The sequence below is a fragment of the Nesoenas mayeri genome (genome assembly GCF_963082525.1).
Source record: "Nesoenas mayeri genome assembly, chromosome: 2".
Taxonomy (NCBI): Eukaryota; Metazoa; Chordata; class Aves; order Columbiformes; family Columbidae; genus Nesoenas; species Nesoenas mayeri.
The window spans coordinates 2377773-2499668 of NC_137543.1; the positions used below are offsets into that span (position 1 = coordinate 2377773).

At 52.9% G+C, this 121896-nt stretch overlaps 7 protein-coding genes across 9 annotated transcripts; 4 read left to right on the plus strand and 3 right to left on the minus strand.

Moving 5' to 3' along the window:
* The first annotated feature begins 15755 nt into the window (after positions 1-15755).
* GFUS (GDP-L-fucose synthase) lies at positions 15756-20351 on the plus strand. Its single transcript, XM_080339142.1, has 11 exons — positions 15756-15791; positions 17635-17796; positions 17884-17998; positions 18182-18310; positions 18380-18453; positions 18664-18797; positions 18944-19008; positions 19151-19217; positions 19307-19386; positions 19731-19830; positions 20254-20351. Exons 2-11 carry the CDS (start codon positions 17648-17650, stop codon positions 20307-20309), a joined length of 969 nt encoding a protein of 322 aa, XP_080195268.1. The 5' UTR covers positions 15756-15791; positions 17635-17647; the 3' UTR covers positions 20310-20351.
* A 4638-nt stretch (positions 20352-24989) lies between these two features.
* PYCR3 (pyrroline-5-carboxylate reductase 3) lies at positions 24990-27523 on the plus strand (the record flags this gene model as incomplete). Its single annotated transcript, XM_080339400.1, has 6 exons — positions 24990-25071; positions 25934-25998; positions 26242-26421; positions 26620-26832; positions 26936-27028; positions 27341-27523. 6 exons carry the CDS (start codon positions 24990-24992, stop codon positions 27521-27523), a joined length of 816 nt encoding a protein of 271 aa, XP_080195526.1.
* Positions 27524-34080: 6557 nt separating this feature from the next.
* Positions 34081-35763, minus strand: TIGD5 (tigger transposable element derived 5; the record flags this gene model as incomplete). The annotated part of the gene is made up of 1 exon (XM_080339497.1): positions 34081-35763. The coding sequence occupies one exon, from the start codon at positions 35761-35763 to the stop codon at positions 34081-34083; it is 1683 nt and encodes a 560-aa protein (XP_080195623.1).
* Positions 35764-45043: 9280 nt separating this feature from the next.
* On the plus strand, positions 45044-64715 carry EEF1D (eukaryotic translation elongation factor 1 delta). 3 transcript variants are annotated; one of them, XM_080339728.1, is made up of 9 exons: positions 45044-46278; positions 48643-48766; positions 50421-50492; positions 57005-57073; positions 58205-58301; positions 58510-58613; positions 60020-60268; positions 63987-64181; positions 64616-64715. In XM_080339728.1, the coding sequence occupies exons 1-9, from the start codon at positions 45059-45061 to the stop codon at positions 64652-64654; spliced, it is 2169 nt and encodes a 722-aa protein (XP_080195854.1). In that variant the 5' UTR covers positions 45044-45058; the 3' UTR covers positions 64655-64715. The 3 variants fall into 3 exon arrangements, with proteins under 3 accessions (XP_080195854.1, XP_080195855.1, XP_080195856.1); XM_080339729.1 differs by lacking the exon at positions 57005-57073; XM_080339730.1 differs by lacking the exons at positions 50421-50492; positions 57005-57073.
* Positions 64716-67273: 2558 nt separating this feature from the next.
* NAPRT (nicotinate phosphoribosyltransferase) lies at positions 67274-74856 on the plus strand (the record flags this gene model as incomplete). Its single annotated transcript, XM_080339498.1, has 13 exons — positions 67274-67460; positions 70172-70299; positions 70370-70452; positions 70583-70713; positions 70784-70899; positions 70980-71173; positions 71928-72068; positions 72194-72278; positions 72672-72752; positions 73985-74087; positions 74178-74335; positions 74561-74668; positions 74797-74856. 13 exons carry the CDS (start codon positions 67274-67276, stop codon positions 74854-74856), a joined length of 1575 nt encoding a protein of 524 aa, XP_080195624.1.
* A 2928-nt stretch (positions 74857-77784) lies between these two features.
* Positions 77785-94216, minus strand: LOC308038055 (ubiquitin carboxyl-terminal hydrolase CYLD-like). The gene is made up of 15 exons (XM_080340278.1): positions 94128-94216; positions 91351-91816; positions 90986-91267; positions 90694-90763; positions 89735-89955; positions 89150-89303; positions 86668-86806; positions 85955-86065; positions 84607-84698; positions 83547-83613; positions 82104-82236; positions 81722-81830; positions 81432-81550; positions 78644-78863; positions 77785-78015 (listed from the first exon to the last, which is right to left on the minus strand). Exons 2-15 carry the CDS (start codon positions 91804-91806, stop codon positions 77831-77833), a joined length of 2358 nt encoding a protein of 785 aa, XP_080196404.1. The 5' UTR covers positions 91807-91816; positions 94128-94216; the 3' UTR covers positions 77785-77830.
* A 4774-nt stretch (positions 94217-98990) lies between these two features.
* On the minus strand, positions 98991-119838 carry LOC308037510 (1-phosphatidylinositol 4,5-bisphosphate phosphodiesterase gamma-1-like; the record flags this gene model as incomplete). Its single annotated transcript, XM_080339334.1, has 32 exons — positions 98991-99042; positions 99119-99303; positions 99396-99484; positions 99878-100039; positions 100274-100388; positions 101172-101320; positions 101635-101859; positions 101987-102083; positions 102201-102364; positions 102659-102725; positions 103870-103966; positions 104187-104290; positions 105282-105359; positions 105677-105860; positions 106694-106813; positions 106927-107127; positions 107333-107520; positions 107605-107712; positions 107911-108030; positions 108319-108487; positions 108587-108707; positions 108902-108987; positions 109150-109268; positions 109348-109449; positions 109560-109632; positions 111982-112016; positions 112103-112183; positions 112316-112400; positions 112989-113036; positions 113149-113242; positions 113344-113493; positions 119619-119838. The coding sequence occupies 32 exons, from the start codon at positions 119836-119838 to the stop codon at positions 98991-98993; spliced, it is 3888 nt and encodes a 1295-aa protein (XP_080195460.1).
* Between the last annotated feature and the right edge of the window lie 2058 nt (positions 119839-121896).

The window sequence follows — 121896 nt, forward strand, 5'->3', positions numbered from 1 at the left end:
GAACCTTCTGGAACCTCATCACAGCTTCCAACTGTGTAGCTCCTTCACTGCTAAAACCTTGACACATGAACCCTGCACACCCAGCTCATGAGGAAAACACACACCAAAACACACACCTGGAGATCTTTCTTTTTTGTCAAGGTCCCAAAACTGCACCCACGATTCAAGGTGTGGCCTCACCAGTGCCAAGGACAGGGGATGGTCACTGTCCTGCTCCTGCTGGACACACTAGAGCTGACACAAGCTAGGATGCTGGTGGCCGTCTTGGCTACACACACTGGTTCATATTCAGCCACTTTTTGGCCGACACCCCCAGGTCGTTGACCACCGGGCAGCTTTCCAGCTACTTTTACACCAGCTTGGAGCCTTCATGGGGTTGTGGTGAATGGAGTGCAGGACCCGACACTTAGCCTTGTTGAACCTCATGCAACTGGTCTCAGCCCATTGATCCAGGCTGTCCAGGGCCATCTGTAGAGCCTTCATAGTCCCAAGTGGGTCAACGCTCCTGCCTAACTTGATGTCATCTGCACATGTACTGAGGGTGCACTCAATTCCCTCAACCAGATCAAGAAGAAAGATATTAAACACAACTGTCCATGGACTGAGCCCTGGGGAACACCCCTTCTGAGTCCCCACCAACTGGATTTTACTCCAGTCCCCATAAACCTTTGGGTCCAGCCATCCAGCTAATTTTTCAGCCGTCAAAGACTAAGGCTGTCCAAGCCAGAAGCATCCACTTTCTCTGGGAGAAACAGTGTCAAAGGCGTTACTAAAGTCTTGGTAGAAAAAACTCACAGCAACTCCCTCACCCACCAAGCGGGTCTTCTTGTCATAGAAGAGATCGGGTTAGTCAGGCAGGATCTGCCTTTCATAACCATACGCACACTGGGCCTGATCACCTCCTGGGTTATCCTGTATGTGCGGCATGATGACACTCAGCATGATCTGCTCCATGACCTTCCCTGGCAGCAAGCTCAGACTGAAAGGGCTCTAGTTTCTCACATACTTCTTCCAGCCCTTCTTGCAGAAGAGCCTCACATTTGCCAGCCTCCAATCAAGTGAGACTTCCCTGGGGAGCCAGGACTGCTGAGAAATGGTGCCAAGTGGCTTGGTGAGCACGTCCACCAGGTCCCTCAAAACTCTTGGCTGGATACCATCTGCTCCCATGTCCAACTGGTGTAGCAGGTTACCAACCATTTCCCCTTGGATTCTGGTGCTTCATTCTGCTCCTCATTCCTGTCTTCCATCCCAGGGGGCGGAGCAGCCAGAGAACTGTGGAAGGTCTTCCAGACACTCACCTTGAGTTACTGGAATGACCCAGACCAAAGTGGAATGAGGAACCAGAACGTTTTTGTACAAGAAAAAACATTTACAACGTGTTAGCCAAATTGCCAGAGTGCCTGCAAGATGAAGTAAACCAATCACATGATAATTTTAAGCGTGTGAACATCTAGCGTAAGCCAATCAACACAGAAAGTTAAACGTGTGTACAGCAGCAACTAGTTGTATGTGTAAGCCCCTTGCCTAAATAGTCTTTTGGCTCACCTGCATCACAAGTCTTTGTCATCAAGCCCTTCAGAGAACAACAGGTTTTGCAATTAAAGACTGAGGCAATGAGGACACTAAGCATTTTCCTCATCTTTTGTCTCTGTGTTTTCTTCCTGTGGCAAATAAATAGGGAAATTCTCCTTAGCTCTCTGTTGCTGATCATGTATGTACAGAAACAATTTTAATGTGTTTTACAAAAGTGGCAGATCAACACCTAGATGGGCTTTGGGAATTCCAATGTGCTGCCTGCATAACCTCTCAACATCCTTGCAAAGCTCCTGAGTACCCTGCACCTTCTTCCAGAATTCCTACCTTTCTCTTGTTTGTATCCTGAGTTCCAACCAAACCTCTCCCTTCAGCCAGGCTGGTCTTCTTCCCTGCCAGCTCGTCTGCTACACACAGACACTGTCTATCAAACATAGGAACCTTCTGGAACCCCATCACAGCTTCCAACTGTGTTGCTCCTTCACTGCTAAAACCTTTACACATGAACCCTGCACACTCAGCTCATGAGGAAAACACACACCAAGACACCTAAGGAGCTCAACAGGCGTGGAAGGAAAGGCTTAGTGAGATGGAAGCAAAGAAGGCTGGGATGAAACACCATCCAGAGGCAATTTTTCAAGCCTGGATCAGCTCCAAAGCCCAGACCGGCCTGCAAGGTCTATGAGGAAAGGGGTCCCTCTTCACAAAGCAGCTGTAAACCACATGGGTGCCATGGGATGACCTCACTGACGACACCCCACCTCTCCTAGGCTGTGGTCGCGTTCTCTGTCCACCCTGACATGCGCAATCAACGTCAAGTTTATGGCCTCTAAATCACGGACTTCAAAGCTGCTGCCAAGGGCAAGTGGACACGTCCTCAAAACAAGAACAAGAAATTGGAGCATTGCGGGAAGGAAAACACACCCTCCTCATTCCTGGCCAGGCTGTGGCATCAGACAGCTGCTGGCTGCAAAATGCCGCCATGCGCAAAGCCTGTCCCGCCCCTCGGGGACCGGCATAAAAGCCAGCCCAGCGCCTCTCTCCCTCACACACTCTCCTGACGCCTTCTCCTCCCTCCGCGCTCAACAAGGTGAGCCTCAACCCCCTTGCCCTCCTTCTCCTGCCCCGCCTGGCCCCTCTCTTCCAGCACGCTCTGCCCCCAGCCTCAGCAGCCCTCACGCCTCCCCACCGCCACGCTCCCCACAGCCCCACACCAGCCTCCCCACTCCCTCGCCCTCCTGCACCACCGCTCCTCGCACCCCCACACTCTTGCGCTTGCTCAACAGCCTCTCGTCCCTTCCAGGGCCCCTCCACACCACACACATGGCCTGCTACGACGCCTGCGGATCCTGGGGACCCACCCCGCTGGCCAACAGCTGCAACGAGCCCTGTTCCCTGCAGTGCCAGGACTCCCGCATCGTCATCCAGCCTCCCGCCGTGCTGGTCACCCTGCCAGGACCCATCCTCACCTCCCATCCCCAGAGCACCGCCGTCGGATCCTCCTCATCGGCTGCCGTGGGCAATGAACTCGGTGCCCAGGGAGTTGCCATCAACTCCGGTGCCTTCGGCTACGGCAACGGCTATGGCTTTGGAGGCCTGGGTGGGTTCGGAGGCCTGGGCTGCTTCGGGGGCAGAAGGGGCCGCTACATCTGCTAAGGGCCCTCGCCACCACCCCTGATGCCAACCACACACACCCTGGAAGCCACAGCACGGATTGAGGATACACAACTCTAGGACCTTCCTGGCCTATGGACCTGCTGTCCATGGCTCCTCCTCTCCCAGCATCAGGCATGGAAGCAGGGAAGGGGCCAGCCTGAGCTGCCTTGAGACATGGCCAAAGGACCTTCTCCTTTTCTCACACATCTGTCTTTGCACCTCAGACTTGCTCTCTTCCACTTGATACTCCTACTTTTGCACTCTTTTTGCTCCTCAATAAAGTTCTCTTGCATGCCACCCAGAGACGCCTCTTCTTGCTTTCTTCTGCCATGGTTTGTCTAATCTGACTGAGCAACAAAACAGGGCCTAAGGGCGGTGAGTGAAAAACGGCCACAGTATCACGGTATCACGGTATCACAGTATGTTTGGGATTGGAAGGGACCTCAAAAGATCATCTAGTCCAATCCCCCTGCTGGAGCAGGAACGCCTAGATGAGGTCACACAGAACATGTCCAGGCGGGCTGGAATGTCTCTAGAGAAGGAGACTCCACAACCCCCCTGGGCAGCCGGTTCCAGTCTCTGTCACCCTTACCGAGAAGAAGTTTTTTCTCAAATTTAAGTGGAACCTCTTGTGTTCCAGCTTGATCCCATTACCCCTTGTCCTATCATTGTTTGCCACTGAGAAGAGCCTGGCTTCATCCTCATGGCACTCACCCTTTATATATTTATAAACATTAATAAGGTCACCCCTCAGTCTTCTCTTCTCCAAACTAAAGAGACCCAGCTCCCTCAGCCTTTCCTCATAAGGGAGGTGCTCCACTCCCTTCATCATCTTTGTTGCCCTACGCTGGACTCTCTCCAGCAGTTCCCTGTCCTTCTGGAACTGAGGGGCCCAGAACTGGACACAATATTCCAGATGGGGTCTCACCAGGGCAGAGTAGAGGGGAAGTAGAACCTCTCTCGATCTACTAACCACCCCCCTTTTAATACACCCCAGGATGCCATTGGCCTTCCTGGCCACAAGGGCACAGTGCTGGCTCATGGTCATCCTGTTGTCCACCAGGACCCCCAGGTCCCTTTCCCCTACACTGCTCTCTAATATGTAATTTCCCAACCTAAACAAGAACCTGGGGTTGTTCCTGCCCAGATGCAGGACTCTACACTTTTCCTTGTTAAATTTCATTAGGTTATTCCCCGCCCAACTCTCCAGCCTGTCCAGGTCTCTGATGGCAGCACAGTCTCTGGCGTGTCAGCCACCCCTCCCAGCTTGGTATCATCAGCAAACTTGCCGATAGTGCACTCTATTCCCTCGTGCAAATCGTTAATGAATATATTGAATAATACTGGCCCCAGTACTGACCCCTGAGGCACTCAACTAGATACTGGCCTCCAACTAGACTCCGCACCATTGACTACCACTCTCTGGCTTCTCTCCTTAAGCCAGTTTGTAACCCACCTCACTACTCTATTCTCTAGACCACACCTCCGCAACTTAGCTGTGAGGATGCTGTGGGAGACTGTGTCAAAGGCTTTACTGAAGTCAAGGTAGACCACATCCACGGCTCTGCCATCATCCATCCACCTTGTAACATTCTCATAAAAGGCTATGAGGTTGGTCAAGCATGACCTACCCTTGGTAAAGCCATGCTGACTGCCCCTGATAACCCTCTTATCCTTGATATGCCTTGAGATGGCACCGAGGATAAGCTGTTCCATTACTTTCCCAGGGACAGAGGTGAGGCTGACCGATCTATAATTACCCGGGTCCTCCTTCTTGCCCTTTTTGATGACTGGAGTGACATTTGCTTTCCTCCAATCCTCGGGCACCTCTCCCGTTTCCCAAGACTTGGCTAAGATGATGGAGAGCAGTCCAGCAATGACCTCTGCCAGCTCCCTCAGCACCCGCGGATGCATCCCATCCGGACCCATGGATTTATGGATGTCCAGACTATTTAATTGCTCCCTAACCCAGTCCTCATCGACTAAAGCAAACTCCTCCACTGACCTGGCTTCATCCGGGGTCTCAGGGGTACATGGCTCCCCAGGACAGCCTCCGGCAGAGTAGATAGAGACAAAGAAGGCATTCAGTAATTCTGCCTTCTCTGTATCTTCTGCCACCAGGGCACCCACCCCATTCCTCAGTGGGCCTACATTGCCTCTGGTATTAGTTTTATCTGCCATGTATTTGAAAAGGTTCTTTTTGCTGTCCTTGACCCCTCTCGCCAGCTGTAATTCTAAGGAGGCCTTGGCTATCCTAGTTGCCTTTCTACATCCTCTAACAGCAGCCTTATATTCTTCCCAAGTGGCCAGCCCCTGCTTCCATGATCTGTAAACTCTCCTCTTCTGCTTGAGCATACCCAACAGATCCCTATTCAACCACACAGGCCTCCTGGCTCCCTTCCTTGACTTCCTACGTGTGAGGATGCTCTGATCCTGAGCGTGGAAGAAGCAATCTCTGAATGCAATCCAGCTCTCTTGGCCCACCAGGGCTGTGAGGAAATGAGGCGCCATCCACACAATGCAACCGCAAACCACACGAGTGCCATGGGACGACCTCACTGACAACATCCCACCTCTTCTGCGCTTTGGCTGCATGCTCTGCCTGCCCTGACACACTCCATCAATGTCAAGTTGTTCGCCTCTAATGCCAGCACTTCAAAGCTGCTGCCAGGGCCAAGTGGACACGTCCTCAAGACAAGCACAAGAAATTGGAGCATTGCGGGAAGGAAAACACACCCTCCTCATTCCTGGCCAGGCTGTGGCACCAGACAGCTGCTGGCTGCAAAATGTCGCCATGCGCAAAGCCTGTCCCGCCCCTCGGGGACCGGCATAAAAGCCGGCCCAGCGCCTCTCTCCCTCACACACTCTCCTGACGCCTTCTCCTCCCTCCGTGCTCAACAAGGTGAGCCTCAACCCCCTTCCCCTCCTTCTCCTGCCCCGCCTGGCCCCTCTCTTCCAGCACGCTCTGCCCCCAGCCTCAGCAGCCCTCACGCCTCCCCACCGCCACGCTCCCCACAGCCCCACACCAGCCTCCCCACTCCCTCGCCCTCCTGCAGGACCGCTCCTCGCACCCCCAGCCCCCTGCACTTGCTCAACAGCCTCTCGTCCCTTCCAGGGCCCCTCCAAACAACACACATGGCCTGCTACAACACCTGCGGATCCTGGGGACCCACCTCGCTGGCCAACAGCTGCAACGAGCCCTGTTCCCTGCAGTGCCAGGACTCCCGCGTCGTCATCCAGCCTCCCGCCGTGCTGGTCACCCTGCCAGGACCCATCCTCACCTCCCACCCCCAGAGCACCGCCGTCGGATCCTCCGCATCGGCTGCCGTGGGCAACGAACTCGGTGCCCAGGGAGTCGCCGTCAACTTCGGTGCCTTCTGCTACGGCAACGACTATGGCTTTGGAGGCCTGGGCTGCTTTGGCGGCAGAAGGGCTGGATACATCTGCTAAGGGCCCTCGCCACCACCCCTGATGGACACCACCTACCGCGTTGAAGCTACGGCATGGATTGTGGACTCACCTCTGGATCCTTCTTGGCACGTGGACCTGCTGTCCATGGCTCTTCCTCTAAAGGAGCCAGGAAGATCTTGGTGCTCTGGCAAGATCTATGTCACAGAAGCAACCTCAGCTGACGCTCACTCTACCTGCAGCTTTTACTTGCCACCGCCTACTTGGTGCTCCTGCCTTTTCACTCTTGTCTTTCCTCAATAAAGGTCTCTTCCATCCCAGCCTGAGATATCTCGCTTTACTTTCTTCTCTCAAGGCTCTTCCAACCTCACCCAGCACAAAGACAGGGCTCAGGAAGCAAACTGGATAGGGGGGAAAAGGACCACAAGACTTCTCCCAGGAAATATGTCACCACCTATACCACCAAGAACACAGACCAGAATCTGGGGGTCTTCCACAACATCATACAAGCCCATCACTGCACCAAAGAAAGATTTTGACACGAGAACACTCTCCTCAACATGCCTCTGGTGAGACCTCCCTAGGACAACACACACTTGACCATCTTCCTTCCCCAGCATCACTCTCCGGCTCCACCAGGAGCACAATCACATAATCATTTGGGATTTAGACTTTCCTCACGAGTTCACGGGTCCCACCAATTCTGTGGTCCAACACAGGCTTCCTACAGGGTCACACCTCCTGTGCGTGCACCCACCTGCTCCAGCGTCAGCTCCTCTACGGGCTCCAGGTGGTCATCTCCTCCACTGTAGACAACCCTTGTCTGGGAAGAAAATTTCCTAATATCCAATCTATACATTCCCTGGCACAACTTAAGGCCATTTCCTCTTGCCCTGTCACTTGGTTCTTGGGAAAAGAGACTGAATCCCTTCCTCACTACAACCTCCTTTCAGGCAGTTGCAGACACACAGGAGCTCTCCCCTCACTTTTCTTTTCTCCAGGCTATACAGCCCAAAACCCAAAGTGGGTCCTCCATCACAGCTGTGCTCCAACTTTTCACAAGTTTCCTTCTCCTTCTTTGAAATGGCTTAGGCACTTGAAGGTCTTTCTTTCCCTCAGGGGCCCAAAACTGAACACACTATTCAAGGTGTGGCCTCACCAGTGCCAAGAATAGGGCATGGTCACCGTCCTGCTCCTGCTGGCCACATCAGCGCTGACACAAGCCAAGACGCCGGTGGCCGTCACCGCCACACACGCTGGCTCATATGTAGCCGCTGTCGACCCACACCCCCAGGTCCTTGACCACTGGGCAGCTTTCCAGCCACTCTTCCACAGCTCTTGACAGTTACTGGAGTCTTCATGGCGTTGTGGTGCACCGAGTGCACGACCCGACACTTGGCTTTGTTGAACCTCATGCAATTGGTCTCAGGCTATTGATCCAGCCTTTCCAGGGCCATCTGTAGAGCCTTCATAGCTCCAAGTGGCTCAACGCTCCTGCCTGTACTTGGTATCATCTGCAGATGTACTGAGGGTGCACTCGATTTCCTCGTCCAGATCAAGAAGAAAGATTATTAAACAGAACTGGCCCCAGTATTGAGCCAGGGGGAAAAGCACTTGTGAGTGGCCACCAAATGGATTTCACTCCAGTACCACAACTCTTTGGTCTCTGCCATCCAGCCAGTTTTTCAGCCATCAATGACTACGGTAGCCCAAGACATCAACACCCACTTTCTCTGGGAGAAAAAGGGTCAGCTTGTTGTCCACACACGAACACTGTCTATGTACCATGAGTAAACTTCCAGAACCTCTGCTCAGCTTCCAACTGTGTAGCTCCTCCTGACTAAAACCTTAAAAAATAAACCCTGAATACTCAGCTCATATGCAAGACACACACCAAGACCCCCAGAGATCGTAAGGAGCGTGGAAGGAAAGGATTAGTCAGATGCAAGCAAGCCACGCTGGGATCCTATTCCATGGAAGAGACAATTCCTCAAGGTCAGCACAGCTCCAAAGCCCAGAGCAGACTGCCAGCACAGCAAGGAAAGGAGGCCCCCTCCACACAATGCAACCGCAAACCACACGAGTGCCATGGCATGACCTCAATGATGACACTCCACCTCTCCTGCGCTTTGGCTGCATCCTCTGCCCGCCCTGACACGCACCATCAATGCCATGTCATGGTCATGTTTTAAAGCAGTAGGCAGATGAAGTTCTCATTGAGCTTTGGCCCTTCTAGTGTTTTCCCTGCAGAAACTCACAACACCCATGTAGTCCTTCTAAGTTGCCTGCCCTGTCTTACAGAGGTCATAAACTCTCTTCTCCTGAGTTCCAGCCACTCTTCTACCCCACTAGGTCATCTTTCTGCAGCTCAGGACTCTGTTTCACGCATAGGGAAACTTCTGCAAGCTTCTGACAGAGAACAACCAAGCAGCTCCCTTGCAACCCAAACCGTGCCACGTAAGCCCAGTACACCCAGCTACAAGCTTGCAGCAAGAGGTGCAACAAGACACCCAGAAAGGAAACCCAGTGGGATAGGCCAGGCCTGAAGAAAGGCTTAGCGAGATGCTAGCAAGAAAGGGAGTGAAAGGACAATGGAAGTGGTAGCCCTCATGACTACAAAAGCTCAAAAGTCAGGATCAGCCTGTCAGGGCTGTGAGGAACTGGGGCCCCCTCTTCACAAGGCAACCGCAAACCACACGAGTGCCATGGGATGATCTCACTGACAACACCCCACCTCTGCTATGCCCTGGCCGCGTTCTCTGCCCGCACTGACACGCGCCATCAACGCCAAGTCTTTGGCCTCTAATGCCAGCACTTCAAAGCTGCTGCCAGGGCCAAGTGGACACGTCCTCAAGACAAGCACAAGAAATTGGAGCATTGCGGGAAGGAAAACACACCCTCCTCATTCCTGGCCAGGCTGTGGCATCAGACAGCTGCTGGCCGCAAAATGCTGCCATGCGCAAAGCCTGTCCCGCCCCTCGGGGACCGGCATAAAAGCCGGCCCAGCGCCTCTCTCCCTCACACACTCTCCTGACGCCTTCTCCTCCCTCCGCGCTCAACAAGGTGAGCCTCAACCCCCTTCCCCTCCTTCTCCTGCCCCACCTGGCCCCTCTCTTCCAGCACGCTCTGCCCCCAGCCTCAGCAGCCCTCACGCCTCCCCACCGCCACGCTCCCCACAGCCCCACACCAGCCTCCCCACTCCCTCGCCCTCCTGCACCACCGCTCCTCGCACCCCCACACTCTTGCGCTTGCTCAACAGCCTCTCGTCCCTTCCAGGGCCCCTCCACACCACACACATGGCCTGCTACAACGCCTGCGGATCCTGGGGACCCACCCCGCTGGCCAACAGCTGCAACGAGCCCTGTTCCCTGCAGTGCCAGGACTCCCGCGTCGTCATCCAGCCTCCCGCCGTGCTGGTCACCCTGCCAGGACCCATCCTCACCTCCCACCCCCAGAGCACCGCCGTCGGATCCTCCGCATCGGCTGCCGTGGGCAACGAACTCGGTGCCCAGGGAGTCGCCGTCAACTCCGGCGCCTTCGGCTACGGCTACGGCTATGGCTTTGGAGGCCTGGGCTGCTTTGGCGGCAGAAGGGCTGGATACATCTGCTAAGGGCCCTCGCCACCACCCCTGACGGACCCCACCTACCGCATTGAAGCTACGGCACGGATTGTGGACTCACCTCTGGACCCTTCTTGGCACGTGGACCTGCTGTCCATGGCTCCTCCTCTAAAGGAGCCAGGAAGATCTTGGTGCTCTGGCAAATCAATGTGACAAAAGCCACCTCAGCTGGTGGTCGCCCTACATGCAGCTTATACCTGTCACCTTCTTCTTGGCACTCCCGCCTTTTCACTCTTGTCTTTCCTCAATAAATTCTTTGGCATCCAAGCCTGAGATGCCTCCTCTTCCTTTTTTTTCCTAAGATTATTCAAAGCTCACTAAAAACAAAGGTAGGGCTCAATAGGCCTTCATGTGGGTGCATATGCACCACAATACCTCTCCTTTGATACAGGTAATCAGCATGACAGCCCCCAAAACAGACCGCTCTTTTGGCAGTTACAGCTGCTACAGAAGCACCTGGAAGGTTCCAGAATGCACCTTTCAGGACCCCAAAATCAACACCTCTGGTACAATAAATAAGATAATCCTCCCCAAAAGGCCCCAAAACAGCTGCTGGAGGGTTAAAGTGGGAATGAATGAGTAGAAATGCTGCCAAAAACCAAACCAAAGGCCTTGGACAACAGGAGTCGGGGGGGATTTGGAAAAGTAAGATGGAGGAAAAATGTGCTGATTAAATAACATCCCCAAAGAGCTGTAATCACTAACTGTGTCAAGAGATCGTGCACTTCTTGCCTGTGCTGCAGGTGTCAGGGCAGCCATATGGAGTCCCTGTCATGGCCCCCCTTGCTGTGGTCCCCAGCCCAACCACCTGGCAGTGCCCATGACACCATCTTCACTCATGGTCAGGTTCCAGGGACAAAAACACAGAGTCCTGTATCCTGTGTCCCCTTGCTGCCAGGACCCTGGGCAACACATGCTGGGTGCCCAGGTCACCACCCCCTTGCTGTGGGGTCCTCAGCAGATCCAAGTGTGGGTCCTTGTTGCACTGTCCCCCTGCACACATGGTCCCCATTCCACCTACGCAGGAGTCCCCAGACTACGGTCTCACCTTGCTGTGGGGTCCACAAATGATCACTTGGGGGGGATCTCCAGGCCAGCATCCCCTCTTCTCTGCAGGGACCCACAGTGACCTATGCCGAGGGTCTATGGACCACCAGGCTCCGTGCTGCAGGGTCCATGGAGCACCAGTGCAGGGGACACCAAGCAACCGTCCCTGTGCTCTGAGGTCACACAGAAAGCCCCTTTGTGAGGTCACCGTCCTCCTCAGTGTGAGGTCCATGAGGCACAGCCTGGGGCACTGAGGACCAGGAGCAGGAACAAGCCTGTGACCCTGCTCTGCTGGCAAGATGGGGCTCTGTGGGACTGCATGTCAAAGGATCTGGTGGGTTGTGCTTTCTTTCCTTGTGCCACACTCCTACCTCTCTGCCTCCAAACTCAGACACTCAAACCCAGATCTTTGGGTAACCAAGGGCTTTGGTCCTCCAAATTGCTTATCACCAGTGCTGCTCTTTCTTCTCCTTTGTTTTTTTTTCCAATTTTTCACTCTTCATAAAAAGGCTCCTGCAAAGCAGCTGAGCTCTGGGCTGAGATAGGAGCTCACAGTCTCCAGGGCTATTGGCAGCACTGAAATATTCATCAAAAGCAAATTAAGAGAACATCTGCAGAGCAGCTGGAGTTCAGAGCGTCGGGGAGTTCTGCGCACAGCTGGAGTCGACCTAGCTTCAAAGGCAAAGCTTTTGCTGAGGAACAAAGCCCTTCCCTAATTCCAACCCAAACATCACCTGCCTCGGAGGCAGGCAAGGAAAATGGGGAATGGGTTTGGATCTGTTCGGCTGTTTTATCTTATGATTTAGTGAAAATAGCACATCTCCCCTGCAAGACATGCTTTGTCAGCCTTGAGGGGCTTATTTTAGCTCATATTAATGTCTAATCAATAGAGGGCAAACTCAAGTAATACCTGCTCTTAGGAGGAGAGGTGTTCAGCTTGGAGTCCAGCCAGCTTGACATCAAGCCTTGGACTGACATGAGTGCAGGATCTCACCTCCCCGCAGCCCTGCGACGTGCCTGAGCAGCCAGGCCCGGAGGGGTGTCTGCCTCATGCTTCAGAGCACGTCTCAGCCCAAACTTGCTCCAGAACCGCTCATTTTGGGCACAGTCAGCTCAGACAGGAAGAGGCTCGCAGCCACGTTGTCCTCTGTCCAGAGGATGGATAGAATCATAGAACCGTGAAATAACAGAATCTTCTTGGGTGGAAAAGACCCTCAAGATCATCTAGTCCAACCGTTAACCTAACACGGTCAAGTGCACTTCTAAGCCAATGTCCCTAAGAACCTCGTCTACACGTCTTTTAAACATGTCCAGGGATGGTGACTCAACCGCTTCCCTGGGCAGCCTGTTCCAATGCCCAACAACCTTTTCTGGGAAGAAATTTTCCTTAATATCCAATCTAAACCTTGCTGGTGCAACTTGAGGTCGTTTTCTCTCATCCTATCACGAGTTACTTGGGAAAAGAAACCAGCCAGCACCTCATTACACTCTCCTTTAGGCAGTTCAGAGACCAGAAGGTCCTCCCACAACTCCTGTTCTCCAGCTGAACCCCCCAGGTCCCTCAGCCGCTCCCATCACAATTGTGCTCCAGCCCCTCACCAGCTCCGTTCCCTTCTCTGAACTCGCTCCAGCACCTCAAGGTCTTTCTTGTAGTGATGGACCAGCACATGCCACTCTCCCGAGGAAGACATGTCCCTTTGGGTGCCCCCCGCCCCGTTCTGTGCACCTCATCCTTAGGAGACCCCAAGCCTGGCCTTGAATGTCTCCAGGGATGGCGCATCCACCACCTCTCTGGGGAAGTTGTTCTAGTGTTTTACCACCCTTATCATAAAAAATGTGTCCCTTACATCTTGTCTGAATCTCCTTTTAGTTTCAAGCCATCACCCCTTGTCCTATTGCTACAGGCCCTGCTAAAAAGTCTGTCCCGATCAGATGAGAAACTACCTGTTAGCAAGAGGGTCCAGGAAAAGCCATGGCCGTCGCTTCTGTTCCCATCCCAGCCTCCCAGTTCTGCAAGACCGTCCTGTGCTTTTGGACGACTCTCCCATTACCGAGGGGCTTCAGGTTGGCTGGAGCAACCACCAACCCCTATGGAAGCTGGTGGCTCTTCAGTACAAAACGCCTAAATCACACGTGGAGGGAGGCACAGGTTGTGTGCAACCCATGGAAACGGGCTCATTGCTGGTGTGTCGTCTACCCCAAAGGGCAAAAAAGAGGCAGAAAACTGAAATCCAAGTAGGAGAGTGACGGTTAGAGCTGGTGTGACTCACCTGGGCTCCTGGAGCTGGGCTGTAGCCATGCAGCATCAGCACAAGCTGGCTTCTATGCTGGGACGCGCCGTGTCCAGGCAGCTCGTGTCCATTTGCCGTAGTTTCCTGGGAAAAATGGGGAGGACAGAGCAGGCAGTGGGGCTGAAACTGGGCCAGTTTGAGTGAAAGAGGTGACCCACGAGAAAGCTTCGTTATGGAAATCACACGTCGGATGAGGCAGCAGATCCCTGACAGTGATGGGATCTGACCAAAGCCACTCAAGATTTATCCTGTCTGCTGTCTTCTGGTTCGTGTCACGCCAGAGACCTGCCCAGTTGAGCTCATGGTTCTTCTCCGGGCTTTCATCCTTAATTCATGAGATTTTGCAAGATAATACCGAAAGTCCTGCTCCATCCCGTGCGGTCACTGCAAGTTTACACCTCTCCCCTGTGATCTTCCTTCATGCCCTAATGTTGCTTTAGTAATTAGCTCCAGAATTACCATATTTAGAGCCAGCACTGTGGTTATTCCGCTGCTGCCGCAGCAGCTCTGGCTGTACCACCTCATGGCAATTCCTCGGCCAAAACAGGGGTTACTCCTAATTAGTCTTAGAAGCTCACGGGATGCAGGAGGAAGATCTTATCCTCCCACAGGCACCTGGAATATCTTCCTCAGCCCTTTTGCCTTTCCCTGGCTCATCTAATGGATGCTCCACCATTGGAAGTCTTCAAGGCCAAGCTGGACGGGGCTCTGAGCAACCTGATCTAGTTGAAGATGTCCCTGCTCATGGCAGGAGGGTTGGACTGGATGAGTTTTGAAGGTCCTTTCCGATGCAAACTCTTCCATAATTTTATGAGGTGCTGAGCTAGAAGTGTGGATACAGCTGGATATGGGTGGCTGTGAGTCATCCCCCTGCCTGGAGGCAGCGCAGGTGGAACGGGACACGCAGGGAACATCAACGTGTGGTTTCTTTGCCAAGCCTCGGTGTCTCGTGCAGAATCAAAGAGCTGATGCCGTTTGCTGATGCATGGAGAAGAAGCTTCAGTGCTTCATCGCCGGCTCCACATGGGAGAGCAAGCGGAGCATCCTGTATCGTGGAGCAGTGAAGTCGCTCCAGGACTGAAGTCACTCGTGGGAATGGGATTTCGGAGCTGGGAGAACTGGGGACGCGCTGGGCTCACCCAGCTGGCAGAGGGGTCAGATGCTTCCATGGTACACGGCTGATCACACGAGGACAAGGTGACATGTTTCGATGTGCAGGGGGAAAATATGACACCACCACCCCCACAGGAAGAGGATCCCCAAGGATTCAGCTTTTCTTGAGATTTTCCCAAAGGAAAAGGGCATTTTCCTCTTCCTGGTCCTACCCAGGAGAAAGGAGGAGGGGGAAAGCGAGTGAAAAACTGTGTTATCTTACACCTGAGTGTTTGCTCTTTTGGGGGAAACTGTGAATTCCTGGCTGGGTATCCCTTAATCCAGTTCTTCACCATTTTAATTTAGAGCGCCAGCAAGTGCCTTTGCCTTGCAGGAACCCCAATGGAAAAGCCAGCTGGAGCGGGGACTGCCTTGGAAACCATCCCTCACCCACCGAAAAGCTCCTCTTATTTTTAATCTCAGCTTAAGTGTATTAAAGACAATTAAGCTTTTTTCATTGAAATCGCTTTTGATGACCTCTGTGTGTTGGGGTGGAGCGGGGGGGGAGATGTGCCGGTGTCACTCCAGGCGCGGACTCAATTTCCCGAGGAGCCGAGCGGCGGCGCCCGGTGACGGCGGGGAGGTGGCAGGAAGCGGGGCCGAGCCCCGCCGAGAGGAGCCGAGGGCCGGGCAGCACCGAGCCGAACCCAGCCGAGCACTTCCGAGCCCAGCCGAGGGCTGGGCAGCACCGAGCCGAACACAGCCGAGCCCAGCCGAGGGCTGGGCAGCACCGAGCCGAACCCAGCCGAGCACTTCCGAGCCCAGCCGAGGGCCGGGCAGCACCGAGCCGAACACAGCCGAGCCCTTCCGAGCCCAGCCGAGGGCCGGGCAGCACCGAGCCGAACACAGCCGAGCCCTTCCGAGCCCAGCCGAGGGCCGGGCAGCACCGAGCCGAACCCAGCCGAGCACTTCCGAGCCCAGCCGAGGGCTGGGCAGCACCGAGCCGAACACAGCCGAGAGGAGCCGAGGGCGGGGCAGCACCGAGCCGAACCCTTCCGAGAGGAGCCGAACGCAGCCGAGAGCCAGGCGTCGCCGAGCCGAACGCAGCCGAGACCTGCCGAGCTCAGCCGAGCCCCGTGCCGGGGTGAGACGGGACCCCCCGCCCCATCAGAGAGCGTTTCCGGGGGCAGCACCCCCACAAAACGAGGGTGCTCGGGGGGTGTAGAAGTTGGGGGGTCCCCAAAGGGAGGGGATAGTATGGAGGGAAGAGCACCAGGGGGTATGAAGGGGCCCCCGCGGTGGGAGGCTGTGGTTTGGGATAGGGGTGGCGCTGCGGGAGGGGAGCTGGGGTGCGGGAAGGAGGGGGATGCAGACCTGGGGTTTGGGGTGCAGGAGGAGGTGTGGAGTGCAGACTTGGGATTTGGGTGAAAGGGGTGTCCAGAGTGCAGACCTGGGAGGTTTAGGGTACACTAGAGTCGTGGGGTGCAGAGCAGTTATAGGGTGCAGAGTGAGATTTGGGGTGCAGCAGGGGTCCAGGGTGCAGACATTGGATTTGGGGTGCAGGGGGTGTGAAGTGTGCAGACCTGGGGTTTGGGGTGCAGACCTGGGGTTTGGGGTGCAGGGGCATGTCAATTGTGCAGACCTGGGATTTGGGGTGCAGGGGAGGTGTGGGGTGCAGACCTGGGGTTTGGGGTGCAAGGGTTGTCCAGAGCGCAGACCTGGGATTTGGGTGCAGGGGGTGTCAAGTGTGCAGACCTGGAGTTTGGGGTGCAGGGGTGGTGTGTGGGGGGTCTAGAGTGCAGACCTGGGATTTGGGTGCAGGGGGTGTCAAGTGTGCAGACCTGCAGTTTGGGGTGCAGAGGTGGGGGGGGGGGGTCTAGAGTGCAGACGTGGGTTTTGGGGTGCAGACCTGGGATTTGGATGCAGGGGGTGTCAAGTGTGCAGACCTGGAGTTTGGGGTGCAGAGGTGGTGCAGGGGGGAGTCTAGAGTGCAGATGTGGGTTTTGGGGTGCAGACCTGGGATTTGGGTGCAGGGGTGTCAAGTGTGCAGACCTGCAGTTTGGGGTGCAGGGATGGTGGGGGGGGGTCTAGAGTGCAGATGTGGGTTTTGGGGTGCAGACCTGGGATTTGGGTGCAGGGGGTGTCAAGTGTGCAGACCTGGAGTTTGGGGTGCAGGGGTGGTGTGTGGGGGGTCTAGAGTGCAGACATGGGTTTTGGGGAGCAGACCTGGGATTTGGGTGCAGGGGGTGTCAAGTGTGCAGACCTGGAGTTTGGGGTGCAGGGGTGGTGGGGGGGGGTCTAGAGCGCAGACATGGGTTTTGGGGTGCAGACCTGGGATTTGGGTGCAGGGGTGTCAAGTGTGCAGACCTGCAGTTTGGGGTGCAGGGATGGTGGGGGGGGGTCTAGAGTGCAGATGTGGGTTTTGGGGTGCAGGACTGGGATTTAAGGTGCAGGGGGAGGTATAGGGTGCAGACCTGGGATTTGGGGTGCAGGAGGAGATCTAGGGTGCAGACCTGGGTTTTGGGGTACAGACCAGGAACTCGGGGTGCAGGAGAAGATCTGGGGTGCAGACGTGGGGTTTGGGTACAGACCAGGAACTCGGGGTGCAGGAGGAGATCTGGGGTGCAGACGTGGGGCTCCAGGGAGGTGTGGGGGTGGAGGATGAACCTCTGTTTCCGGAGTCTGTGTGGCGCCACGTGGCAGGATCTGGCCCCTGCCCAGGTGCTTCAGGAGCCCACAGGCCACCTGCCGGTTTCCTTAATTAGCAACTACAGCTGACGAGTTTCTGCTGCCCCGGCCTGGCCACATCACCATTAAACACACACCTTCCGCTTTCCTTTTCCCCTTTGCTGGTAAACCTCCACCCCAAAAAATAATCCCACCAACCTGGTGCGTGGTGATGCTCCTGCGTGCCCACGCCAGGGTGGGGGTGAGCTCGGTGGTCCATAGCGAGGTGCACCTCGAGGTGACCCCAGGTGACCTCGCAGGGTTTTGGCCACGATGGAGGCAGCGGGACCGGTGACCAAGCGCATCCTGGTGACAGGTGGCACCGGTTTGGTGGGAAGAGCCATCGAGAAGGTGGTGGCTGATGGAGAGGGGCGGCCGGACGAGGAGTGGATCTTTGTGTCCTCCAGAGACGCCGACTTGACGTGAGTTTCCCACGTGGGTTTGCGCTTGGGAAGCCCCCCCAGTCTGCTCTGTTTGACCCCACTGAACCCCGAAATTTGTCATCCCAGGAGTGCCGCGGAGACCAAAGCCCTGTTTGAACGGCACAAGCCCACCCATGTCATCCACCTGGCTGCCATGGTCGGGGGCCTCTTCAAAAACATCCGTTACAACCTGGATTTTTGGGTGAGCACCCAGCAAACAGGTAATATTAGGGTCCCTTAGGATGCTGCCCCCCACCAAGGTGGGACATGTGGGGCCAAACCAAAGCTCCTCTGGGTTTTGGGGTTTTTAATGAGTTGTTACCCAGAGGGTGCAGCATTTTGTATGCCCCCACCCCACAACTCTGACTAATCTCTCCTTCTCTAGAGGAGAAACATCCATATCAACGACAATGTCCTGCACTCGGCGTACGAGAATGGGGTGCAGAAGGTCGTCTCCTGCCTTTCCACCTGCATCTTCCCAGACAAGACAACATACCCCATCGATGAGACCATGGTGAGCATCTCTGCCCCACCCCAGGCGGGGGTCCTTGTCCTGCTTAACTCTCTGCTCTCTTGTCCCCAGATACACAATGGGCCACCTCACAGCTCCAACTTCGGCTACTCCTACGCCAAGAGAATGATCGATGTCCAGAATAGGTGCGGGGGGAGGACATGGGAGACCGTCCATGGGCTGCGAGCACCCTCTGGTTTTTGGGGCGAGGGGAGTCCCCTGGGGCTCCCAAAAATTCAATGGAGCTGGGGAGACACCTGGGCTCAGCAGATGGAGATGGTGGTGGCTGGGGTCAGCTCTTTGTTGGAGAGGGGGGTGATAGAAGCTTCCTTCAGCATCCCCCCACTCTCACCCAGGGGCTACTTTGAGCAGCACGGCTGCCGCTTCACCGCCGTCATCCCCACCAACGTCTTCGGGCCTCATGACAACTTCAACATCGAGGACGGCCACGTCTTGCCGGGGCTCATCCATAAGGTCTACCTGGCCAAACGTGAGCGCAGTGGGACTTACGGGGTTTTCTGAGGGGAGGGTTGGGGGGTTTTCTCCCCCACGTGCTCTGTGAGCTGCTTGGCAGGGTAGCTGGGGGTGGTGGAGGTGGCTCTGATGTTCATGGCCATGTTCTTCTTCCTCCTGCAGAGACTGGCTCTGCGTTGACCATCTGGGGGACAGGCAAGCCCAGGAGACAGTTCATCTACTCCATGGTATGTGTGGCCATGGGGAGGGCAGGTTATGGGGTTGGGGGCGCCGATGTCTGAAGCTCAGCAGGGTCTGAGCCCACCTGGGTTGACCTGGGCAGCATTGACCATCCTCAGAGTTGGATCCCCTTGTGATGTCTCTCCACAGGACCTGGCTCGGCTCTTCCTTTGGGTCCTGCGGGAATACGATGAGGTGGAACCCATCATTTTGTCAGGTAAGTCCCAGTTTAGACCCCCTTAACCTCTCCTCCAACCCCTTTCCAAGAAGATGGAGGAATGGCCACCATCACGGCCTTCTCCACAGTGGGAGAAGAAGATGAAGTCTCCATCAGGGAGGCAGCAGAGGCGATCACGGAGGCCATGGACTTCAGGGGAGAGGTGGTTGTATCCTTCACCGTAGGCTGGTCCCCACTTTCCACCAACAGCCATAGGGCTCCAGAGGAGATTCTGCAGGCCAGAGCATCAACAGGTTGTCAGGCATTGGAACAAGCTGCCCAGGGCAGTGGTGGAGTCACCATCCCTGGAGGGGTTGAACAGACACAGCCATGAGGTTCTCAGGGACATGCGTTAGTGCCGGTGTTGGGTTAATGGTTGGACTCCATGATCTTGAGGGTCTTTTCCAGCACAAATGGTTCTTTGATCCCTCCCACCATACCAGCCAGGACACAGTGAGACAGAGCAAGACACGGTTTTCCCCCTTTGGTTTCCCTTAATCCTTCTCATCCCAGTTTGACACCAGTAAGGCGGATGGGCAGTTCAAGAAGACGGCCAGCAACGCCAAGCTACGGCGCTACCTGCCCGGCTTCGAATTCACCCCCTTCAGGCAAGGTGAGATGGGGACTCCATGAAACATGGAGGTTCTAGCGCTGCAATGAGCCGCGGTGGCTTCATGATGGACCGTCCTTTCAGTACCTCAAAGGGCTGATAAGAAAGATGGGGATGGACATTTTGTTGTGATAGATAGGACAAGGGGTGATGGTTTTAAACTGAGAGAAGATTCAGACTAGATATAAGGAACAAATCTGTTATCATGAGGGTGGTTGAACACTGGAAGGCGTTGCCCAGAGCGCTGGCGGATGCCCCGTCACTGGAGACATCCCAGGCCAGGCTGGATGGGGCAACCTGATCAGGGTGAAGATGCTCATGGAAGGGGGGTTGGACCAAATGACCTTCAAAAATGTCCCTCTCAACCCAAACTATTCCATGAACAAACTCCATTGCTCAAATCCATCCCATCTTCTCCCTCCCCAGCTATGAAAGAGACCTGTGCCTGGTTCAGTGCCAACTATGCCAACGTCAGGAAGTGACGGACCAACGCGGCACCGGCATCATCCTCTTCAACTCAGGGTTGTCCTTTGCTGGGACAGAGGACGGGGCTTGGGGGTGACAGTGACATTTCCAAAGTAAAAGGGGGCCAGAACCCAGGGAACAGCCCCCACATTTCTGCCCAGGGCAGGGGGGAAGAAGGTTGGGGCACCCCAAAGATGCTGGGACCTCAGACGAGGTGGTGGCCACCCAATAGGAGCCACTACTGCCTCCTTGGCCACACCGAAGCAGCTGGTGGCTCCTGCTGAGCTGTAATGATCTACACTGCTAATTACCTGTAATTAGACTGTAATAAAGGGAAGGTGATCAGGGTTATTCCTCTGCTGCAGGAATGGGTGGTTGCTGCTGCATTTGGGCATGTGGGGATGGTCCCAAAACCCTCAGCAAAGCCACCCCATTGAGATGGGGGCAGCAAGGAGGGAAAGCTCCAGCTGTAAATACAGCATTTATTAAAATATATGCAAATAGTATAAAATTGTGGGGATGAGGAACATCTGCCCCACAGCATGGTCCTGGTCCTGTACCAGATGGCACCCATAGGGTCCCAAGCACCACCATGGATGTTCTCCACCAAAAAAACGTGGTTTAAAACCCCTCTGGGAGGAGGTAGAGGGTCAGATATGGGGGGATGAGTCCATGGCCAAGCTGCTGCATGAGGTTCTACCGGTGGTGTGGACATGGCAGAAGTCCTGCCCAGGGATGGCTTTTTTCCGACATCGCTGCCCAACCCTGGTGAGCCCCTGGCATGGGCACCGTGGGGACAGCAAGGACCTATGGAAGAGAGAGACCCATCAGCAGCCCAAAAAGCTCCCGAAGGGGTTGTCCCCCCACTGGCAGGTCACTGGCTGTACCCTGAGGTGACACTAGCCCCAATGTGTCCCTGGAGAAGGAATGTCCCCTATGGTTGGCACTCACCTATTGGTGGCCGGACACTGGATTGGGCTGTAGGATTTGACACCTGAGGCCAGCTCTGGCATCACCTAGTTGAGGAAGAAGAGGTTTGGTGGGACACCTAGTGACCCTCCTGTCCTGCAAGAGATGTCCCTTGTCCATCCTTCCTTGGTGGACACCTCCTTCCACCCAAAAGTTCTCCTTGGGTGTCACGTCCCCACAAGTGCTGTGACATCAGCCCAATCCCTCTCCCAACAGGGTGTCCAGCACCCAGAGGTACTGTCACCATGAGGACACCCCAATCCTAGAGGGCCTAACCCTAAGGAGGACCCAGGAGCAGAGTCTGGCCCAAGCTGGGGACATCCCACCCAGCACCCATCCCCAAGGTCAGGCTTACCCCATATGAGCTCAGCTTAGACCTCCAGCCACCAGGGACAGGTGACACTCGTCCTAAGCTGTGGACATCCTGCCCCATCGTTGGGGACTGCTCCAGGACTGAGGGCTCTGCAAGAACATGGCGTGGGTGGTGACACACTCCCAGCTCTGCTGTCCTCAAGTGCTGGATGGGGACAACCTGGGGTGGTGGACATGTCCTAACATAGCTTGAGGACACTCTGGGGTAACAAGAATACCCCAGCACAGCATGGGGACATGCTGGAGCTTCAGATCTCCCACCCCATGGATCCCCTACCCAGCCAGCTCTCACCCTGCAGGCAGCTCATCTCCATCCTGTCCAGCTCCTCCTGCAAGAGCTTCAATTCACGCTCCCTACATGAGAAGAAGGAAACCCAGAGCTCCAACACCTTGGTGGCTCCTTCCTCATCCTCATCACATTGGCAGCCCCTTCTCCAGCTTTCCCACACCCTCCTCTAGGTAGAAACAGGGCAGGGAGGTGGGATGAGGTGCCCAAAAGCTGCAGACAAGCCACCAAGATGTGTCTTGCTGCCTCTTGAGGACCAGCAACCCCTTCTGGGGACCTCTGCCAGATGGCAGCAGGATGGGACATCCATCCAGGATAAGTCCTAGAAGCTCCTAAGGGTGCCATGTCCATGTCCCCCCAACCATCTCATACCTGTCCGGGGTGGAGGTGAGTTGGTGGCAAGGAAACGCTGGCCAAGCTTTCTCAGCATCACGGTGCGTGGCTGCCACCAGCCACTGCCCTGCGGGGAAGCGAGAGGGTGGGAGAGGGCAGAGCACCCCCAGGGCACCCCTGGAGCACCCCCAGGGTGGCATGTCTCCAACCAGGTCCCCCCACATCATCCCCACCTGCCACCGCAAGGACCAGGAGAGCAGAGAGCGCTGGGATGCTGAGGAGCTCGCTGAGGACGCTGGAGGTGAGGAAGAGGAGGAGGAGGGTGACACGGGGTGACGTGGGGACCACGAGTGTGACCAGCAGCATAAAGCAGGAGCCGTGGAGGATGCAGGAGGTGAAACTTGGGCTCCGACCTGCGGGATGAGGAGCAAGAGCATGAGGTTGATGCTCACCAGCACCCATCCCCAACTCACCTGCACCCATCCCCAACTCACCTGCACCAAGAGCATGGTGTTGATGCTCACCAGCACCCGTCCACCCACCAGCACCCATCCCCAACTCACCTGCACCCATCCCCAACTCACCTGCACCAAGAGCATGGTGTTGATGCTCACCAGCACCCGTCCACCCACCTGCACCCATCCTCAACTCACCTGCACCCATCCCCAACTCACCTGCACCCATCCCCAACTCACCTGCACCCATCCCCAACTCACCTGCACCAAGAGCATGGTGTTGATGCTCACCAGCACCCGTCCCCAAACTCACCAGCACCCGTCCCCAAACTCACCAGCACCCGTCCCCAAACTCACCAGCTGGGTCAAGGTTGGCGTGGAGATGTTGCAGGTGGTTCTCCAGCCGGTTCCGTGCGCCCTCCATGGCCACCAGCATCAGTCCCAGGCTCTGGTTGACCCGTTGCAGCTTCTCCATCACCTCTTCCACCTGGTGCTGCTGGGCCAGCAGAAGGTCCAGGTCACTCTCTGTGCACGGAGACGGATACGATGTTGGGATGAGGTGGTGAAGCTGAACCCAGGGGTGACCCTGGGCAAAAAGAGCTGGGAATGGGGTTTGCTGTGTTCCCACCTAGTTGGGAATGGACATCACGAGCTCTTTCCTGCACACGGTGGAGGTCGGACAGGACAACGCGGTGCCGTTCCCAGAGGCCCGTGGCCCCATGGGTGCTCGCGTTCCCTGCAGGGAGGCACGAGAGGGTGTGTTGGTCCCCGAGATGGGACACAGGGACGTAGCAGCACCCCAGCTGGTGGCTCTTACCCATCTCCTGGATTATGTCCTCCATGAGCTGGGCCACCCGGAGCCGCTCGCTGGTGACATGGGTCTCCTCCAGCCACTGCAGGCTGCGGTGGATGGGGGTCTCCAGTTTCGGCCACTCCTGGGGTGAATATTGGGGTGGCAGTGACAGGGGGGACCCCACAGCCCCCCAAAAACATCACCACACAGTGATACTCACCACCATGTACCAGAGAGATGCTTATTTCCCCTCCTCTGCACCCCAAAATGAGCCCCCAGTGATTCATCTCCATCCCACGGCGCTACAGAAATGCGAGGCCAGGGGTGTGAAGGGGATCAGGAGCAAAAACCCCAATCACCATGTGGGAAATGAGCTAAATAGGGCTGGTTTTACCCCAAAATGAAGATGAGAGGCTGAGCAGAGGTGGGCGGCTGCAGCTCAAAGTTTGGGATTTTTTAAGGGGGAATTGCATAGGGTTACTATAGGATTTGGGGTGCCCTGTCCCAGCATCTTACCGCATCTGGAGTGCAGGGGGATGTCTGGTGACCCTCGGTGGCCCGGTCGACCCTCAGTTTGGCCAACTCCTCCTCCTCCTCTTCCTCAATCAGGTGGGTGCAGGACGAGCGGAGTTGCACCACAACCTGGTGGCAGCACCATTGCCAGCACCCATGGGTGCGGGTACAAAGGGGTGGGTTTTGGGTGTGGAAAATAAGGAGTAAGGTGCGAGCCCAACCCAGCACTTGGCCCTTACCCCCCCAAAACCATCTGACATAGGATATAGGGCACCCCACATCTCACAAAAAGGCTGCCCAGGGTGGGGGGTCCCAGTGAACCCCATTTGCCAGTTGGGGTGGGGGAAGCCCCACTACCACATCTGATGGTGGCAGAGGTGACAGCGCCCAGCACGTGGCTTCAGCCTGGAACCGCTCGTCACCCGTGGTCATGTTGAAGGACACATGTTGCAAGGGGGGGTCCCCACCTCTGGGGGAACCCCCAGTTCCAGGGGGGTCCCCAGGTTCTTCAGGGGGGTGCTGAGTCCCAGCCACCCAAAAAACCTGGCAGCAGCACAGAAGAGCAGCAGAACCCAGCAGCTCCGGGGCAGCATGTTGGGTGGGTCCTGTGGGGAGATAGAGGGTGGGGAGCAGCCCCCCAAAAACCCACGGACTGGTTTGGGGGACTCCCCGCCTTCATGGGATCCACCCCATTGGGGGAACCCCCCAGCACGCTCAGGGGTACAAAGGGTTTTGGCCACATCCCCAGGGCAGGACTGGGGACCGCGTCCCCACCCTGTTTTCCCGCGGGTTCCCCCCACGCGTGGAGCTGAACGACCCCGCACCGGCGCAGGCGCCCGCCCTTGGCGCAGGCCCCGCCCCTTATAGAGACGCACCGCCAATGAGCGGGCGGGGAGGGCAGAACGTGGCCAATTAATGATCGGGGGCGTGGTCTGGGAGGGGGCGTGGTCTGGAAATGGGGCGTGTCTGTGCAGCGATGGAGGCGGCGGAGCTGCGAGTCGGGTTCGTGGGCGCCGGGCGGATGTCGGGAGGTCTGGCCCGGGGGCTGCTGAGGGCAGGTACGGCCCGGGGAGGGCGGTCCGGGGGTCCCTGCCCCACAGACGGGTGTGGGGATATGGGGACAGCCCGGGCTTGTCCCCTTCTTGGGCTTCGTCCCCTATAGGTCAGCGTGGGGACATGGGGACAGTCCTGGCTTGGCCTGTCCTTGGAGTCCCTGCAGCATAGATCAGCGTGGGGACATGGGGACAGTCCTGTCCTGTCCCCTCCGTGTGATCCCCGCCCCATAGAGTGACATGGGGACAGCCCTGTCCTGTCCCACTCCCCAGGGTCTCTGCTCTTCCTGGAGTCCCTGCCCCATAGATCAGTGTGGGGACATGGGGACAGCCCTGTCCTGTCCCCTCCTTGTGATCCCTGCCCCACAGAGTGACATGGGGACAGCCCCATCCTGTCCCCCTCCCAAGGGTCTCTGTCCCGGAGATCAGTGTGGGGACATAGGGACACTCTGGCTTGTCCCCTCCCTGGAGTCCCTGCCCTGTAGTTCAGTCTGGGGACACAGGACAGCCCCGTCCTGTCACCTCTTTGCGATCCCTGCCCCACAGGGCCAGCCCTGTCTGTCCCACCCAGGTGTCACTGTCCCATATCACTGTGTGGGGACAGCCCTGTTCATACTCCAAAGTTAGGAGGTGGCCTCTGCTTTTGGGGTCACCTCCCTTGTCATCACACTGTGACACAACAGGGTGCCCATAGCTGTCCCCATGGGGTGCCCGTGCCAGCTGTCCCTGGTCCCCTTTGCTCCGTGTCCCCCAGGCTGGAGAAGACGAGCCCGTCCCATCTGAAATCGGGGTCTCCAGGTTGCACTGGGGTGTCCCCACCACCCTGGGGCCACCCCAGCCACTCACCCCGGTCCCTGTGTTCCCCAAGGGAAGGTGCCAGCCAGCAGCATCATGGCCAGCGCCCCCTCGGACAGAAACCTGGGCGCTTGGCGGGTGAGTGGTGACACAAGGTGACAAACCACCCCGTTTGGGGTGGGAGGGATGTTGGGGTGATTTGGGGCACCCTTTTCCCCAGCCACGTGGGGAGATTTGGCTCATCAGGTCTGGGTGAAAACCGGGCAGAGCTTTGGTGGCTTTGCTTTGGTCCCCAAGCTGTGTCCTCGCATGTGACTTGCCCATGGGGATTTTGGGGGTGGTGGGTGCTAAAAGGTGACACCTCTCCCTGTTTGGGGACAGGAGTCGGGGTGCAGGACCACCCACTGCAACCTGGAGGTGCTGCAGGAGAGCACCCTGGTCTTCCTGGCCACCAAACCCCACGTCCTGCCGGGGGTCTTGCAGGAGATCCGTCCTGCCGTGGGACCCCACCACGTTGTTGTCTCGCTGGCGGCCGGTGTCACCCTCCAGACACTGCAGCGGGTGAGCTGCTTCTTCCTTCTCCTCCTCCTCCTCTTTCTCATCCCATTTGCACCCAAGCCCGTGGAAAAGGACCATGTCCCCATCTGGGTTGCATCCTCATGGACCGCGCTTCTCCGGTGATACCCACCAGTGTCTCAGGGCACTCGTGGGTGTTGCCCGGAGCTGTCACCCCCTTCTCCCATCTCCATCTCTCCACAGCTTCTCCCCGCCGGGACCAAGGTGCTGCGGCTCATGCCCAACCTGCCGTGCATGGTGCAGGCAGGGGCGATGGTCTTCGCCCGGGGCAGTGGTGCCGGTGACGGAGAAGCCGCCCTGCTGAAGAGCCTCCTGTCCTCCTGCGGGCTCTGTGAGGAGGTCCCCGAATCCTACATCAACATCCACACCGGCCTCAGCGGCAGCGGGGTGGCCTACGTAAGCACCTACACTGTGGGACGCTGACAGAAATCCCACCCACACGGGGTTGGGGTTTGGGGTCTCCACTTTTGTCACACTCACCCCCGATGCTCTTCTCCAGGTCTACTTGTTCGCTGAAGCTATGGCTGAGGGAGCGGTGAAGATGGGGATGCCGGGCGGTTTGGCCAGCAGGATCGCGGCTCAGACGCTGCTGGTGAGTCGGTGCCATTGCTCGGGGGACACGTGGCATCACTCCTCTCCCTCCTGCCCTGCAGCTCCTACCCGGGCTTGGGGACCCTGTCACCATCAGTGCTCTGGGCTTTGTGGCACCTGGCAGTGTGGCAGAGTGATGGAGGAGGTGTTGGATGGTGTCGTGCCTCAGTTTCCCTTCTTGAAGCCAAATATGAGGTCACCAGGAGATAGCGAAGGGCATGATGGTGGGACAAATGCTTCTATCTAATCCCTGGACAAGGAGAGGGGGGTTTGAGATGTCCAATTCTCTCTGACCCGCCCTGGTCTCCCATAGGGTGCAGCGAAGATGATGCTGGAGACAGGGGAGCACCCGGCGAAGCTACGAGGAGACGTCTGCATGCCTGGGGGCACCACCATCCACGGGCTGCACCAGCTGGAGAAGGGCGCACTGCGGGCCACCGTCATGAACGCCGTGGAGGCGGCCACCGAGCGGGCACTTGACATGGCCAAGGACTAGTGGGGTGGCTGCGGATGAGCCCCTCTGTCCCACCCCTCGTGGGGCAGGAGAGGTGATGGGGACCAGACCGAACACCTTCAGGGAGCAGGAGGACCTTGACACCCCAAGGAGACCCAGGCTGGGGGTGGGAGGTGGTGTGGACATGGATCCACATCATGTGGTACCTCTGCAGGGCTGGGACAGAATAAATGTGGGTAGCAGGATGGTAAGTGTGGTGCTTTCTGGTTCCTTCAGTCCTGGGGGGGCTAATGCACCCAGCATGCGGTCACCATCATGGAGAGGTGACAGCCATGGGCTCCTGGGCCAGCACGGATGGAGCTGATGCCACATAGGGTTGGTGCTCACCAAGGATGGAGCTGAAGCCATGTTGGGTTTGTGCTCCCTGGGGATTAAGCTGATGCCACGTTGGGTTTGTGCTCACTGGGGATGGAGCTGATGCCACGTTGGGTTTGTGCTCCCTGGGGAAGGAGCTGATGCCACGTTGGGTTTGTGCTCATCAGGGATGGAGCTGATGCCACGTTGGGTTTGTGCTCCCTGGGGATTAAGCTGATGCCACGTTGGGTTTGTGCTCACTGGGGATGGAGCTGAAGCCATGTTGGGTTTGTGCTCCCTGGGGATGGAGCTGATGCCACGTTGGGTTTGTGCTCCCTGGGGATGGAGCTGATGCCACGTTGGGTTTGTGCTCATTGGGGATTAAGCTGATGCCACGTTGGGTTTGTGCTCATCAGGGATAGAGCTGATGCCACGCTGGGTTTGTGCTCATTGGGGATTAAGCTGATGCCACGTCGGGTTTGTGCTCATCAGGGATAGAGCTGATGCCACGTTGGGTTTGTGCTCATCAGGGATGGAGCTGATGCCATGTTGGGTTTGTGCTCCCTGGGGATGGAGCTGATGCCACGTTGGGTTTGTGCTCACTGGGGATGGAGCTGATGCCACGTTGGGTTGTGCTCATTGGGGATTAAGCTGATGCCACGTTGGGTTTGTGCTCCCTGGGGATGGAGCTGATGCCATGTTGGGTTTGTACTCACTGGGGATGGAGCTGATGCCACATTGGGTTTGCGCTCATCGGGCATGGAGCTGATGCCACGTTGGGTTTGTGCTCCCTGAGGATGGAGCTGATGCCACGTTGGGTTTGTGCTCATCAGGGATAGAGCTGATGCCACGTTGGGTTTGTGCTCACCAAGGATGGAGCTGATGCCACATTGGGTTTGTGCTCCCTGGGGATTAAGCTGATGCCACGTTGGGTTTGTGCTCACTGGGGATGGAGCTGATGCCACGTTGAGTTTGTGCTCCCTGGGGATGGAGCTGATGCCACGTTGGGTTTGTGCTCACCAAGGATGGAGCTGATGCCACGTTGGGTTGTGCTCCCTGGGGATTAAGCTGATGCCACGTTGGGTTTGTGCTCATCAGGGATGGAGTTGATGCCATGTTGGGTTTGTGCTCCCTGGGGATGGAGCTGATGCCACGTTGGGTTTGTGCTCACTGGGGATGGAGCTGATGCCACGTTGGGTTGTGCTCATTGGGGATTAAGCTGATGCCACGTTGGGTTTGTGCTCATCAGAGATGGAGCTGATGCCATGTTGGGTTTGTGCTCCCTGGGGATGGAGCTGATGCCATGTTGGGTTTGTGCTCATCAGGGATAGAGCTGATGCCATGTTGGGTTTGTGCTCCCTGGGGATGGAGCTGATGCCACGTTGGGTTTGTGCTCACCAAGGATGGAGCTGATGCCATGTTGGGTTTGTGCTCCCTGGGGATTAAGCTGATGCCACGTTGGGTTTGTGCTCACTGGGGATGGAGCTGATGCCACCTTGGGTTTGTGCTCCTTGGGGATGGAGCTGCTGGTGGCTCTATGCTCACCAGTGCTATGTTTGGATGTATGGCACTGGGGACAGGAATGGGCTTTTGGGGACAGGGTTACCCCAAGTCAAGCCTGTTGGGGCTGGGCAGAGCGGCCCCATCCCTGCAGTGTGAGGGAAGGACCATCGCAGGAGCCATGAGGATGCCAAGGGACCTTGAGAAGTGGGGAACTGGCAGGATGATGTTCTGGGGATGAACACAAAGAAAGGCTTTGATTTCCCAACTCAACACCCAGCAGGGGCGGCAGGTGCTTGGGTGACGTGCGGACACCGATGCCCACTCCTCTGCTCGGCTTTGGAAACATGTCCATGAACATGGAGCTGCTATCCACATCCCAGAACGGTGTCTGAGAAGTCAACCAGCCAAAAAAACACCTCTCATCGCATCCAGACACCAGCATCACCCCATGGTCCTGCAGACGGGTCGTGCTCCAGCAGTGAGGTGGTGGGATGGAAGCACAGACCCACTCTCGGCCCTGGGGTGCTGTAAGTCAAGGAAGGAGAAACTCAAAGCTTGGCCATCTGAGCATTTTGCATGTCCTAATTAAGCTTTGTTTGCCTCCCAGCACCTGCACGGATGCAATTAGTGAGGATTTGTGAAGCAATTTTGAAGATGAAAGGCTTTTTCCAGGCAAAACATCACTGGTGAAACAGCTGGGTGCTGAGCCTGCGGCTCCTACGGCTCTGACCCCATGGTCCCATATGCTGGTGATGCCAACAGACAGAACCACAGAGTTATTTTGGTTGGAAAAGACCCTTCAAGATCATCGAGTCGAACCATTAACCAAACTCTGGCACTAACCTATGTTACTAAGAACGTCATTATGTGTCTGTTCAACCCTCCAGGGACGATGACTCCACCACTGCCCTGGGCAGCCTGTTCCAATGCCCCACAGCCCTTTCCATGAAGAAATTTTTCCTAATATCCAATCTAAACCTCGCCAGACGCAACTTGAGGCCATTTCCTCTCATCCTAATGATCTTCATCTTTTTTTGCTCAGTGCTAGTTTTAATAAAAACAGTTTAAGTTCAATTAATTTTATTAAAAATGCCAGCAGGTAAATTATTGCTACCACCTTCCTGCTGGTGCTCCTGCCTTCAAGAGAGGTGTCTCATCCTGCCCGGTGAGATCATGGAGCAGATCCTTCTGGAAAACAAAGCAAAAGATATGGAAGGAAGAGGTGATTGGTGTCTTCATTGAGGGCAAACTGTGCTTGACAAAGGTTGTGGTCTTCTACAATGGAGTGACAGCGTTGGTGGACAAGGGAAGAGCTGTGGATGTCATCCACCAAGGCTTCTGTAAAGCCTTTGGTATGGTCCCACACAACATTCCTGAAGTTAAATTGGAGACAATACGGGTTTGGTGGGTGGACTGTGAGGTGGATCAGGAATTGGCTGGATGGTCATGTCCAAAGAGTTATGGTCAATAGCTCAACATCCAAGTAAAGAATGGTGTCCCTCAAGGGTCTGCATTGCGACCAATATTGTAATATCTTCATCAATAACATCAAGGGTGGGGTGGAGTGTCCCCTCAGTGAGTTTGCAGGTGACACCAAGCTGAGCGGTGCTGTTGATTCCCCTGAGGGACAGGACCCACCCAGAGGGACCTGGACAGGCTGGAGGTTTGGGCCCAGGTGAACCTCATGAGGGTCAACAAGGCCAAGTGCAAGGTCCTGTGCCTGGGTCTGGGCAACTCCCAGTATAAATCCAGGTGGGGGATGGATGGGTGGATGGATGGATGGAGAGCAGCCCTGTGGAGGAGGACTTGGGACACTTGTGGGTGACAAATGGGACATGACCCAGCAACGTGCACTCACAGCCAAGAACCCACCCATGTCCTGGGCTGCACCCAGAGCAGCGTGAGCAGCAGGTGGAGGGGGTGATCCTCCCCTGTGCCCCCATGTCCTGAGCCCCCTGAGCTCTGCGTCCAGCTCTGGGGTCCCAGCACCAGCCAGCTCTGGGGAGAAAGGCTGAGACAGTTGGGGGTTCAGCCTGGGGAGGAGAAGCTCCAGGGAGACCTTATTGCAGCATTTAAAGGGGGTTTTTATAAGATGGGGACAGACTTTTCAATAGGGCCTGTTTGGATAGGACAAGGGGGATGGTTTTAAACTGAAGGAGGGAGATTCAGGCTGGACCTGAGGAGGAAATTTTTCCCCTGAGGGTGGTGAGACCCCAACCCAGGTTGGCCAGAGAGGTGGTGGATGCCCCATCCCTGGAGACATCCCAGGCCAGGCTGGATGGGGCTCTGAGCAACCTGAGCTGGTGAAGATGTCCCTGCTCGTGGCAGGGGTGGCACTGGATGACCTTCAAATGTCCCTTCCAACCCAAACCATTCAATGATCGGATCTCACCTTCCAAACCAGTTTGGTTGACTGTCCAAGAGGTGAAGACCTCCAGCCTGGTACCTTCTGCTGAGCTTCACAACGTCTTTGTCAAATTGAAGACTCCTTTAAATCACAAATGACCACTTCAAGTGAGCCACATTCCAAGCTCTAGAAATGTTTTTGTAGGGTTTTTTTGAATACAAAAATTATAAAAATAAGTAGAAACGTTGTTTTACATGATTACATCCCATTGGTGGATGGACGTCTGCAGTCAAGCGTGGCAGCGTCAGTCTCCGAACACAAATCATGAGGAAACCAAAGCGGTGGGAGAAGTGGGAAATGGGTGAGACACCACTTAGCATTCTGACTGTGAATGTGGCAGCAGCCCAGCAGCAGAAATTGGGGTTGATTGGGGTTTTTTTGGGGGAAAAAATGAGCATTTCTTCCCTAATCAAAAGCTTTTCTTGACATGGGAGTTTCATGAGCTGAAAGGATGAACCTCAGCTCCAAACTTGACTTTTTGTGTGTTTCTTTTTTCTTGCTGCTCCCGAAATCCCCTGGAATTACACCTGGAATATTGTGTCCAGTTGTGGCCCCTCAGTTCCAGCAGGACAGGGAACTGCTGGAGAGAGTCCAGCGCAGCCACCAAGATGCTGAAGGGAGTGGAGCATCTCCCATGTGAGGAAAGGCTGAGGGAGCTGGGGCTCTGGAGCTGGACAAGAGGACACTGAGGGGGGAACTCATTCGTGGGGATCAATATGGAAAGGAGCAGTGTCAGGAGGATGGAGCCAGGCTCTTCTGGTGACAACCAGGGACAGGACAAGGGGCAATGGGTGCAAACTGGAACACAGGAGGTTCCACTGGAAGAGGAGAAGCAACTTGTTGGGGGTGAGGGTGTCAGAGCCTGGCCCAGGCTGCCCAGGGGGGTTGTGGAGTCTCCTTCTGTGCAGACATTCCAACTCGCCTGGACACCTTCCTGTGTAACCTCATCTGGGTGTTCCTGCTCCATGGGGGGATTGCACTGGATGAGCTTTCCAGGTCCCTTCCAACCCCTGACATCCTGGGATTCTGTGATTCTGTGGAAGCCTTGTTTACCAGCAAGTTAACCCTACTAATAAAGGTAAAAAGTTAATTTGGGGAGCAGTCACGGCGACTCGGGCATCTGCCCGGCCCTGCCGTGTCAAACAGGCATGGAACGCGATGGAGAAGACACCACCGAGAGGACACAATCGCACAGGGGTCCGTTATACCCGCTGGGATGGCTCCGTGTGACCATTTACAGACAACAACCCCGAAGTGGGAATAAAAACCCATTTAATTTTCATAAACTCTGCAGTTATGAGACAAAGACCCCACAAAGTAAAAACACCCACCCTGCCCGCTGACACGGGGCACGGCAGCACTGATGAGTTGTTGTTGTGTTTTCTTCTTTCCTCCTTTCAATAATCGGCTCAACAGGTTAAACTGAATCCAAATCAGGTCAAGAGCTGCTAAATTCACATCTGATGCCCCCAGTATTTCAAGGGGGTGCCGGTGCGTCCGTCTCAACTCGCGATGGACATCACGGCAACAGCTGCGTCCTCTGCACCATCAGATGTGTCCTCCAGCCCCAGCCACCCCCAAACCTGCTTAGGGTCACCTCAACCCTCATCCTCAGAGCCTTTGGCTTTGTGAGGATGCTCAGACGATGGAACCTGTGGTCTCTGAGTGTTCATGGTTGTGTGGCTGGGAATGATAGAGCTGCAGCTTCAAGTGTCCCTGTCCCTATCCAGTGCATGAAGAAAGTTGCCTTAAAGCAGCCCCCAAACCTCCCTGGTTTAACAGAACTCAGTTTTAGCAGTGGGAAGGGTGTCACCAGCAGAACATTCACCTTACAGCACGCTGGGGTGGTTCCTGTCCAGGCACAGCTGTGCCCACCTCAAAATGTGGGGAATTGCTTAATTTAACTTCCCCCATCGTCCCGACTCCTCGTGGTGATGCCAAGCAGGTCCCTCCTTCACCCCTTCTCCCCACAGGATTTGGGGGGACCGGGCAGCATGGGGGGCACCCACCCAATTCTAGTGGTACCAGTGATCAAGGCCGGGGGGGCACCCCAGCTCAGTCTCATGGGTTTTAAAAAATAGCACCTCCTAAATACACTGAGAGTGAGGAAAAACTCTCAAATACGCAACGAACGGGGTGGTCATTGCCCAAAAAATCCCGTTAGCCCTAAATTGTAACCCTCAATAGTAACACAGGGGGGTTCGGGCCTACTGAGCCCCGACAATGAGAGGAGCTGGCACCTCCCTGGGACAACTGGGGTGTCCCCAGCCCCGTATCGTGCACCCCAAGCGGGGTGGTTGGTTGCAGAGATGTCGCCGGATGAGGATGTAACTCCTTAGGAGCGGGGGCTGCCGGCGCGGTGCAGCCGCTGGGCCATGCTGATGAGGGAGCGGAGCTGCACCAGCTTCAGCGGCCCCACTTGCCGGGGGTCCTGACCCTCCAGCCAGCGCAGCGCCGTCTCCAGCCCTTTGATGGCTTCCCGGGCCGTCGGCAGCAAACCGTTCCCTCCTTCCCCACCCCTCCTGCTGCCCCCATCTCCACCGGCGGCCTCCTCCTCATCCTCCTCCTCCTCAGCATCCTCGTCCCCATCGTCATCCTCCGTACCCGGGGCGACATCGTCCAAGTGCAACCACTTGGCCACCTCCTCGGGAGCCAAGCGCTTGTAGGCCAAGGCGGCCAAGTGGGTCAAGTCGCTAAAGATTTTGCCATCGCCGCCGCCGCCTTCCTCCCCACGTGGGGGGTCTCCGTGCTCTTCCTCGCCGGGCTGGGGCTCGAAGGCTGCGCGGAGCCCCAGCAGCCAGCACTTCTCAATGGAGCCGGCGGGGATGAGGTCCCAGGAGAAGCCGGCCAGGTACAACATGTCCTTGAGGAGGAAGGAGCGCACAAAGTCCACGGGGCCGCCGGAGCTGCCCGCCACGCACGACACGGCCAAGCGCAGCAATTCCCGCTTGTAGAGCTGCTTGAAGGCCGACACCACCCCCTGCTCCAGCGGTGCCGGGATTCGGCCTCCACCTCCCGCTGAGCCGCTCCCAGTAGGGCCCTTGGAGAGGAAAAGGGCGCGGATGGAGCCGTCGGGTGTTTGTAACTGGGGGGATTCCTCGGGGTTTGTCCCGGACGGGGGTGGCGGGGAGCTGAGCAACAACACAGCCTTTTGCTGCAAGCAGCTCCGGCGCAGGTAACGTTTGACACCCGGCACGAAATCCTCGAAGAACCAAGCCCGGAGAAGCGCCGGTCCCAACCTGGCTTCGGGGCTGTACCGGTAGCAAGCGGGGAATTTGTCCTGGTTGTGATGGCGGAGGCTGGGGGGATCGCGAAAGCCACCGACCACCAGCGGCTTGAGCTTGTGGGAACCCGTCAGGTTGGCGGCCAGCAGCACGGTGACGCGGTGGCGGGGCGCCGGCCGCCGCCGCGCCGCCGTACCGGGCAGCAGCTTCCAGTAGAGCCCGGTGACGTTGGCGTTGTAGATCTGCTCGTCGCCGTAGCCGCCGGCGTCGGCGGCCGGCGCGGGCTCGGGAGCCCGCTCGGGCTCGGCGGGGAGGCCGCCCTCGCCGTAGATGCGTTGGCTGGAGATGCCGTGGCGCTTCTGCCAGCGCCAAAACCAACCGTGACTGGCCTTGAAGGTACATTCGGGACCGTAGATCTGCCGGGCGAAGGCTTCGGCTTGCGCCTGGATGAGGGGCCCGGAGAGGGGGACGCCGTGCTGGCGGAGGGCGAGGAACCAGTCGTAGACGGCGCGGTCGATCTCCTCCTCGTTGGCCAAGCGCATCTTCTTGCGTTGGGTCCCCACCTCCCCCCCGAGCTGCTCCAGGAACCACCGCAGCTTCGCCTCGTCCTTCAGCCAGCCCCGCAGCGTCCCCCCCGGCACCCCGAAAGCCCGGCACACCGACGCCTGCCGCTCGCCCTTCTTCACCCTCTCGATGGCCTGGAGCTTGTCCTTGATGGAGTAGGCGCGGCGAAGCGCCATCTTCACCGACACCCCCCCGGCTGCTGCGCCGCTGCCCCGCCGCCCTCCCGCCATACCGGCCGGCCCCCCACCCGCCTCCGCTTGCCCCCCGGGCATGGAGCTGCCCCCACAGCCATGGGCCGGCGCGGTACCGGGAGGGGGGCGCGTTATAACCGGGGGGGGGGCGGGGATGAGGGGGGGGGGCGCGGCGGCGCCTTTGTCTCCGCTCCGGCTCCGAGCCGGCCGGTAAGGGCGGGGCGGCGCGCAGCGCGCATGCGCACCCCCATAGTGTTTAAAGAGAGCCGCTCCTCTCCCCCCGTTTTTTCCCGTGGATTCTTCCCCACGGCTCTGCCAGCGCTGTTGGGTTGTACCACTTTGAGAGAAATAGGGGGGGAAGCGCGCCCCTTGGCTTCCCACCTCCCTGCTTCCCCCCGCCCTTCAGGGCTGATCCACCGTGGGGAAGTGGGGGGGAACGAGGCCCGCGCTCTGAGCGCGCCGCGTTGTCCCTACGAGCCGCTGTTCTCTCCCCCCCCCTCCGCCCGCAGCGCGTGTGGTCCACGCCGCTCCCACAAGCCCCCGCGCTCGGTGGGTCGCCTCCTTTTGCCTGGTGGAGGCCGAGCGGAGCGGAGCCGCCTGCGGCCGGGCCGGGCCCAGCGCTGCCGGTGAGTCCCACTCCCCTCACCGCCCCCTGGGGCTCTTCATCCCGTCCGTGTCCCCCTTCATCCCATCCCCGGACCTCGGTGATGGGAGTTTTGAGGGTCCCTTGCTTCTTCTTCGAGAGAGTCCTTCACCCCGTACCTGGGCCTGGGAGCCTCTCATGATCTGTGGGTTCTTTCCCTCTCAGGAGCCAGGAGGGGGGTTGTGGGGGCTCATCACGTCCCTTTCTCCCCTCACAGTCCCCAGGAAGGAGGAGTGATCACCCCACTGTTACCTTTAAGGTCTATTTGGGGGATATTTATGGGGCTCCTTCCCTCGCAGTGGCGGGAAGTTTTGGGGGGACCCTCATTTCTATGCGTGTCTCTTCTTACCGTCTTAGGGAAGGAAAATCGTGGGATTCCCTCATTGCCTGTGTCATCCTTTCCTCTTCACATCCTTGGATGTGGGGGTGGTTCTCCCCTACACCCCAATTATTTATGAGGTCCCTAATGATCTCCTGTCTGAGAAACCTTAGGGTGCCATTGCTCTTTGGGGTTACTTTCCCCCCTCAGATTCCTAGAGGATAATGGGGTGATGCCCCCCACAATCTCTAAAGTTGTTTTGATGTTATTAAGTCTGGGAAGGGAGTTGTGGGGGTTCCACAACTATGTGAGGTCTCTTTTCTCCTCATTCCTCATTAAATAAAGATGTGGGGGGGGGTCCCTTTTCCCCTCACAGACCTAAAGAAAGGGAGATTTTGGGGTTCCCTCTCTCTGTGGTTCCTTCCCTTAGGTAGGTGGGCACAAATCACCTATTTACAGTGTGTGTCAGTGCCCTAAACTTGTCCTCTCTTTTGGGACATGGGGGAAGAATTTGGGGTGCTGGTTTTGGGGATGTCCCTGCTACTTAGAGCTTCATCCATTTGGGGATCAGGCCATTCCTGCCCTGGGAGGGGAGTTTTAGGGAGCCCCTGGTGTTTCAAACCCCTCCATAACCTTGACAAAGCTGCTGGCACCCCCGTCCTTTTTGGTTTTCTTTTTGGTTCCAACAGCTCACACAGGAGGTATCAGCTTCATAACTATATTTGGGGAGGAACGGTTGTGCCGAGGCCACTAACGTGCTCTTGGGGGGGTTTATAAAGAATTACAGCGAGAGCTAAAGTTGCTGGGGCTGCTCCTCTCTCATTCCTCCCCTCCTGGTGTTCACCGGGATCAATATGGGTTTTGTTCTTTCACGTCTAGATCGTTGCTTTGGAATTGATTGTAATCTGATGTCCACAGTCCTGTCGCGCCCAGTATGGAGGAGAAAATGCTTTTCCTTGGCTATAAAGCTGTAATTCTTTCCTCTCCTTTTCTAGGTGTGTCCTCTTTCTCCCTGACCTTGCAGGTATGCCTTTTTTGCTTCCTTTTCATCCAAGCTGTTTTATTTTCGACTACTTTTTCTTGTGAAGGTGGCTTCTGTTTCTCCCTACTGCTCATTTCCCACGTCCTTGATTATTTCTTCGTTAGCAATCAGCGGCTTGAAGCAAAGACTCTTGTGTTTTTAGGGCTTGGAGGTTGGGAGTTGTTGTCATTTCCCTGGCTAAAGGTTCGCGCGGAGCTTCGTGTTACAGCAAAACTGATCCCTCTCTGCGTCCTGCTGCTTATGAGTTGGGGGAGAGCCAGTTTAGGGAGCTAAACCAGCAAAATAGCAACATGACACACGCATTAATATTTTATTTGGCTTTATCTACTTGTGTTAAGTTGGTGCCAGCGCCGAGGAGGGGCTGGATTTGCTCCTTTTGGCTCTCGGTGTGCAACCAACCTCCATTCTTTTAACTCCGAATCACCAAAAGAGAAAAAAGCAGGAGGTGGTAAAGGTTTGGTGCCTTTTCTTTGCTGTAGAACAGGTAGGTCTGAGGCTGCTGTGTCCAGCTGGCTGAAAAGCAGCTCTGGATTTGTGCAGGACTGCGGCAATTTTGGGGAGGAAAAGACGCGTTTTGCTCGAAAGGCATTTGCAGTGCAGATGATTTGAGTGTGGCACAGCTCAAATGGCTGTAAAGGTGCCTGTGGGCCTTCTTGCTCTTCTTTTTGCTCAGTCTCTGACATCAATGAGCCCTTTTCTTGGCTTCGTGGTGGTTATTTTTCTGGCTGCTGCTGGGGTGAGTGTTCAGGAGCTTCTGGTGTGATACGTAATGGGACAGGAGCACTGAAAATAAATATGACAACATTGGCCTGGTCAAAATCAGCCAAGGCGTGTAAGCAAATAGGGGATTTGGGATAAATCTGTCCCATCGGTGCTGGCGGAAGAGCGACCGGTGAGGATTTAATCACTGCTTGGCCCTGTGGAAATCAGGGTTTTCCTGCCTAACTTTTGGAGCTGTGTCTATGGACTGTTTTCTGGGGGCAAAGTGCCCTGTGTCTTTATCATCTTTTGTCCCCTGATGCCCATTTTGGACTTTTTCCCTTAAAAACGGAGTTGAACCTTGCTTGTAACCTTCCCTTGCAGCCGTCATGTCCCTCCAGAAATCAGTGACAACCGAGATTTGCTGCTCTCACACGTCTCAAGACGCTTATTTATAACCTGAATAACCCCCCCCAAAACCCTACATTTATTTTATAGGCCACTCAATTGAGGAGAAACGCGACTTTTTTGTGGCCGCGAGACAAAGAGAGGCTTTCATTAAACCGATAAATGGAGTCAATTTTTTGGCTACACCCTTAGGGGAATGTGTTGTACGCTTTTGTTTTACTGACTTACAAAAAAAATAGGGATAATGCAGCCGAATAGCTGGAGTCCGAAGCTTATTTTGGATTTACGGAACGACAATAGAGACCTTTATTTTTAACTTGATGCGTTTCCCTGCAGCGCAGATATTTTTCTGGCTCGAAATACCCGGGACGTGGTGACAAGACCAAACGCAAAGCTCTGATTAAAAAACATTTAAGTTTATTATAAGGCCTCTTTAACAGTCCATGGGAGGCCTAAGCGTTCACCTGTGATTTTTTTTGGTTAATTATAATAAATAATGAAGATTAATAAGATAATAATAGCATTTGTCTTTCCAGTGGCTTCATGCTCTACAGAATCACAGAATGGACTGGGTTGGAAAAGACCTCAGAGCTCATCAAGCCCAACCCTTGGTCCAACTCCAGTCCATTGACTAGATCATGGCACTAAGTGCCATGTCCAATCTCAGTTGAAAAACCTCCAGGGCTGGTGAGTCCAGCACCTCCCTGGGCAGCCATTCCAATGCCTGACCACTCTCTCTGCACAGAATTGCTTTCTAATCTCCAGCCTAAATTTCCCCTGGCAGAGTTGAAGCCCATGGCCCCTTGTCCTATTGCTGACTGCCTGGGAGAAGAGCCCAATCCCCACCTGGCTAGAACTGCCCTTCAGGTAGTTCTAGAGAGTGCTGAGCTCACCTCTAAGCCTCTTCTCCAGACTAACCAAGCCCAGCTCCCTCAGCCTCTCCCCATAGGGCTTGTGTTCAAGTCCCTATCTGATAGATTCTTCTTCACTCAGAGATTAGTGTTTCTTAAACACTTGTTATAATTTGCTGCCTCTGTCTCAGGTTATTAATTTAGCTTTGTGCTAAAAAAATGCTCTTTAAATGGAGAAACTGCTTCACTTCCGAGAAGTGTTACTTGGCAGCTTTGTGATGGTTTGTGTCATTAAAATCCTTATATTTGCCTTTTGCCACGTTCCTCTGGGAAATCTTATGAACACAGAGTAGAAATGACTTTTGCTTTCAATTTTTACTTGTGTTTGTAAATGTATTTTGTTGGTAATCTGGTCTTTATCATAACAGAACCAAAGGTTTGGCCCCTCATGGCGACTTGTTTTCAGATAATTATATTGGGGGTAAATTCTCTTTGTGAAGATTTTTCCTTGGTAATAATCTTTGTGAAAACACTTGAAACTCCTGTGAGCCCCAGGGAGCATTTGTGGTCTCTTCATTTTGGGGGTTTGTGTTATTTCCTTGCAGAAATACCCTTCTTTTTATATGTAGTTTGGTGACATGAGATGTCTTGTCAGGTTATGTAGTTGAAGTTCTGCGTAAATCTGAAATTCCACCGTAAATTTTCACGTGTCGTATCGATCCTTTTCCTGCAAGATAAGTAGGCTGAGTTTTGGATATTTGTATTTATACTGCTTCTTATTTAAAATGGAAAGGACCTGGTTGCCTGTGGTGTTGGTCACGTCGTTGTGGAGTTAACCAGCTGTAAGTTGAATTCAATATATTACAGATGGGGGAAATTAACTGTATGTTAATACATTGGACTGTTGTCATTCTGTGCCCTTCCTGACCAGCTACTGTATCTGTAACACTTGAAATATTCTCTAACATGATACTTTTTTTCTTAACGCTCTCGTAGGAGCTAAAAAAAGTAAGTATTCTAGTTAAGTGCTTTTAGTACTAAATTTGAAATATAGGGACTGATTGAAGGTGTCTTGCTAGGCAGATTAGTGCACATTTTGTTGTGATTTCTGATGGAAACAAGTGTATTTTTATGGGTTTATTTGTTAAATTTGGCTTTGTCTTGCTTTGATTTGAGACGGTTCTTTGGTTTGAGGGAACCTCATGATCATTAGAGTCCTTGATAATGTTCCTTGGTCTCAAGAGCAATGTGGAGGTTGAAATTCGGGTGCTTGAAGCTGTTTGAGGGTTTGAGGAGAATCACCTACAATTAGAAACAAAACCCAACAGCCTAACAAAAAAACCCCCAACGACACGAAAAACAACACCCAAAAAACACCTCAAAACAACAAACAAAAACTAAACAACCAAAAAAACCCACAAAGAAACAGAAACAAAACCCCAACCAACCAAACCTACAAAAAGCAGAAAGAAAAAGAAAGGAGCAAACCAAAAAAATCCACAGAAAATCAGAAACCAACCAAACATCAAACCGACCAAACATAAAAATCCACAAAAACCAGAAAGCAAAACTCAACCAAACAAAAAAAATAGGGAAAAATCCCAGAAACAGGCAAACAAACCCCAGAAACAAAACAAAAAACTCGACAAAAACCCCACGAAAAAACTAGAAAGAAAATCCCTAACACGTAACAAACTCCAGCAACACAATAAAATGAAAACTGAACCAAACCCACAAAAAAACAAGTAAAACAAAATACAAACCATGAAAAAACAGAAACAAAACAAAACACAGAATGTCAGGGATTGGAAGGGACCTGGAAAGCTCATCCAGTGCAATCCCCCCATGGAGCAGGAACACCCAGATGAGGTGACACAGGAAGTTGTCCAGGCGGGTTGGAATGTCTGCACAGAAGGAGACTCCACAACCTCCCTGGGCAGCCTGGGCCAGGCTCTGACACCCTCACCATGAAGAAGTTTCTTCTCACATTTAAGTGGAACCTTTTGTGTTCCAGTTTGCACCCATTACCCCTTGTCTTGTCCCTGGTTGTCACCAGAAGAGCCTGGCTCCATCCTCCTGACACTGCCCCTTTCCATATTGATCCCTATGAATGAGTCCCCCCTCAGTGTCCTCTTGTCCAGCTCCAGAGCCCCAGCTCCCTCAGCCTTTCCTCACACGGGAGATGCTCCACTCCCTTCAGCATCTTGGTGGCTGCACTGGACTCTCTCCAGCAGTTCCCTGTCCTGCTGGAACTGAGGGGCCACAGCTGGACACAAGATTCCAGGTGTGGTCTCCCCAGGGCAGAGCAGAGGGGCAGGAGAACCTCTCTGACCTACTGACCACCCCCTTCTAACCCACCCCAGGTCCCATTGGCTTCCTGGCCACAAGGGCCCAGTGCTGGCTCATAGTCACCCTGCTGTCCCCAGGACCCCCAGGTCCCTTTCCCCTACGCTGCTCTCTAATAGATCATTCCCCAACTTATACTGGAACCTGGGGTTGTTCCTGCCCAGATTCAAGACTCTACACTTGCCCTTGTTATATTTCATTACATTTTTCCCCGCCCAACTCTCCAGCCTGTCCAGGTCTCTGATGGCAGCACAGCTTCCAGTGTCACCCACTGCTCCCGGCTTGGTGTCACCAGCAAACTTGCTGACAGTCACTCTATTCCTTCGTCCAAATCATTGATGAATATATTGAATAACACCGGCCTGAGGCACTGCACTAGATATGGGCCCCAACTGGACTCTGCCGCATTGACCACGACTCTCTGGCTTCTTCCCTTCAGCCAGTTCACAGTCACCTCACTCCCCGCTCATCCAGACCGCACTCCCTCAGCTCAGCTGTGAGGATGCTGTGGGAGACTGTGTCAAATGCCTCGCTCAAGTCAAGGTAGACCACGTCCACCGCTCTGCCATCATCCATCCATCTTGTTATGTCCTCATAAAAGTCAATGAGGTTGGTCAAGCATGACTTCCCCTTGGTGAAGTCATGTTGACCGCCCCTAATGACCCTCTTATCCCTGAGATGGCACCAAGGAGAAGTCGTTCCATCATTCCCATGGATGGAGGTGAGGCTGATGGGTCTACAGGTACCCGGGTCCTCCTTCTTGCCCGTTTTGAAGACTGGAGTGACATTTGCTTTCCTCCGGTCCTCAGGTACCCCTCATGTTCCCCAAGACTTGGCAAAGATGATGGAGAGTGGTCCAGCAATGACCTCAGCCAGCTCCCTATTCTCTTGCTTATGCAGTTTTAATTGTGCATTTTGCGTCATTTATGATAATTACCCTCCAAAAATTCAATTTAAATTGATGCTTCCTATGTATTTTTTAAGGGGGATGCTGCTTAATATAAAAATATCTAAAATTATTTATCCGCCACCTGAGCTTGTTCGTGTTTCTAATCCTGTATCTCTCCTTGTCTGTAGTAAGAATTACTTTGTTGCTTCGTAACTGGTGTAAAATACAAGAAAAAAGGGTGAAGTGAAAGAAGAAGCTTCAAAATAAGTTGCAATGTTGATATTTTTATAATTAAAATATAGTATTTAAAATGAATTATGGAATGTCCTGAGTTGGGAGGGACCCACAAGGACTGAGTCCAACTCCTGTCCCTTATTATGACAATTCCACAGTGCATTATTACATAATAATTAATGAATATAAGTGAACATATAAGGTAACTAAAGCTTTATATTGTCTGTGGGTAGAGCTGCCTCACAGGTAGTTAATGTCATATTTGAAACATTTTAAATTTCAAATTGAAATTTACATTAAAAGTTTTAAAATCTAAATTTTAAAAATTAAAACTAAAATTTAAATTATAAAATTGAAATTAAAATTTAAAAATGAAAAGTAATTTTAAAATTGAAAAGATTTTAAAACTTAAAAAGAAATGTTAACGTTTAAATTTTAAAAAAATAAAACAAAATTCAAAATTTACATTTAAATTTTAAAACAAATGTAAGTTTTAAAACTGAAAAAGAAAATTTAACCTTGAAATTAAAATTTAAACTTTAAAGACATTTTAAAATTTAAACTTTAAATTTTAAAGGGAAATATTTTAAAATTGAAGTTTTAAAATTAAAAAGAGAAATTTAAAAATTGAAATTAAAATTTTAAAAATTCAAAAGAATTTAAAAACTGAAATTAAAATTTTAAAAATTCAAAAGAATTTAAAAACTGAAATTAAAATTTTAAAAATTCAAAAGAATTTAAAAACTGAAATTAAAATTTAAAAAATAAAAAGATTTTAAAATTGAAATTAAAATTCTAAAAATTACGAATTTAAAATTGAAATTAAAATTCTAAATATGAAAAAGAAATTTAAAAGCAAATTAAAATTTTTAAAGAGGAAAAAATTAAAATTGAAATTAAAATTTTAAAAAGAAAAGGTAAAATTGAAATAAAAATTTTAACACTTAAAAAGAAATTTTGAAAATTAAATTTCAAAAGAAAATACATTCCAACATTTCAATTTTAAACTTAGAAATTAACATGTAAATTGAAAATTTTAAAATTAAATTAAAATTTTAAAATTAAAATGTATTCTTTAAAAAAAGACCACAAAGTGTTTTGCAGCCGGTTCATTCCCTACTCATTCAATACTCGAACAGTACGTTAAATTCCATATTTCTAAAGGCATTTTCTACACCATTTCCAATAACATCATCCCCTAAGAGCTGCTTTATTTCTTGCTCTCTGTTGTAAAACCCAAAGCACGAAGCAGATGTGATGCTTTTCATTTCTATAGAGGATTTTTTAAAGAAATTATTTATTTATAATTTTATTTTATTTATAATTATATTCTATAATATTTTCCACCTCTTGGTCAATTATAAATTGTCACTTATTGGGGTTTTAAACTAAAATAGACGTGTAATTTTTCAGCTCCCCCTGCTGGCCATTTAGTAGCAAAACACAAAGCGATGACCTCTAAAACTACTCAAAAATTGGGGCATCTGTAGCCCGTCTTCCCAAAACAAGTAATTAACGACTAATCAGACTAATTTAAAATAAGAAGAATATTTTATACATTACCAGGTAATTGAGCAAAACCTCGTTGGGTTTTTTCTCCCTACCGGTTGTCTTAAAGCACATTTTAAAGTGTTTATGTTTAAATAGCAACGCACAGAATTCTTGTGAGATGTATTTGAGGAGGGAGCTTATTTTGGACTTATTTAGGCAGTTTAATTCCTTTAAATCCAAATTTCTACCCACGCCAAAACGGAACTGAGCGCAAATAATAGCGATGCGGCGGCTTTTGATGCTCTGGCGTTAAGAAACCGCTCAAACCTGCTGCATGCCCTTGTTTTGTTGAGTTTTGCCACCACTACATTGTTGTGCTTATCTTTTAATTAATGCTGCCGCTTTTTGGAGGATGAGGACGAGGAAACCTCCCTGCCCGGTAGAAAAGGTTTGGTTAGACCAGGATAAATACGACGAAGCGGAGCGACCGCGGCACGAAAAGGAAGCGACGGCGGCCGCCGAGGAGCCCCAGGAGGTCGACGCCGTCAACGGCGTCTCCAATGACGACTCTGTCGAAAGCGAATTCAAGGGGGACTCGAAGAAAGCCAAGAACGGCAAGAAGCAAAGGAAACGGAAACGTTCCCCAAAACCCAAAAGCGCCGCCAAGTTGGACTTAATTCTGGCCGGTTTATCCGCCGACAACGTGTGGTTTGAAAAACCGCTTTACGATCGCGCCGAGAGCGTCTACAGGCAGAAATTAGTGGATTTGCAGCACCAGGAGGTGCCCAAGGATGCGCTGATGGCTCAGGAGTTGCCATTAGCGGACGGGTTGAAAGCTCTTCAAGACGTTCCTCAGCTGAGGATCTTTCCAGCGGTGCCGTCCTGCTCCCATGGGAGCCTGTCCGCCTGTCACCACGTCATTCAGGACGTCTGGGTCAACAAGTTGGACTTTGATAAAGCTGAGGAGATGTTCCTTGAAAAAACACACTTCTTCGTTCCCCCGAATGCCCTCAGCATCCCGTCCATGTGGCCGAACGCCGGCGGTGTCGCGCTGAGGACGCCGGATGAGGGCTACGTGACGGCCCTTCCCACTCCTGCTACGCCGAGAGACATCGGCGACGATTCTTCTTCCTCCGTTCCTGGTTTGCCCGGCTCTGTACACCCTACGGTAAACGGTAAGCCGCAGGTTTCCACCTTTCAGGCTCTCGTGTCAGAGGTTTGGTTGGAGAAACCTCTTTATGACGATGCTGAGAAGAGTTTCTATGAGAACATGTTTGACGGTCACCCCTCGGGTACAACCACCCAGCAGCAACGCGCCGGCCCTGAAGCATCAAAGAACGAAGACAAGGAGAACCTCAGTGTTGGAAAAGAAACGGCCGACGAACACGTGGATGCGGCCGCCACCTCTTTATTTCCTAACGACGCTGAGCAACCTCCGCCTACCACCTTTTTTCTGCATGAGGGCAGCGAAACCGTGTGGCTTAATAAACTGATGTACGACAGGGCCGAGTCGCGATACTACGCAGCTGAGGCTCTGAAGACGGCGAGAGCGGGAGAGAGTATGGAGGTGGAGGAATCCACAGTAATAAAACCCTCCCGACCAGCTGCTGATTCTTCTGCACCAGAAACGAAGTAGGAGGAGTTTATTTTTTGGGGTAACGCGTGTGCGACGCGGCCGGGTCGGGATTGAGCTGGAAGAATTTGCATGTGCGGAAGACGAGCGTCCTTTGGAGAGAGCATAGGGAGATGCTGAGCCTGTTTGTGGGCAGGATAATGGGGGGGAAACACCTTTAGGAACCCCCCTTTCTCCTGATAAATGCTAGTGGTGAAAAATAGTTAAGCATTTAAAGTTAGGACTGGTAAGTGAGCTGAGGTTTGGCCCTGTCTTTATGTGGTTGGGAGCCTGGGGCTGTGCAAAGCAAAACAAAAGCGAGACGTTGAAAGTTGAAAGAGGCAGAGGGTGCTGTGTTGGATTTTAAGAGGTTTTTAAATGGTGATTTTGCTGTGTATTTCTGTTAAAATGCCGCAGGGTCCTTCAGAGAAGCGTCATCCCCAGTTCTGCAGAGCGGGTGGGTTGGTCATCGAGTTCCGACGTGACCACATCTGAGCATCCAGCTCGAAGAAAACTTGGGGATGATGGTGAAATACAATTTTAGGCTCAGGACTTGCTGGATTACAGCTCGTTCGATGTGGGTGTGTGTAGCTGGGCGGGGAAAGTTCATTCTCAAATCATACGTGACCTTTGTCGTTATAAATCAGTTCACAGACAAACATTTAGAGGCTTCTTTTGAAGTCCTGTGTGATTCTGTGCTTTTTATATTTAAAAATGTGCTTTTATATATGACCGGCTCAACACTAAAGTCTGGGAGCCTGTCCCAAGGCTGGTGTTTAAATGTTATTTTGCAGTGACCGATGTTGAGGACAAAAAATTACAAAGGCTCTTGTAGCATCGGTCCCTATTTCTGACACTTTTGATCTTAGAGTTTCTTAGGATTTGTTGGAGAGTTTTAAGATCTTTATGTCTAATGATAACAGGGAGTTACGGAGAAGGTTTAGAGCACACAGTGTCTGATTTGGGCTGATTATCTTTAGTTGGAAAGAATTTGGTGGTGCCTTTTACCTTTCCCCAAGAAAGTTCATGTGTCTTTGTCAAATACGCGGTGGAAATTTGGCTGGAATTGGGATTCTCCGTTGATAATCCTGGTTGGCAGCTCTTGGAGGGTTGAGCGGTGGGATGGGCTTCGTTGTTGAGAACCTGCACGTTGTGGTGGCCTCTGGTTTCTTTTGGTTTTATAAAAGACTCATCTCTTGGCATCTGTGGAAATGTTTTACTGCGTTATTTTTAGAAAACGCTTTGGGGGTTTCTATTAACTGTTGTGTGGTAGAACCTGGTAGCGTTGTGGTTTCATTGTGATATTTCGTCCCCATTATCACCGCCTCAAATCAATGTCACCATCCCTTGGCTTGAAATAAGGGAACATCTTCATAGCGTTGCAAGAGCTCCATCGTTTGCCTTGAAATTAAGAAATTAAACAACCTTTGGAAGCTGCTGCATGAAGAAAAACAATTTAACACCATTTGACACCGGTGTGAGGATATTTTACGCTGTTTCTCCTGCAGTGACGGTGTTGCGTTGTGGATGGTTTTAATTTCTAAACAGATGCAGCAGCTTCCAAAAGGCCAGTTGTAAATTGAATATATGGATTCATGGAGGCTGGTTGGTGTTGGGTGGTCTATTGTTTCGGGTTTTTCCTTTGCAGGAGGATTCGATGACCAGGTTGAGACGTAAAGCCTAAGATACCCAACAGTTAGTGTCAATTTGGCCAAATGGCGTTCAAGAAAGACTGAAACGCGTTTAAATTCATGAGCTGTAGTGTCAAGAGGTGACGGTCACGTTGCCATGTGGAGCTGCATATCCTTCGGTTTTTCGTTTCACCGTGACCAGGAGCCTTAAAAATTAGAAGGATGGTTCCCTTTTTGATTTGTATAGACAAGGAATCTTTCTTAGCAGCGGATTTTAGACGTGAGGAGGAAATTTGTGATGCTGAGGGTGGTGAAACACTGGCCCAGGTTGCCCAGAGAGGTGGTGGATGCCCCATCCTTGGAGATATTCAGGGTTGGGTTGGACGAGGCTCCGAGCAACCTGAGCTGGGTTAAGATGTCCCTGCTCATTGGATTCATTCAGTGATTCCCATGATCTACAAAATCCTGCTCTGAAAGCTCGTGGAAAAAGGTACAAATGAGCTGATTTATTCCGTCCCCACTTGCTTTGTCACTAAATACTGGTCAGGCCACACAGTCAGGCGGGTGATTATAGACTGTCCTGCTTTCTTAATACGATCCTGTTTACTTAAACCTTTCCACCGGAGGGAAAACCGCCAAGCGGAGACCTACGAGCACAGCAAAACCCACTTTTCTGACAAGCCAGTTCCCAGCTACCAGCCTTAAGTGCTTCTAGAAACTCATTTGGCTTTATCTTTTTTCCCTTTTCTGCAGAAAAATGGCAGTCGACCACTTTTTGTCCGAAAAGATCTGGTTTGACAAATACAAGTATGACGATGCCGAGCGAAGATACTACGAGCAGATGAACGGGCCCGTCGGGGGCTCCTCGCAGCAGCAGGTAACACTGGTTCTCAAGGGTTTAGCAGAGGGCTGGAGCTTTAAAAACTAGTACAGAGCAGGTGAAAGGACACGATGCGCGTTCACTTTTGGGTTATTCGCGCTCTGGTTGCTGCCGTTTCCATGTGTGAGTCTTGTCTGCAGCTCCACCCCCAGTTATGAGCCATCGTGCCTTTAGAAAAGACGTTTTTTGTAGACTACGAGGGATTTTTTTCCATACGACCAATGTACTGGGAGTTCACACACCCTTGTAACAAGAGGACCGGTTATATGCTATATATACATATATATATATAGTTATTTTTTTGAGGCTGCTGCACAAATATTTCCTGTGATTTAGAGGCACAATTTGAGCCCTGAAGCCCCAAGAGCTGCTTGAAGAATTGACCTTTTCCCAATTCAACCAGGGAAGAAGCTGTTTGGGAACAGTTACCCAGGGTTTGATTTGATATAAACGAGCTGTTTGGTGTTTAAAGAGCAGCCCTACGGCTCCAAAGAGCCCAGGAATTATGTTCCTCTCTTTGCGCGCAAACCTGAGCTGAAGTAGCTCAAGCTTAAATATCACCCCAAAATTACGATTGTTTAAAAGTACAGAGCTATCGTAACCTCTTCCTGCTACGTAAAGAGCTGTTAACTGCTTATGCACTTAGTTGGGTGTGTAGAAAGCAGCTTAGAGTTTTATATGCCTGTCTTGCAAGGGTTTAAGGGGAAGCTTTTTGCTTAAGTATTAATTTCTGGGCACGTTTTCTCTCTCTTCCTCCTGCAAATCTTGACTAGAGGTGGCAAAGCACCCGGGCTACGGGCATAAATAAATATCCAAAGCTTTAGATAAGCGCTTGAAGTCGGTTTTAAAGCGCCGATCTCTGCAGTGCTCTTAGAAAAACAAAGTATTTCATGCCACGAAAGGAGCTTTCAGTGAATTTCTGCCTTTGAGAGGTGGTGTGAGGGCTCCGGGTGAGCTTATCAGCTGCTTTTCGGCTAAGAAAAATAGATCCGTGCTCCTTAAAACCTTCCTGCAACCTGGTAGTGATATCCACACATACCTGGGCACGTGGAGACTCATGTGTCCAAGCTGTTGCTCATCTCTGGTCTATTTGACGCAGGATTTTTGGGCTTAGGGGCAGTTTTGTGGCTCAGATCTTGCTCGTGGGGTTGCAGCCTGGGAGAGACAAGGAGTCAATGGATCATGGAAGCTTGAATTTGTGCCCTGGGAAGGGAATCTTTAAATCCAGACTAAGACATGAGGGGGGGCAAAAAACGCTTGTGCTGCTGCACTCCATGTTGTACCTCTCCGAATAAAAGACTTGAGTTAGGGCTCAGTTCTTGCCTGAAAATGGTGACGCTTAATACGACAAAGAGCTGCCTAACGATAGATCTCAAAGCCACTCCAACCCTCTGCTTTACTGGCAGCTGTTGAGGGTAATAATAGAGAGTTTAAAAGCTCTTGACTGGATGATCTTCTGGACACGTGGCCCGATGTGACCAGGGATTGCGGTCGCTGCTGCTTGATTTAAATCCAATCCTCCTGGCAGCTAATTTTGCTGAATCATTAGAAGGAACCCTCCCCATTCTTACCCTCTTTTGAACTTCCCAGTTTTCCCGTGTTAACTATTTCAAAAACAAACAAAACTTGGTTCTTTCTGCGCTGTTTGCAGGAGAACGGAGCCAGCACCATCCTCCGCGACATTGCCAGAGCCAGGGAGAATATCCAGAAATCGCTGGCCGGAGTGAGTACCTGAGCTCTCTCACCAGCTGGTTACCCGCAACCATTTTTAGCTGTGGCGCATCTCACACAATTCCACCCCAACCACCCATAGATTCTGTGCCTTCTGATTTTTTATTAAGCCAGAGGAGAAAACGAAGGCGCGCGGCGCCGTGTACAACCAGCGTAGCTCCATCCCATCACTACCAGAGAGTTGCATGCCGCTTACCCGCTTGCTAAACTTCTTAAAACTAACTGGATTTGGGTTAAAAATCCTTCGACTGTGCGTTTCTTTGATTTGTTTTTATCCTGCTGGAACGTTCCCCCGCGTCTTATCTAACAAGTTATTGTTAAAATAACCTCGCTGGGTAGCAAAGCACTGAGTGTGTGCATCTCATGGGATACATTGAGCTGCTTCTCGTTTCAATTTCAGGCAGGGTATGTGCAAAAAAATGGTGGTTTGCATCTGCTGCATGTAGGAAATTCAGCTTGGCTACTACCTGTAAGTCTGGACCATCTTTAAAAGCTCAGGAACATCATTTCTGGAGATGTTTTTGTGCTGATATGCACAGCCAGCACTCTAAAAACTCTTATGATTTTTAAAGAGGAAGCTGAGATCTTAAATTAATAAGTGGATTTGGTTTATAGGTCAAGAAAATTCCCAGAATACAGCCCTTGTGTCTTAATTTCGTACCTTGGCGGTGGGACTATTATATACCTGCAATATCTTCCATCCTTTATATAGATTTGGCCTCATAACTCCCTCTCTGGGGTATTTAACACCCTCATTTTCCCTCTAGATCAGTTGAATAACAGCAAATTGAGCCTTTCATATTCCTCCTTAACACAGAAAGGAGCCGAGTGTTTAATTAAAGGATTCGTTTTGCTTTGGTTGGATTTGCTGGTCCCAAATACAGCATGGAAGTCAATGGAAAGTTGAGATATCTTAGTAATATTAAAACGAAACCAAAAATAGGAAAAAGCATTGTGTACCCAAAACTGTCAGGGGTATATTTAATGTATAGCTGCTGTTCTGCTCTCCAAGAGTGTAGTTGCTTGATTAAGCAGAGCGACAGTGACTTTCTTATTGTTTTAAAATCCCATTTTACTGGTGGTGCTTCACATGATACCCCGGAGAGTTGATCTTTTCAGCTTTTCCACACGTTGTCACGTTTCTGCCCCGGAACCTGAAGCCGTAAACAACGCTCTGTGTTAAAAAAGGCTGAGCGGTGGAGAAACGAGTCTGAAAAGTCAGATTTTGTAGCTTGTGTTTCTGAAGGATCGTCGTTGACCTCAGGCAGTCGTGGCGTGAAGCAGGTTTGACTTCAGAACATGCTTGAAATTCCATTTTTATGTTCCAGTATAAGTTGGGGAATGATCTATTAGAGAGCAGTGTAGGGGAAAGGGACCTGGGGGTCCTGGGGACAGCAGGGTGACCATGAGCCAGCACTGAGCTCTTGTGGCCAGGAAGCCAATGGGACCTGGGGTGGGTTAGAAGGGGGTGGTCAGTAGGTCAGAGAGGTTCTCCTGCCCCTCTGCTCTGCCCTGGGGAGACCACACCTGGAATCTTGTGTGCAGTTGTGGCCCCTCAGTTCCAGCAGAACAGGGAACTGCTGGAGAGAGTCCAGCGCAGGGCAACAAAGATGCTGGAGGGAGTGGAGCATCTCCTGTGTGAGGAAAGGCTGAGGGAGCTGGGGCTCTGGAGTTGGACAAGAGGACACTGAGGGGGGACTCATTCCTGGGGATCAATATGGAAAGGGGCAGTGTCAGGAGGATGGAGCCAGGCTCTTCTTGGTGACAACCAGGGACAGGACAAGGGGCAATGGGTGCAAACTGGAACACAGGAGGTTCCACTGGAAGAGGAGAAGCAACTTGTTGGGGTGAGGGTGGCAGAGCCTGGCCCAGGCTGCCCAGGGGGGTTGTGGAGTCTCCTTCTGTGCAGACATTCCAACCCGCCTGGACACCTTCCTGTGTCACCTCATCTGGGTGTTCCTGCTCCATGGGGGGATTTCACTGGATGAGCTTTCCAGGGCCCTTCCAACCCCTGACATTCTGGGATTCATTCTGTGATTCTGTGTTTCAGAAAGCTGAATTGATGCTCTGTGATGTGCAGAATAATAGCGAAGTGTGTTTTTTATAGTCAGGATTTAGTCTTCCCTTCCACCTGAACATTATTGTCAGGAGTCTAAAGATGTCGCGAGTGAAAAATTGGCTCTTGGAAGATGCTGGGAAATTCAGTCAAGGCTGATTTTCAGCTGGATAATGTTCTCAAATATATGAATGAGCGTTTAGAAGAGTTTGAGGCAATGGTTTGTACCTCCTGAAGGAGGATACTGAGCTCTGATGCTGGAAACATTTGTTTGCACATACCTTTCATCCCGCTTTGCATGGTCATCTCTGCTTTGAAGCATTTTTCCAGTCCACACCAGCTCAATCGCTAACGCTTCCCTGGGTATAAAGGTGTTAACATGTGCGATACCGCAGACAGAAGGGTGTTGTATCTTTGCATATTGAAAATAGATTTAATTTTGGTTGAAGCTGAGTGATTTATGAGCTCGAGACTGGAAAAACCTGCACGTCACACCTGTAGCTGTCCCATCCCAACAGATGGGATGAGGGATGAGTTAACTCTGGATGCAACATGCGCCCTGACTCAACAGATGAGACCAGGCGTGAGTTAAGTCTGGGTTAATTCTGCGTGGTTATATGAAGTGAATGACAGAAATCACCTCCGGGGTCCAATTCAATTGTGAGTTGTACTGAAAGTGTTTGTTGGTATATTGGTTACAGCGAATGGTGACTTGGCAAAAGTATAACAGAACTTATCAACACATTAACAGCAAAAATCCTACTACGAGTGATATATTGGCAACCATCAGTAGCTATAATATGAAATTGAACCAGAAATCGGCAGCGCTTAAAGATGGTGGTATCCTTATATGTTCAAAAGGGAAAGGGAGAGAGTGGTAGAGAGGGAAGGAAAACTAAGGTATAAGGGAGAAAGAGAGTGGTAGAGAGGGAAGGAAAACTAAGGTATAAGGGAGAAAGAGAGTGGTAGAGAGGGAAGGAAAACTAAGGTATAAGGGAGAAAGAGGGTGGTAGAGAGGGAAGGAAAACTAAGGTATAAGGGAGAAAGAGGGTGGTAGAGAGGGAAGGAAAACTAAGGTATAAGGGAGAGAGAAAGAGAGTGATATATACACGGAAGAAGAGACAAAGAAATGTGGGTATAGAATAAAGGAGAGAAAGGAAGAAAGGAGTGAGGGATCCAGTCTATTACGGCCCCACAGTGTGGATGACAGGACTTGTACAATGATGTGTGGCCTCAGTGTTCCACGGTGAGGATGCTGAGGTCAGGAGCGCAGCGTCCTCTGATGGCTGGTTCAGAGTGAGCGTCCTCAGGGTGCTGGTGTTCCCTTGGGAAGGCCGAGCTGATATTCCCTTCGGTAAGACTGATAGGAACCCCTAAATGAGACTGGTAGGACCCCTTAAATGAGACTGGAATACCGAGCTGGTATTCCCTACCTGTGCTGTTTTAGTTGAGCTTTTTATAGCTCCCAGAATAGAGGAAAGTCTGGGGGGGAAAGTGATTGCAAAAGAGGGACAAGTCCTGGACCACATTGAGGGGTCTCTGCCTTGCCGCTTTGTGTCATGCAGAAATCAATGGGGAACCTCTAGTTGTCCAGACACATTTATTTGTAGAAATCTGGACAAATAGAGATCAAAATCTCTTCCCTTGGTGTATCAGGGAGCTCACAGAGCACTCGTAGCTTTATCCAAAAAGAACTTGTGCTAAGTTTTTCTTCCTCAGTCAGAATCACAGAATGGTTGGGGTTGGAAGGGACCTCTGGAGATCATCTAGTCCAACCTACCTGCTAAACCATGTACACCTAGAGCAGATCGCACAGGAAGGTATTACCTCTGGTTTTTAAAGTATGTTTTAGAGGCTCAAACTATAGCAATGGTCAGACATTGAAACTGAGGCTAAACTCTGTTTTCTACCCTTCATAAGCAAGAAAGTCCCAGAGTTTTAATTAGTTTGGATAATTAGATGTATATGCGGTCCTTGGTGCAGTTCCAGGCTTGCTGAGTGTTTCTATTTTGAAGTAGGTTGCGCTCAGCGTATTCAGCACAAAAACTATAGCTTAGACCAGGTTTTACACAGTTTCCAGGATCCCAAAGGGGGCGGCTGGTCCGGTTTGTGATGACCCTTAATCTCGTATTTCACTTGAGCCTCTTCTTGCTCAGGCTCATTCTACCCTGGGGTTGTTGATTTAAATGCTTTGCTGCGCCCTTCATGCTTTAAACCTCCCTTTTTAAACAGGAAAATACAGCACGGAGGAGCACGCGAATGCTGGTTTAGGATTAGTTTAGCGTATGTAATACGCTGAATCTCTTCATCCACGTGCACGATACTGAATTTGGTGGCTTTTTAAGCTCTCAGTGCACCCAGGTTGTTAATGAAATTTGCCATTTTGGCAGAGACAGGTGAGAAATCCCGGAGGTCGCTGCAATATCTGTGCTGCCCGTATCCCCACACACCAATGCACAGACATGTATTTAAATACCCCACTGAGAATTCCGGCTCTTTGGGCTTCATTATTGGAATTTACAACCTTAACATCGTCTCATCCGCAGTATTGATGTAAAACCAGCAAAGAGTGAACATAAAAGGATTTGGTGCTCGAAATTTACATTTCATTTACATTCTTCCTGTTGAGAACAGCTTGGAGCAGAGCAGAAGGTTTAAAAATCCTCTCATCTCACTCTTGCAAGCTGTCGCTACAGCCTTTTTTTTGAGGAAAATGACCATGATTTTCTCCTCAAACTTCCCAAATGCCACAACCACACAAGGCTGGCAGGTTGTTCTTAAACTGGAGGCATCATGCCAAGCTGTAGATGACTTTTTGGGGGGGAACCTATTCTGTGCTGACAAGCATAAAGGTGCTGCTTCAATTTAAAGTTCTCATCTTTGGGGGGCTGTTACAAACAGGGCAGAGAAATGTGGAGGCACAGCTGGTTTCTGTGGCAAATCCACTAAACCTGGGAGCCGGGGTTTAAAACCAGGCTGATCTGCAGCATCAAATATTCTTATACTGTCTTAAACATCCACGGTTGTGCCCAGGAGAGCTGATTGGTTGGGGAAAACCAGCAGAAATGCTTCAGTGTTTGGCTTGGAAACAGGACTAAGGGCTTCAGACTGAGTCTCATTGGGTCTCTTTGCAGGTGACACAGCTCCTGAGTTTGATCACGACTCAGAACCGAAAGTGTTGTTTCAATTGGTGGGGATGGATGTGGCCACTGCCAGAATTCACTTTTCGCTGAGCTAACTTAGACTTTGGCCCTGGTGGTGTAACTGGAGCAGGAAGGGGTCAGGCAATAAGTTGATCTGAGGTTTAATTTGGTCCTTGGAGTACAAAGCTAGGCCTAGCCCTCTGGGATGAGCCCACCGTGGCTTGCAGTGTGTGTGTGAGCATGGAAACCCATGGGAGTCTCATCATGTTGTCAGTGCAGACCGGTATGTGTTGCTTTATTATAGAATCATGGAATAGTTTAGGTTGGAAGGGACATTTGAAGGTCATCCAGTGCCACCCCTGCCATGAGCAGGGACATCTTCACCAGCTCAGGTTGCTCAGAGCCCCGTCCAGCCTGGCCTGGGATGTCTCCAGGGATGGTTCATCCACCACCTCTCTGGCCAACCTGGGCCAGCATTGTAACACATTTGCTCCTTATATCTGGCCTGAATCTTCCCTCTTTTAGTTTAAAATCATCACTCCTTGTTCTATCACACCAGGTCCTGCTCAAATGTCTGTCCCCATCTTTCTTGTCAGCCCCTTTTAATTATTGAAAGGCCGCACTAAGGTCTCCCCAGGCTGAACCCCGAACTGTCTCAGCCTTTCTCCCCAGAGCTGTTCAGCCCTCGGCCCATTCCTGTGTCCCTCCTCTGTCCCACTCCAACAGCTCCATGTCTGGCTGGTGCTGGGACCAGACGCAGAGCTCAGGGGGCTCAGGACATGGGGGCACAGGGGCAGGATCCCCTCTCCACCTGCTGCTCACGCTGCTCTGGGTGCAGCCCAGGACACGATTGATTTTCTGGGCTGTGAGCGCATGTTGCTGGGTCATGTCCAATCTTTCATCCACCAGAACCCTCAGGTCCTTCTCCACAGGGCTGCTCTCCATCCATCCATCCATCCCCAGCCTGGATTGATACCAGGGGTTGCCCCAACCCATGCGCTTGGCCTTGTTGAACCTCAATGAGATTCGCGTTGTCCCACTTCTCTGTAGGTGTTGTGTCTTTACTCTTGGATTAAGAGTCTTGGTAACAAGATGTTTAACAGGAAGGTGGCAGAGCTCACAGATAAATGTTTCTGTGCTGGCTTCATTTGGTGTATAGTTGCTGTGAGGCTGGTTTTTGTCGCACAGTGATTTCTCCTGCATGTGGATTTGGCTTCCTGCACTTGATCTGCGCCTTCCAGCATGAGTGAAATCCTCTCTGTCTTCTGAACCAAATGTCCTCCAAACCTTTTTGCCCCTTTGCAGCAGAAGACAGGTCCTCGTAGTAAAGAAGCTTCTGCTGCCCGTCACAAGAAGCAGTCGGGCCGCTCAACTGTAAGTCAATCTGCACACACACGGAGCTGGTTGTGTGATTTGAGAGGATGTTGTAGGGCAAGGACATCCCTGCCTTGGAGAGATGCACCACGTTCTCCTTCCTCACCACGAGAAGCGTTTGGCCTTTGGCCCGCAGTCGTAGCTCATCCAGATAATTTAATTTCGCTCGTAGAATCATAGAATGTCCTGAGTTAAAAGGGGGACCACATGGATCATCAAGGTCTCCCAGCTTGATGTGTGTTTGGAGACTATAAATCTACACTCACGTTCCTGAGCCTGCACCCACAGGCTGTGTCAGATAAATTTTTGAGGTGCTTTTGACCCCTTTTTTTGGGTGGGGTGAAGAATGTCTTTGACCTTCCTCCCAGGAGCAGCTTGTGCTCCTCCATGTGTCCCATGTCTGGGTATCTCCCAGGCTTTGTGTGCCAAATATTTCCCATCTTAACCCCCGTATTTCTCTCTTTCCACCTGAAAAGATCTCAGAAGTGTGTCAACAACTGAGAACCACATTCTAATTACATATAGGGTGCACTTCAAAATACTATAAATTATTTCCTCTGTTGTATTCAGTTCTAAATGACACTTAAAGCGTGAAGGCTCATTATTTTCTTTCTCATTTGATTTTATAGATAAGGGCCTCCTTCAAAACAAAACAAAAGCCCTTTTTTGCTGTTAAAACAAATACTTTTGCAGCTCGATGGCTACAATTGCTCCTTCAGAATGTCTTAAAGTGGATTTAAGGTGTTTTGAGAGAAATTAAAGGCTGGGGAAGGTGGGAGTACCGCAATGCCAGGTTCTCCGTCCAGCTTTGGGACTCGCTGTGGGATTTTGGGTCACTTCTGTGCCTCGGTTTGGCTGTAAGAGGGGACCGGCCACCCCTTTTTGATGTGTTTAGCAGCATTTTGATCTGAGACTCTAATGACTTGATCATTGGTGCCAGCTGAAATTTCTCGAGATACGTTTCATCCTTCATTCTATAGAGCTAATACCTTATTTTTATAAAACCTTTAGAGAGAATGTCTTTGTTCTTAGATTAGTTTTCATATTTTTTCTTCCCCTAAGGCTTTACTGAAGCACTGAGCTTGGCGGCTGGCGAACAGATTGATTTCACCTCCGTTTTCCTTGTTGCAGAGCGCGAATACGACCTCTCCTGGGCCTCCCGGCGACCAAAACGATCTCCTGTCCCGAATTTCTCACCTGGAGGTAGAAAATCAAAACCTTCGCAGTGGTAAGTAGGAGGATCTTGTGGCGTGAAAGCAAAACTTGGACAGATTTGGTGCCAGGTGAGCACATGCCAGGGTCTCGATCAGATCTTTGCAGGGACAACTGGTGGTTTTTAAAGCCCACATTGAGCAGAAGCAAATTGGTCCTGATTTGAATGGATGCAGAGCCTGCAAGATAAGGTTCTTTTTATTCATTTATTTCCTCCCTTATAGTTGTTGCAGACCTTCAGATGGCCATCTTCAAGTTGGAAAGCCGCCTGAATGCTCTGGAAAAGTCATCTACCTCCCACCAACCCGCAGCGGTTCCTCCCACCCAGGTGAGCCTTGACAAAGTGCTGTTGTTGTTTTGTCTGCCGTCACAAAGCGCCACATTGTTTCCAGGACCTCCTGGCTAGCTGAAGATGGAGAGATGCTCGTAGTCAGGATGAGTTTGTGGAAGGTTTTCCAGCAGTTGTGGCAACTGCCGCATCATCATTGTATCAGCACCAGTGTGGCCAGCAGGCCCAGGGCAGTGACCGTCCCCTGGACTGGGCACTGATGAGGCCAAACCTCAAATTCTGGGGTCAAGTTTGGGCCTCTCACACCAAGAAAGCCCTTGAGGTGCTGGAGCAAGTTCAGAGAAGGGAATGGAGCTGGAGAAGAGTCTGGAGCACAAGTGTGATGGGAGCGGCTGAGGGACCTGGGGGGTTCAGCTGGAGAACAGGAGCTGAGGGGAGACCTTCTGATCTCTGAACTGCCTGAAAGGAGCTTGGAGCCAGGGGGGTCGGGCTCTGCTCCCCAGAACAAGCACCGGGAGCAGAGGAAACGGCCTCAAGTTGCACCAGGGGAGGTTGAGGTTGGATCTTGGGAACAATTTCTTCCCCAAAGGGCTGTTGGGCATTGGAACAGGCTGCCCAGGGCAGTGCTGGAGTCACCATCCCCGGATGGGCTGAAAAGACATGGATATGAGGTTCTCAGGGACACGGGGTGGTGCCAGGGGTGGGTTATGGTTGAACTCAATGATCATAAAGGTCTTTTCCAACCAAAATGGTTCTATGATTTTCCCAAAAAGTGTGTGTAGAGAGGAATGTCTTACCAAGACCAGCAAAGCAGCTCCATTAGCAATTTCAGCCAGCGAGAGTTCGTGCAAATGTGCAGAAATTTAGAGTTACACACTTGAGTAGCATTTAGTGCTGTTTCTTAGCACACACCAGGTAAATTACCACTTTGTTACAACAGATAGGCAGGATTGATCACACTTTTTTTAGCCAATATCCTTGCTAGGAATGTATTTTGTTTAATTTAAGAGGAAACTGAGGGAACTGGACGTGTGGCGCCAATTTGATCAGTCTTTGTAGGTTGGAAGATGTTCTACCAGTGGTGCTGGTGGTCTCTGCAGTGAAACCCATAGAATGTGTAGGCTCCTCCTTGTGGTGGGGAAAGATTCCCAACTTCTGTCCTACTCAGACTCTTATGGTCCAGATATCCTGAGCCTTTAGAACGGTCAACTCTTGGCTATGTGGTGGTTTTTGCTCTGCTGGGCCAGTTCAAAGGTCCGTTGGGTCGAACGTCCTATTTTGATGGCCAATAGTTGATTTTTCGTGCAAATCACGCGGCATGGGCCACGTTCACTGTCTTGAGCAACACAGATTTCCGTTCCTGAGCTTCTCTTGAGTTCTGATGCAACTTCAGGTTAATCTTCTCTCCTTTTTCCTTAACACACATGCACGTCACCCCAATGAAGAAAGTGGAACCGTTCAGCGTTCCCTCCAAGAAAGTGGAGCTTCCGTCGGCTTCACCGGCAAAAAAAGTTGAGCCTCCTGCCGCAGAGGAAGATGATGATGATGACATCGACCTTTTTGGGAGTGACGATGAAGAGGAAGACCAAGAGGCTGCCAAAGTCCGAGAGGAGAGACTGCGGCAGTACGCGGAGAAAAAGGCCAAGAAACCGGGTCTTATTGCCAAATCTTCCATCCTTCTGGACGTGAAACCGGTGAGTAACGGAGGTGGGGGAGCTCCTGTGCGTCTGTAAATCGTCTCACTTGCACGTCCCGCTGAAGATATTAGGTTGGTGCAAAAGGAATTGGAGTTTCGGAATGTGACTTTTGAATCGTTATAACTAGGCTCAAACCTGTCTTTATTAATCAAAATAGGAACCGTTACAATCAACGTGGTTTTGCTGATGAGAAATAAGTTTGTTTGTTCCTGTAGCATGAAAATCTTCGGGATTCGATGAACTCTTATGTGGCAGAATGCAACCCCACTTCTCTCCCCCTCTGTCCTTCGATGTCGAAGGAATAGACACATCTCCCTCTCTCTCTGCTGTTTGAGGCCAACAGCTTCTTTTGTTTGGCCCCATGGCACCCTGGCCAGGGCCGTTAGGAGAAGGGGGTGCTGAGGCGCCACTGAGCCAGTGTGGGGGATGTTTGGAGGCTTCAGGGGCACCCACAGCCAGAGTGGGGGTGCAGAGAAGCTTCTGGAATGCCTACAGTCAGATCCGATCAGCCTATAAAATGGGATTCTTGTCGAGACTATGCCCTTTGTTGCGGATCTCTCGGAGCACGAGCAAGATGCTGCCGCTGAGAGCGCCCCCCATGGAATGGGTGCTCCGCTTGCCTTGCCGCCACATATGTGAGTACAATTTCTCCTCTCAGGATTGTGAGTATATCTACTTTCCATGCACATTTGCACACATACTTTCCATGCTCAATACAAGCACGTGTATAAATTATTTCCTTGCACAATCACGAATGTTTTTTCCTCCCGTGCTTCCATATAAGCACATGTATTATTCCATGCATATTTGCACGTGTATTTCCCCTCACAGGATTGCGAGTGTATTATAAATTTACCCTCGCAGAATCGCGAGTGTACACTTTCCATACTCAATACGAGTACGTTTATCCCTTTAAAAATAATCCCACACCGTGTTCAGGCAAGTGTGGACTCTTCCCAGATTCAGGCACGACTCCGGCATTGTTTTGGTGAAGCCACGTGCATGCCCACTGTGGACCTCCTGTTGTATTAGTTGCTGCCCCTTAATAATTTTCCTCAACTGATATCTGAACCTATATTCAGGTCACCTTTGGAGTGCTAAAACCCTCACCAGTTTAATAAAAGTTGTTCTGGGCCCTGTTGTCCCTTAAACTAACCTCAGGGTGCCTTTGTGACATCTTGGAAAGCGCTTTCTGCATCCTGCTGCTTGCGGAAACATTTTCCCCGCCAAAAGTTGTCGAGATGCTCGAAGAAGTCGGTTGACTCAGACAAGGCAAAACTTTGTAGCCCAATTCGTTCAGCTTTTGAAGCGCTGGTTGTGCGACGTGCGGTCGGGTGCTGTCGTGGAGAAGAATTGGGCCCTTTCTGTTGATCAGTGGCTGCGGGCGTTGCAGTTTTTGGTGCATGTCATCGATTTGCTGAGCTTCTTTAGATGGAATGATTTCTCTAGGATTCAGAAAGTGGATCAGAGCAGCACCAGAGCCCCAAACAGTGACCGCGACCTTTTTTTTAGTGCAAGTTTGGCTTTGGAAAGCGCTTTGGAGGTTCTTCTCAGTCCAACCGCTGAACTGGTCTCGCTGATTGTTGTATAACATCCACTTTTTGTCGCACATCACAATCTGTTCAAGAAATGGTGTGGTGTTGCATAGAATAGAAGACAAGGGCACTTCAAAGTGATGGTTGATTTTTCAGCTCATGAGGCCCCTGCTTCTCAAGCTTTTTCACCTTTCCAATTTGCTTCAAATGCTGAACGACCATAGAACAGTTGGTGTTGAGCTCTGGTCAACGTTGAGCTCTCGACAACACTGAGCTCTGGTCAACGTTGAGCTCTCGACAACACTGAGCTCTGGTCAACGTTGAGCTCTGGTCAACGTTGAGCTCTGGACAACGTTGAGCTCTGGACAACGTTGAGCTCTGGACAACGTTGACCTCTCCGGCAACTCCTCATGTAGTTTTAAGAATATCAGCTTTGATGATTGGTCTCAATTGGTTGTTGTCAACTTCTAACCACGTTTATTTCAGAATGTGCTCCAGTACCAAGCGGCAAATTTCAACCGTGTGAAAACCACAATTCCTTTTGCACCAACCTAATAAAACCTCCAGATTTCCAAACAAGGGGTGATATTGCAACTGAGATCTGTAGCGTTCGTACTGCTGTTTTCTGAGGTTCCCCTGGCCAGAATTAGCTCTTTTTGAAGAAGAAACAGATAATAAATGCCCTAAAGACAGGAATAAACCCGTCATTATCAAATTGTCGTGGGAGATCAAAAACTCTGGCCCTGTTTCAAGAGACATCCTTGATAAAAGCTGCTTTAAAGCGAGTTTTCCAAGCAGTGCAGAGAGGTAGAATCGAAACGATCACCTGAGAGATTTACTGTTGAATGTTAAGTTGCCGGACACCTCTCGGGGCTAACGGTGATCTCTAGAAGGCATATCAGGGATAAGAGGGTCATTAGGGGCGGTCAACATGGCTTCACCAAAGGGAAGTCATGCTTGACCAACCTCATCGACTTTTATGAGGACATAACAAGATGGATGGATGATGGCAGAGGGGTGGACGTGATCTCCCTTGACTTGAGTGAGGCATTTGACAAAGTGTCCCACAGCATCCTCACAGCTGAACTGAGGGAGTGCGGTCTGGATGAGCGGGGAGTGAGGTGACTGTGAACTGGCTGAAGGGAAGAAGCCAGAGAGTCGTGGTCAATGCGGCAGAGTCCAGTTGAGGCCTGGATCTAGTGCAGTGCCTCAGGGGCAGTGCTGGGGCCGGTATTATTCAATATATTCATCAGTTATTTGGACGAGGGAATAGAGTGACTGTCAGCAAGTTTGCTGGTGACACCAAGCTGGGAGGAGTGGTGACACTGGAAGCTGTGCTGCCATCAGAGACCTGGACAGGCTGGAGAGCTGGGCGGGGAGAAATTTAATGAAATATAACAATGGAAAGTGTAGAGTCTTGAATCTGGGCAGGAACAACCCCAGGTTCCAGTGTAAGTTGGGGAATGACCTATTAGAGAGCAGCGTAGGGGAAAGGGAGCTGGGGGTCCTGGGGACAGCAGGGTGACCATGAGCCAGCACTGGGCCCTTGTGGCCAGGAAGCCAATGGGACCTGGGGTGGGTTAGAAGGGGGTGGTCAGTAGGTCAGAGAGGTTCTCCTGCCCCTCTGCTCTGCCCTGGGGAGACCACACCTGGAATCTTGTGTCCAGTTGTGGCCCCTCAGTTCCAGCAGGACAGGGAACTGCTGCAGAGAGTCCAGTGCAGCCACCAAGATGCTGCAGGGAGTGGAGCATCTCCCGTGTGAGGAAAGGCTGAGGGAGCTGGGGCTCTTTAGCTTGGAGGAGACTGAGGGGTGACCTTATTAATGTTTCCAAATATATAAAGGGGCAGTGTCAGGAGGATGGAGCCAGGCTCTTCTCAGTGACAACCAATGACAGGACAAGGGGTAATGGGTACAAACTGAAACACAAGAGGTTCCACTTAAATGTGAGAAGCAACTTGTTGGGGATGAGGGTGCCAGAGCCTGGCCCAGGCTGCCCAGGGGGGTTGTGGAGTCTCCTTCTGTGCAGACATTCCAACCCGCCTGGACACCTTCCTGTGTCACCTCATCTGGGTGTTCCTGCTCCGGGGGGGATTTCACTGGATGAGCTTTCCAGGTCCCTTCCAATCCCTGACATTCTGGGAGTCTGTGAAAATCCATATTTTGTGGGGTTTTTTTGCAGTGGGACGATGAGACTGACATGACGAAGATGGAGGAGTGCGTGCGGTCCATCCACATGGACGGGCTGGTGTGGGGAGCCTCCAAACTGGTCCCGGTAGGTTACGGCATCAAGAAGCTCCAAATCCAGTGCGTGGTTGAGGACGACAAGGTCGGGACGGACATCCTGGAGGAGGAGATCACCAAATTTGAAGATTATGTGAGTTTTAGAGCAAACTGGGTGATTCCTGCCTGACCCACGGGGTCATTTTTAACTCGCTATCTCATTGGGTCTTCTTTGCCTAATTTTTTGGCTTATATTTAGACTAAATCGTGAAATATCATCTTGACGTTGCTAGAAACTCTTAAAACGATGTTCCTCATAGGCTGGACTGTCCAAAGATTTGTGCACTAATTCTCACAGTGCAGCATCCCGTTGTGATTGATGTTGCAAAAAATACTAAATAACGATGCTTAAAGGTTCTCTTAGCGCAGGTCTAAAGCCAAGGAGCCAGCCTAAGAGCCCTGGGCCAAGCTTAAACTGTTTAAGCATCACTGGTGCATGTTGTAAAGAAACGCTTGATGTGTTTTCTTTGCCATGAATGTCTGAGAACACCCCGGTGACCTCCAGCTGTTGCTTTTGTTCCATTCCAGGTGCAAAGCGTCGACATCGCCGCTTTCAACAAGATCTAGAAGTGAATCCCGTCCTCCCCTCGGAAACTGTAACTAATAAAAATCAAGATTGAGAGTGCAACTCGGATGATGTTTTTCTCTGGAAAGTGCGTTTTCTCCGGAGCGACGTGTTGTGAGACTCGGGGATATTTCCCTTCCCTGGGCGACCTATTTCTGGGTTGGAATTTTAGTCTCAATTAAAAAAAGATAGGATGAATCGGCAGGAAACATTCAGGACGCGCTAGTTTGGGGCTGAATTTCCTCCCTCTTTTCAGTTTGCTGCTCTCGTTATCCACTTTGACGATGATTTGCCTCATTAGCAGCCAGGGTCAGGGAAAGAGGAGGCGGCGTTTGGAACCGGCGGCGTGTGCCAGAGTCCAAGGTCCCGGCACAAGCGACACGGTGACAACGCTGAGCGAATGCCAAGTGTTGTGCTGGGAGCACCGGACAAAGGGCAGGAGTGACAGTGACACCAGCGCCTGCCCGATGTCACCTGCGTGCAGGAGCCTGGTGGCAAGTGGTGCCCAGTGTGGGTCTGACTGGGGTCTGTGCCCCATGTGTCTCTTGGGGCTGGTGGTGACACGCACAGGGTCGATGTACATGGTGCTTCCTGTGTGCGGTGTCCCCTGTGTCCCTTGTCCCACCCTTCCCCACACCTGGTGTCCTGTGTCCCCCTCTCCCTGCTGTGTCCCATGTCCCACAGTGTGCTGCCCTCTCCCCTGTGCCATGTGTGCCTTGAGTCACCAGTGTCTCATGTGTTTGCTGCCCTATGTGTCCTGTGTCCCCATGTGCTGCTGTCCATGGTGTCCCTAGTGTCCCTGGTGCTGGCACAGCTGGGGCCACATGTGCCCGGTGTTGGGGGTGCAGTGGCCCATGTGTCTGGTCCCAGGTGCTGCCACCTGTGTGCCCTGTTGTCCCCTGTGTGCTGCCACCTCTGTGTGTCCCGTATCCCCTGTGTGCTGCCATCCCTGGTGCCATCTGTGTCCCATGTCCCCTGTGTGCTGCCGTACCTCTGTGTCCCTATCTCCTGTGTGCCTCCATCCCTTGTGCCATGTGTCCCCTGTGTGCTGCCATCCCTGGTGTCCTCTGTCCCTTGTGTGCTGCCATCCTTTTGTGTCCCTGTCCCTTGTGTGCCTCCTTCCCTTGTGCCACGTGTCCCTTGTGTGCTGCCATCTATGTGTGTCCCATGTCCCCTGTGTTGTGCCATCCCTGTGTGCTGCCATTCCTGTCTGTCCCATGTCCTCTGCGTGCTGTCACCCCAATGTCCTGTGCCCTGTGTGCTGCCATCCTTGGTGCCATGTGTGCCCTATGTCCCTTATGTGCTGCCATCCCTGTGTGCCCTGTGTCCCCTCTATGCAGCCGCCCCCATGTGTTCCATGTCCCCTGTATGCTGTCACCCCGATGTCCTGTTCCCTGTGTGCTGCCATCCCTGGTGTCTCATGTCTCTGGTGTCCTATGTGCTGCAACCTCCGGTGCTGTGTGTCCCTTGTGCGCTGCCATCCATGGTGTCCCTGTCCCCTCCATGCTGCCATTTCTCGTGTCTCCCCAGCCTCTTTTGTTTGGAAAAGCCCCTCAGGATCACTGAGTTCAACCATAACCTGACTCCAGCACTAACCCATGTCTGAGAACCTCGTCTAAATGCCTTTTAAACCCTTCCCAGGATAGTGACTGCACCACTGCCCTGGGCAGCCGGTTCCAGTGCCCCACAGCGCTTTCTGGGAAGAATTCTTTCCTAATATCCAACCTAAACCTCCCCTGGTGCAACTTGAGGTGATTTCCTCTGGTCCTATCACTTGCTGCTTGTGTAGAGTCTTGAATCTGGGCAGGAACAACCCCAGGTTCCAGTGTAAGTTGGGGAATGACCTATTAGAGAGCAGCATAGGGGAAAGGGAGCTGGGGGTCCTGGGGACAGCAGGGTGACCATGAGCCAGCACTGGGCCCTTGTGGCCAGGAAGCCAATGGGACCTGGGGTGGGTTAGAAGGGGGTGGTCAGTAGGTCAGAGAGGTTCTCCTGCCCCTCTGCTCTGCCCTGGGGAGACCACACCTGGAATCTTGTGTCCAGCTGTGGCCCCTCAGTTCCAGCAGGACAGGGAACTGCTGCAGAGAGTCCAGCGCAGCCACCAAGATGCTGAAGGGAGTGGAGCATCTCCCGTGTGAGGAAAGGCTGAGGGAGCTGGGGCTCTGGAGCTGGACAAGAGGACACTGAGGGGGGACTCATTCATGGTTACAGATATATAAAGGGTGAGTGTCAGGAGGATGGAGCCAGGCTCTGCTCGGTGACAACCAGTGACAGGACAAGGGGCAATGGGTGCAAACTGGAACACAAGAGGTTCCACTTAAATTTGAGAAGCAACTTGTTGGGGGTGAGGGTGTCAGAGCCTGGCCCAGGCTGCCCAGGCGGGTTGTGGAGTCTCCTTCTGTGCAGACATTCCAACCCGCCTGGACACCTTCCTGTGTCACCTCATCTGGGTGTTCCTGCTCCGTGGGGGGATTGCACTGGATGAGCTTTCCAGGGCCCTTCAACCCGACATTCTGTGATTCTGTGAGGAGACCAACCCCCTCCCCGCTCCCTCCTCCGTTCAGGTGGCAGCGATAAGAGTACCCCCGTGTCCCCGCCCGCTCCCAGGCTGCCCCGCGGCCATGGCGCCGCTGGCCGATCTGTACCAGCTGACCATGGCGTACGGGCACTGGCGGGCCGGGCGGCACCGCGCTCCCGCCGCCGCCGAGCTGTTCTTCCGCCGCGGGCCCTTCCGCGGCGCCTTCGCGCTGGGCGCCGGCCTGGCCGAGGGGCTGCGCTGCCTCCGCGCCTTCCGCTTCTCCGCCGCTGGTGAGGGGGGACAGAGGGGACACCCCCCGGAGAGCTGCGGGGGGCAGGGGGGCTGCGGTGGGGGCGACAGGGTCTTGAGGGGCTTGGGGACAGGGGTGCCCGCCAGTGGGGGCTCAGGGACAGACCTCAGGGGGACCCCTCAGCGGGACATGCATGGGGCAGGGACAGCCCACAGAGGGACTAGGAGAGCCCCTCAGGGGGACCTGGTGGGGACAGGGACATTTCTGGGGGGTCACTGGGGACAGAAGCACCTGATGGGGACGGGGCATCCCTTAGAAGAACCTGAGGGGTAGAGGGTCCTGGTGGGGACAGAGGGACCTGGGGGACAGAGAGACCTGGTGGGGACAGGGACATCGCTCAGAGGGACCTGGGGGACAGAGAGACCTGGTGGGGACAGGGACATCCTCAGAGGGACCTGGGGGACAGAGAGACCTGGTGGGGACAGGGACATCCTCAGAGGGACCGGGGGGACAGAGAGACCTGGTGGGGACAGGGACGTCCTCAGAGGGACCTGGGGGACAGAGAGACCTGGTGGGGACAGGGACGTCCACAGAGGGACCTGGGGGACAGAGAGACCTGGTGGGGACAGGGACGTCCACAGAGGGACCTGGGGGACAGAGAGGGGGCTACCCTGGGGGTTTGGGGACAGGGGTGCCTGCCAGTGGGAGCTGTGGGGGGTCAGGGACAGCCCTCAGGGCGACACACAGGGGACAGGGACAGCTCACAGGGGGACTTAAAGTGGGCGGGAAGAACCCACAGAAGGACCAGGGGGACGTGGAGGGGACAGAGACATCCCTTGGAGGATCCTGAGAGACCTTGTTGGGACAGGGGCTTCCCTTAGAGTGACAGGGACATCTCTCAGATGGACCTGGCGGACGGGGGGGCTGTGGTGGGGATGAGAGGGACAGTCCTTGGGGGGCTTGGGGACAGGGGTGTCCTCCACTGGGGGCCAGGGACAGCCCTTAGGGTGACGTGCAGGGGACAGGGACAGCTCTCAGGGGAACTTGAAGAGGACAGCAGGACCTCAGGGGGACGTGGTGGGGCCAGAAACATCCCTTGGAGGGTTCTGAGGGACAGAGGGACCTTGTTGGGACAGGGACTTCCCTTAGAGTGACAGGGGCATCTCTCAGACGGTCCTTTGGTGGGGACAGCGACATCCCTTAGAAGAACCTGGGGGATAGAGAGACCTGGTGGGGACAGGAACATCCTCAGAGGGACCTGGGGGATACAGGGATGTGGTTGCGGGGTTTGGGGACAGGGGTGCCCTCCAGTAGGACCTGTGGAGGGTCGGGGACAGCCCTCAGAGGGGCTTAAGGGGGACAGGAACATCTCTCTGAGGGACCTGAGGGACAGGGGGACCTTGTTGGGACAGGGACGTCCCTCAGCATGACAGGGACATCTCTCAGATGGATCTGGGGGCAGGGGGGCTGTGGTGGCGGGGAGAGGGACAGTCCTTGGGGGGCCTGGGGACAGGGGTGCCCGCCATTGGGAGCTGTAGGGGGTCAGGGACAGCCCTCAGGGGGACATGCAGGGGACAGGGACAGCTCACAGGGGGACTTAAGGGGGACTGGGACATCTCTCAGAGTGACATGGGGATCAGGGGAGGGACTTGATGGGGACAGGAACATCACTTAGAAGGACCTGGGTGATAGACTTGGTGGGGACAGGGACATCCCTCAGAGGGACCTGGGGGACCGAGGGACAACCCTCATGGGGACCTGGGGACAGAGGTGCCCTCCAGTGGGAGTTGTAGGGGGTCAGGGACAGCTCAGAGGGGAACTTAAGGGGGGACAGGAACATCTCTTATGGGGACCCAGGAGGGACAAGGACATCCCTCTGAGGGACCTGTGGGACAGAGGGACCTTGTCGGGACAAGGACAGTCCTTGGGGGACTTGGGGATGGGGGTGCCCTCCAGTGGGACCTGTTGGGTAGTCAGGGACCAGCTCACAGCAGGACTTAAGGGGGACAAGGACATCTCTCAGAGTGACATGGGGGTCCAGGGGACCTGGGAGGGACAAGAGCATCCTTCACATGGACCTGGGAGACAGGGGATACCCCTTCGAGTGACAGGGACATCTCTCAGAGGGTCCTGGGAGTGGGGGGCACCTGGTGGGGACAGGGACATCCCTTAGAAGGACATGGGGGATAGAGGGTCCTGGTGGGGACAGGGACATCCCTCAGAGTGACAGGGACATCTCTCAGATGGAGCTGGGGGACAGATAGACCTAAGGGACAGGGAGAGCCTTCAGGGGGAACTGATGGGTGGGTGGGGACAGGGACATCCCTTTGAGGGACCAGGAGACATCTCAGGGGGACGGGACATCCCTTTGAGGGACCAGGAGACATCTCAGGTTGATCTGTGGAGACAGGGACATCTTTCAGGGGGACCAGGAAGGCTGAAGAGGGACAGAGGAACTTGGGGACAAGGACATCCTTCAGAGGGACGTGGGGGACCTGGGAGGGGACAGGGACAGCCTTCAGGGAAACTTGGGGGACAGTGGGACATCCTCTGGGAGGACAGTCCCTCAGAGGTGACTTGGGGGGGCCATGATGCCCTCCCAGGGTTGAGTTACCCTTGACATCACCTTGACAAGGAGGACAACGATTGTGAAGTGTCACCTGTCCCCTGCGTGGGAGGCTTGGTCCCTCCAGCCTGACATGTGTCACAGGACCGGTGTGGGGACCCCCCAGCTGAGCTTTGTCCCCACAGATGTCGCCTACCTGCGCTCCGTCCTGCCCAGCACCACGGAAGACGCCTTCTTTGACTACCTGGCCACCCTGGACACCTCGGAGGTGACAGTGACCGCCGTGCCCGAGGGCTCCGTCGTCTTCGCCAGGGTGGGATGCGCTCAGTACCCTCCCCCGCTGCAGGGAGGACGGGGACGTCACCACCCGGTTGTCCCCGCAGGTCCCATTCCTGCAGGTGAAGGGGCCGCTGTTGGTGGTGCAGCTGCTGGAGACCATGTTGTTGTGTCTGGTCAACTACGCCAGGTGGGGGACACGCTCTGCTCTGGACCCCCAGTTACCGGGGTCCACATCCACTGAGTCCCATGGTGGTCCAAACCGGTAGCTGGCCCTATGCCCAGCTTGCCTTGGTGTCACCTGTCCCTTTGTCCCCCAGCCTGGTGGCCACCAACGCTGCTCGCTTCCGCCTCCTCGCCGGTCCAGACGTGAAGCTGATGGAGATGGGGCTGCGGCGTGCTCAGGGACCGGATGGTGCCCTTTCAGCCTCCAAGTACTCCTACATCGGCGGTGAGTGTTGCCCCACAGTGTCCTGTGTCACCGTGGCCATGATGTCACCTGTGCGTGTCACTTCTTGCAGGCTTCGACTGCACCAGCAACATCCTGGCAGGGAAACTCTATGGCATCCCGGTGCGCGGCACCATCGCCCATTCCTTCATCATGTCCTTCACCTCGCTGGAGGAGGTGCAGCCACGGGTGAGCGTCACCACGGGGAGGGGACAGGGATGGGACGCTGTGCCCGTGGAGGGTGTCACACATCCGTGTCCCCCACACAGGAGCTGTCACCGCTTGCAGGAGGAGACCCGGTGGATCTCCCGGCGCTGGCATCGTCGTGGTTGGGGCGGGTGTGCGAGGTGTTGCAGACTCCCCAAGAGAAGGCGAACCAGGGCGAACTGGCCGCCTTCGTGTCCTACGCTGTCACCTTCCCGCAGGACTTCCAGGGGCTGCTGGACACGTACTGCGTCAGGAGGTGAGGACGCAGGGTCTCCTCAGGGGATGACGTGTCCCTCCTTGCTTGGTGGCCTTGAAGGAGGGGATGTTTTCACCTGGAGGCATCGAGAGGTTGAGAGATGTTCTCCTGCCCCTCTGCTCTGCCCTGGGGAGACCACACCTGGAATCTTGTGTCCAGTTGTGGCCCCTCAGTTCCAGCAGGACAGGGAACTGCTGCAGAGAGTCCAGCGCAGCCACCAAGATGCTGAAGGGAGTGGAGCATCTCCCGTGTGAGGAAAGGCTGAGGGAGCTGGGGCTCTGGAGCTGGACAAGAGGACACTGAGGGGTGACTCATTGCTGGGGATCAAGATGGAAAGGGGCAGTGTCAGGAGGATGGAGCCAGGCTCTTCTGGTGACAACCAGGGACAGGACAAGGGGCAATGGGTGCAAACGGGAACACAGGAGGTTCCACTGGAAGAGGAGAAGCAACTTGTTGGGGGTGAGGGTGTCAGAGCCTGGCCCAGGCTGCCCAGGGAGGGTGTGGAGTCTCCTTCTCTGCAGACATTCCAACCCGCCTGGACACCTTCCTGTGTAACCTCATCTGGGTGTTCCTGCTCCGTGGGGGGATTGCACTGGATGAGCTTTCCAGGGCCCTTCCAACCCCTGACATTCTGGGATTCTGTGATCTCCACGCTTCGCTGTTGTGTGACACGGGGCTTGGACCTGCTGCTGGGCCTGCCCTGGGTCCTTGTCCTCCCAGACAAAGGACACTCACCCTCTCCTCGCCCGTCCAGGAGCGGTTTGCCGAATTTCTGCGCCGTGGCGTTGGCCCTGCACCAGCTGGGGTACCGGGCTATCGGGTTGCGCCTGGACAGCGGCGACCTGGCCCAGCAATCCAAGGAGATCCGGCAGGTCCTGCGAGCCTGCGCCGATCGGTGAGTGCCCACCAGCGTGCCCACCTTGGACACCAAAGTGGGGGCTCTCCTTGCTCAAGTGGGGGTCACGAGCGGAGCCAGGGGTCCCCCCAAAAACCTGCACTCACTCTTCTGTCCCTCACCAGCTTCCAGGTGCCTTGGTTTGGGACCATCCCCATCGCCGTGAGCAACGACATCAGCGAGCAGAGCCTGGAGGAGTTCAGTCGGGAGGTGAGGGACCTGTTTTTGGCTTTTGCTGGTGCCACCAAGATCTGGGGTTCGTGGGGTGGACAAGAGAGTCACTTGGGACTTTGTCCCTGGGTGAGAACAGGGAAGAGGTTCTAGGCTGGAAAAAGGCTTTTCATAGAATTGTAGAATAGTTTGGGTTGGAAGGGACCTTCAAAGCTCATCTGGTCCAGCCCCTGCCATGGGCAGGGACATGTTCACCCAGATCAGATTGCTCAGGTTTTGGGTGGGTCAGATGGACAGACAGACACAGAACATCCTCTGTCCTGCTCCTCAGCTCTGGTTTTTGGCATGGGCTTAAAACAAAACAAAACCAAACCAAACCAAACAGTGGCAGGTCTGTGTTGTTGATGGCCGCTGTCCTCTCTGCTGCACCAGGGGAGCGAGATCGACATCATCGGCGTCGGGACGAACCTGGTGACGTGTCCCCTGCAGCCGTCGCTGGGTTGTGTTTACAAGGTAGGGGTGGCAGCTCTGCCCTGCTGAGTTTGGGGCTCCCCGGCTTCTCCCAAGGGGCTCCAGCCGTGAGGGACACCACAGTGAGGCCAATGTCATCAGGTCACGGATGGGTTTGGGTTAGCAGGGACCTTTGAAGGCCACCAATCCAACCCCTGCCATGAGCAGGGACATCTTCACCAGCTCAGGTTGCTCAGAGCCCCGTCCAGCCTGGCCTGGGATGTCTCAGGGATGGTTCATCCACCACCTCTCTGGCCAACCTGGGCCAGGCTCTCACCACCCTCAGGGGCAACAATTTCTTCCTCATGTCCAACCTGAATCTCCGCTCCTTTAGTTCAAAACCATCACCCCTTGTCCTGTCACAGCAGGCCCTGCTCAAAGGTCTGTCCCCATCTTTCTTAGCTCCTTTAAGTATTGAAAGGCCACAAGAAGGTCTCCTGAGAGATTTATCTTCTCCAGCCTGAACCTCCCAGCTCTCTTAGCCTTTCTCCCCAGAGCTGTTCAGCCCTCGGCCCATTCCCGTGTCCCTCCTCTGTCTCGTTCCAACAGCTCCATGTCTGGCTGGTGCTGGGACCCCAGAGCTGGACGCAGAGCTCAGGGGGGTCAGGACATGGGGGCACAGGGGCAGGATCACCCCTTCACCTGCTGCTCACGCTGCTCTGGGTAAAGCCCAGGACATGGGTGGGTTCTGGGCTGTAAGCGCGCATTGATGGGTCTTGTCCCATTTGTCACCCACTGGTGTCCCCAAGTCCTTCTCCACAGGGCTGCTCTCCATCCATCCATCCATCCATCCATCCCCAGCCTGGATTGATACCAGGGCTTGCCCAGACCCAGGCACAGGACCTTGCACTTGACCTTGTTGACCCTCATGAGGTTCACGTGGGCCCAAACCTCCAGCCTGTCCGGGTCCCTCTGGGTGGGTCCTGTCCCTCAGGGGAACCAACAGCACCGCTCAGCTTGGTGGCACCTGCAACTTCACTGAGGGGACATTCCATCCCACCATTATTTCTTGGAAATAACGGTCATGAGATGGCTGTAACAAGAAGCTTGCAGGCAGGAGGATGCAGAATGTCCAACTTTGGGGTAGTTTGAGGGGTTTTTGATGATTTATTTATTCAGCTGGTTTCCAAGCAGGGACACATGTAGAAGGTGCAGATCTCAACACAGGCCTCAGCACCAACTAGTGCCTGTGACAAAAATAAGGTGTCCACTTCCATAACCTCCTTCTCCTCCAGCTGGTGGAGGTCAATGGCTCTCCGTGCCTGAAGCTCACAGAAGATGAGGAGAAGATGACAATCCCAGGGACCAAGAGGATTTATCGGCTCTATGACGCTGCTGGTGAGTTGCGACACCCTTGGCCTGGTGTCACTCTGTAGCTCCTGCTCCATAACCTTGTCCCTGTTGTCCCCTACTCCACCACCCTGGCAGGTTACCCCTTCATGGACCTCATGGCCCTGGAGAAGGAGCCCTCACCCTGTGCGGGACACGAGCTGGTGGTCCATGTTCTGGGGCAGCTTGACGAGGCCAGAACGGTTGTGCCCACCACCGTGGAGTCCCTCCATCGCACGTATTTCAGAGATGGCCAGGTCAGAGGTGGCTCTGGGGTGTCCTCCACCTCACTGGTTGAAGGACCAAGCTGGGGTGATGGTGTCTTGGCAGAATCAAAGGGTTAAACCTCATCTGAGATGTCCTCTGTCCCTACAACCTTGGAGATGGTGACATCCCAGTCCAGCCTGGAGCTGGCTCGTTGCGGACTGCGGCTGGGTGGGCACCACCCTCCATGGCCACGGTCCCACATCTCCATCCCGCAGGTGTGTGAGCCGCTGCCCAGCCTGCTGGAGGTGAGGAACCACGCGCAGATGTCCCTCAACCTGCTCAGCCCCGCTCACCGCCGGCTCCACGAGCCACAGCCCTACCCGGTACGTCCTCCACGTGTCAGACACCATTGGTTGACCTCTAGGAACCCTGCCCAGCCTTGGTGGCCTGGCCAAAGCCACCATGATTCCACCATGGAGCTTCTCACTGTCCCCTCTTGCTCCCATGCCAGGTGGCCATCACAGAGCAGCTGCACCGTCTCCTCACTGAGCTGCAGCAGGACAGACGGTGAGCGGGGGTCCCGCTTTCCCCAACCCTGCACCAGCTCTACCTCCACACTCATTTGAAGACCAGGTGTCTAATTGGGAATTAAGGCTTCTAACACCGTTGGTGCTGCGTGGTGCTAAGCTGAGAACCCTGCAGGAACTGGGAGCGCTTCCTGAGGTCCCAGTAGCAAAGCTGGGCAAGGAGGGATGGGGCAGGTAGAGCTGGGAGGCAGCTGTCCCCATGTCTTCTGGTACCCACAGTCCTTCTCTGCCCACCTTGGTGGCCCTGCACCTTCTGCCACACCAGTGCTGTCCATGCTGATGGCCCTACCACCCTTGTGCCTTATTCTATGCCAATGCTGCCCACCCTGGTGGCCATGCCCAAAGCTCCTTGGTGGCCCTAGGGACCACACCTTGAGTGCACACAGTGTCCACCACGGTGACTTTTTTACGCCCCACCTATGTCCTACGGGACATCGGTAGCAGATGCACTTTACCTGTCCTCGTCAAGGCTTTTTGGCCACATTTTCTCTCTTTCTACATTGTCTCTGTTCGCTGGGGCGTGGAGGACGACCAGGCTCACACCTGCACTCTCTAACCTCATGTTCATCAAGGCTCCATGGCACTAATCCCCATAATTCATCAAAAGAAACCCCAAATAAAGCTCTTTTCCCACCACAGCGATGGCCGCACTCTCGTCCTTCAAAAACACTTGTTGCCCTCAGCTTGAGCATTTCATTCAACATCCTTCACTTCATGCATTAGAGCTGAATAAAATCTCAAGAATCCTGCTCAAATCTGTACCAGGGAGATAATAAATCCTTTCCCCCGAGCTTCTAGAATGTACAGAGCTGGAATTGAGCCTCCCAGGACCAGCTCTGGTTTAGATGGGGAAAGAGAAAAGAGCTTAAGGAACAAGGCCTGATGGTCATTTTTTGAACAGCAGGCTGGAGCTCCTGGTTGTGATGCTCCAGCTCCAAGTGCTGTATCACACTTGGCGTTTTAAGAGAGGAAAAGAAGCAGTTTGTTAGTTAAAAATATATATATTTTTAGAGCATAAGCACCAGAGATAGACAAGCCCAATCCGCCCAGCGTACCTGAGTAGAGATTGTCCTGAGTTCTGAGAAGGAATGAAGAACTTTTTAAGTAGATGAGGAGCCAGCAGCACCTTCTGCAGCCACAGGGGATTGGGCAGAGCTCACAAAGTCCATTTGCTCGCGGGGTAGATCCATCCTTGGGATGACCCGTCGCTACATCTGCCACCATCTCCCTCTTGCCCAACTTTTCAACCGTTGGTTCTTTGTCCATTTTTGAGGCTCTCCAAGGGTGGAGCCTCCACCACCTCTCTGGGCAGTTTGTGCCAGGGCTTGTCAAGAAGTTCTTGAAGCTTGTCAAGAAGTTTCTTCTTGATGATCAGAAGGAACCTCCTGGGTTTCGGTTTGTGCCCAGGTCTGGGTGTCGTCTTTGCACTTTCCCTTGAGTTATTTCTAGATCCTTCTGAGCCTTCTCTCTAGGCTGGAGACTCCTCGGCTTTTCCTCATACAAGAGATGCTCCAGCTCCTTCATCATCTTCATGGTCCTTTGTTGGACTTTCTTCATCTCTCTTGTACTGAGGAGCTCCAAACTGGATCCAGTTCTTCAGGTGTGACCTTACCAGTGCTGATCCCCTCCTGCCACCACTTTAAATCCAGCCCAGGACATTGTTTGTCTTCTCTACCACCAGGACACGTTGCTGCCTCGTGGTCAACTTGCTGTTGAAACCCAAATTTGGATGTTTTCCTTGAATCCCAACCCTGCTGTCAGCAAAAACAGGATCCTAAACCACGTGTAACACGTGGCCCAAGCCAACAGGAGCGATACAAAGCTATGGGCTGAGTATTAAAATTACCCCACTTTGGATTAAATAGGGGAAAAAAGAGCAGGAGGGAGATTATAGTGGCACATCTGGATATGTCCCTTGAGGTTTTCGGGTCCTGTCAGTGCAATCTGGAATTTGGGCAACCCAATTGATAGCAGTGCCTCTCGTAACAGCATCCCACTGCGATTAACTGCAGAGAACCCCCCCAGTTTGCAAATTTACATTATTTAACTTAATAAGTACCAGTTTCTGCGCAGAGACCCTAAACCTGACTGCAGTCACGGCATAAAATCTAAAAGTGCTCATTTTTTTTCCATTGGAATTCTGTTACCGGTCTTTGGCGCTGATGTCAAAAGGGGATGCAAGATGGGACGCTAAAACCGAGGTTAAAACACACAATTGCGTAGCAATAGTGAAGAATTTGCCAGAAAAAAGAGGAGAGTGTAATGAGCTCATATGCTGTTCCTCTGCTCCATCTTTCTTCCAGTTTGGTTCTTATAAAAATATGTATTTTTAAAGCATATTTGCAGCTTAAAACATCCAATTCGTCGCATGGTTGAAAATGAGGGATGGTGGGTAAAAGTGCCACAGTATTAGAGCTGGGTCAAGGATGGAACCCAGACCGAGACCAAGAAAAAACATGGTCCTAACCCGTCTCTTAACCCCATCGGTGCAGCTCACACCTTTTTTTCCTCACTCCACAAGTCCACGCGATGATGTCTGACGTGGTTTTCTCGTCCTCTTCGCAAACGTGAGTAAAACCGCTCATGTTTTTGATCAGCTGCTGCTCCTCAGCTTTGGAAGGAAGGGTTGGCAGGGAAAAAAGGATGTCGGGGAGGACTCTGAGGTAGAGCAGAGAAGGAAGGTGGAAAGGGAAAGGTCGGAAATGAGAATGAATTTTGAGTGTAAATAATTCAGAGTCCAGGTCTGCGGAAGTACAAACTATCGCTCAATAAGGCCAGGTACAGGATTTAACAAAGCCAGAGAGGCCAATGCGGATAGTTTGATGATAACAAGACACTCAAAGAGGTAAGAAGAGGCAGAAGCACAAGCTCGGTGCACTCAGACTCCGGCTGCTTTTGCCAATGATGCTTGATCCGAGGTGACATTTCTGCCGTCTGGCTGCTCTGTGGGTGTTGGCGTCATTTGTAAAGCGCCATCTTCTTGCTCTGGTACATGTACATGTAGGCGTCGCAGAAGAGGCGCTTGGCCACCCCGTCCATGTCCCGCGGTTGCTCCAGGGCCAGCACAGCCAGCGGCGAGTCCAGATATTTGGCAACTTCGGGGCACAGTGTTACTGTGGGGATGTTGAAACCGTTTTCATCACCTAGACCCAAAAAAGAAGGCGAGAAGTCCAATTAAGGTCCCAACAGATGAGTGCTTAAAGCTGAAGCAGATGCCATCACACTCAAGAGTAACGTAGTGAGTTAAGTGAGAGATCTGGAAGTCAACAAAGGGGGAAAGGATGAGAGAGCGGTCCTCCCTGCATAATAGCTGGCTCAAAAAGTCCCTCGTTTGAACGCAGTGAGAGATGAAAGCACTAGGAGGAACTCACACGTTTGGTCTGGCCGTGCTCTTCTCTGGGGTCGACTTAAGCAGAAGAAAGAGCCTAAATTGTGAAGAAAAGCTGGAGCGAGCAGCACCTAAAAAATGAGCATTGCAGACACACAGCTGCCTACCACACAGCGCCCGGCTGTGATCAGGCTGGACATGAGGAAGGAATTGTTGCCCCTGAGGGTGGTGAGAGCCTGACCCAGGTTGCCCAGAGCGGTGGTGGATGAACCATCCCTGAGACATCCCAGGCCAGGCTGGACGGGGCTCTGAGCAACCTGAGCTGGTGAAGATGTCCCTGCTCATGGCCGGGGGAGCACTGGATGAGCTTTGAAGGTCCTTTCACACCCAAACTATTCTATGATTCCGCAATCAAAGCTCTGAGCCCACCACCACGTCCTCACCGTGCCTGTCAGCCATGCTGTCGAAGAACATCCAGTGTTCATTCTCTGGGCCATATTTCACGAAGGAGACGTAATGACTTGTCTCGATGCAGAGCACTGCGAAGAGCTCCATCTTCTCACGAGGGACCTGCTGGCTGCCCCGGGGGTTCCGGCTGTGAAATTCTTCTGGGACATGCAGCTTAGTTGGCTTGTGCGTTTTACGCCGGTAGTGGGAATGAACCTGAGGAGACATGACGAGGTGACACGGCTGAACTGAACCTGGCCTGCCAGAAAGAGGAGTTTGCAGGGGTCAGACCCCCGGTTTATTCCCCACTGATCTGTCTCCCATGTGGCCGATTCCTCCCTACGTGGCAGGGAATGGTGATCACAGAATCACAGAATCGACTGGGTTGGAAAAGACCTCAGAGATCATCAAGTCCAACCCTTGGTCCAACTCTAGTCTGTTTACTAGATCATGGCACTAAGTGCCATGTCCAACCTCACTTTAAATACCTCCAGGGCCGGTGAGTCCAGCACCTCCCTGGGCAGCCGTTCCAATGCCTGACCACTCTCTCTGTAAAGAATTTCTTCATAATATCCAGCCTAAATTTCCCCTGGCAGAGTTGAAGCCCATGGCCCCTTGTCCTATTGCTGACTGCCTGGGAGAAGAGACCAATCCCCACCTGGCTATAACTTCCCTTCAGATAGTTATAGAGAGTGATGAGGTCACCTCTGAGCGTCCTCTTCTCCAGACTAAACAAGCCCAGCTCCCTCAGCCTCTCCCCATAGGGCTTGTGTTCAAGTCCCTTCCCCAGCCTTGTTGCTCTTCTCTGGACCCGCTCCAGCACTTCAATCTCTTTCCTGAGCTGAGGGGCCCAGAACTGAACACAATACTCCAGGTGTGGCCTCCCCAGTGCAGAGCACAGGGGAAGGATCACTGCCCTTGTCCTGCTAACCACGCTATTTTTGATACAGGACAGGATCCCATTGGCCTTCTTGGCCACCTGGGCACACTGTTGGCTCATGTTGAGCTTCCTGTCAATTAGTACCCCCAGATCCCTTTCAGCCTGACTGCTCTCCAGCCACTCCATGCCCAGCCTGTAGCGCTGCAGGGTGTTGTTGTGACCGAAGTGCAGCACCCGGCACTTGGTCTTGTTGAACTTCATCCCATTGGAATCAGCCCACTTTTCCAGTCTATCCAGATCCCTCTGCAGAGCCCTCCTGCCTTCCAGCAGGTTGACACTCCCTCCCAACTTGGTGTCATCAGCAAATTTGCTGATGATGGTCTCAATCCCCTCATCTAAATCGTCAATAAAGATGTTAAACAGGACTGGACCCAACACTGACCCCTGGGGAACACCACTAGTGACTGGCCGCCAGCTGGATGCAGCCCCATTCACCAGCACTCTCTGGGCCCGGCCCTCCAGCCAGTTCTTGACCCAGCGTAGAGTGCACTTGTCCAAGCCATGAGCTACCAGCTTTTGCAGGAGTATATTATGGGAGACAGTGTCAAAGGCCTTGCTGAAGTCCAGATAGACCACATCCACGGCTTTCCCCTCATCCACCAGCTGAGTCACCTGATCATAAAAGGAGATCAGGTTGGTCAGACAGGACCTGCCCCTCCTAAACCCATGCTGGCTGAGTCTGATCCCTTGTCCATCCTGAAGGTGCTGGGTGATTCCATTCAGGATGATCTGCTCCATAACCCTGCCAGGCACCAAGGTCAGGCTGACAGGCCTGTAGTTACCAGGGTCAGCTTTGCAGCCCTTTTTGTGGACTGGGGTAACAGGCAGGCAGCAAGAAGCTGAGATGGGATTTTGTCACCCTCCAAGACCAGAGAGCTGCAGGAATGCTCCTGGTGGGCCAATGTGGAGGGTCCAGCGCTCAACCCCATGAGTGTTCCAGGCTTGGGGCTGGAAAGCTGCCTGGAGAAAAAGGACCTGGGGGTGTTGGTCAACAGGGGCTGAATATGAGCCAGTGTGTGCCCAGGTGGCCAAAAAGGCCACCAGCATCCTGGCTTGTGTCAGCACTAGTGTGGTCAGCAGGAGCAGGGCAGTGACCGTCACCCTGTGCTGGGCCCTGGTGAGGCCAAACCTCAAATCCTGGGGTCAGTTTTGGGCCCATTATGACAAGAAAGCCCTTGAGGTGCTGGAGCGAGTTCAGAGAAGGGAACGGAGCTGGTGAGGGGCTGGAGCACAAGTGTGATGGGAGCGGCTGAGGGACCTGGGGGGTTCATCTGGAGAACAGGAGCTGAGGGGAGACCTTCTGATCTCTGAACTGCCTGAAAGGAGCTTGGAGCCAGGGGAGGTCGGGCTCTGCTCCCCAGGAACAAGCGCCAGGAGCAGAGGAAACGGCCTCAAGTTGCACCAGGGGAGGTTGAGGTTGGATCTTGGGAACAATTTCTTCCCCAAAGGGCTGTGGGGCATTGGAACAGGCTGCCCAGGGCAGTGCTGGAGTCACCAGCCCTGGAGGGGTTGAACAGACACAGATATGAGGTTCTCAGGGACATGGGGCGGTGCCAGGGTTGGGGTAATGGTTGAACTCGATGATCTTAAAGGTCTTTTCCAACCTAAATGATTCTATGATCAGTCTGGGCAGGATCGGTGCTTATTTAGGCTCTAAGCAGAGTGTTCAGTAACTTGTGGTAATAACACTGCTTGGGTTGGGGTGGTGGGACTGATGCTCAGGAAAATGCCCCCCTGTGCCCAACCTGAGCAGCTGCAAGGGGGAAACGTGGGTATTTGGGGGGCGTTCAACGCACTGTCAGCCACCAAGGCAGATTTCACAAGCACCCAAAGAAACCGAATACCTGTGTGGAGCAGGAGCTGCAGAACTGCTTCAAGCCCTTAGCTGCAAACACTTTGTCTTTGAAACACTCCGAACACTCCAGGGTGGCAACGTTGCCGCACATGCAGCACTCCCTGGGACCTGCAGAGGAAAAAAGGGCGAGAGGATGAGTCTTCTCCAGATCTCGCCTCAAATCCAACTTGTCCTGCCCAACCTGGTGTTCAGAGAAGAATAACGACACCAAGATCCCACCTCACAACCCCAAGAGGTGAGACCTGTCGCTTGGTTGCTCACAGTCAGCCAACAACTCACTGTCAAGCAGCAGATCTGTGATATCCAGCTCCAAGGAAGGAATGATTTTGCTGAACATTTTATATTCCTTCCCAAAACGCGGCATTTGGATGATGAAGCAAGATGGGATCTGGGAAAAGAAAGGCAAACGAGTCACCTTGGTAGAAGAGACAAACCCCAGAGACTTTTCTCTCCAAATTGCTCATGGGAGTAAAGACTTCCTGCTCCACTTATCACAAGACACAGCAACAGGGAAAGCAAAAGTCACACTGAGATTCCCCAAAACCTCTCTTGTGTGGGTATTTCTTTGCTGTGTTGGATATAAGACACACTAGACCCACTGCAGACTCACAGGTGTGTTGGAGGAAGCGAAGAAGAGGCAGCAGAAGGTACCTGGGCTCACCTCCACTAGCTTGAGATCGGAGGAGAGGAAGGAGCGTTCCACCAACTGCTGCACGTCGGGAACCACCAGATCGTCCTGTTTGTCCATAAATATCTGGTAACAGTAACAGTCCTGCTCCTTCTGGCCTCCGGACCTGCAAGGAGTGGGCACGGGGCTGGTTTACGTGGTGTCACAAACATTTGAGCTCCCAGAGGACATAATGGTTTTGTCCTGCAAGAGCTTCTGGGCTGGAGGTGCCAAGGGCTGCTTGGTGTGACGCTGACACGAATCAGCATTTCCAGCCAGAAACACTAAATATGTGCCGTGAGAAGAGGAAACAAGGATTATCAGTGCTTAGAAGGAGTCTATAAGAAAGATGGGGACAGACTTTCTAGAAAGGCGTGTTATGACAGGACAAGGGGGGGTGGTTTTAAACTAAAGGAGGGGAGATTCAGGCTGGACATGAGGAAGAAGGTGATGAGAGCCTGGCCCAGGTTGGCCAGAGAGGTGGTGGATGAACCATCCCTGAGACATCCCAGGCCAGGCTGGACGGGGCTCTGAGCACCCTGAGCTGGTGACGATATCCCTGCTCATGGCACTGGATGTGCTTTAAAATTCCCTTCCAACCCAAACTATTCTATGATTCTATCCTTCAGTCTCATTATCCTTCCACAGCATCACATCCTGCTCCTATAAGCAAGACTCAATTTTAATGTAAATATTAAAAGACACTTCAATATTTTTTTTAATTAACTGCACTGTGGCACAATCAAACTCCTTCTCAGATGAAAAAAATCTATTTATAACTGCACACAGAAAAGCCACAGAGCAAAATTCGGTGCGTTGACGAGGTGAGTTATGTGCAGAACATCTCCCTACATCGCCGAGCCGGGAGAGAAAGGATTTCCTTGAAATGACCCTCTGCAGGGGAGCCGCAGCACAGAGTCATCTTTATGCTCAGCCTTTCCGAGTACTCCATGACCTACAGCTTGACTGACGTCTCCACAAAGGAGCGCAGAAAGCGAACAATCCCCTTTTATGCTCCCAAACAGCATGGTTATTTTTGGCTTCCGTCAGCCTCTCGTTCTCTTTGTAGAGCCCTGAAAAAACTGGGACTGTATCCATGGACTCTGCGGATTGAGAGGCTGCAGGACCTGAGCCAGCTCGACAGGCTGGACACATCCCAAACATACTCACAGGCTGTTAAAGAAGGACACGACGTTTCTCAAACCACTCCTGGCTCTCCCTAAGGTTTTAATCATCATTTTTCTGAAGGTGGCACCTTCAGGGAAAGTTTAGAAGTGTCTTTTCCTGGATGTGTCACCTGGGACAAGCAGACGGGAGCTGCGGACGATTCACCGAGTTGCGCCTCCAAAGCATCGATGAAAAGGTGCAAGTAACACCCGGTGATCGTGAGGTGGGTAAATAACGAGGAAATTGTATTTCTTCGATACAGACACTTACTGCAGTCTCAAGAGCGGCTCTATTCCCAGGATCTGATGCATGATAAGGTTGAGGAACTCCTCAGGATCTGGAAGGTGAGAGAAAAGCATGGATCACACCACAACGGGAACACTGTGTCGCCCCACGGCATCCAGGAGGCAAAAGCCGCTGGATAAACACAAGCCAGAATTGTGTGAAGCTGGAATCTTTTCCTCTGGGTAAGGGGAAAATTGGGGTAAAAGCAGAGAACGCTTGGTTAATGAATAAATCCTAGAGGGAGATATTGCACAAGCTGGGCCATCACAGCAACATTACCTCAGAGACCTTCACGGACAGTAATTACCAACACCAAAACATACAAATCTGGGATAACTACGGAAATTCAAGAAACTGAACAGTTAAACTATCCTCAGCTATATAAATATACGATAGTATAAAACACAAGTGCTGTTCACTGACAAAATACCTGATGGTTCTGGAAGAATCAATGCCATTTGTTTACTATGCAGGCACTCAGAGGTTGTTGCAGTGATATTAAACTGTTTTGGTGTTGTAAACTACTCAAGGTCACGCTGTGCACGGATGGGAACGTGGTCATTGCAACCTTAGAGCTGGGCTTCAGCTCTAAGTGTTTTCTGTCTTATTTAAACCAAGACTAGAGGCTTTGAGGAACCTAAAATAACTTACCGGAGCTTAAGCTGGTCTTGGCAAAATGTAAAATTAAGCAGGATTCTAGCAGGGGCATCAGGAGTGGATTTAGCAGGGTGTAAGTCAAAGTATAAAGGTCAAATTTGCCTTGTTTAAATTCTGTTCACACGGATCTTCCTCTCTCCCCTTAGCAACAGCTGCCACTGGCAATTCCCCCCTTTCCATCAGACTTCACGACAAGTTTCAGTCAAAAAGCTGAAGTTTGAAAAGCTAAAAGTATTTCACACGTGCGCTTTCACATAAAGGAACAACACAGCAGGGATATTAACGCACGTGCCTGGGAAAAGCGTATAATTAAGCTGTCAGCCCGATGCCGGGATGAGGTGGCGCAGAGCAAAGCAGCCGGGAAGGCCCTGGAGAGCGCGTTCGTTACCTTTCTCAGCGTTGGTAAAGCTGGAACACTGGCCCTTGTCTGTTAGCTGCTCCCTAAGGTGCATCACGCTTCTCGCCCTGACGAAGCCAGTCCTAGAAACAAAAAGTGGCTGTGGGTGATTCTATGATCTCTACAGTGTATTTATTAATAAATCAGTGAATGGTTTAGGTTGGGAGGGACCTTTAAAGATCATCTAGTCCCACCCCTGCCGTGAGCAGGGACATCTTTACCAGCTCAGGTTGCTCAGAACCCCGTCCAGCCTGGCCTGGGATGTCTCCAGGGATGGTTCATCCACCACCTCTCTGGCCAACCTGGGCCAGTGTTTTATTACCCTCAACATAAAACATTTTTTCCTTATGCCCAACATAAACCTGCCCTCTTTCAGTTTAAAACCATTACTCTTTCTCCTGTCACTACAGGCCTTGGTAAAATCTCTTTTCATCGTTCTTATCAACCCCTTTTAAATACTGAAAGGCTGAAATAAGGTCTCCCCGGAGATTCTCCAGCCTGAACCCCCAGCTCTCTCAGCCTTTCTCCCCAGAGCTGTTCAGCCCTCGGCCCATTCCCGTGTCCCTCCTCTGTCCCGCTCCAACAGCTCCATGTCTGGCTGGTGCTGGGACCTCAGAGCTGGACGCAGAGCTCAGGGGGCTCAGGACATGGGGGCACAGGGGCAGGATCCCCCCTCCACCTGCTGCTCACGCTGCTCTGAGTGCAGCCCAGGACACGGGTGGGTTCTGGGCTACAAGCGCACATTGCTGGGTCATGTCCAGCTTTTCATCTCCAAGTCTTTCTCTCAATCAAATCTCAGCATCACCGAACGCCCCAGCACTGCATTTCTGCAGCCAGTGCCAGGACAGTGGTCCTCAAGGAAGATGCTAATGTTTTATGTTCAAGCAGCTCTCATTCCTCTCTTCCACACCCCTCTAGGGAGGACGGGGAAAGAACCTGGTGTCTTTGGTGCAAATTCCAGAGAATTTAGCTCTCATGCCATGATCCAGCTTGTAACGCATCCTGCCTTTGGGACTACCTGCTGATAAAAGCGACGCCGTCGCTTCATCAGCTCCAGGATTCCTCCATTGAGTTGGTCTGAGTGTCAGGAATCCCCCTTTTTATCCTTTCACAGCTCACAAGGCTTCCTTGTGAGCAGGAGAGGCTCAGGGACCTGCAGTAGGAATCACAACAGCCTCACAGCTTGGGGATAAAACTGGAAGAAAAACCTGATATGAAGAAGGTTGGGATGTGGCCAAGAAGAGAAACTTTCCGGGTAACCCTTTCCCTCAGCGATAGACAGCAGAGAAGATACGAAGGCAGATGGATGACATCCAGAATTTCCACATATTACACTCACTTTCGGAGGGGATTAACGATCTCATTGCGCAGGATGCTCTGGACGTTCCTGTCGCACAGTGGGAAGGGTTTGAAGAGCATGGAGTCCAGTACGGACGTACAGGAGAAGAGGCTGTGAAAAAGAGAGAGTGTGGTGTAACTCTAAAGGGGTTCGCAGCAGGACTTAGAACCGACCGGTTGTGCCTGGTGAACAGTTGGTGGCTTTCATTTCCAGCAATCCACGCATGCAGTTACAGCGAGGTGAGTGACAGTGCATCTCCACAGTGAGATAAACCACATCTGTGTTAACAAACACGGGTGACACGCAAAGAAACGGCACACAGAGAAGGAAATCTCGTACTTCGCAACCAAAACTGCTCATGGGGGAGAACCACTGAGTCTTTTCCTCTCCGGACAGTGAAGCTGGGAACCTCCTGGGTGGTTTCTTTGAAATGTTTCCAGCCATTACCTCCAGTGACAAGATTCAGCGCGGTCCAAGTCCAGAGAACTATGATCTCTCACCGCCCTGCATGACAGACACATGGGTACCTTAGGTACTCTCGGGGGTCATTTCAGGGCCTGAGAACCTTCCAGATGAGGAAGGAGATCAAAAAAGCATCAACCACCACACAGCCCCTAAATTTTCAGCCAGCTTGGAATTCTAGGGAAGTGCTGCAATTTAGAGCTCTGTCCCAATTAAAAAAGCGCTTGTTTAATGAAACAGCACCTCCTTACCTGAACAGAGTTGCGTCCATATAGCAGGAATTGCAGTGGCCTTGGATCCCCTTCATGCGCCCTTGCAGAACACGCACTGCTGCTTCATTCCTGGGGGGAGGGAAACTGTCTGGAACCTGCGGAAGAACTTCTTGCCCTCCTGCAAGAGAAGCAAAAGAAATAATCTGTAGTTTCCCACCTCGTCTGGGTCAGCTCTGTCTTTCCCCGATGCCGCAGAGGTTCTGCTCTGCTCTGAAGTCGTCACCGCGCTCTTCCTGCGCCGCTCCTGCTGGGACCAAACCACGATGGGATGGAGATTTATCATCTCTTTAGTAAATCATCTACCGGAAACAGAGACAAAACCAAACAGTCTCTTTTTCAGCAGAGCCGTGTCCTAGCAATCCACACCACCTCTGCTGTCATTAGGCCAAGCCTAACTAAGACAAAAAGAGCTACGAACAAGCTGGTGCTGTGTTACAAGCTTAGGATCTCTCCGTTGAAGGACTTGCGACCCCAGTCGCAAGGGGACAAAGAGGCCTTTAACAGCCTCATCCCCTTGGCCTCTTGTCTCCTCAAGCTTCAAAGGTGGCTTTTTCAGCCTGGTCTTCTTTGGTTTCTTCAGCGTTCTCCCCTTGTGAGTCAACCCCCTCTCTTCAGTGTGTCCTTACGACACTTCTCCTTGTCCCTACTTGCAGTTTTTGGGCAGTCTCTATAGAAATCCCATCTTCTCGTTTATAGTTTCTAGTTCGCAGTGTCTTTGCTCCAGAGGAATTTCCTCCTGTTCCAAATCAAACTACCGACCCACACCTTCTTGTGATTGTCTTATCGTCACATCAAATTGATTTAATCATCTCTTCCTGTTCTTCCCCACACCTTCTTGTGAATGTCTTACCAAATTAAAATTGATTTAATTCTCTCTCTCTTTCCAAGCTCTCCCTTATTTCTCAGTCCCCAAGTGCAACACTGAGGCCTTATTTTTAGAGCCACTGCAAAATGTTGCCCTGTATTCTCAGAAGAATTTTGGCTGGGCGAGACCCTCAAGATCACTGAGTCCAATTCAATATTTAGTGCCCTAATCTACCTTATCCCTGTATTTAATTACTGACCATCTCTCACACTTGTGGGGCCATTTCCTATAAATACCATCAGGGCAACCTCAAAACTGTAATTTTTTGGAACACTCGAAGCAACTGAAGAATATTAAACCACTGATTAAGATGCCCCGCACGAGGCTTCTCCTTGTCCCACCGTGGCACCATCTCACCTCTCTGTGACAACCTTGAAGCGCTCCCCTCATCCCAATTAAGACAAAGAATGATGTTATGCCTTAAATGGGTTTTTTTTGATACTTTGGGAGAAAAGATAGGTGGCTGTGGAGGTAAACACCTTGTCTTTCCCAAGGTTTTGTGAAATGAAACATAGATTTTTAAGACAGAGGCAATTAAGTGTTGCTGTGATGGCCTTGTGGCCTAATTGGGATGATAGAAATGAACCACCTGTCAGACAATCACCAGAAGAAATCACAAACCAACAGCCAGCCCTGCCAAGCAAAACAGAATCACAGAATGGACTGGGTTGGAAAAGACCTCAGAGATCATCAAGTCCAACCCTTGGTCCAACTCCAGTCCATTGACTAGATCATGGCACTAAGTGCCATGTCCAATCTCAGTTGAAAAACCTCCAGGGCCAGTGAGTCCAGCACCTCCCTGGGCAGCCATTCCAATGCCTGACCACTCTCTCTGCAAAGAATTGCTTTCTAATCTCCAGCCTCAATTTCCCCTGGCAGAGTTGAAGCCCATGGCCCCTTGTCCTATTCCTGACTGCCTGGGAGAAGAGACCAATCCCCACCTGGCTAGAACTGCCCTTCAGGTAGTTCTAGAGAGTGCTGAGCTCACCTCTAAGCCTCCTCTTCTCCAGACTAAACAAGCCCAGCTTCCTCAGCCTCTCCCCATAGGGCTTGTGTTCAATCCCTTCCCCAGTCTTGTTGCTCTTCTCTGGACCCGCTCCAGCACTTCAATCTCTTTCCTGAGCAGAGGGGCCCAGAACTGAACACAATACTCCAGGTGTGGCCTCCCCAATGCAGAGCACAGGGGAAGGATCACTGCCCTTGTCCTGCCAACTACGCCGTTTTTGATACAGGACAGGATCCCATTGGCCTTCTTGGCCACCTGGGCACACTGTTGGCTCATGTTGAGCTTCCTGTCCATGAGTCCCCCCAGGTCCCTTCCAGCCACTTTGTGCCCAGCCTGGAGCGCTGCAGGGGGTTGTTGTGGCCAAAGCGCAGCACCCGCCACTTGGCCTTGTTGAACTTCACTCACTTCTGCTCAGTACTGTGAACTTCCCCTCATTTGAAGACCCAATTTCCAGAAGACTTTTGCTAATTAACACGAAGAGCGAACAGAAGAAGGAGACGAAGCGCCCGCCCCTATGTAAGTGAACTGGGTTATAAAACTCATCCCTAATCCCCCCTGGTGGGACAGGACGCTCTCCCCGGAGAATTTACCGTAATCCATGAGGCTCGGCGCACTCTGGTGCGAGCACTGGAAGCGAACGTCGGGCTGGCAGGACTGCAGCTTCACAAAGAGGCCGCGCTTCGGAGCGCAGTGGAAATAATACTTGCCCAGCCACTCGCCAGCAGTGACCCCTTTATCTTCATCCTGGGCATAAAAAGCGTTGAGGAATAACGTGAGTGAAGGATTTCCACGAATGAGGCGCAATCCCCCATTTAAGTGCCCGGTACAAGTTTAGTCCCATTTTGCTGGTTGTTTTTTCACTTATTTTGGTTCAATTTTGAACCTGTTGATGCTGCTTGTGGGATTTTGGATTATTCCATCCCATGTTCCAGTAACTTTGCTGGTGAAGAGAGCAAACCCACCGCAGTAATCACACCACAGACTCTCCTCCCCACTCTATGGGAAGGCAAGATTGTGTGTTCGCCCTCAGTGTTCACACTCTGACACATCGGAGGCCCAGGTGAAGCTGTGAGATCCGCAGCCACAAGCTGACGGTGTTCATAGAAAAGAGAAAAACCAAGATTTGCCCGTTCTGATTTACAATCTCACAGCAGGAAATATTTGTTGCTCCTTACCAGTTCGACTCCTGCCATTTTGTGAGGGATTTGGGGCAGGTAGCCCAACCAGCGGATGATTCCCGACACCTGATTTCCCTTGTCCAAGGTGATCTGGACCATGGAGTTCACCTCCAGCGATGAATTTCTACTCTCACACTCCTTGCCGCTCTCACTTATATCTCGTTTCATTTGGTTCGGGTGTCCCAAGCCCATGTCGGACTCGAACGCTGAAAATAAACCTAGTGGGTAAGACAAAATATCAGGTGAGGTAGGAAATCAACGCCTAACAACAGACATTTCTGGATCTCACCTAATACCAGGTTTATTTTGAAATTATAGACCATACAGACAAGCTCAAAGCTGAGCACCATGGACACAAGGTGTAATTTTCAGGATGTATTTCAGTGATATATATGACCAAGCTGGTCTAACAGGCTGAGCCAGGATGATCCTGCTCCTTGTTTCTCTGCTCGAGGCCGCACCTGGAGCTAATCCAGCCCCTCACAGAACCATTTCAACCTCCTAAAAACACAGCAGGGGCTTATTACCAATTTATTTTTGCCTTTAGTGAGATGAATCAACTCAATGAAAAGTCTTGATGGCAACAGAGAGATTCCACTAATTTCTTGTCATGTCCAGTGCCTCAAACCATCATCGCTGCCATCTGTGCCTTTCTGAATTTGTCTGCACCAGGATGAAGCCATTTCTACAGTTAATTAAAGACTTTTTAATTGAGCGGTGCCTTCTCCCCTAGGAAATACTTCTGCTCTGCAATCAGCCTCTCTTTTCATCCCCCTGATAAATGGGGACACTCAGCTTTAGTTGCCTAACGCAAAGAGTTCTGTCCAGAACTTGAGACTTTCCTGCCTCCTGATCAACTAAGTCAGGACTAGTTGAAGCTTCGGTTGGATTTTCAGCTCCTCAGTGCCCTCCAGAGAAGAAATAAATGTGGGTGGACACATCTGGCGATAACTTACTTTGCAAACTTTCCTTCACAACAGAGTCCATCGGGATTTCTCTGAAAATGTCGGTTGTTCCTTCTTCTTCCTGAAAGAAGAGACCAAAAAAATCTATCAGGTTGGAAAACCAAGAGCAGTTGGTTATTAAAATTGACATTTTTAGAGCAGAACCACTACAGTGTACCCCGGCGTACCTGGAATACAAACTAATTTTTCAATTTTGGACATTCCTTCTTATTCCTGTCCCATCTTCATATAGTTTTTAAAAAAGCCTCTAAAAATCAAGAAAAGGCAACAAAATTGCTCTTACCGGACAAACTTTAACGAACCATTGGGTTCCCTCCCTGTAAACGGCCATCGCGATTCCTTTTGTGAGGACGTCGTCCACATAGAAACTAACTGCATCTCCCACTTTCACGGGAACCTCCTCCTCCACATCCGCTTTCAGCTTCTGTTTCATGAAATCATCGTCCGGCACCGGACTAAACTGGACTCTGCTAAACGGCAGGAAGACCCCGCAGTTCCGCTTACACTTGAAATACTCAACGCCGTGATAAGACCCATCGCTGCGCCCTCTGTTTTCACCCTCGCCCTGAAAACACGCAAGAAAGGCATGTTATGCAACAAAATACAAGAGAAAATAAGCAGTCAACTTGGTTTTTTTGCCCGTTTTACCTGTAACTCCACTCCGAAGAAGAACGGAGACAAGCTGGCCGCGGTGTTTTTGTAAACGCTCCCGATGTAGCGGATGACGCCGGGTAAATGCTGCCGGTCAACCTCCACCATCACCTTTTGGCCCGGCGCGGCGCGCAGAGCCGCCTCAAGACTCAGCCTCTCCAAGAAATAATTCAAGCGCTCATCGTGGCTCCCGACGGCCAGGAGGAAAACCACCGCCTCCTCACGCACGGGCTGCAGGATTTCCACGTTGATCGTGACGGTGGAGCCGTCGTCCAGCATGATGACTTTTAAGAAGCAAGCCGGGGGCCCATCGTCGGGGAAGTTGCGCAGGTAACTCCTCTCGCTGCAGAAACACATGTTCCCAGCTTGGAAATACTTGCTGCCGTAAGCGCAATCCTCCGTCAGGATGTAATAGCAGTTGTCGTCCCCCGTCGAGGGCGAGTGGTTGGTCATCGTCGCTTGCCTGAGAAAGGAAAGAGTCACGGCGGTGAAGATCCACGCGTGATAGTGCTGGATCTCCAAAAACAATTCAGGTTGGGTGAGGCCCTGAGCCCGACGCTGCGCTTGTCAAAGCCTCCCCTGGTCCCTTGTTCAGGGTTTGATCAGCCTCGTGGTGGTATTTCCCACCTTCCTGCTTGTTGCCGGTGCCTCCTGCCACCCCACTGCGCGTCTGCGGGATGATTCCAGCTCTGTCTTCTCTCCTAAACCCTCCCAGACGTCACCCAGAGCAGCAGCTCGTCCATCCTGTTCCCTGCGACACCCAACGGCGTCATTAAATTCCGCCTCCGGCTTTGGCTTCGCGCTTACGAGCCAAGCGAAGGTTGAATTCTGCCTTGAAAATATTCCCTAAAAAAGGAATTTCAGGCTGCAACGAGAGCTCCTCGACGTGGAGTTAAAACCCAAAGAACACGCTGAGGCACCAAAGGGCGCCAGCTTTCAAAATATATTAAAATAAATTCAAATATCTGGAATCAGAAGCGCGTTTTTGTGCTTGTTTTCTAGATAAATCCAGTTAACTTCTGGTTAAATTCGATTAGTTAAATTCAACTAAATTCTAGTGAAATTCGGTTCACTTCGAGCTCAATTCTAGTTAAATTCAATTAAATTATAGCTAAGCTCTAATTAAATTCTAGTTGAATTCCAGTTGAACTCCAGTTGAATCCGAGTTAAACTCCAGTTGAATCCGAGTTAAACTCCAGTTGAATCCGAGTTAAACTCCAGTTGAATCCGAGTTAAACTCCAGTTGAATTCCAGCTAAGTTTTAGCTAAACTCAGTTAGTTAAATTCTAGTTAAATTCAGCTAACTTCTAGTTAAGTTCAGGTAAAGTCTAGTTAAATTCTAACTTAATTCAGTTAACTTCTAGTTATCTTCTAGCTAAATTCTAGCTAAATTCAGTTAGCGTCTAGTTAAATTCAGTTAGCGTCTAGTTAAGTCCTCATTAAATTCAGTTAGTTAAATGCTTGTTAACTTCTAGTTAACTGTAGCTAAATTCCATATAAATTCTAGTTAAATTCTAGATAAATTCAGTTAACTTCTGGTTAAATCCAGTTCACTTCTAGATAGATTCAGCTAATTAAATTCTAGTTAAATTCGTCTAAGTTCCAGTCAAATTCAGTAACACCCTAGCTAAACTCACCCCCAGCTAAACTCACCCCCAGCTAAACTCACCCCCAGCTAAACTCACCCCCAGCTAAACTCACCCCCAGCTAAACTCACCCCCAGCTAAACTCACCCCCAGCTAAACTCACCCCCAGCTAAACTCACCCCCAGCTAAAACTCAACCCCAGCTAAAACTCACCCCTAGCTAAACTCAACCCCAGCTAAAACTCAACCCCAGCTAAACTCAACCCCAGCTAAACTCAACCCCAGCTAAACTCAACCCCAGCTAAACTCAACCCCAGCTAAACTCAACCCCAGCTAAACTCAACCCCAGCTAAACTCAACCCCAGCTAAACTCAACCCCAGCTAAACTCAACCCCAGCTAAACTCAACCCCAGCTAAACTCAACCCCAGCTAAACTCAACCCCAGCTAAACTCAACCCCAGCTAAACTCAACCCCAGCTAAACTCAACCCCAGCTAAACTCAACCCCAGCTAAACTCAACCCCAGCTAAACTCAACCCCAGCTAAACTCAACCCCAGCTAAACTCAAGCCCAGCTAAACTCAAGCCCAGCTAAACTCAAGCCCAGCTAAACTCAAGCCCAGCTAAACTCAAGCCCAGCTAAACTCAAGCCCAGCTAAACTCACCCCTAGCTAAAACTCAAGCCCAGCTAAACTCAAGCCCAGCTAAACTCAAGCCCAGCTAAACTCAAGCCCAGCTAAACTCAACCCCAGCTAAACTCAACCCCAGCTAAACTCAACCCCAGCTAAACTCAACCCCAGCTAAACTCAACCCCAGCTAAACTCACCCCTAGCTAAAACTCAAGCCCAGCTAAACTCAAGCCCAGCTAAACTCAAGCCCAGCTAAACTCAACCCCAGCTAAACTCAACCCCAGCTAAACTCAACCCCAGCTAAACTCAACCCCAGCTAAACTCAACCCCAGCTAAACTCCCATTAACTTTTCACACAACTTCCCCCTCCCCATCTCACTTCTGACGCGACTACGACTCAGAATTTTCATCCCACCGTCCCAAAAGGGGCGAACGTAGAAACTTCTCCCTGCAGTTGACCCTAGAGAAAAGTAAGAGCCGTGCCTGTTTCTACACCATGGAGGAAATAAAGAAGTTTAAAATTAAATGTCACTGCCACGGGCTGATGGGTAAAATGTCTTACAAGTTGCGAGCGGGGGGAGGAGGAATCGAGCAGCTCAGTCCTTTTATTTCCCTTATTTTCCATCCAAGGGAACTCGCCGCCGCCGTTTTGTGACTCTGCTGGCTTGAAATTCTGTGATTTGTTAAATAATAGAGTTAAACAATAATATTCTGTGTCCCTCCAACCCCCATTCAATCTAAGACCTCAGTTTTATTTCACTTTTTATTTAAAGTTCTCTCACTAAAAGGAATATAATACCCCCCCCTCCCCGTGCTTTGAATGCTGCCAAAAGAAAACCAGAATAAACCATTTTTGTCATAAAAAGCCAAGAATAAACCACTTGCCTCAACAAAAACAAGAATCCACTGGTTTCCTCGTTAAAAATACCCCAAGAATCAACTGGTTTCCTCACTAAAAATACCCCAAGAATCCACTGGTTTCCTCATTAAAAACACCCCAAGAATCCACTGGTTTCCTCATTAAAAACACCCCAAGAATCCACTGGTTTCCTCATTAAAAACACCCCAAGAATCCACTGGTTTCCTCATTAAAAACACCCCAAGAATCAACTGGTTTCCTCACTAAAAACACCCCAAGAATCAACTGGTTTCCTCACTAAAAACACCCCAAGAATCAACTGGTTTCCTCACTAAAAATACCCCAAGAATCCACTGGTTTCCTCATTAAAAACACGCCAAGAATCAACTGGTTTCCTCATTAAAAACACCCCAAGAATCCACTGGTTTCCACATTAAAAATACCCCAAGAATCAACTGGTTTCCTCATTAAAAACACCCCAAGAATCCACTGGTTTCCTCATTAAAAACACGCCAAGAATCAACTGGTTTTCTCACTAAAAATACCCCAAGAATCAACTGGTTTCCTCACTAAAAATACCCCAAGAATCAACTGGTTTCCTCATTAAAAACACCCCAAGAATCCACTGGTTTCCACATTAAAAATACCCCAAGAATCAACTGGTTTCCTCATTAAAAATACCCCAAGAATCAACTGGTTTCCTCATCAAAACAAAAAATAAAACTATTTTTCTCATCAAAACAAAAAAAAAAAACGTTTTTCTGATCAAAACCAAGAATAAACCATCTCTTTAATACCAAAATATGAACGATTTCCTCTCAGGTTGACAGAAATACAAGCACATCCAGAGCAATGGGCGACAGTTGGGGGTTGTAGTGTTTCAAACGAGGTCGAAACGTGATGGATCAGGGTGAGGGGAACTTGGAAAGCGACAGATAATTAAAAATAAAGGGGAATTAAAGCAGTAAATTGAGGTTCCCTCCCCCGTTCTCACCGTCTCCGGCCGCCCCGGCTCTTCCGCCTCAGGGGCCGCTACCACAGAGCCGCGGGGGGAGCGCGGCGCAGAGCGGCGCCGCCACACGCCGGCGCTTCCGGCACCACCCGCTGCCGCCGGCTGCCAGCCAATGGGGAAAGGCCGGGGTGAGGGAAGGAGCCAATGAAGGGGAGAGGGTGGGACTTGCGGCCGCGCTGCCCCGCCCCCTGCTGGGCCGTAAGGGGGCGCGGGGGTTTCCCTGTGAGCCATGGGGAAGTGTCACCATGGAGCTGCCGCCCGTGTCCCCAGAGTCGTGTGCCCCAGTGTGTCCATAGCCTTGTGTCCCCATGGCCCAAGGTCCGCATAACTCTATGTCACATGTCCCCATGGTGCTGTGTCCCGTGTTCCCAAAGCTCTTTGTCCCCATGTCCCAGTGTCCCCATAACCCTGTGTCCCCGTAGCCATGTGTCCCCATGACCCTGTGTCCTTGTGCCCCTGTGTCCCCATAGTCCTTTGTCCCCATGGCCTAGTGTCCCCATAGCCATGTGTCCCCTGTCCCCATGGTGCTGTGTCCTGTGTCCCCATAACCTTGTGTCCCCATGGCCCAGTGTCCCTGTGCCCTGTGTCCCCTGTCCCCATGGTGCTGTGTCACATGTCCCCATAGTCCTGTGTACCCAGAGAACTTTGTCCTCAGAGCCCTGTGTCCCCATGTCTCCATAGCTCTGTGTCCCTATGGCCTGTGTCCCTGTGTCCTTTCACCCTTTGTCCCATGTCCCCATAGCCCTGTGTCCCCAGAACCCTGTGTTCCTATGACCCCATGTCCCTATAGCCCTGTGTCCCCAGAGCTCTGTGTCCCTGGGCCCTCATGTCCCCAAAGCCCTGCATCACTGTGCCCTTTGTCCCATGTCCCCATAGTCCCGTCCCCCTGTGTCCCCACAGCACTGTGTCCTCATAGTCCTGTGTCCTCATAGCCCTGTGTCCCTGTGTCCCAATAAGTGTCCCCATAGTCCTCTGTCTGACCTCCCCATGGCCCTCTATCCTCGTGGCACCATGGCCCTGTGTCCCATGTCCCCATAGCCCTGTGTCCCCAGAGCTCTGTCCCCCCATATCGCAGTGTCCCCATAGCCCTGTGTCCCATGTCTCCATAGCCCTGTGTCCTCATGGCACAATGTCCCCATGGCCCTGTGTCCCCATAGCCCTGTGTCCTTGTGTCCCCATAGCCATGTGACCCCATGGCCCAGTGACCCTGCATCCCCATAGCTGTGTCCCCCCATGACACTGTGTCCTATGTGCCCACAGCCCTGTGTCCCCAGACCCCCCTGTCCCAATGGGCCTGTGTCCCATGTCCACACAGCCCTGTGTCCCCAGAGCCCTGTGTCCCCATATCGCAGTGTCCCCATAGCCTTGTGTCCCATGGCCCTGTGTCCCATGTCTCCATAGCCCTGTGTCCCCATGGCCCTGTGTCCCATGTCTCCATAGCCCTATGTCCTCATGGCACAATGTCCCCATGGCCCTGTGTCCCATGTTGCTGTGGCCCTATGTCCCCATGGCCCTGTGTCCTTGTGTCCCCATAGCCATGTCCCCCTCGAGCTCTATGTCCCTGTGTCCTATCACCCTTTGTCCCATGTCCACACAGCCCTGTGTCCCCAGAGCCCTGTGTTCCTATGACCCCATGTCCCTATAGCCCTGTGTCCCCAGAGCTCTGTGTCCCTGGGCCCCCATGTCCCCAAAGCCCTGCATCTCTGTGCCCTTTGTCCCATGTCCCCATAGTCCTGTCCCACTGTGTCCCCACAGCACTGTGTCCTCATAATCCTGTGTCCTCATAGCCCTGTGTCCCAATAAGTGTCCCCATAGTCCTCTGACGTCCCCATGGCCCTCTGTTCTTGTGGCACCATGGCCCTGTGTCCCATGTCCCCATAGCCCTGTGTCCCCAGAGCTCTGTCCCCCCATATCGCAGTGTCCCCATAGCCTTGTGTCCCATGGCCCCATGGCCCTGTGTCCCATGTCTCCATAGCCCTGTGTCCCCATGGCCCTGTGTCCCATGTCTCCATAGCCCTGTGTCCTCATGGCACAATGTCCCCATGGCCCTGTGTCCCATGTTGTTGTGTCCTTGTGTCCCCATAGCCCTGTGTCCTTGTGCCCCCATAGCCATGTGTCCCCATGGCCCAATGACCCTGCATCCCCATAGCTGTGTGTCCCCATGACACTGTGCCCCATGTCCCCACAGCCCTGTGTCTCCAGACCCCCCCGTCCCAATGGGCCTGTGTCCCATGTCCCCATAGCCATGCATCCCCACCATGCTGTGTCTTGCATCCTCACAATGCTGTGTCCACTGTCCCTGTGTCCCACTGTCCCTCTGCCTCCTAGCTCGTGTCCCCTAGCCCCTGGTCCTGTGGCCTTGTGCCCTGTCCCATGGCCTATGTCCCTTGTCCCCTCCCTGCCCACCGCAGCACACACATCCCAGCCCAAAACCACACACCGCCTGGGTGTCTCCACCATCACTGGGACACGTCACAGGGACAAGGGTGACACCCTTTGCTCAGGGGTCCTTGACCACCAAGCTGCTGCCCTGGGGACATCACCCACTCCAGGGTCGTCAGTGGTGGGGACAGAGAAGGGTGGGGACCAGATCGCAGCGCCAGGATATAAATATTGGCTAAATAGATTTATTTTCATACAAAGAATACACAGATCCCTCCCCGCCAGGACACCCCGACCCCGGGGGACACCCCGAGATGTCCCCAGCCACCCTCCTGCCAGGCACCACCTCCATTCCCAGGGTTTGGTGCTGATGTTGGTGTCACCTTGGTGGCATCCTTGTCCCCGTCCTGGGGCCACCTTGGTGCCAGCATCTTGGGACACCCCATCACCAGCCATGGGGCACCCCCAGACTTGATCCCCTGCTCCCTTGTGCCCATCCCGGGGACATCTCTGGACATTTTGGGGTGTCCCCACCCTCCGTGCCCTAATACTGTGGCTGGTACAGACCCGTCCCCCCCCCGCTCCCCGCTGTATGTACACGCTGGATAAAATAAGAAAATACAGGTATTTATAGTATGGGGGGGTGCAAAATGCCTCCCTCCCCAAATTGTCCCCTGTGTCCCCATCGTGATGGCTCATTGCCAGCCAGTCCTGTCCCCTGTCCCCAACTGGGAGGTGGCAGGAGGGGGTTGGCTTGTCCTGCCCCATCCTGGGTTGGTTGGATACTGGGAGACTTTTCCTGTGCCTCAGTTTCCCTATCGGTTATGAGGCTCATTGACCCCCCCTGCATGGGGTGGTGGGACACGGAGGACATGGATTGAAGAGGAGCTGTGGTGGCCACCCCACAGGGACAGGGACATGGCCATCAGCCCCAGGGGACATGGGATGAAGCTGGAGGTGCCTGAGGATTTACATCAGAGCATCCCACCTCCTGCTTCACCCCAGTGAAGAAATGTCACAGGCAGAGCTACCTGAGGTCCCCTTTTGTCCCCAAATTTGTCACATCGCTATCGTCCAGCCTTGGGCTAGGGAGAGTGTCCGGATTTGGCCACCCCCTTTCCAGCAGGAGAGGAGGTGGTGAGGGGTCCACAGTGTGCTTGTGTCCATCCAGCTCAGCTGCGTTTGGTGACCATTTGTCGGTCCCTCTTCTTCTTCTCCATCAACCTGGTGGAGAGCAGGGTGGTGGCCTTGGGGACCCTCCTGAGAGGGACCACCCAAAGCACGGGGAAGGGACACTCACTTGCGGTTGCGGACTTCGGTGAGCTCCATGAGCCGCTCCTGGGCTGCCCGTAACTCATCGAGACGCTGCTGGTAACGGGAGTCGCAGCCGTTGGTGCGCTCATAGCTGGAGACCTGGCTGGAGAGCTCGCTGGCGCGGTCCCGTAGCTGCTGGATGGACGAGTAGAGGTTCTCCTCATCTTCCTCCTGTGCCAACACAAGGGTATGAGGTTGGTAGAGTGGACAGGGTGCTGGGGAAACTGAGGCATGGGGTTCAGCGAGCCACCCAGGCCACCTGCCTTGGCGTTGATGATCTCAATGTGGATGAGGAGGGCAGCGAGCTCCAGGTCCTCACTGTAGCTGTTCTTCAGTGGCACTGACCGGTAGCCTGGAGACAACACCACGACACAAGCTCAGCTCCATGGCAGGGTCCAAGCCCCTCACCATGGCCAAATCCCCAAGGAGATGGTGAATATGAACCATGGCCAGATCCCCAAGGAGAAGACGATGACGACAAGCCATGGCCAGATCCCAGATGAGATGATGATGATGAACCATGGCCAGATCCCTGAGAAGATTATAATTTTGGCAAGCCATGGCCAGATCCCAGATGAGATGATGATGATGAACCATGGCCAGATTCCCAAGGAGGTGATGATGATAATTGCAGGGAGGTTGGACTCCACAACCTTTAAAGGTCCCTTCCAACCCAAACCATTCTATGATTCCATGATTCTATGGTCCTACCATGATGATGATGGTGCAGATGGAGGTACCATACCTGTTTTGAGGCCCTTGACGGGGAAGGTGGCTTGTGCTAAGAAGTTGGGGTCGCTGAACATGTCCTCCTCGTACACCACAAAGCGGAGAAAGGCAAACTCGGGGTTGTTGATGTCGAAGACAAACTGCTTGAAGAGCCAGACGGGGTTGAAGCCGTTGTCAGCTGAGGGGATGAGCAGAAAGCAGAGAAGGTCAGAGCAGGGCTGGACACATGGATATCACCAGGAAGGCACCAGCACGTTAGTAGAAGATGTCTGTCCACTTCTCCATGAAGCCCAGCCTCATCACCCACATATCCAAGAGGACCCCAAAGGGAGCAGTTAAGGTTGTCCCAGTGTCCCTACTTCTCCCTGGGGAGCAGGGGCTGGGTGGGAACATCACCCATGTGGACTCTCACCTACGACATCTGTCTTATTCTTGCTGTTGTCATACTCGGAGCCACACACCTCCACCTCTACGAAAGGACACACGATGCTCCTCCCATTCTTGGGCAGGTGCCGGGCACCGAGGATCTGCAGGAGGAAGAGGAGGGTGAGGTCTGGCTACATCAGAAGAGGAAGGACTTTCCAGGGCAACCCCATGGTTTGGCCACTTTAGAATCATAGAATCATTGAATGGCTTGAGTTGGAAGAGACTTTTGAAGATCACCTAGTCCCACCCCTGCCATGAGCAGGGACATCTTCACCCAGATCAGGCTGCTCAGAGCCATATCCAGTCTGGCCTGGGATGTTTCCAGGAATGGGGCATCTACCACCTCTCTGAGCAACCTGGACCAGGCTCTCACCACCCTCATCGTAAAAGATTTGGGGTGTTTTGGGCTTGCCAAGGGTTTCATGGCCATAATTATCCACATCACACCTTATTTATGACCTTGGACTGGTCGTAGCTTGATTGCAGCTGTACCCACCAAATTATTTTGAAAAATGTTTGCTGCATTTGTGTCATGCTCAAGGGACAGGTGCCTACAAACCAACCTATCCCACCTCTTATCATCAAAATTACGCAAGGGTTGGTTAAGGTATTTCTGGGCTTGTTTTATCTATTTTACCCTCCACCTTGCCCTTGCTCAGGTTGGGCTCAGGTCTGTGCAATTCTGGGGTTCTCCCCTGGTAAAAATGATACTTCAAGAAGAGAAAGACCAACAAACCCAAGAGATCACAGGGTAATGATCTCTGTGGAGTGAATATGAGGCTGAAACATATAAAAACCACCCCTGGTTGACACAAAATGGAGGAAGAAGCAAACCCCATCTTGATGGTGACCACGGGGTGGACTTGTTGTCCTCGCCCACTTGCCTGCAGCTGCACCGTGATGGGCTCCACGATCTTCAGGCTATTCTTGTCAAAGGGGTCGAACGTCTCATCCCTCATGATGTCAGGCTGCAGGACGTAGCCACTGCGGCCACCGAGCATGAAGAGCGCCTGGTTCAGCTGCATCGGTTTGTCTGTGGCCATGGGGACAGAGTAGCTCTGAGCTGTGGGGCTCAGAGACCTCCCCAAGGTCATGGGCAACAAGTTCTGCCCTTGCAAAGACCCTACTAAGAGCCCCCAACCCTACTTGGACAAGTGATGCAGCTGGCTTTTGCATGAAGCCCCCAAGAAGTTCATGGAGATGTCCCCAACAGGATGAGGACAGAGGTTGGAGGCATCACCCAAACAACCTCCAGCAACAGAACTCAGGACAAAGCCATCAGAGATAGGGATTTTTGGGGTGACCTGTTGGGATGAGCCCAGCAACAACCCCAGAAGCAGAATTTACCAGGCGTCTGGAAATTGAGGGCCACAAGCTGGCTACCACAGATCCACATGGGCAATGGGTCATAGTTGGAAGAGTCCAGGCGCTGCCCTTTGGGGTAGATGCGGCTGAGCTGGCGCCGGTTGTACTGCAGGAACTTCTTGCCCTTGCTGCGGTTGGCGTACTTCTCCGCCTTGGTCTCCGGGAAGGAGGACATGTCCCTGTAGCACGCTTTGTCTGTGCCGATCTCTGAAAGCACCGAGGTGGCCATCAGCGGAGGACACAGGGCTCTCAGGTGGCCCAGGGGTTGGTCCACCATGACCACTTGGTTTTCCCCACCCATGTTCATCCCATCACCCGTTTCTCCAGCTCTTACTTTCCTCATCGAACGGCACCGGGCGACAATACACAACCAGCTCGGAGAGCTCCAGTGCAATCTTCTTCCTCCGCTCCATGATCTTCCCCTCTTGCATCTGCACAAGAGAAAACAGGAGTTGAAGGTCCCAGCCTCCTCCTTTGGAGATGTTGGGGACCATCCTCTGGGGGATGGGACTGTCCACCCTCATCCTCTGCACCCTGACGCCCCTCACCCTGGCATCGGCGTTCTGTGTGGCCTCTCGGATCTTGGCCACCCACTCGCTGAGTTCCTCCTGCGTGTCCGCGGCAACGTCCAGTGACTGGGCTGCGTGGGACATCTGCTGGGAATGGATGGTGAAGACAAATGGTTTGGAGCTCCTCCCGTCTTTGGAGATAACTATAAGGACATCAGAGGGGGGCTTTACTCGAAGACATTCCCAATGGACGGCTCTGTGGAGCAAACGAAACCTCAGCGGTCCCGCTCCCGGGCCCCACCAGCCCCTCCTGGGACCCCACCAGCCGTTGGGGTCCTCCTCTTGTGAAGGTCCCATTTTTCTAATGATCGGTTTCAGCTCTCCATGCTGAAATGCATTTTCCTTTCAGCCAGGGGTAAATATCCCCTGGATCACCCAGGCCTCCGAATTCCTCTGAATCCCCCCAAAATCAACCCAATCATGGTGGGGACACTCACCAACGTGGCAGGACGGCACGTCAATGAAGCCTTTCAAGAAGTTCCCCAGGGGGCTGTTTTCCGAGGACTGCAAGAGAGGAAGGAAGAGGGGACAGACTTTTTAGATGGGGACAGACTTTTGAGCAGGGCCTGTTGTGACAGGACGGGGGGTGATGGTTTTAAACTGCAGGAGGGGAGATTCAGGCTGGGCATGAGGAAGAAATTTTTGACACTGAGGATGGTGAGAGCCTGGCCCAGGTTGGCCAGAGAGGTGGTGGATGAACCATCCCTGAGACATCCCAGGCCAGGCTGGATGGGGCTCTGAGCAACCTGAGCTGGTGAAGATGTCCCTGCTCATGGCAGGGGTGGCACTGGATGAGCTTTGAAAGTCCCTTCACACCCAAATTATTCTATGATTCTAAGAGGGGGCGGTCGGGGGGGCATGCAAGGGCTGAACCTGGTGCTCGCTCCATTTGGCAGCCTCCCTCCAGCCCTCTAAATCCTCCAAGTTTTGGCAAAAGCAAAGAAAAGACACCATCTTGGCAGGTTTTGCTCCACAGTTGAGGATCCTCCAGCCTCTGGATAAGGATCTGGATCCAGCCTCTGGATAAGCATCTTCCAGCTTCCAGAAAGGGGTCTGGGCTGGTGTGGAGCTGGGAGCATCCTCCAGCCTCTGAATAAAGGTCCAGGCTGGAACCAGGACCATGAGCATCCTCCAGCCTCTGGACAAGAGTCCAGGCTGATATGTGGCCAGGAACATCTTCCAGCTTCCAGATAAAGGTCTGGGATGGAACCAGGACTATGAGCACCCCTCAGCCTCTGGGTAAGGATCTGGGCTGGAGCCAGGACCGTGAGCATCCCTCAGCCTCTGGATAAGGGTCTGGGCTGGTGTGGGGCCAGGAGCATCTTCCAGCTTCCAGAAAAGGGTCTGGGTCAGCACAAGGCTGGGAGCATCCCCCAGCCTCCAGATAAAAGTCCAGGCTGGATCCAGGACCATGAGCATCCCTTAGGCTTTGGATGAGGGTCTGGGCTGGAATCAGGACCATGAGCATCTCTCAGCCTCCAGAGAAGAGTCTGGATTGGCACAAAGCTGGGAGAATCTGCCAACCTCTGGATAAGGATCCAGGATGGATCCAGGACCACGAGCATCCCTCAGCCTCTGGATAAGGATCTAGGTTGACACAGGGCTGGGAGCATCTCGGGTCCCTGGTTCACGGGAACATGGCACTCACAGCTTCATCTTGCTCCTGTGCTTGCGAGTTGACGATCTCCTCCACATAGTTGGCTGGGAACCACAGTTGCTTCTTCCCCCCGTAGTCCCCCCGCCACCTGCAAGGGGTGAGAGGATCAAGGCAAATGGAACAATTTGGGGAGGGACAGGGGTGTTCATGCTGCATGCAGTTTTGGGGAGCAGTTGGAGAAGGGGTGGGGGAACAGAAAAGGAAGCAGTTAAAACCCACCACGGGATGACCCATGGGAAAACCCAGGGTGGCCCTTCCAGCCCCCACCCATGGCGATGGCCACCCAGGGGCCACCCAACCGCCCTCACCAGCCGCCGTCCTGCTTATCGACGTTGTGGATGATGGCCTGCTTGCAGAACGACAGCTCGTCCTCCCGCTGCGCTTTGTAGTCGTAGAGAGCCTTCACCGTGCACTGGGCCACCGGGGAGAGGGACACATGTCACCACCCAGCACCCAAGAACACTGGTGGGCAGTGCGCCCCACTCAGCTCCTCAAGCCCAACCATGGAACACGGGGGCTCCTGAGGGTCCAGCATCCTAAATGTTGCCTCCAAATTGATCATGCCAACAGTGAGACATGTTAGAGGGGACAGGAGAGCTGGTGCCAAGTGGTCCTGTAGGGCCACCACATTCAGCACAAAACAGTTTCTTCTTCTGGGTCTCCCAATGGTTTCTCCTGGTGCACTGAAGGGGTTAATCCCCTGATATGTCCACACTGCTTGGACAAAAACCCCTTTGGGTGAAGCTTTCCCATGTCTGGTCTTAGCATGAGAGCTGCTCTTCTGCAGAGGGACCTTTAAAGCACAGCAGAGCTGGCCCATGGGATTGAAGGATGACAAAGAAGGAACCTTGGGGCTCCACTCCAGCCTCCTCAAGGGTCATCTCTGAGACCAGCCTTGTCCTGAAAACCTCTGAGGATGGAGACTGGGTCAGCTCTGAGACCAATCTGGTCCCACAATCCTCTGAGCATGGAGACTGGGTCAGGTCCAAGTCTCCTCAAGTCCCAAAAACCTATGAGGATGGAGACTCAACCACCTGGGAACTGACCCCAAGTTTTCTCTTTCAGGGTTCCCCAAGACAAAAGGACCCATGGAGGTTTCCTCACTGTTGGGGCAAACTTGTGCCAGGACGTTGCTCCAGGGTGGCCTCTCTCCAGACCTCGCCCACCATGACGTTACGATGCTGTTGGTGGAGCTTGGACTGTCCCCAAGTGATGGGGAGGTGGGAAAGGTCCCAACAGCTCCAAAATCAGAGGGTAAGAAAAATGCAGCAAAACATGACCACTTCTCAGGTCAGTGGTGGGAGATGTGGTGGATCCTGGGAGGACCACTCAGCAGCCCCAGCACTAGGATTATCATGTCCCACCACCCTCCACCTCCTGGGGACACCAGCTTGGCCACTTACCCTGGCCATTGGCATCTTGTTGGCCTCCACGTAGAAGTGGGGGGTCCGCACCTCATACAGGGCTCCGTAGTCCAGCTCCTGCAAGGAAAGACACCTGAGTGGGTCATCTGGATGCAGAGAAGCACTACAGGGGGATGTGGTGGGAGCCAAGTCACCACATGTGATCAAGAAGACATTGAGAGGGACCTAATATTCCTTTGCCACTCACTGGAAGGGAACTATGGTGGAGATATAACCATGGGCAATGTCTGAAGAATGAGCTTGGATGGTTCTGGTTGGGCATTACCCAAGAGGTTGGAGGACCCCTTCCCACCATGGTGGAGCTGAGGATGGTGTTTGGTTGCCTGTGGCACAGAGCCTTCATCCCCACCATCTCCACCGCCAGGAGAACTCACAGTTGTGCCCATCTTCTCCAGGGTCTCCTCGTTGATGGGGTAACGCAACTTCATCTTGCGGTAGAGCGGGTGTTTCTCATAGTAGTTAACGAGGTCCACGAGACTCTCGAACTCGGCTGAGCTGCCCAGCATGAAGAGTCGACCTTCCTGCTGGATGCGGCAGTGCTTGATCTTCCCCTCCGCCCTGGGATCGAGAGAGCCAGGGGGAAATCATTGCATCATGGAATCATTTTGGTTGAAAGAGACCCTCAAGATCATCAAGTCCAAGCATTAACCCAACACTGGCACTAACCCACGTGCCTAAAAATGTAATCTGGGTGTCTTTTAAACACCTCCAGGGATGGTAACTCCACCACTGACCTGGGAGGCCTGTTCCAATGCCCGACAGCCCTTTCCGGGACTAAATTGTTCCTAATATCCAATCTAAACCTCCTCTGGCGCAACATAAGGCTGTTTCTTCTTGTCCTATCACACATTACTTGGGAGAAGAGATCAACCCCTCCTGGCTCCAAGCTCCTTTCAGGCAGTTCAGAGATCAGAAGGTCTCCTCTCAGCTCCTGTTCTCCAGCTGAACCCCCCAGGTCTCTCAGCTGCTCCCATCACACTTGTGCTCCAGCCCCTCACCAGCTCCGTTCCCTTCTCTGACATTGCTCCCACACCTCAAGGGCTTTCTTATCATGAGGGGCCCAAAACTGATCACAGGATTTGAGCTGCACGATGACCACACCCTGGCTCCATGATGGGGACAAGCAGGAGGTGATGCACTGCCCCAGTGCTAAACCAGTGCAAGATGCCACAAGGGTGACCACCCTGAGGACATCGCTTTCTAATCACTGCACCCTCCCCAGGACAACATCTTGTGTCCCACCGAGTCACCCTACTGACCCAGAGTGAACCCCTGCCACCCAGCATGGAGTCATAACCAACATGAGCCAAGCAGTTCTCAGCTTGACCAGCAACACAGGCACTGTGGCTGAGCCCAACCAGCCTTAGAGTTGCCAGATTGGCCACACTTACCGGAAGGAGATGGCGTAGGAGTTGGGTTCACTGCGTTTGCGCACCAGGAAGGCTCCATCTCGCGGGACCCGCATCAGCATGTGCTCGGCCTGCAGGCGCGTCAAGCTGGCGTGGTACCACCTGGCCAGGCAGAGAATGGAGGCGGTGGGTTGGCGTTGACACCCAAGACCTGAAACTGGGGTTGGAGAAGACTGGAAGACCCAGGGGACCAAGGGGATAGGGACCATCCTCACTCTTTGCTCTCATGAGCGTTGGGTTGAGGGACGGGGTCCGTGAGGCGCATCTCAAACTCATTGCAGCGAAGTGGCACCTCACGGTAGTGGCAAATGAGGCTGTAGAGGCTGTCAAAGACCAGGTTGTCCGTCAGGTAGAACTTGGTGGCACCGGCCTCCTGCCGCGAGTGGATCCGGCAGTGCTGCACCCGGCTGGACCTCCTGCCATGGTGGTGGGGAGAAGGAAGGAGTGAATCAATTCAGGTCCATGTCCCCATCATCTCAAGTGTGGGGGTCCAGGTACCACACAAAAAGATGGCATTTCCACCACAAAACACCATTCCAGCCACCATCAGCTGGACCTCTGGTGGGATGCCCAGGCTGGCTTGAGGAGGGTGGGATCCTGCCTTCCCCCCGGGGTTCCTACCAGAACGAGAGGGTGTAGTCACCCACGAAGGTCTCACTCTCGCGCACCAGGAAGGTGCCGTCCTTGCCACCTGTCTCGGTGCAGTACTCGTGCAGCAGCTTCTCGGCAATCTGCCGCCCATCGCGGCCACCTCCCAGCTTCCCGTGGAACCACTTCTCCGTGAAGTGCAGCTCGTTGTTGTTGAACTCCTGCAAGTTCACCCCAAAATGGGAGAGATGCCATGAGTTAGTGTCCCCACCCCACCCCATGGGCACATCGTGCTTCACATGTACCTCTTTCTGCTCCACCTCCTCCTCATCTTCATTGAACTTGTAGCGGGATGTCTCCTCTGAGTAGTAGATCTTGTTGCTTGTCAGGACGAAATAATGGGGGCTCCAGGTCTGGGAGGGAGGAGCATCACCAAGGTTGGCAGGATGGTGGCATGAAGGGATAGGGCTTTGAGACCTCTGTTTCTGCCCCTGCCCCATCCCAATGGTCTAGGAGAGCCCATGCCCCATGCCCAACTCAAACCCTGATGCTCATCCCCATACAACAGACCCTGCTCAGCCTCCAGCCATGAGTGGCAGGGAGACCCTTACGTGGTCGATGGGGTCTTCGAGGTAGAGGATGCCATTCTTGATGGAGTTGCTGATGTCATTCTCCGAGTAACTGGCAGTGGAGACCTCCTCATACAGGTTCCCTTCGACCAGTTTCTTGTGCTGGGGGCAAGCCCAGAAGGGGAGGTCAGCAGTGGGTATGGTATCCCCATCATGCTGAGCTCCCAAGCCCTCAGGCCACACTTGGGCTCCTCTAGTTTCTTTTCCACCATCCCCTGTTCTCCTTGACCCTCTCTTCCAGTAGGACATCTCTCCAATGTCCTACTGCATGTGCATGGAGGTATACTGTTCTTGAGTCTCAAGATTTGGGATAATCACCATCCTTCCCAGCTCAACACAGTCCTTATCCCTCCCACAAAGAGGGGCTTTGAGGTGGTCCCTGCCCCACACCTTGATTAGGATCTTCTTCTTGAGTTGGGTGGGTGAGGGCAGCTCATCGGCATTGATGTCCACTGGCTTGGTGAGCAGCATGTCCCCAAAGACCTTCTTGAAGTGGGAGGCCATGTTCCTCTGCTGAACAATGCTGCAGTGGTCTTCAATGGAGAGGATGATGGGGAACCTGGAGGAAGCAGGTGGGAATGGTGGCTTGGGATGAAGGTGAAGGAGAGGTTGCCTGCCCGGCCCAGAATTGGGGTGTCATTGGGGGGCTGGAGCTTACTCGGAGGTGACGAATGCGTGCTCCTTGATGGTGTGCAGCACATCCAGGAACTTGATCTTGGAGGTGAGCGTGTGGCCATGGTAGATGATAGGGAGATCGTCTGGTCCATCCCAGCAGTCCACTGAATGGGGAGACACCTCGGTTAACACATGCTGGTCATCAGCTGTTCACTGAGGACCATGTTTTCCAGTCCTTGAAGGACATGGAAGATCCCCCCACCCTGGCACTATGGGATGGGTATAGGGGACGGTCATCTGGTGCAACACGGTGTTCTGGGTGGGCTCAGGATCTCTGTGGGGTGCTGAGGGGACTCACACTCAATGCAGCGGCAACCCATCCGCAGGCAGCGGGCGTACGCCTCCAGGGAGGACTCGCTGGAGAACTGATCTCCTGTCAGGTACCTGCAGAGAATGAGAATCATAGAATCATAGTATGATTTTGATTGGAAAAGACCCTCAGGATCATTGAATCCAACTGTCAGGATCATCAGTGGCCAGAGCTGCCCCAACTGAGGAGACGGGATGCTAATGGTGGTCCCCAAGGAGAGCCCACCCTGTCCTTACGTGTTGTGGGAGGAGGAGATCCAGTACTGGGACAGGGGGTGGTTCATCTCCTCAGGCACCACGCGCTCATATTTGGCGTCCATCACCATATTCTCCTTGGAGAAGAGGTACGTGAGGAACTATAGGGGAAACAGAGAGGTCAAAGCCTGCCATGGCTAGGGAGACAACCCAGGGTGGGTGCTGTGTGGCTCCACACACCTCATCCAGCTGGAAGGAGGGGTCTGCCACCTCATTGGAGCCCTCCTTGAGGTAGGTGCACATGTAGTCCCGCACCATGCCCATGTCGCTGGCCCAGGGTTCCTGTGGTGCAAACGTGGCTATCGTTACGGGATAAACCAGGCTGGGACAGCCCATGAGGGTCCCCTAGGTTGGGGCTGAGAGGGACACCACAGGAATCTCTAAGAACCCACCTTCTGGTCGTGCAGCAGGAACTTCTGGAAGTCATAAAGGGAGACTTGGCACAGCTCAGGGCGGTCCACATTCCTGGGACATAGAGCAGCCATCAGCAAGGACTGGGAGCAGGAGTTGGGGTAGTCCCCATGGGGGAGTTGAGGCCACCAGGGTCCATCTGCAGCCCCACCTTCTGGTGCCCCCCAAAGTCCTGTCCCACTCCTGCCAGCAAGGGGCACCATGAGCTGGTGGGTGCTGCTGGAGCAAACACTCCCAGTGTCACCCTGTGACATGAGAGAGGCAGGTACCCAGCCAGAGCACCCAGCGCTGCCAAGGATCATAGAATCACAGAATGGATTGGGTTGGAAGGGACCTTCAAAGCTCACCCATTCCCACCCCTGCCATGAGCAGGGACATCTTCACCCAGATCAGGTTGCTCTGAGCCCTGTCCAGCCTGGCCTGGAATGTCTCCAGGGATGGTTCATCCACCCCCTCTCTGGGCAACCTGGGCCAGTGTTTCACCACCCTTTTGTAAAAAATTTCTTCCTCATGTCCAGCTTGAATCTCCCCTCCTTTAGTTTAAAACTATCATGCCTTGTCCTATCACACCAGGCCCTGCTCAAAAGTCTGTCCCCATCTTTCTTATCGGCCTCTTTTAAGTACTGAGAGGCCGCAATAAGGTCTCCCTGGAGCCTTCTCCAGGCTGAACACACCCAACTCTTTCAGCCAAGGATGTGGGAAGGAGGGCAGTGCAACACGTCCCTGCATCCCTGGCACCCAAGCTTGCTCATATCCCCACTAACATCCCTGATCCCATCCCTGCACCCATCCTTGGCCATGTCCCTGCTCCCATCTGCACACCCATCCATGCTCAAACCCTCACTGTCATCCCCCATCACAGAATCATTTTTGTTGGAAGAGGCCCTCAAGATCATTGAGTCCAACCATCACCTAACTCTGGCATTAGACCATCTCGCTAAGAACCTTGTCTATGCACCTTTTAAACTCCTCCAGGGATGGTGACTCCAGCACTGCCCTGGGCAGCCTGTTCCAATGCTCCACAGCCCTTTGGGGAAGAAATTGTTCCCCAGATCCAACCTAACCTTCCCTGGTGCAACTTGAGGCCGTTTCCTCTTGTCACTTGTTACTCTATAGTAGCACATTCCCGCTCACATCCCTGCTCCCATCCCCTCTCACATTCCCGTTCCCAGCCCTGCTCATCTCTTCTCATCCCTGCTCCCATCCTGGTTCCCATTGCTGCTCTCATCCCACTTCCATCCAGTTCTCATCCCACTTCCAACCCAGCTCCAATCCTTGCACCCATCCCCTCTACCATCCCTGGTCTTCCCTGTTCCCATCCCTGCTCATCCCTTCTCCCATTCCTGTTCCCATCCCTGCTCATCCCTTCTCCCATCCTTTCTCCCATCCCTGTTCCCATCTCCTCTCCCATCCCTGCTCCCTTCTCCTCTCCATACCCTGTTCCCATCCGCTCTCCCATCCCTGCTCACCCCTTCTCCCATCCCCTCTCTTATCATTGCTCATCCTTTCTCCCATCTCTGCTCCTATTCCCGCTCCTATCCCTACCCCTCAAACCATGGTCTCCATCCCCACCATTTTTGTCCTAAAGACCTGACCATGACGCTTACTAAAAGGTTAACATTAGATGAATAATAGATGAGATGCGTAGTAATAGTTAACTTCTGACTGGAGAACAAAGCCTATCCTGGAATTGAGATGTCAACCATGAACAGTGGATTGAGTACCTAGTGATTCTGTGGATGTGCTTAATCTAAAGGAAACTTTGCTCATTATAATATCATTTTAATCCCAAACTGCACCTCCTCATTGAAGGTTACCTGCCTCCAGGAGAAGAGCCCTACTCACTGAGCACACATAGGAAGAATAGTGTTATAGAACTTGTATGCAAATATTAGAATCATAGAATCATTTTGATTGGAAGAGACTCTCAAGATCATGGAGTCCAATCATAAGCCAACTCTGGCACTGACTCATGTCCCTAAGAACCTCATCTATGTGTCTGTTCAACCCCTCCAGTGATGGTAACTCTACCACAGCCCTGGGCAGCCTGTTCCAATGCTTCACAACCCTTTCCAGGAAGAAATGTTTCCTAATATCCAATCTGAACCTCCCCTGGCACAACTTGAGGTCGTTTCCTCTCATCCTGTCACTTGTTACTCAAGAAATCAACACTCTTCATGCTCCAACCTCCTTTCAGGGAATTGCAGAGAGCAAGAAGGTCTCTCCTCAACCTCCTGTTGTCCAGAAAAGGAGCTTCTCCTGACACTGGTGGAAATGCAGCACCATCTGGACCCTGCGCTCTCCCCAGGCTCTGCCCCACAGCCTGGTGGCTTTACCCACTCGATGAATCCAACACTTCGAGGCTTGGCCAGGATGGGAGCCCGGGGGTTCCTGGGTACTCACCGCAAGGGGAAGGAGAGCTCCAGCTGCTCAATGACCTGCAACGTAAAGGAGGGGAACAGATTTAGCTAGAACGCACCACACCAGGTAGAGGATGCTCAGGAGGACAAGCTGTGGCTCTTACCGACTTCTGTGCATCAAACATCAGGTTTTTGTAGAACTGGATGAAGTGGGAGAAAGTCATCTCATTCCTGGCTTCCACCTCCTGTGGAAGACAGTGATGCTTGAGAGCAAGGCCACCCAACTGGAGCCAACAACAACAGGGATGGCTCCAACACAGCTGTGAGGTCTTGAAGAGGTTCTCCCTGCATAGTTGGGGTACCTGTGGGGTCCTTACCACGAGCTTGTCCCTCAGGAATCTCATGTTGGGGACGCGGTAGTTCACCTGGGGCAGCATGGCCTTCAGGTCCTTCACCGTGATGCTGCAGAGGGATGAGACGGTGTCTCAATTCCTAACACTGAGGGTCCCACCCCAAATCTTGGTGCCAGCATGGTCTCTGGCATGGGGGGCCACACCATATTGGGCTGTGGACCCTTGTGGTGGCACAGAACCCCTTATTACATGGAGTCTGGCACAAGAGTGAGCAGAAGGTCAGGCTGAGGAAGCACATCTGGAAACCAACCACGTGCTCTAAGCCATCATCCCATCTGGAGATGATGCTCATCCCCATAATAATTTGAGTCCGCATTCACTTGATTTGGGATTTTTCTAGTCTTGGGGTGATGTTTATGGGCTGCATTAAAGGTCCGGCTTCTCCTGGCACTGGTGCAAATGCAGCAGTGGGTGTCAGGGCATCGGGGTCCCTGTAGTCCCTATAGTGGCAAGGAGGGGACCTGCACCTGAGTCTGATTTTTGGTGCTTTTGAGAGCCCCAAATAACCTGGTACTACCTTGGCGCACAAACCCCGCTCCCAGCCGGGCTCAGTCTCCAGATTTGGGGTTCAACTAGGGGGATACAACCCCATCCAGCCAAACCAACCTTCCCACCATGGGACTGTCCCAGTGCTCACCTGCCTTCCCGTGACCGGTCCATCCCGTCAAACTGTTTACGCAGCCACCTGGGAAGGAAGGGATGGACAGATGGCACTCAGCCCCATGGAGGACAAAACCCAGGGTGGTTTTGTCCCCCAGACATGAACTGGAAAATGAGATCTGCTGGTCCTTCCTCACCTCTCAATCTGCAGCGGGGTCTGGGCTTTCTGGGTGTCCGCCACCAACCAGTTGAGGCCCGTTATCCACAGGTTGATGTCCTCCTCGCAGAAAGCTGGAGGAGGAAGAGGAGGGCGGTGAGGTTGGGATGGGGGAGATGAGATGCCGGGAGACCTTAAGGGTGGCCATGGGGAAATGGGGAGGGAGACCACGCACCAGCAACGCTAAGCGTCCGCAGCCTGAAGTCCATCCCGTAGAGGATGATGAAGCACATGGTGAAGTCGAGCTTGCGAGCATCCTCGGGGTAGCGCTCGAAGTCCCGTGAGTTCTTCCCCAGGCGGATCTCCTTGATCTCCCGAATGTCGACTGCAGGGAGAGAGGGACATGGGACGGTTCCCAGCCACCCTGCTACTGCAGAACCACACGTGGGGCTCGGGGAGGCTGGAGGAGATGGAACTGCCAGGAGACCGCATGACCTCTGAGGAGCCTTGTCCCCAGGATGGGGTGTCTCCATGGCACTGCCAGTGGGTGTGGGATGGTATTGTGAGTGCTCTGGCCATGTGTCCTCCAGGGAGATATGTCCCTGCTGCCCTCCAGTGATGTGTCCGTTGGTGTGATGGCACCGTGGGTATTGTCCTTCAGGGAACCATGTTTCCAGAATGGGGCATCCCTGCGGCACTGCATAATGGCATCATAAGTGCCATGGCCATGAATCATCCGGGGGTCTGTGTCCCTGGGACAGGGTGTCCCTGCAGCACTGCTATGTGACAAGCACCATGGGTGATGGGTGCATGTGTCCTCCAAGGACCCATGTCCCCAGGATGAGGTGTCCCTGTAGCACTGCTGTAGCTGTGTGACAGCATCACAGCTGCCATGGCCACATGTCCTTCAAATAACTTTGTCCCCAGGACAGGGCATTTCTACAGCACTGCTGCAGCTGTGTCACAGCACCATGGGTACCATGGCCATGTGTCCTCCAAGGACCCATGTCCTCAGGATGGGTTGTCCCTGCAGCACTGCTGCAGCTGTGTGACAGCACCACAGGTGCCATGGCCACGTGCCCTCCAGGGACCCATGTCCCCAGGACAAGGTGCACCTCCCACAGCCATGTGACGGCACCATGCGTGCCATGGCCATGTGTCCTCCAGAAGCCACATCTCCATGTCCCTGCCGCTCTGCCCCGAGCCGTGTGATCGCACACAACTGCTGTGTGTCCCCCACGGATCCATGTCCCCATGATGGGGTGTCCCCACAGCGCTGCCCACCAATTTCCCAGCTTCATGGGTGCCACGTGTCCTCAAGGCTCAGCCAGCCCCATCCCAACCAGCACATCTCCAACCACCTCTCCTCCCCATGATAGACCCAGCTCCAGGACAGGCTGAGCTCATCTTTAAATTTAACACGTCTGCCCAAAAGCGACAATTTGGAGCCCTGGCAGCCCGGACCACAGGGCGTTTCTTTCCTGCCGTGCTACTCTCTCATTATCTCGCTATATAAAGCCCTGACGGCGACAGGAGGGTTGGGTTTCCGGACCGTTGTCTTCCTCACTGCTACACCACCGAGGGAGATTTCCAGCCCCTGGTTTTGCCAAGCAGACGTGTCCGACTGAGAGCAGAATAATAATATGATGATATTATTTATAACACCCAAAGTTCTCGATACTGTGAGCATCACCCCTGGGCAGATTTACCCTCTTGGGCTGAGGCAACGGCACCAGAAAGGGTTTTGTGAGGCCGAGGGAGGCCGGACCACCGTGCCGGGGTATTGTCCTGCTGAGGAAATGGGTCATTTCCCAGAGAATTTCCAGCCCGGCCGCGTTTCCGATGCGGTGGTGGGGAAGGGTGCAGGCGTGCCGGTGCCTGGATGGAAAAACTCAGCTGAATCCAAAGAGGGAAAAGAAAAGCCGAATGCTGGGAGGAATAAGGGATGAGGGAGAAATTTGGGCTGATTAAGCAAGAAAAGAGGTGTAGAACAGTTTTTCTTGGCGGAATAGCTCTGGAAAACACTAGAGGCTTTATCTAGCGTCCCCTCGCTGGATGAGCGCAAGCCAAATTTCACGGGTGGTGGTGGGATTATAGCACAGGCGATGCAGGGGGTGTCCATACCCCTTTGTGTGTGTTCTGAGCCTGGATCTCAAGGAATTAAACCCTGTTGCTGGCACTGTGCATCCGCCATGGCTTGGAGAAAACCAGCTTCAGTACAAATGGGTAGATATTTGGGGGTAAAAATGGATTTACAGTTTAAAAATAGGACACTCATCCCCAAATCTGTGCGTCCACAGGGTAAAAGAGAGGGGTGAGAAGCTGGTGGCTACCAGGGCTCTGTCAAGATCCCATAATGCAGCCACCCCCCAATTCAACACTGCCAGGATCTGTCCTCAGGGCGCTGACGCTGCCAATAATCATAGAATCATAGAATAATTTGGGTTGGAAGGGGCATTTGAAGGTCATGCAGTGCCACCCCTGCCATGAGCAGGGACATCTTCACCAGCTCAGGTTGCTCAGAGCCCCGTCCAGCCTGGCCTGGGATGTCTCCAGGGATGGTTCATCTACCACCTCTCTGGGAACCTGGGACAGTGTTTTATTACCTTCATTGTAACAAATTTCTTCTTTACATCTGGCCTGAATTTTCCCTCTTTTAGTTTAAAACCATCACTCCTTGTTCTATCACACCAGGCCTTGCTCAAAAGTCTGTCCCCATCTCTCTTATCAGCCCCTTTTAATTACTGAAAGGCTGCACTAAGGTCTCCCCAGAGCTTCTCCTCCCCAGGCTGAACCCCCAGCTCTCTCAGCCTTTCTCCCCAGAGCTGTTCAGCCCTCGGCCCATTCCCGTGTCCCTCCTCTGTCCTGCTCCAACAGCTCCATGTCTGGCTGGTGCTGGGACCCCAGAGCTGGACGCAGAGCTCAGGGGGCTCAGGACATGGGGGCACAGGGGCAGGATCCCCCCTCCACCTGCTGCTCACGCTGCTCTGGGTGCAGCACAGGGAACGATTGATTTTCTGGGCTGTGAGTGAATGTTGCCGGGTCATGGCCAATCTTTCATCCACCAGAACCCCCAAGTCCTTCCCCGCAGGACAATCGGCCCGGCCCCATGAAAAGCCAGAGGAAGAGGGAGCGGCGCAGGGCTGCACAATGCAACACGGCTGGCGGCTTCCTGGAAACCACATCTGCAGCGGATTTGCAGCGATCATGTCAGAACGAATGTCTCCAAACTCCTCCCCGCATTGTCTCAGGGGTCCCGGGCGATTAAAACACTCTGCAAGTCGGTTCCAGCTGCAAAAATCCCTGTTCTCTTCTAATACAAAACCAGCAGTGCGGTGCAAAGATGGTTTTAAATGTGGTGGTGGTGGGAAGATGATGTAGGACCAGGATCTGCCCGGTAGCTTTTAGGGATGCTGAGAGCCTGGGAGTTTTCTTAATGCATTAGGAGAAAAGCAAAGCAAAGTGGTTGGAGGGAATGGTTGTGCTGGGAAATCCTGCTGGCTCGGGTGGTCCATGGTAGCAGAAGCCATGTCTCCTCCTGTTCACCTCGGTCACCCCTTCTTGCAGGACACGTGGCAGCTCAGACCCTCCTGTACAGGGGGGATTAAGCGACCACATCCCCCATGGCTCCCCATGGGGTTGTAAAGCTGATTTAAAATCACAAAGAAAAGATTTCCTGGCCCATCAGTGTTAAAACCCATCTGGTTTTACTCCCTAAATGGTCCTATTTATAACTATTGGGCATTAGTGAGGGTGAAGGCGCGATCCCAATTAGCCAGTGTCGCGGCAAACCAGGCTGCAAACCACCCCACGATATGCTCTGAGGTTTGCCAAGGTGCCTTCACTACTTTATCTTCTAATTTCTTTCAGAGATCCCTTTTGGGCTGTTTTCCGCTAGATTTCATCCTTGCACTGGGGACCGGGGTCTGCAGAGGGTGATGAGCTGGAAACCCTTTGGGATGAGGCTGATTTTGGAGGTGACGCTCCAGGCGATCCCATCCGGCATGGACACGCGTCCATTGGCTGCTTAATGAAGCGTGTAATTAGTTTGCATGGTGTGGGACTTCTTGGGGAGAGTCAAGATCCGTGTCAGTCCATAACAGAGACATCAACGTTGTCACTTGTCCCCGCTAATCCCTCTGCAAGCGGGTGCCTGGTTGAAGCGGGGATGTAAAATGACCCAGGCAGGCGTGAGGTTGCGTGCGGGGAAGTAACGAGGCCCCAGGAATGAAACAGAGATTCTGGCGCTTCCATAAATTCATGGTGAGTATGAGGATGTGAGAGCACAGAGCGGGGCTAGACCGGGGGGTAAAGATGCCCCAGCCCAGCACCAAGATCAGGATTTATCCCATCCAGAGCTGGAGGAAGCGGGTGGTGGGGTTAGATGGCAGGATTGAACCATTTCCAGAGGGATTTTCCCTTTTGTTTTTTCCCTTCTGGATGACCCTTTATTCTCATGGAAGGGTTTGGGTTGTTGTGTGGGAGAAGCCAGATCCCAAAGCATCAGTGGGGAAACTGAGGCAGGAGATCTAGAGCAACCTGAGCCCCTCACCCAGCTGTGCATGGTGCTTCCAAATTAAAACAAAGAGCGGTAAATGCATAATTTCCAAGACCAGAGAATGAGCTCTTTCCTGCGAGGACCAAAATCACTTCTCCACGCCCAGCAGCCCAGCTCGAGGTCGGCTCTTCCAAGCAGAAGCTGAGCCCCCCCTGGGGATTTTGCTCCATCTCATGAAAAATTAGTGATGGGTGGTGATTTTGGAGTGAGTAACTGAGTGATTTTTAAGGACACTCCCTAAGCTCTCCTAGGGAGAAAGCATCTGTCACCTCCCAAACTTCCAGGGCGGACTTTGCCACCATCCAGGTGAGATGATGCCCCAAAACTGGGTTCTTTGCTGGATGAGGATGAGGTGACAGTATGGTTCTGTGTCACCTCAACCCTGTGTTTTCATCACTTGGCTCTTTTTAGCTCAGTTTAAGAGGAGGTACAAGTCCGGAGGTAACAAGCAACCAGGTAACAAGCACCAAGGCATGGAGTCCCACCAAAGCTTAGTGGTGGCATTGTGTCCCAACAGCCTACCAGTCACCAGCGAATCCAAAAAGAAGGGTGATTTTTATGGATCCTCCAGCAGGAGCATCTCCTGTGTTGGAACCCAGTGCCACCAGGCTCTACCAGTTCAAGTGCCATTTAAACTTTGATGCATCAATGCATGTGGGGCAGAGCCCAGCTGGCCATGTCCTCTCTGGGCTGCATGGGGCCACCACCATGCTCCATCCCATGCTGCTGGAAGCCTGAGCACCTCATTTTTGGAGTTAAAAGCACCATGAAGAGGCAAGGTAGTGGCTGGCTCCTTCACCTCCTTGCCAGGTCCCAGGGATTAAAAGGCAGCAAGCTGAGCCCCATGGCAAGTTATGGACCAGTTGAGCCATGATGGTGAGGGTTGCTCAGCTTAGCAGCTCCAGCATTTGCATCTCCACGTGACGAAGATCCCGTTATGGCAAGGCTTCCCACCGTGGTAGGACACCCCACCACATTCAGACACCCCACCTTGGTAGAACAACCCACTGCGGCTGGGTGCCCCACCATGGTCAAGCATCCCACCATGGTCAAGCACCCCACTAATTCCAGGCAGCCCACGTCAATTGAACACCTTCCTGTGACCAGGCACTCCATCGTGGTGGTCATTCCACCATGGCCAGGCACCTCATTGAGGACAGGCACTCCTCTATTTCCAGGCACTCCAATGTTGGAGGCACCAAACCATGGCCAGCCACCCCAACACAGCCAGGTACCCCACTGTGGCTGGACACCACACTGTAGCTGAGCATCCTACCACAGTAGGACATCCCACCATGGTAGGGCACCCATCATGGCTGGGCACCTCACAACCAATCACCCTACTACTCTAAGACATCCCATCAATGACTGGGCACCCCATGGCCAGGCACCCCACCACAGCAGGACATCCCACCACAACCAGATAACCCACAGTCGAGCATCCCACCATGATAAGACATCCCACCACGTCCAGTCGCCCCATAGCCAAATATCCCGCCATGACAGAACATCCCACCACAACCAGGCACCCCATGGCCAGGCACCCCACCACAGTAGGACATCCCACCACAACCAGGCACCCCACAACAAGTTATCTCACCATGGTAGGACATCCCACCACAACCAGACACCCCATGGCCAGGCAGCCCACCACAGTAGGACATCCCACCACAACCGGGCGCCCCACAAGAAGTCATCCCACCATGGTAGGACATCCCATTACAACCAGACACCCCACAACAAGTCATCTCACCATGGTAGGACATCCCATCACAACCAGACACTCCATGGCCAGGCACCCCACCATGGTAGAACATCCCACCACAACCAGGTGCCCCACAACAAGTCATCCCACCATGGTAGGACATCCTACCACAACCAGATACCCCACCACAGTAGGACATCCCCCTGGCACTTCCCCAGCCCCCAGCACAGCTGCCACCAATACTCACTGTCCCCCTCCACCTTCTCGGGCGTCCGGCTCCAGATGATCTGCCGGGTCTCCAGCTTCACCTGGAAGGTCCTTCGCTCTGGCCTCTGTGACTTCTTCTGATAGAACAAGGTGAGGACGGTGCCCATCTCCAGGCAGCGGAGGATCCTGCCCATGTCCCCTGCCTCCATCCTGCCGTCCTCCAAAAAGCCATTGACGCTGTTGAGCCTGGCCACGGACATCTTCACTGCGCGGCCATCGCCCGGAGGAGCCGCAGAGCCGGGGTTGTCTCATGCAGGAGAGGACGAACCAAATCGCCGAAATCTCCCTGGGGATTTTCTCCACTCGCCCCAGGTTTCCTCTACGGCCGATGTCCCCTCCGCCGCGCCACGGCCACAGCACGGAGCCGGGTTTGGTGGCAGCGGGGAGGAAGAGGGTGGGCTGGAGGTGCCGTGACCTTCTTGCCGAGGCTGAATCCGGCCCCGGCGTTGGCATCCAGCGGCGGTGGGAGCAGATGGGCAGCGCTGGTGGCGATGGCCTTGTGGTTCAGAGCCGGCGGGGGGTTAAAAACCATCCGGCCACCTCAGGATGGCGGGGGCACTTTTGTGGGTGAAAAACGGTGGCGTGGGCGGGGGAACCAGCCAAAAAAAGGGAAAAAAAAAAGCAAAGTCACCCCAAAATCGATGCGTTGAGGTGGTGGATCCCACCCCGGCCTCCGGGCCAAGCGGGGCCGGGGCTGGGAGATGGGTGCGGCGAGGGGGTGCCGAGGGGTGCTCGGGCAGCCTGGGGAGCAGCGGGGTCTCCGTGGGGTGGGATGCGGGATGTGGGATGCGGGGTTAGGGTGGTGGTAGGTGGGTGGGGAGAGGGGGGGGGCTCCCACCAGCCGCCCGCAGCCCCTCTCCTCCGCTTCTTAATTTCGGGCTGATGAAATGGACGCCCAGAGGAAACTGCAATCACACATGGCCGGAAAGAGATCAGAAAGGAATTTAAAAAAAAAAAAAAAAAGAACCAGGATCTTGGAGAAAGGAAAATCCGAGCGGAGGAAAAGACGGCCGAGGGTGACATCTAGAGGGACTCAAGATGGGGAGAGGCTTTGTGGGGGTGCCTACTGGGGGGCACCCCGGGATGGGGACGGGGTCACCTGGGTGGAAATGTGGTTGTTTGGTAAAAAAGGGTTAAAGATAAGGAAAGCGGCTGTTGTGGATTTAACTCCTGGCTGTCCTGGCTTAGGGACTGAAGCCTCGTGAGTGACTGCGGCTGCAGTCACTGCTGTTATGAGTTGTGTCCTGCCTCAAATATAAGGGAAGAAAGGGGCTGAGGATGGCAGTGGGGGGAAAGAAACACAGCCAGAGAGAGGGGGGAAGGCAGCGGGGGACAGGGCTTAGTGTCACAGCCCCTGGTTTGTCCCTTTGATGGGTGCTGGATGGGCAAAGGTGCTATGGAGGCTTTGTGCAGGGATTTGGGAAAGGCAAGAGAGGGACCAGGGGTGCAGGGAGAGGGCAGGGGGTTCCTCCCCACCCCCACACTTTGGGGATTTGGACCAGAGGGGGATCTTGAGGTGTTTGGGGTCTGAGACTCCTGGAATATCTTACAGTCCTGGTGATGTAGGTTCAAGAACACAGAGATCCTGATGTTGGTGGTTTAGGCATCTGAGGATTCAGCTGATGGAGTCTCAAGATGCTGGTGATGGATCCTGAGGCACCTGAAGATCCAGGCGATGAAGTCTTAGGAATCCAGAGATCCTGGTGTTGGTGGTTTAGGCACCTGGGGTCCTGGTGATGGAGACTCAGGAACCTGGAGATCCTGGTGCTGGTGGTTCAGGCACCTGGGGATCCCCATGATAGATGCTCAGGCACCCAGGGGTCCTGGTGGCGGAGGCTCAGCAGAGCCAGGTCTTGCCACTGGCCCTCGTGGGAGGGAGGACACAGGAGCTGCTGTGAATGGGGAGCTGCACAGACCATTTCAGGCCTAAAATCCCTGAAAGAACATGTTACTCATTAAATACAGGACACATTTAGAGTTGGTCTGAGCCCTCTGAAATCGTTATTCCTTCCTCAGAGGCTGCCAAGATCCTCCTGTCTTGCAGTTTCACTCCTTGTTTATTGGAGCCACTAATTTATCTCTTCCATTAAGAAGAGATTTTGTCTTTATTTTAACTCTCATCTAGCTGGAAATGCCACCTTTCCCCTCCCTACCCGCAGAGGAGCCCAGAATGTGCTCTTGTAGCCCAGAACCCACCCGTGCCCTGGGCTGCACCCAGAGCAGCGTGAGCAGCAGGTGGAGGGGGGATCCTGCCCCTG

Bases quoted from the DNA above. Each gene is read 5' to 3' on its own strand.
- GFUS (XM_080339142.1), top strand. From the start codon at position 17,648: ATGGAGGCAGCGGGACCGGTGACCAAGCGCATCCTGGTGACAGGTGGC. The intron at 18,454-18,663 runs GTGCGGGGGGAG...ACTCTCACCCAG, and splicing joins ATGATCGATGTCCAGAATAG to GGGCTACTTTGAGCAGCACG. The intron at 19,831-20,253 runs GTGAGATGGGGA...CTCCCTCCCCAG, and splicing joins ATTCACCCCCTTCAGGCAAG to CTATGAAAGAGACCTGTGCC.
- EEF1D (XM_080339728.1), top strand. From the start codon at position 45,059: ATGAGGACGAGGAAACCTCCCTGCCCGGTAGAAAAGGTTTGGTTAGAC. The intron at 46,279-48,642 runs GTAGGAGGAGTT...CCTTTTCTGCAG, and splicing joins TCTTCTGCACCAGAAACGAA to AAAAATGGCAGTCGACCACT. The intron at 57,074-58,204 runs GTAAGTCAATCT...TCCTTGTTGCAG, and splicing joins AGCAGTCGGGCCGCTCAACT to AGCGCGAATACGACCTCTCC.
- LOC308038055 (XM_080340278.1), bottom strand. From the start codon at position 91,806: ATGACCAACCACTCGCCCTCGACGGGGGACGACAACTGCTATTACATC. The intron at 86,807-89,149 runs GTAAATTCTCCG...CTTCTCTTGCAG, and splicing joins GCCGAGCCTCATGGATTACG to GAGGGCAAGAAGTTCTTCCG. The intron at 78,016-78,643 runs GTGAGGACGTGG...TTTTGGGTCTAG, and splicing joins CAGCATGGCTGACAGGCACG to GTGATGAAAACGGTTTCAAC.